Consider the following 144,179-nt stretch of genomic DNA (forward strand, 5'->3'; position numbering starts at 1 on the left):
TGAAACAAATACGCAGTGCAAGTTTCATGATCTTGTGCTTTAGAACAAGTTCATCTTGCAGAGTGTCCTTCACAAAAGCCGTCTTGTCCCATTCATATAACTTGAGAGTACTTTTGCAGAGCTGATGTTTATATGCCGTCATCTAGGTTAGCTCACTTTTTCTCTCAGTCCTCTCCTCAGCGATTCTGTTTCTCTTGGATTAAGCCTACGTGAAATGCCTTAATATATCAGCTCTCCCAGACAGGGTTTCATGCAGTAGCGACTCCCTATCCCAAGACTCACTGGAACACAGAAACTTTCTGTGTAGACATCAGATGTGAGAACACTGAGGAGGTAAGCAGGAAAAGTCATGGGTTTTTTCCATGCATAAATAGTTCTCCTGTCAAAAATCAAACATATTTATAAGTTTGGAGCTATGTAAAATGCAGGTTCGTGACCCCAATCTTGTTTTGGACAGTGTGGAAATGTTACCTTAGTCTTTGTGTAAAACAAGAATAATTTCATTTCTTCTGTCCTGCACTTTTAATGGGCTCACTTGCTCTTCTGCATAGTGGTTATAATCAAGACAGCAGACAAAAATAAGTTTCATGTAGCTAGTAGAAATATAGATTTTGCCTAATATATTTTTTAAACAGGAAACTTTAAAATTTGAATCACAGATAACAAAAATCTACTGAGATTTGAAACGACACTATGTAATTTGAAGATAAACAGATTTGGCAGTGTAGATAAAAAATATTATATTTTATCTGGCAAGTTATGCTCACAGCTAGGAACTTCTAAAGCAAAATAATCTAATATGATATAATAACTCAATCAAGTTTACTACAATGTTAGTCTTAGGAAAAGCTTGTGTGAAGGTTTTGTAGAACTATGATTTTTGTGTTTAATTGTACAAAAAAAAACCCCAATGATAAATTAACTATGTTCTGACTATCTCTACAGATCAGACAAACTCTTCATTCTTTCTTCAAAAATCTAAAACATTAGAGGCATATCAGTGCCTTTGCCTCAGTGAACAAAACATCTATTTTATTGTAAAGTACTGAACTGTTAGTGTTATAAATGAACAACAGGGCAATAAAAATAAGAAAAGAAAAAAGAAAGATAACAAGAAATGTGAAAAAAAAAAGGTGAAACATTTTCAATTACAGTGAGCAAGAGATAAGTGAATGTCCAGGTTTTGGCTGGGATGGAGCTAATATTCTTCCTAGTAGCTGCTGTGTTTTGGATTTAATATGGGATTCAGTATGTGAAGAACATTGATAATACACTGAGGTTATTAGTTGTGCTAAGAGATCAAGGACTTTTTCCAGCTTCCTAGGCTTTGCTAATATGTGGGTGCTAGAAGCTGGGAGGAGTATAGCCAGTACGGTTGACCCAAACTGGCCAGAGGAAGTATTACATACCATAGAAATCATGCTCGGTATATAAGTGGGGGTGTGCCAGTGGGCAGCTGTCTCTCTCTCATTCTGGGAATCATGGTTCCAAGATCACTGCTCAGGAAATTGCTGTTCTGAGATCACTGCTCAGGATCGTTCCAAGATCGCTCTCAGTTCTTTTCTGTAATTGCTGCTTGGGACAGGCTATATTGGTCATCAGGTCATTGGGTGGTAAGAATTTGTGCATAATTCATTGTGATTATTTTATTATCCAAATATTTTTAAATTATTATTATTGTCATTGTTTTAATGTATATCTCTCTGTATATCTAATTATTATATTTTCCTTTACTGTCCTAGTAAACTCTCTTTATCTCAACCCAAGAGTTTTCCTTTCTTTCTGCTTCTAACTCCCATCCCCCTGCCAGGGAGTGGGAGGGGGAGTGAGAGGCTGTGTGGTACTTAGCTGTTGACTGGGGTTAAACCACAACGCTAAATATTCTCATATATCAGAGCATACTCAACATTTCACTAAGGAGAATTAGAAGGGCCATAGAATTTGGTCTAATAATACACAGAAGTATAGATTAAGTGATTACTGTTTGCATAGTAATTTTGACAGTATGTTAAAAACATATTAAGGCAATTGCAATAAGCAGAATAGTGACAGGATGCTTTCAAAGACACCTGGGGGTTTGTTTAATTTGCAGAGTATACTGAGGTTCCAGTTTGCAAAGAGCAACACTAAAGCTTCCTAATTTTGCGTTGGATTTTTCACCTGATGCAATAACATGTAATATCTAAGCAAAATAGAATTGATTTTTGCTACTTATATTTGTAACCTCAGCAGCCTGTGAGTGTTAGAAGTGCCTCAGTTACACGTTGAGAAGGTGGGAGGACTCCCTGGAGAGCAGCTTTTACACGCAAGACACTGACACTTGTATTTTCTCCTGTAGGTTCAGGTTTCAGGTGAGGAACAGTTAGCACAGGGTTGTTCCACGTGCTTGTAGCGATATGAGATGTTCAGCACTCATGCTAGAGGATGGATCTGAGGAAGATATTTATGGGAGTGAACACAAAGCATCAGACAAACTCTCATACCAGGTCCCATCAGGAAAAGGACTCTGCCAATTCAGAAATGAGTTGTAATTGTGATCTGGGAGGCTGCAACTTCACAGTGCTGCAGATACCTGCCTAACAAATTAAATATTTACAAGTCAGTGCAAAGTGGTGCAGGAATTTACTTTGAGGCAAGTATTGATGCTATTTATTAAAATTAAATACTGCTGTTGTGTGTGAAGTCATAAATTGCTTGAAAAATGATGCAATGATTTTATTTATCACTCATGAACTCATAAACTCAACCCAAGGAAAAAGTTGACTTATATTATTTTCTTGATCTTTCTTCAAGGCAATTGTTGGTGTAGTAGCAGTGCATATTTGCCATATGAGCGGTGCCATGCATCTGAAGTGATCTGAGGTTTAATTACTGAACAAGATATGATCTTATTCTTGTAATTATTTTAAGACCTACTCTCCAGTGCTAGGACCTATAGAGACAAACTGTGAAATTGAAGCACTTCACAAAACAAATTTTAGTTGCAAATTTTGCACTGGCAAGGTTGATGGGTTTTGGTACAGTAGGATGGAAGCTATCTATACAACTATTTAGATGTCAGTGACTTATGTCGTCCATGTTATCGCTGGAGGTTTTCCCTGCAAAACACCTGTAGGTGAGACTTTTCCTCAGTAGAAACCAAGGAAATTAATCTGCCTTCTGCTCCTGACAGAACCCTGAGTGAGTTCTCCTCCTCCTGCTTCTCCTGGTGTTGGGATGCTTGGGCTCAGGGCCATATTGCAGCTGTCTGGCCTTGAGACACCTAAGCAGGAACCTCTTCCTGCACTCAGGAGCCACCTTGGAGCCCTGACCATCAGCTCTACCCTTGCCCTAGCCTCAGGCATCGTTGCTTCTATCCACTGCCCCAACCACCTGACCTTCTGTGCTAAGAAAATTTATGATGCTATGTTAAGAAAATTTGAAGTGTTGTAGAATACAGTGCTGTGCTGAGTTTGTCAGCACCAAAAGTAAATGGGAAGATATTGCCTGCTGAAGGCAAATTAATCATAGATTTAATGTATAGCTCAGGAAATACATTGATTTTTGAAAACTGAGAGAGTATATTGAGAAAAAGATCATTACAGTGTTTGACCTGTTATTATAACTTTATCTAAGCATGTTGGTTTTTAAACTGTAACTTATACAGTGGGATGGATCTTTCAGTTTGACCCAGTATTGGAATTTCTGTGGTCACAGTAGTACAGATAGGAGTCTTGATACACTGCTGCTCATCCTGTGTAAGTGCAAAGATCACTTACCAGCATGAAGATGAGTTCCTAAATTCAACTCTCCAAATAGTATGTGCTTCTTTAGCCTACTCTGATGATATTCTAAGGGTGGCTATTCTGTACTTCTCCTTTGGTTATCCAAAGTGGTAGACCATGTCTCAGACATTCCTTGTTTTCATTATAATTTCCATTGCTGTGAGTGGCCATCCACTGACAGTGCAACAGAAAGATAAAATTCTGAAAAATAAGTAAATAGCCTTCTTGTCTAAAATAACAAACAATGAACAATGGCTGATGTTTTAAAACTTGTATTGGCTTAGTATTTCTTTATTGTGTGTTTAAGGTATGGATTCAGTGAGGTAAGAATTTCAGATGAAAAAAAGTGACCCCAGAACTCCTCTCCCACAAGTCATTATGAAGAGCAGAAAGTGAGAAAAGGAAAAAAAGTAACTTGTTATCAAAATTTCTTATAACATCAATATGTATAAATCTTTCCTATAATTAAATGATTTATCAGAAAACTAACTCTGTGTAGAAAAAAAAAAACCAGCCTCCTAATTTGCATCCTTTTTTGTAAGAGAATTTTTTGTAATACACTGACTGATTGATATGCTTTTCTTTTATATTCAAGGAATACAAAGGTTTTGCACACTAACAGGATTGCTTTTGAAACTTTTCTGCCTACGAATGTCACTGTTACATGATAACATTCTTTTCTCCTTTATGTTTGTCTCATTTCTCAAGTAGCAAAGGTGATAAAGAAATCTCATGAAAGTAGAATGTGATCTAAGGTTTAGAACTACACTAACAAAATGTAGTGTTTCCAAAAGCAAGACTTTTGTTGACATTAGACGTGAGATGTGACTTACTTTTCTGATGCAATTTTACTCATAATAACAATACTAGAAGCTTCATTCATTAAGGTCATTCTTAATTCCACTCCAGTGCTGTTTATTTTTTTGACCAAGTTGGCAATATCTAGAAGAGCCTACAGATTTATAAAACAATTTCTTATTGTCACACTACCTGACCTCAGTCAGTTCTCGCATTGTTTTCTGTTCTGCAGTTTGATCCTGTTCCTCCACACCTTTCTCTCAGCGTTCATATGTCTCTCTCTCTCCACTTTTAGCTGAAGTTTCTAAAGCAAAAAACCCAACCATTTCTACTCAGAAGTTTGCTAACATTTTATTACAACCTTTAATTGGGACATCTGTGCTAGCCAGATATTGGTCTAAAACCAGTGAGTTTAAATGCTTCTCCCAAAACCATGCTTTCTGTCCTAGCAGGTAATTCTTTATTAACACATCTTGAAATTATGTATTTTAGAGCTCTTTGGCTAAAGAGCCTAAGTTTAGTATCATAGAAGCTGGCTGCTGAAGAAAGGGTTAAATGAAAGAATGTTGCATACTAAACAACAGCTTCCACTATGTGGAAGATAAGTGAGAAATGAGTATCTAGAAAAGCTGGATGAAGCAAGAGGATTAACAAGATTTGCCATCTACTCAAATAAGCTTTTAAAACATTCTCACTACAAATTGATCTACTTAAAAAAAAAAAAGAGAAGAGAAAAGAAAAGAAAAGAAAAGAAAAGAAAAGAAAAGAAAAGAAAAGAAAGAAAACTGAAATCTCTTAGTGTGAATAAACACATGCTTTTTCAAAGCATGGAAGCATAAGACTAACACTTCTTTTTAAAAAAAAAAAAGATCTGTGAAGCTGGGCTAAAAGTCAGTATAAAACTGAAGGTAAACTAGTAGTGGTGACATGCTGTAAGTGACAAATGGCACTACATCTTATTTTCAGGACCAATTTCAGCATATTCTAATGTGCCTATGTCAAATTACAATGAATGAAATTTAGACTTATTCCCCATTAAACACACATAGAGGACTGCCAGGAACTCATTAAGCAATCTACTTGGTTAACGATCTGGCTATGTGGTAGCGATCTACTTGGTAGCAATCTGTATGTAGTACAGTTTATTTCAACTTGTTAGTTCCTGCTGTCAGTAGCAGGAACTCAAGCATTCTGTGGACAGGTAAAGATGCTAGTTCAATGTGAGCACTAAATAAAAGGAAAGGACAAAGATTTGGCCAAAGCATAAAGCATCATCTTTGCAAATGCTGAGAAAACCTGTGTATTCTGGAGATAATTCCAAATACTTTTAATTTACTCTGTGGGATGCATGCTGCTTTCCTCAGTGGCCTTAAAGCAAAGTCAAAGTATTTGTATTGAGGTAACCTAGGATCTGACTTCTTCAACAAATAAACTTACTAATTATGCCGTTTGTTTCTGGCAAATCAGGGTCAGAGTGCATAAACTTCTGTGGTTAGTAACAGTGTTAGCCCTGCAAAGTTTTTAGTAATATTCACTTGTCTCAATTCACTTTCCAATGGCAGTACTCTGGAGTGGACACAGGACTGTACCGTGATGAGCAATTGCGTATTTACAGATACTAAAATTCCTCAAGAAATATTTGATTCCTACTCCCGAAATGTAATAGTTGAAGCCAAAACTACTAGAGAGCATCTGTTTTAACTGATTTCTAGAGTCGACATTGTTTTAGTTTTTAAGAATGTTGAATTAACAAAAACAAGCAGTTAAACAGTTTCAAACTGAAATACGTATTTTTTTTCAAATAACATTTAATTTTTCTGCAATAAGCTTTTTAAGACAATCAGAAGAAACTCCAATTTATCAAAAAGAAAACGCCCAATTGACTCATCTCAAAGTTATAAGACAAAAATAATCTTTGAAGTTTTGACTTCTGCTTTGATTCAGGAAAATATTTTCTTATCATGGACGTATTAACTCGCCTAGACAACTTTAACTGTCCTAATACTGTCTCCCATTACTATTCTAGTGGTAAATTATAACAGTGAGATAAAAACCTAGATGAGTTCCTTGCTTGAGCAAGGGGTTGGACCAGATGATCTCAAGAGATCCCTTCCAACCTCAACCTTTCTGTGATTCTGTGAAGTTTTAACAAGTGTTTTATGCCCTTTTTATCTGGTACTGTGTGCTAATCGTTGTTATAGTTAATCCCCTTATCCAAAGATGAGATGTTATTAGCTGTGTGGATGAGAAACCACATTTGTTCTTGTGGTTTCACATGACAGATGTTCTGCTTCTGCTAACGTGCATCTACATTTCTTACCAATTTGTTTTTTTTCTTATTGATCTATAGTCTAAGCTGTGAGATTTCAGCTGGTCCATCAGCTTTTATTAATGTCTGCTCAGTAGGAAACATTTTGTAGATTGGTTTTTTTTTGAGAGTTAAGTCAGATACTTCATTTTTCTTTCATGGCTATGATTGGTGGTAATGAACAGTATCAGTTCATTAGGAAACTGGAAGAATGATAAGGAATATGGAATCTTCTGCAAATGTGGAAGACCGTGTTTTTAAGACCTTAGTGTATGCTAGGCAAAACTTACTTGTAATCCATATTTGAACCAGCACCTGTTACTTGAATTGTGTTTTACTGATAGCTATAACCATGGCAAACCTCGCAAAATCTGAATTGGAGCAGATTTAGTAATAACTAGACCTTCAGAGGTGTCTGAAATCTAAACAGGGTTTAAAATGATGTGCAGAGGTATCATTGATCATTCTTCAGGGACTGCAATCAGTTCCACCACAACGGAGTGATATTCATAATCCAGCAGGCTTGCTGTATATACTTGCATATATACGTGTATACGTCAATATCTCAGTAAGGATCTACAAGGTCTCTTAGTTACTGTCTTCTTGCTCTAAGTAATGCAAACCTTTGGCTTGTATTCCTATTTACTTATGCTATTGCTGATCTTCACTTGTTTGTTTTTTAAGTTCCCCTGCAGGCATTTTCTTTTGCCTCTAGATGTTTCCTGGATAAGTCTGCTTTACCACACTGGTGGCCTATCTAATCTCCAGAGTCGACTAGCGAGCTACATCTTTGACATCCTCAAGCACTTGGTATTTCTGTCACTTTTTACCTTTTTATGGGTGGATTCAGCTGAAGTTCCTCAGCTCCCCCCTACTTTTGCTTTCTTACACAGACAAATTAATGTAGGAATAAGAACCATTTCTGCTATATCATTTGATAGTTCGCAGGGATCTTCTCATTAAACATACATGACATTTGCAGTTTTCAGTGAGACTATTTGCAGTGTGACTCCTTAGGGCAGCCATAAGTGGTGAATACACTTTCCTTTCTTCTTAGATCATACGTAGAAATTGGGCACCAGGGAAGAAGTTGCCCATCGGTTTTTGTAACTTTCATGATTTTTCATAACTTCTGAAGTTTTCTTTTTCTGACACAATTTTCTAATTAAAAGATATCTTTTTTTTTTCCCCAAAACTAATGAAAAGACTTTAAAGTAATGAAATCTCTCTTGTCATTCACTTTACTCATGAGAACCATCCCATAATTCTCAGTTTAGCCTACTATGGTGAGTTGTTTGAGTAAACATAAAGCTGAAATACAAGCAATGTGATGCAAGATCCTCAAGAAAAAAATGTTTTCTGTCAGAAAAGGTCCCTAAGCAAAAATTATACAGACAATTTTCAGATACAATTTCAGGGATCCTACGGTTGTCTACTCACATAATGCATCCACACATTTCTTAACATAAGCAGAGTTGTACTGTGTACAAAGTTCATCTAGTCCGTTAAGCTGTTTCCAGCAATGCTTTTTAGCAGATTGTGAAAAATACTTCTGTGGTATTCTGTCCTAGCCTCCAGCAATCTGCAGCTCAAGGTCAAGTTGAACCAGAGGCAGTATTTGAATTTAATCATCTTAGTCAGATTATTTCTTTAAGAGCTTTCCTAATAATTCTTATTTTGAAAAGTAATTCCCTGCTACTGAATATTTTTATATCCCTTTTTTTTCTATTTAGTTCTTTAAAAATTAATGATTCAAAAACCAAGCAACTCCTCTGAGATGTATAATTTTAAGAACATATAACTGTGCAGTCTTTTTTTTTAAATTTAACTACTACATTCTTTTCGTCTTTTTTCCCTGTTCTTTCCTCCAAAAAAAATATAAGTAGCAGAGAGTCTGTTACATTTGCTAGTCCTAGTAAAAGGATTTGTTAACATTATCCATTTTCTCTTCCATGGAATTGTTCTCATAGTAGCTGTTGTAATATATGAATGCTTTCAGTCTTTCAGTACCACAGATTTGATACATTAATCCCTAAACTGTTACTCATCCTTTGACATACTTTGATTTTTGTGTGATTTTATCTTAAGAAATGTAACCTTTATAAATCTTGGACTAGACATAACTGTTAACTTAAACATTGAACTTGTTAACTCTTGAGCATTTCTGCTTATTTCTTGCACATTTATTACACTTTTATGATTATTAAATTGCCTTCTTCAAAATGAGTGGAAAATGCATGCCAAAAAGGGACACAAATGCAGAGTGCTTCTCTTGCTAAAGTTAAAGAGCACTTTCCGTAATTGAGAAAAGGAAAAAAATTAAGATTAAATTTAAACAATTTTGTGGTTTTATGTGTTGGCACTAACTGTATTGAACTGAGACTGATTTAGTAAGGTTAGATTACAAGATCACCATGATGACTAACTTTTCCATATCAATCTGAAGCTATTTATGGGAGTATCTGATTTTTTTTTTTAACATGTTGGACAATGACAGTTCTAATACTGCAGTATTAGAATAAAGAATATATTCAAGGAAGACAATGTATAAAATGTCATTATGTAGATTACAGTGATCATTAACTGAATCCATGTCTATCCAAGAAAGCAGACTGTGGCCTGATGCTTAGTCAACTGTGTCCAATTTTCCAACTACTTGCACTCCTACGTATAACTTTATGTTGTAAAATGAAAGATAAATATGTCAAAAGAGGAAATTTTAATTTGACAATATTAATTTAAGGCATGGCAGTGTCAGATTTACAGCTTTCAGTTCATAATTGTTATCTTCTAATTGCCAAACTCATATTTCCATGTGTGTCAAATCAAACATTTTCTTTTCATGGCACTGGATTGAAAAAGATAGTTGAAGACAATAATATGGCAATAAGAAAAAAACACTGGGAAACTCCAGAATGTGCTAAGTTATGCTATTCTATTTTTCCTTGCATTAACACAATTGAAGTTAGTCTTCTTAGCTCCATTCTATACTAGCGTGTATGCCATATTTAGGTCAATGCAAATAGTGTGCATGTATCTCGTGATAAATCCCCTCACAAATACTTGGGATCTCCTTCTTTGAAAGTAGTAAGACAGCTGCATGTAATCCACAGGAAAGACCACTTTATTTTGCTTACTGTAATATAAATTGTTCTTTCCCAAATGTTAGATTTAAAGATTATGAATTAAAAAGAACCAAAATACTGAAACTCTAAATTCTTTACATGAATCTTAGAGTTCCTGAACTTAAAGATTTTTTTTTTCTTCTATTTCTCTCTTCTAGGCAATACTGGAAATTTTTTTTTCTTTCTTAACCTTGATGCAGAGTGAGTAGTCCTTCAACTACTGCTTGAAATAGAAGGCACTTAACTTTTATAACAAATGTGGCAGGATATATGAGCTAACTGTTCCTCATATGACGGAACATGATCCAGTTTGACCTACCACAGCTGTCATGTTAGTGGAAATTGAAAGAAATACAACATCGGGGTTAAAAGCAGCTACAAGCAGATAATTGCCCATGAAATGTGTGCACTCCCTATCTCTAGTGGACTGATGAGGAAAAAGAATCCCTTGAATCTGCCAGAACACCTATATTATTAGACTGATGGGATAAAAAAGGCTTTATGGAAAAGAGGTCTATTCCAATATTTAGCTCCAGTTGAAAGCAATTGTTTTTAAATTAATGAACTGATTATGCTAGAGGCTTCTACCAATTTTATTCTCTGCAGTCAATAATTAAATTTCATGGCCATCACTTCACTTCCAAAACATATCATCCTTGATATCAAGGTCCTTTGCAGTACTACAAAAATTGTATTTTTGGGGAGAGAGATTGTTCTTAAAGAATTTTTCTGTTGTAATAGTCGTAATAAATATACTTAACAGCTTGCAGCAGTTTTATTTTCCCTACAGTAATTCTCTTCTCTTTTTTTTTTTCCCTAGTTAAGTACTTCTATGTGAAATTGGTGAAAACCCTAAAAAGAAAAAGTAGTGTTTTAATTTGTGGGAAAAGTAATTACAATTTAACAGCAATATCCATCTGCAATTTTTCCAGGGCAGTACTATAAATTCAAACATTATATCTACACCTGTGTGCAGAATCATCATGAAGATAAGGACTCTTCTTTTTAATGCTTGATCACACTGCCCTTGATGGAAACTTTATTTTCTCCATTCTACTTCTTTTTGTTCTCTTGCTTGATAATTTGACAAGTACGTTAATTAACACTGTCAGATTTAAAGGATTACTTTGACATTGCAGAGCATTGCTGTGGCCAAGTTGATGGAGGATCTAGTTCTACTTCTGTTTTTCTAGTTATTATGGTAAAGTGAAATTAAATCTGATGCTGAGCTATAACCGGAAGCTACTCAATTTGTAATACCCATTGTCTAAGGTAAAAATTAGATTCTGACATAATCCTTCAAATTATGCCAGCAGATAACCCATTTCTGCTTCTTTGAATGCTGTAAAATTTATAATGGATGAAGGCAGAGTACAGGAGAAAAAAAAACGCTGAAAATGGTGTTAAAATTTGTTACCTCAAGGCAGGATCAGCTATATGCTGTGTATCTATAGTATTCTTAAAAGATTCTGATAATATATATTTCAGATCTCTGTTGCAGCATATGCTAGAGTTTACTTACCATTAGAAGCAATTTTACAAATAGCTGTATTGAAGAAGTGTGAAGGATTTATACTGTTACTGGAGATGGGACAACAGCAGTTAATTTCCTCTCTTTGAAGCAGCAGATATTTGAGAATTGCCATCTCATGGTGCCTTGTCTAGAAATTACTCCAATTCCTTCAATCTTTCCTTATCAGAAAAATTTCCTAGATCTGTGATCAGTGACTGCTATATCCTTCAATTTCTTCTTAGATGATTTCTGGCAAAGTCTCCACAGGAAAGTCTTACTGTTTTGTCCGATATTTCAGATCTCTATGCTTTCTCATTTTCACTTTTCTTAAATCTTTTAATAAATGAATAATTAGCCAACTTTTTGTTTTCTCCAAAAGTTCTCTTTTTTACTCCATGTATCCTAGAGGTAAACAGAGCATCACATTTATTTAGGGAATGTGTGCAAGGCTATAAATTAAAAAAAAAAAAATAGGCATAGCAAAAAGCCAAGACTAGTTATTAGAAGAAATACACATTTCCCAGATGACAACCTCATAAAAGCAGATAAATCAAAGCAGAGTAGGTGCAAATTTTTTTTTCTGGTAAAGAAGTAATCTTTTTTTTCACTCTGTATAAACTTGCACCCTCAGAAGATACACCTTGAGATGTGTGTAAAGAAAGGATTTGTCAGTACCTAAGGAGTGGTTAAAAAGTGAGTAGTTAAAAGTTCCTTCTTTCTTCTCAAAATGTGGCTGGAATTTGTCCTCCTTGTACCAATTCCTTCAGCATTCAATAAGGTAATCCCTATCCCTCAGGACAGGGTGCAGCTAGCTATAAAAGCAAGGTTTCATCCATACATTCAGTAAGAAAAAAGGTCAAAAGGACAGACGATGTTGTTGGAGATAAGTGTCATGACTGGAGCTACAGCTGCTCTTACAGCACAGAGAGTATGGGAGCACAGAGGTGGAAGAAGGAACATGTGGGGAAAGCTTAGAAAAGATCAAAAAGCTGAGCAAGAGAAGGGTATTTAGAAGTAATACCCTCCCTCCTGAATTTAGACTGACTGGAAGATATCATAAGTTAACAGAGTCTCTGCTTGCATACCCATATCTCACTGAAACCTGCTGTAGCCCACTAAAATCCTGTTAATCACAGCCAGTTCTCCCTGCCCTTCCTTTTTCTGTACCTACTCTGACATCACAGCAAGGATAAAGACTGATGTTGTAGGCCTGGCAAAATTCAGTTTTGTCTACACTTTTTAAAAGTGCTAAACCAGTCCTGTTTTTTTTTTTTTCCAGTGGTGTTTTAATACCATCTAATTAAGTACAACAGATATCTGATTACAGTAGGTTTTCTCTTTTGTTGACCTCCTGTAAAAGCTACATCATTTAAAACTGTGTTTGATCCTCTAGATTTTGAGACGTGTACAGCATTTTTCTTGACTCCCTCAACTTTCCATCTCAACACACATAAAAAATGATGAGATATGTTGATTGTAGATAACGTGTGTCAAATATGGAAATGTCATATTACAGTGACATTGGGCTCTTAATACCTTAACTAGCAAGTCATTTTCAAGTTGTGTACTTTTTTTATGTAAAAAACCTCTTCATTTTTAAGTTCGCCATTAAATAGGGTACTAATCTATGTTTTAATGACAATTGCAACAGTTCACTTGCTTTTTATCCCCGAAGAAATAATCTGTTCCTTTGCAACACCATTGCAGACTCTTTAGTTTCCCAGATTTTAATCACCTTTACTGAGTTTTAGTGGTGACTATGAGGTGAATAATTTATCATACTCTAAACAGAAGAAAAGAAGCAGAGTAAATGATCCTTCACAATTAGATTTAGAAGGTGACTTTAAAATCTTAGGGGATTGCCCAATATATTAATAGTAGTCAATTTCAAAATTTAATTAGAGAGATAGAGCCTGGTTTCATGTGTAATATGTGTACTCTAGGTTAACTATGGAGGAGCTTTCATTAACATTTGCTCATTTCTATGCATTTGTGGTTTTAAGATTTTCTTCTTTATAATGAGCCTGCTGGTCCCCATTTTAGATAAAGGTAAGACTAAATACACTCAAATAAAACAAATACAAAGCGATTACTGAAAGGGCACATTTTTGGAGCAGTGAATTAGGATAGTCTGGCCTATTTAAATTCTACCCAAATTATTTTCCTTACACATTTAGTTCATTAAGATAAAGTAGAGAAGTCAAGGCCTTTATCAAGGTTTTCTAAGATCTTTTTCCTTACAGAGACTGTTTTTTCTTTCTCTTATCTTTTTTTTTGCTTATCTTTTCTGTGTAAATACTACTACTGAAAAAAAACTTTTATTTCTTTTTTTTTCCTTCTTTTTTATCATCAGCTTAAAAGAAATCCCCAACTTAAATGACCTTAAACCTTGCACTGTGGTATACAGAAATATTTGGTTTATATTTGAACAAAAAGCATTTAAGATTATTCTCCTGGGTCTTGGCTGTTTGGTATTGTTTTTAAAGGTATCATATCTCTTTTCAACGGAAAAAAAAATCCAATGGTAAATCTCTCCTCAATGCAGTTTCTTTCTTAGAAGCAGTTGAAAGCATCATGTTAATTCAGTACTGGTTTTTGATCGTCATTATTAAGTGGTTTAAAAAGAAGTCATTTGGAAACTATTCTCATGCTTTTTAGTTCAAAGCTGAAGGCTCCCCTTGGGGAAGGGTGTGCTTCATTACCAACTACGAACAGTGTTTATTACATCTTATTTGAATTAAATATGTAGCACTAAGAGTGAGATAGTGGACCTATTTGAAAGTTACATAAACATTTCCATTGACTTCTGCTGAAATTTCATACAAAATCTAACCCATTTTTTTTTCCCAGTTGAGCAAGTTCTATTTAAACATGTGACAGAAACTTTCTTACAGGAAGCCTGTGGGCAGATGTTCACATTCTGTGAAACCTTAATGAGATTTCATAAGGGTCCACAGGTTCATATGCTTATATATTTTAGAATAGCTCTGTGATCCAAGAAAATAACATTGCCTCTTTTTTTGCTGTTAAATAATTTTGAGGCAAAAAGAACATGTGTTTCTCAATCACTTTTAGAAACTCAAAATAGTTTATCAAAATGGCCTCAAATATTTTCTTAGATGATAAAATTAGTAAAAAAAAAAGAAAGTAAATGGAGTTACATCAGTATATGTCAAGTATTTTAATGTTCTATATTCATATACTTTTAAGACTGTGAAAGGTTACACAAACAAAAAATTAATCAAAAGCTCTGAGCAACTGAGATCAAAAAAGAAGTCATAAATTTGTTAGAAGTTCAACTGACTTTTTAGAATACAAACAATGCAAGGCATGTTATGAAACTTGAAAAGTATTACCTGCCACATGAATGCTGTAATGATTATTTTGTATTCTAAAACTGTCTGCATCAGCAAGTGTGATGAATGTTTGAGTCAGCAAGTTGCAGCATCTAGAGTCTTGTCAGCATTTCAGTATTCTCTGTGTGGTACCTCAGTCGGTATAGTGCACTAGTTTATTTCCCTAATGTAGAATCATGAAATCAGAATCATAGAATAGTTTGAGTTGGAAGGGACCTTTAAAGGTCATCTAGTTCAACCCATCTGCAAGGAACAGGGACATCTTCAACTAGATCAGGATACTCAGAGCCCAATCCAACCTGACCTTGAATGATTCCAGGGATGGGGCATCTACCACCTCTCTGGGCAACCTGTTCCAGTGCTTCACCACCCTCATTGTAAAAAATTTCTTCCTTATATCTAATCTAAATCTACCCTCTTTTTGTTTAAAACCATTACCCCTTGACCTATCACAGCAGGCCCTATTAATAAGTTTCTCCCTGTCTTTCTTATAGGCCTGCTTTAAGAAGTGAAAGGTTGCTATAAGGTCTCCCGAGCACCTTCTCTTCTCCAGGTTGAGCAACCCCAATTCTCTCAGCTTTTCTTCACAGGAGAGGTGCTCCAGCCCTTTGATCATCTTTGTGGCCCTCCTCTGGACTTGCTCCAACAGGTCCTTCTTATGTTGGGGGCTCCAGAGCTGGACGCAGTACTCCAGATGGGGTCTCACCAGAGCGGAGTAGAGGGGGAGAATCGCTTCCATCGATCTACTAGCCACACTTCTTCTGATGCAGCCCAGGATGTGGTTGGCCTTCTGGGCCGCAAGGGCGCATTGCCGGTTCATGTTGAGCTTATTATCAACTAATACCCCTAATTCCTTCTCCTCAGGGCTGCTCTCAATCCATTCTCTGCCCAGCCTGTATTTGTGCTTTGGATTGCCACAACCCCTGTGCAAGACCTTGCACTTGACCTTGTTGAACTTCATGAGGTTTGCATTGGCCCATCTCTGAAGTCTGTTAAGGTCCCTCTGGATTACATCCCTTCCCTCCAGTGTTCCCATTGTGGATACTGTTTTAATATATTTGATTGGGTTCTGAATTTTCCATATTCTACACAGTGAACAGATTAAACTTTCTTATCTGTGAAATTAAAGCTTTGATAAAACCAGAGGAAAACAGAAGTAGCATCTGTATGCTATGCAGCTAAATAGTTTTTAATTGATTAGACAAGTAACCTTGACCTATCCAGGACATAGACTTAGTGCAGTAGAAGAGGCTGTTTTGAATATGCCAGTTGTACTCTTCAACTAGAAGTAATGACTTTAGTTATTATGGCAGTATTTTGATTTTAAAAATTTACTAGAGGTATATGTCAGTTCTGTGCTACTTTTCTATAACAAACAACTCTAAATAATGCTCCGGTCATGGGCAATAGATACAATGATTTCATCATTACTGAAGTTAACTGCAATTGTTTACTGATGTAAACTATGAGTTTACTAATGCTTAACTAGCAGACCATCCCTAAATTTATAAAATACTGTGTGTTCATTATTAGGATAGGTTTACTTAATATCAGAGGTAACTATGTGTCAGGAAACCTCTATGACTCATAAAAGCATGCTACCTTCATCCACGTGAAAGTATGCTTCAGGAATGGCACCGAAAATTTTGCACTTTAATCTTTGCAAAACAGGGAAAAATATACTAATGCTCCCCAGGACACTAAGAAACAGAAAAGGTATTTTGAGGACCTGAAGTTATATTGGCATTTGCAGTTCAGGTAAATAGTATTTTGTCAGTTCAAAGGCAAAGACTGTATTTTCATTTTATTTCCCTATAAAGTAAATACTGAATTTAATACAAAGCTACTCTAGTGACAAGGTAAAGATGCTTACAGCAAAACTAGATTGTAACACAAGCTGCGATTCAAACCTAGATCTGTGATCACTTTGGTGAGACTCTAACACTAGAAGTGTGCATGGGTTCTGAAGTGGAAACCTCATATATTGGCCTTGAGTATTTTGTAATACAAACTATGCCCCTATCACTATGTAAGAGTGCAAATAACTTCTACAAATAACCTAAATTTATTTAGGTCTGTTTGCTTAGAATATAATCTTAGGGCGTCAGTATTTTATTTATTACTTTAGAGCCTTTTCTGTTTGGTTTTTTTCTTTTCTTTTTTTTTTTTTTTTAGAACTTGACTGTATTTCAAAACATAGAGGAAACTGAAGTAACTAAGAAGCTATTTCTAAACCTTAACATCAACTTTTTCTCATACTTTAGATTTAAATTGCATGAATTCTGTCTATAGAGAAGGCTTAATATACTCCTCCTTGATAATTTTTTTTCTATATTATGATATATTTCAATATAAAGTCTTGAGGTTAACTGAGGAAGAGGATACCAATTCTGTGAAATAAAGTATACTCTCGGTAAAATAAGTACATTGAGAGAATTTTTCTTGCTTTATTTTTGATCGTGTGCTTGTAGTTGACTACATAGTTGATGAAATAGTGATTAATATAGTCATTTAATATGGCACATCAATGCCAGAACTTAGCAGCATGAATCCTGGTCCTTGGGGCAGCAAAACCTTAACTAAATAACTGGATGTGTTACTCGAGGAACTTAAAACACTTTTTTTTTCCCCTCAGACCACGCTAAGCAAGGGAAACGTACTATTACAGATAAATCTAAGTTAGTTAAACTGTTCACATATTTGTTAAAAGCCATTGAAATAAACTACTGCAATTTTAGTAAGGACACCCACTGCCTCTTATCTACTGCTTACGTCTGTATTGAAAAAATAACAGGCTCTAAAAGGACTGAGTTATGATAGATCACAATACACTCCTCCCTCTTTTGAGGGAGGCACACCCCTCCAAGCCACAAACACCACATAGCCCTTCTTTCACACTTGTAAGTGTGTTTCATCTGTGGAAATGGAGATGAATATATTGAAATGAAAATACCATTCTCTAAATATGTCAGCTGTTTCTTCTGTGCACTAATGTGTCAGGTTTGAGTTGAGGGCATGCAATTTTATTTGCCACCATTAGATGTTTTCCAAATAAAAACAATAGTCAGAGGTCCTAGATAGAAAAACATATCCCAACTTGCTTTGCTCTAGGAAAATAACGTAAGAAACAAGTTTACCTGACCAGTAATTGCATCTCAGGTAGTGATGGCTGCCAATTAAAACTAATAAAATTGGAAGGTATGCACTTGGATTAAACTAAGTATAAAATATTCCCCCCTCAAATAAATAAGTACATGAAAAAAGACTGAGGTAATCTGGAGTATTTGCATGTGTGGGTTATATAAAATATGTGCATTTTAAATTGTATTATTTTTCTGGTTAAGTCCTTTTATATGAATCAAGGCTGTATGTACCTTTAGCTTGTTCTGTTTCTAAGTTTTAAGAAGTTTTAAGAAGTTCTTCAGCCCATATCATGTAGTAGGAATTAGGAACAAAGTATGTGAGCTTCCTAGATAACTATTAGCTATGACTACTCTGATTTTAATGTTTCAGACTGAACTGGAATGTATAAGTTTATATTAAATCTACTGCAGTAGATGATTGCTGTGTAGGCATGTGTGACATACCACTGTAGGGTATAACAAGCCAGACAAAAGGTCTGTAAATTCTTTAGTAAAAATTTCTAGTAACAAAGCAAAGCCTGTAGTGAGTCAGGAAGACCGATCTTCAAGTCTTAAATGACTAAAGACATTTTAGAATATTTCTTTGGTATGTGATTTGTAAAAAAAAAAACCACCTAGTATTCAGGAAGAGATCAATGACTTACTAACTTACTAATATTAGCTAATTAAATCTTGTAACAGATTGTTCTTTGTGTTGATATGTTCACTATTATAACCTTTCATCTCCTTAATTTTTCACAAGGGTTTTTTTTTGTTTTTTGTTTGGTTGGTTGTTGGTTTTTTTTTGTGAGATCTGTAAAATAGACCTAGTTTAATTACAGTTTCTACTTCTTTGAACCAGTCAGAGCTTCTCCTTCTTGGTTTCTGCTGCATGAACTAGTTACCAATCTAGGCTTTAATGAAATTCTATTATTTACTGGTCTGTAATCTGAAATCTTATAATTTACAAGCTAGCAGAATAAAAATCCTAAAAGTAATACAGTATCTTGTCTACTGTAACTAGTTTACCATTGTGGATTTATACAACATGGCATTATGGCAACAAGAGAGTTTTCAGGGCCGTGGCAGATTGAGTACAAGAGCCAGACTTGCTTGAAATTGAAATACACCAACTGAGAAATGCTCTTTATAAAACAGTGTAAAATTTAGTTAGGACACTTTTATTGCACAGGAACTGTGAACATTAATAAGTCAAGATTTATGTGTTTGATATAATTTCACATTAAAATAAGCAGAAGACATAGTTTAGTATAAGTAACAAAAAATTATTCTCTATCCTAAGAGAATTTGAACATGACTTCCTATGGATTGAATAGATAGAGGCTATCTTATCAAACAAAAACTTCATGTGGAGCTACTGTATTTTTGGCTACAAAATGTCATGTAATATTACTCTTTAGATTCCTGTGGAAAGATGTGTATGTAACTAGAAGACTGAAAAAAAAAAAAGAAAAAAAAAGAATACTGGTATAGTAAGAGTGGGTATGAATAGACGAGAACAGTAAGAGGAATTTTTAGAACATCATCTCATTTTACCAAAAGAGAAGAAATAAGAAATAGTAGGCTTTGCTATTCGTTGTCTCAATAGCAGTTTCCTCTATTTTAGCCAAGCATTCTTTACAACATTTTGGAAATATCGTTAAGCACAGGCAAAACATTCCATTACTAATTATATACTATTAAGTTTTTCCTTTGCTTCCATAATAATACAAATGACAACAAATAAAGCCCAAGCCAAATACTATCCAGTGGTAAGTAATCATTACTTTCCATTTCCATTCAGTTTTGTTTGAAAAGTCTAGTGTCTGATTTCACAATTCTGCCAATTGCTAATATGATAGTAAGTTCTGAAGTATGAAGCTGCACTCTAATCTGAGCCCCTATTTCAGAAGATGTGAGTAAAATTATTTTTAGCTTTCTATCTGACAATCTCAGCTATTAGCTACCATACTATTCTTTGTACTGTATTCAAATATTTTATATTATTTTTTTTAATACTATAAAAATCAAAAAGTAGTCTACAAATGGTGGCTAGCTTCTATCAAGCCACATAGATTGCATAGGGCACAACCCATAAGGATCTGATGACATGGTTATCTAGATTATAGAAGGTTAATATAAATGAGAAGAAAATAAAAATACCTGGTCTGTTAAATATTTAATTTTGAGGTTGATTGCATGGCATCATAAATGCTAGAAAATCACAAGTATGTAAGTGCCTATAGTAATTCCAGTCTATGAGTTTTCCCGAGGTATACTTGTTGGATATTCTTGATAAATATGCTGAGTCTGGCTGAGATTGAGTTAACTAGAATCCCGGAGTTTGGGTTTCTGGCTAAAACAGTGTTGATAACACACCACTGTTTCAGCTGTTGCTGAACAGTGCTTGTATAGAATCAAGGCTTTATCTTGTTCCTACTCTGTGCCCCCAGCAAGTAGGTTTAGGGTGAATAAGATACTCAGAGGGGACACAGGCAGGACAGGAGACCTGAATTGCCCAGAAGGATATTCCATACCATATAACACCATCCTCAGTAATAAAAAATGCAGTAGAAGAAGAAAAAACAGAAGGGTTTTGGCTTGCAAGGTGGCCATTGCTTGGAGGGCATTGATCTGATCTGCTAGTGGGAGGTGATTGGTTTTTTTTTTTTTTCCCCCTCTTTCCATCACCTATTAATATGTCTTTATGTTTACACAGAGGTTTTCCTACTGTTGGTCTTCCTGTTCTCTCTTCTGTCCCCCTGGGCAGGGACAGTGGAATCAGCTGTGTGTATGTGTGCTTGGCTGTTGGCTGTGGTCAACCCACAACAATAAGAAAGCAAACTTAAAAACATACCCAGTGTGTTAATTTATAAATTGTTGATTTCTACAGGTAGTTTTGGACACAACAAATTTTCTGTCAGGGAGTACAGAAGACATATATGTTAGAAAACTCCCTGTCTTCTCCTGGGAAAAAAAAAAAAAAAAAAAAAAGAGACAGATCCAGAATACTGAAACAACTGAAACACCACACTGAAACTGGAGTCCTAATTTCAGTATGAAGAGTCATTTGAGTCATCCACTGTGCATGGCCAATGCGGGGGACTAGACATAAAAAAAAAAATCAGCTTAGAAAGCCTGTGTACTTAGTAGGATGGTACAGGAAAAACTAAGCAACAGATCCTGTCTTGTTCCCTCTGTGCCTGTTTCCAAACCTTCAGTATGCTCTGTCTTCCCCTGGATGGATGATAAGCATTGAAAAGAACAGGGCATGCAGCAGCAATGGCAGTGGTGGAATTCTTTCACATATCCATTAGCAGCCAGAGCACTCGGCAAATGGAAGATCTGAGATGCGGATATTTAACTGAATGGAGAATTTCTATCGGATCATGAAGGAAATTATTTGTTTTAGATACTTGAAAGAATTAGGAAATTATGAATAATATGTCATCTAGACTGCTGTCTAGGACTTTAATCTGTGATTTGATAGGGCCTGGATCTGTCATAGAATTATAGAATGGTTAGGGTTGGAAGGGATCTTCAAAGGTCATCTAGTCCAACCCCCCTGCAAGGAGCAGGAACATCTCCAACTAGATCAGGTTGCTCAGAGCCTCATCCAGCCTGGCCTTGAATGTTTCCAGGGATGGGGCATCCACCACCTCTCTGGGCAACCTGTTCCAGTGTTCTACCACCCTCAGTGTAAAAAATCTTTTCCTACTACCTAATCTAAATCTACCTCCCTTTATTTTGAAACCATTACCCCTAGTCCTGTCACAACAGGCCCTACCGAACAGCCTCTCCCCATTTTTCCTGTAGGGCCCCTTGAGGTACTGGAAGACTGCTATCAGGTCTCTCTGGAGCCTCCTCTTCTCCAGGCTGAACAGCTCCAACTCTCTCAGCCTGTCCTCATAAGAGAGGTGCTCCAGCCCTCAGATCATTTTTGTGGCCCTCCTCTGGACCCTTTCCAACTGGTCCATGCCCTTCTGATGTTGGAGGCTCCAGAACTGGACACAGTACTCCAGGTGGGGTCTCACCAGAGCATAGTAGAGGGGGAGAATCACCTCCCTCGACCTGCTGGCCACGCTCCTCTTGATGCAGCCCAGGATGTGGTTGGCCTTCTGCGCCACAAGGGTGCATTGCCTGCTCATGTTGGGCTTCTCGTCCACCATCACTCCCAAGTCCTTCTCCTCAGGGCCTGTCTTGATCCATTCTCCATCCAGCCTATATTTGTGCCTGGGATTGCCACAACCCAGGTGCAGGACCTTGCACTTTGCCTGGTTGAACGTCATGAGGTTGGCACAGGGCCACCTCTCCAGCCTGTCAAGGTCCCTCTGGATGGCATGCCTCCCTTCCAGCGTGCCGATGGCACCACACAACTTGGTGTCATCAGTGAACATGCTGAGGGTGAACTCGCTGAGGGTGCACTCTATCCCACTGTCCATGTCACTGACAAAGATGTTGAACAGGGCTGGGCCCAATACGGACCGCTGAGGAATGCCACTCGTGACCGGTCTCCACATGGACATTGAGCCATTGACCACCACTCTTTGAGTGAGGCCATCCAGCCAATTCCTTATCCACCGAGTGGTCCGTCCATCAAACCCATGTCTCTCCAGTGTAGAGAGAAGGATGTCGTGTGGGACAATGCCAAATGCCTTGCACAAATCTAGATAAATGATATCCGTTGCTTGTCCTTTGTCCACCAATGCTGTAACCCCATCACAGAAGGCCACTAAATTGGTCAGGCACAATCTGCCCTTCGTGAAACCATGTTGGTTGTCACCAACCACCTCCTTGATCTCCATATGCCTTAGCATGGTTTCCAAGAGAATCTGCTCCATGACCTTGCCAGGCACAGAGGTGAGGCTGATCAGCCTGTAGTTGCCCCGATCTTCCTTGTTCCCCTTTTTAAAAATGAGGGTTATGTTCCCTCTCTTCCAGTCATTTGGGACCTCAATAGACCAGCACGACTTCTCAAATATGATAGCCAGTGGCTTGGCAACTCATCCGCCAGTTCCCTCAGGACCCGCGGATGGATCTCATCAGGTCCCATGGACTTATGCACCTTTAGGTTCCTCAGATGATCCCGAACCTGCTCATTGAGTACAGTGGGCGGTTCTTCATCCTCCCAGTCCCTGCTTGTGCCTTCCACAGCTTGGATGGTGCGACAAGAGCCCTTATTGGTGAAGACTGAGGCAAAAAGTCACTTATGACCTCAGCCTTCCCCATGTCCTGGGTAATCAGGTCACCTGTTTCTTTCTGGAGGGAGCCTACATTCTCCCTGGATGTCTTTTTGTCCCGGAGATACCTGTATGTCCAATGCCTTTTTCTCTGCCCTTAGGCTGTAAGGTGAATATCTATAGTAGGCCCATCAGTAGGAAAGATTAACAAATTCACATTAAAATGCTTCCTTGATAAACCTTCTATTTTGATGCTTCAGTTGTTACTTACTGTGAAGTTGCTTCACTCAGTTTCTGGGAATGGGCTTTTTAATTTCTTTATGTGCTGAGAAAAAAAAATCTCTTAAGGTCATTCTGATGAAAAATACACACTGCTTTGCTTACTGAAGGATTTTTAGTACTGAATGTTTTTATATTTGTAGCAAGCAGATTCAGAGCAGTTTTGCACAGCATATGATATTCCACCTATTTATTACAGTCTGATGCTGAGCTGATTAACTTGATGGGCAATGGGATTAGACTTATGTAAGTTATTGTTACTATTATAAAATGTACTAATAAATTGACATCTTGACCTTGCAATTTCACTAACCTGTTTGTAATATTATCTATGAGGCTAATCTGAATTATCTAAGAATATATTTTCTCTTTTGTCCATACTGTGAGGGGCCTCAAAAGCACACTCTTACAAGCCTTAGCAGTATATCTTCCTGTAGGATGCAGATGTAGCACTGTTGTAAAAAACTTATTCTTCCCTCTAAGTGAATATGTATTTGAAATATCATTTAAAGTCTTCGGAAATTACTGGGTGCCCTCCCTCATTCCATGCGCCCTAGCACCTTTATGTTCTAATGATCCCTATTGATAGTTTTAGGACAAGGTTATGTAAATTAAATCTAACCTCCTTAATTGCTGTTGGGAGAAAGATGCAGAAATAAATATGCTGGTGTAACAATGAGATAAATTGCTAGTTACAAAACCATACTAAAGTGATATATATATGAAGGTAATAGGAAAAAAAAAAAAGCCAGGAAAGGAAACCTCTGTTTCAGATAGGTTTATGTAAATTGATCCCAAAGACTAAGTTATTTAAATAGAGCTACTTTGAGAAAGAATATCATATTACTCATTTTTATAATTGAAATCCTCTTAAGAGTAAAAAAGTACACCTTATGCATGAAATTAAGATTTTATTGTCAGACTAATCAAAAAGTAATATGAAGTTATTACTTGTCCAGTTAACTGATACAACATTAATTAATATTACAGTTAAGATTACTATGCATGAACTTCCTAGTATCTCTGCCTTTTCTTTAGATCTCCATTCTATATCTTTGTGGGTCTTGGCTTCAAAAGTGCTAGTCTTCCTCAAGCAGAAAAGGCAAGATGTTATGATAACACACTACCATCACCAGTCCAAAATTCTTCATTAGCTAGAATTTAACACTAGTAATAGAAGAGTTGAGATGTTTATCTTCCTCATTCTCAAAAGCCACTTAGGGCTATTCTTTTTTATGTTTTGTTACCCATCTGCTTTCTTTTCATTGGTTCCCAGCTGAAGCTTGGAAGTTACACAGTAGCCTCCTTAAACCCCAGTTAACATAAAAAATGAAAGGGTACTGAGTGCCTTAATTGATCTTAATTACCCTGACTAGCCTCATCTGGGACAGACTCTCACCCACATCCACTCCCTGAAGTTCCAGGAGTTCTATTTAAGATCAGACCTGGACACATACTTCTTTCTTAAGGTACATTGCAGGTGATCTATTTTCAATCCTGTCTTTAGCCCTGGCTTAGACCTTGGTCTATGTTGTAGCTGTGTCTCCAAGCCTTGTCTCTGGCTACTTCCTGTGGCACTGAACTGGACTCCTTGTATGGACCCTGGACCTGGCTCATCACTTTGCCATATCTCAAGCTATTGGTGGCACTTTATCAGCACCCAGCTCTGCCCAGATACCATAGTACTGCACTCTGCTGCAAGTGTGGTACCTGAAACAGGGTCCTCCCCCTCATAGAGTGACCCACCTCCTGCTTCTTCTACTTCACAAAGGGCAGCTGTTTGCTATGCAGTGACTTCATAGAGTGGTGGGACCTTTTACTAGATATGATCTTCCCTGAGCTCAAGTGACAGGGATTAGGCAATAATCGTTTGGTTAATTATTGTCTAACAACTAAAACAAGATAAAACCTGCTGAGGCCACCACAGATGCAGGTCAGGTGTGTAGATTCTGTGCTGTCAAGTTGGTACAAAGCTTGTAGCCTTTTAGAAGAAATAACAAAATTGTTTCTATGGGGATCTGTGACCTGATAAGGCAGTGAAGTGTGGCATGATGTCACATATACTTAACTTAAGACTGGATTTGTTCTTGCTGCCATGGCCTTTCCAGAGCTTCCTGGTGGTCAGGTAAGATAGCGTAGTATGTTTTAACTGTACCTGGTGAAAAGAAAAAAAAAAAAAAGTGATCTATGCTACTACTTTTGTGTTTCTAGCCACAGTGTTTGGTCTACTGATGAAAAGTTCTAGACTGTCAGAAGTGAGGTTTTGTAACACCATCTATCCACTAGCTGTTGCCTTAAAATGTATCTGGAAGCCCTTCACAGAGGTGCTGCTTTTCACATAGTCTTTCAGTAAAACTCTGCAAAATAAGATCTTATCCTAAGATTAGTATTTTTTTGGTAGCACAAATAATTACTACTGTTGATTGCTTTTCTTCTTTGGGATATGTATTGCAACTAAGTCTACTAGATACGTCTTGGTGACAACACATGTTATTTCAACATTAAAAAAAACAAACAATGGAACGCTCCACAGTTTGTGTAAACTTTTGGTTTGTGAAGTAGAGAAATATGATTTAACAAAGTTTTGCACATGCAAGTTGGATGTGGTTGCTGAGGCATTACTTATAAAAACAATATGTCAGTACTTTCCTAGAAATGGCATGTTGGTGGTGAGACAGCAGAATACTTCATGCAAGATGCATGAAAATCTGTTATATAGATACTATATGTACAAACCAGTCTCTTATGTACTTGCAAAACAAGAAGAGACAGGAAGTAAATACAGTAAGTGGTGCCAATAAAAAAATGATGTGAAGACTGTATCAGCATCTTAAGATAATGTGTGGCACAAGTAACTGTTTGGATGGGAGCTTTAATAAACCTGAAGTTGAATTCTACTTTAACTTAACAACTAGTCCTGAAGTTGCTTCAAGCTAGAAGGCTTTTCACTTTATCACTTGTACTAATTGGATCCATTAAAATTCTGCATATCCCTCACTGTTTTGTGGCTTATCTCTGGATGCTTACAAGTTGTGGATTGTCTTTTTTTTCTTCAGTTTAGCATGAAACTCTCATGTTAAAAATTTTGAAGCATCTTCCTTTTGTAAGACTAAGATTGAAAGCAGCTAGTCTCTCATCGTACACTTTCAAATTCTTTAGTGATCCAATAACCTGGAGATATTGGCTCTGAAGAGAGCTATAAATAATTTGAGCAATTAACTTTGCAAGAGGAACAACTTTATATATTGCTTTTTAAAAGTCTGTCTTCTATCGTACTTCATAAGCACAGGTTAAAAAAAAATTCTGAACAGTAAGCAAACACTAGAACTATACTTATGACAAGGATGCTGACTGTCAAGCGTAGAAATCCAAGGGAAGTGTGTTGCTATGTACTGATGCAGAGTCTTTGATCAACTGTATAAGTACTTAGTTTCAAGATTGCAGTGCATATCGTGTATGTATTTGTGCTGGAATGTATTTAAAATTGTATTTAATGAGGAAGTGTAGCTAAACATTTAATCTATCTGTTAGTATACTGGTTATAAATTGATATAAATCTTGAAATAGAATTTTGCTGTCATTTAAAAGGGAGTGTTAAGGATTTACTAATATTTTCTTCTTGCCATACTTTCCAGTATTCAGGGCCAAGATCTTAATCTCCTCACTTTTGTATTGCTACCAGGAAAGTTTCATGACAGTATCCTTTGCTTATAAAACACATTGGATTCTTAGCTCTTCTAATTCATCTGGGCTTCAAAATATTTGGGACTAATAGTGAATAAGTGTCCAAATCACTGAAAGAGTATTGGTTAATAATAAATCTCCTTAAATTGTCCCCTAGCAAATTTCTATAATAGTATTTTACAAGCTTCTTAAACAGTCATCTTTATGCATCACTATAGCAATTTTATGCTATTGGGGAGACATAATTCATATTGAAACTAAGCAATGTGCTGATCAGACAAGGGACACTTGCTGTGGGTAAATACTACTCGCTATAAGAGACCAATGTAATTACTTGCATTAGCATTACTGTCATGCAAGTCCACAGTTTCCTTTTTCTAAATATATTATGCCTCTTGGAGCACACAGATCACAAGTTGTAATGACTTTGATTATTTGCCCTGCTCTTTCAAGAATACCTACAGGTCTCTTAAAAATGTCAAGATCCAGCACAGTTAGACTCCATTACTAGGTCATATACATGCCAAACCTCTTAGCCCGAAATGATGGCTCTGGGTGCTATTTCAACTGCAAGATCACGGGCAAACACTGGAGATGGTCTTACTCTCTGTTGCTACTAATGCCTCAGCCTTTAGGCTTTAGTTTTCAAGCTTTCTTATTTCTGTTTTTACCTAGTTATACTACAGTATGCTTTTTAGTATTCTATCCCAGCAGGCTTTTTTTTAGTGAAAACTTCCTCTCAATATTTTTAAAAGGAGTTAAGGAAATAGTGAAGAGCTGATATTGAAGTTCCTATATAGCATATATCTTGAGTGCCAGAAGTAGTGAAAGTGATGTCTAGTATGAAAGTAAAACTATATTAAGTGAATGATAAATACTGCAGCCAGAGAATCTCCTCTTCAGTTAGGTAGTACAGGCACTATATGTCAGTAAAAATAATAGGACAATTAGTAGTAGAAGACTTCCGAAAGCTAGAATTTTGAAAGACTGTGGAAGCTTTGTTATAGGTCAAAACAGTGCTAAATTAAGTTTGGGCTTGTGTTAAATGGAACAGCAAACAGCTACTTTAAGGCATATCAGAAAATCTTTAAGCATCATATCTGGTTATCAGCAGTAATAAGTTAGTACAGGGGGAAGAATTAATCCTGCAATAATTCTTTCCTAGACAAGCTTCTCTCCTGAACCCTAATATTTTATTAATCTACTGGTTTTGTATTTTTCCATGTTGAACTATTTTCAGTAGATATATTTGTTTTAAATACAGTAGTGTATCTAAGTCACAGCATACTGTGACAGAAGCAGAAATTACATATCTGCATGTAGGAGTGGTTGTCAATCATCTCCCCTTTAAAGTACTAAAATGAGGAATGCATTACACTCTACACCTAATCCTTATTGATTTAAGACACTGTTACCCCTATAATTCTTGAACAAATGAATACTGTTATTAATAAGCATAGAACACCATGCCTTGACTACCCTGTGAGAGTTACTAGTGTAATTGTGTATTTTGTTTGGAAATGGATGAGAAACACCATGGCAGAAAGCATAGAAAGGAAGAAGTTGTTCACAAGTGTATTACAGTGCATGTGACCAGAGCTGGTGATATGATGGGTGAGATAAGTTTTGTGAATGTATTAACTTAATGTGTAACTAATTAATATAGTTGGCTGTTTGATAGTGCAAGAAAATAAGTAGAAAGAGAATAATATCTGGGAATTATCTGGGGTGAAAGCTTTAAATCTAAACTGACCTGTAAGGCAAGAAAAGACACTGTATAGAAATAAAAGCATCTATTTCATTGGTATCTGGTGACTTTCCTACAAATATTGGAATATACATTGCCTGTCTCAATGTATGTGTTTTGCTGAAGACTTAATGTCAACAAAAGGGCAGGATCCCATCTTTTTCAGAAAATGAGCATGTTTGCTTCTTAAAAAAATTATTTTTATTTATTATAAATAGCTTTCTCCTCCAGTTTACAAGCCAGGGGAGCTGTCATATGTTGCTCAGAACAATACAGTGTTTTGAATAACTTGAGAGGCTTAGTTGCTTTTCTCTGCCAGCACATAGGTAGAAGATCCTGCCCTGTTTTAGAATTAGGCAGACAATAGACATGTTATTGTAGCTAGCTGGCCAAAGAATAATGTGGCTTTAAAAATGCCTTGGTGAAGACTCAAGGTGTTGGCAATTTCTTTCAGGAAAACACAAAGATAAGCTTAAGTAGTGTTTATACTTTCCAGGACAACCACTGAAAATTTCATATGAGATCACTAGGATTTTCTACCTGTGAAGTACTCAAACTACAAAGAGTGAAGGTCAATTTAAATGTAAATGTGACACACATACTGTGGTGATCCATGCAGAAGCTCTGTGTGACTATAGATCCTTTATAGATGTCAACAAAAATTACAGTGGAAATGTAGCTTCTTCAGTGATAAATAATTCAAATATTGAATGGGATCTTACTCCCAATGTCTCTGAAATTGAGTGTCAGAGCTGTGGACTGTTGTTAACCACTAGAAAATTCTACTAGAAAAGTTTACCTATTCATTTTGGTATAGTGTTCGCAAATTCTGGTGAGCTCTGATCACTGCCCCTACATATGATTTGTTCAGTGGAAACTCATAAAATATGCATTGTTTTCATGCATCTTGTGAAGAGAGTTCCCTACTACCACAAAGCCTAATGCTATCTGCAAAGGACCATCTCTATGACCATCATTTCTTGAACCGCTGCAAACAGTCCCTTTTCAGATGATCCTATTGCTAATGTTTGACATCAGAGCTGCTGGGTTGGACCTAGATCCCTATGTCCAGCCTCAGCTTTTGGATGGGAGGAAGCTGAATAACCACTGAGGAGTTACTGTTCTATTTTTTTTTAAACATGGAAGACTACTTTCTTATGACTTTCTGATCTATGTTTTTGGCTAGTATAACATGTGATGAGCCTGTATTTTTTACTGTTGCTTTTCTGTGCTTTTTGTGAAGGGCCCTTCAGAAACAAGTAACAACTATAATAGCTCTCATCTTCTTTGTGCACTTTATTGCATGCCCTTCTAATGGAAAACCATCCCTAAGCATTCTTCCTCTAAACATTAATGTTTTTTCTCCTACATTTTTGTGTTCCTAGAATGTTTTTTTTCAGGTGTGACTTGCTGTAATTACATATCTTTCTAATGACAATTATCATACATGTAACAATGTGGCAGTTCTACTTATAATGCTATGAAAATTATTGGATATATACCATTTTATCTCTGGTATATACAATTATTTAATTAGTATATGCATCATTGAAAACACTTGAACTATAAAAATTTAGCTTGGCACTTTACTAGTTAAATACCAGGGACATTTTAAACTCAAATACCTGAACAGTTCAGATTCTTCAAGTAGAATATTAATGGTGATAAAAGACAGTCTGAGGTGATGATAGACTTATTTGAGGCTATAAGCTAATCAGTGAGGTCCTGGTTAGAACCACAGAACATAATGATTTGATAAAGCTGTCTTGTGAAGAATTGATCTCTGTAACTCTTTCTTGAAACTCTACAAATATTTCTCATTAACTTTAGGCATGTTACCAGAACTTAAACATCAGGATCCCTGGACTGTGGTCAGACCACCTACTACATAAAAGAATTTTTGCTGAACATTGAAGTTGTTTGGTAACTTGAAGCGAGAGGAGAAAATGATGATTAGTTACATCCTCACACATCAAGAGTGTGTGTAGTACTTTTCAGGAGAAGAAAACTGTCTAGAACACTAGTCAGATTATAATAATGGATGATGCACCACTGTTACGCTGCTCTTATCATTGATCCTCTTTTCTGGTTTGTACTGAGATTTCTATTTTTCGTTTGTTCTTGTTACCTCTTTCTGAGATGGATAGTTGAACGTGTAGAACAGGATTCTCTACTGCTTTCTACTCTGCATTTATTTTTTTCCTAGTACCAAGAGCAAAATATAATGAAAGAAGTCTTGCCAAAAGTGTAAATCCAGAATTACTCTGGGATGGAGTAAACACTTCTGCACATCTACAAAAGAAACACAATTTTCTTAAAAGGGTAATTTAATTATGTTTATGGTATGTTTCTGTTCTGTCTGTATTTTTGTGTTTGTCAATCAATAGAGATGGCTTAATTGGGAAGAAGGTAGATAAGAGGCAGTAACCTTCCTCCTGGTATTGCCCAATGTGATACAGCTCTTAAGTTACATGTTCCTGTAAGCAGCTGCATCGTTTCCCCTTTGCCAAACTCAGACTGGGGCTGACTGTAGAGCTAACACATAACAGCACTGGTAAATGCAACAACTTCTCTGAGAGCAGAAGACAAATGAAGGGGACTTTTAGCAGTCTGATCTGTTAGCTCTTGCCATGATGCTTGTGGCAAGAGGGTATTGTCTATCTTCAGAATAAATTGAATGCATTTTCTATTGGGACCTTACTCTTTTATACTGGGAGCATGGTATGTAAACATACAGTTGGTCTGTGATGATGTTATAGCACAATACAAATAAAGAAGGCATTGGCAATGTGTGCAGGAGTGTCTATGTTGCACAGCTTCAGTCTGGATTGCCTGTAGAGATACTTCAACTAATGGCAACTAAGCCAATATATCTTTGTGGCATTATGCTGCCTAACGCAGAAAAACAGATATAACAGATATGGGAAGCAGCATAGCTGCATAGTGTTGCTCTGTGCCTGGGATATTTCCATCTGAGATTTAGGCCCATATTTATATATAAGGGCACAGGCAGTCCAGGAGGTTCCTGGAATGCGTGGACGACAACTTCCTCCTGCAGACGATAGAGGAGCCAACAAGGAGGGGTGCCATGCTCGACCTTGTGCTCACCCACAGGGAAGGGCTGGTGGGGGATGTGAAACTAAAGGACAGCCTTGGCTGCAGCGACCATGAGATGGTGGAGTTCAAGATTCAAGGGGCAGCAAGGAAACTACATGGCAAGCTCTCTGCCCTGGACTTCAGGAAGTTACAGAACAGCATACACTTTAAAGAAAAATAAATATAATTCTGTTTATTTCAAATGCTTAGCTCTTTTGAGGAATGTCTAAATGAAGTCTTTGGGAATAGTATTAAAAAAATATCAACACACAATAAGAAATAGTAAGGAATTTGAGATTGTCACTTGAAGTACTAGGTCTGGATATGTAATTTGTCTTTAAATTTGTTGTACTTTGATACAAATCAAAGCAAAAGAAAAGTAGAAAGGATGAGAAACTTTAGGAAGCTATGTGTGAAATATGTATTAAGGCAAAACACAAATTGTTTAAGAAATAACTTTTAAAAAGTGTAAAGCACACTCATAAATTATTTTCCAACACCTCAAATTGAGAAGACAGAGTGTGTAAAGCTGATTGATGATGAAAGCATAAAAAGAGGACTTGGAGTGTGAGACCACAGCAAAAGAATTGTGTGGGGTTTTTTTTGCATTGCTGTTCTTTTAGGAGCTTGAGGACTTCCCATGTGGAAATCTTGGTATTACTCTGTTAGGGAATCTGCTAAATTGTTTGGTAGAAAGGGTTATGAAACATGTAAAGAAAATGAACAAGAAGAAATTGTGATGACCAGGTGATATTCACCACAGAGTTCTAAAATAAACTAAATAAAATTGCTTACCACAATTCATAGTTCGGCTGGCTTAAAGCTACAGTGGTATTAGATGCCAGGAAGTGGCTGATGTGACACCAGTGTGTTTTTTTAAAAAGTTTCAAAGGTGGTCTAGGTAACTACAAACTAGTGATTATGCCATCTGTGCAGGGCTAATTAAGGCAAACTTTCCCAAGAAGTAAAATGAGTAAACACAGATGAATAAAATATACTAGAGCGAATACAATTTTTATTAAGAGAAACTTCCTGCCTCAAGGGTTCAAAGAATGATTAGGAAAACAAAGGGAACTGATGGATATCTCTTTGTTACTTCAAGTCTGAGCCACAAACTACTGAAAACTACAGAGTATTCTAGGGAACTACTATTGAACTTATGTGCTCTTCTCATTGTTTCTTAGCCATCCTCTGTTGGATGTGGAAAGAGGGAAAAGCTTGCACTACACAAACACTTCATCAAGTTTGTTACAGTCAGGTTCTTTGTCATGAAATCTGATGATGGGAAAGGATCTTATGTTGAGCTGGACTTCCTAATTTTGGTCAGAACAGATGTCCACTGCTGGTTAGTATTCTGGCTTCTTGTGTGTGTGCTGTAGCCTGTGAAAAAGATTAATATTTTCTAGAATGTGCAGATGGCATACAGAACAAATGCATGAAACTTTCACTGCCATTACATTAATCTGATTTTAATATGCCAAAGGAGTCTAGTTTCCGAGATAGTAGCAAACATGAGAGGTCAGAAATCATCACTTCTCTGTGGGCTTTGAGGAACCTATTTGTCTGATTTAGACTCTCAGTGCTTCGAAGTAAACTAACTGATTGCATATTAATCTCAATAACAACTAATGGTCTGTCATCCACAAAACTGAGGAGTTATACAAACATTGCTAGAAAAACGGATTATGGAAATTGGCACATATTTTGACCCTGATCATTAGAAATAAGCTACTGTGCAAGGTATTTTGTATGAGAAATCTAATTAGTAATTGCAGCTACACAACTGCTGGTTTTACAAAAATAGGTTTGCAAAGATATGAAATAAACATTTACTATGGCTTTTTAAATGTAAATTGGAGCTCTTGAACTGCATTTGAATAGTGTATTGTGAATTATTTGGAAAGTTATGTCTGATATAAGCATATACCTGCATATTTCAAATTTAATCAGCTGAAGTCTAAGCAGTTTTCCTAAAAGATTACTTTTTTTTTTGTCCTTTTCTCAGGGAAAGAGACTATCCTGATAGCAATATTTCTATACATTACAGCTCTAGTCAGTTATTACTACCTGTCCTTTACACTACATATGTGTAAAATGGGCATTTGAGACTGTCAGTATAAGAAATTGTCACTACTGAACTGTTGCCTTATAGTTGGCAGTGTGGAAAAGTAATGCAAAGATGGAGCTCAGGAAATGAGACTCCATGTGTGAAGTTCAATCTAGAACTGCAACCTAATCGTCATGCCTAAGAACTCCTAACATGAGTATTGGCAAGAAACTTTGGGTTTGTATGTAAAGTCCTTTGTATTGTCTTAACTTCTTATATTTCATATTTCAAACTGATTTAATTTGATAGTTCATCCAGAATGACAGCCACTGTGAATTTGTTATTCTTGGTATTTGAGAGCAAAGGATTTTTATACCAATGTAAATCAAGGCAGAATCAGTGATCTTGCAGTTATGGTCATTGAGCTGTTCTGTACAGCATCAGTATATAAGACTGCTAATGTGTTGGAAGTAAAAGCTAATTCACATAGGCTAACTCAAAGCAGCAAGGCCAATTTCCTCTTTGGATTAATGGTAAATATTAAATAAACGTTCTTCAAGTGCTACGCAATACAACAATTCTTGAATGCTACACAGGACACTAATTGTACTGATTACTCATCAGTTCCCAAAAACCTTTTCAGAAAGACTCTGCTGTAGAGACTCCTGACCTCCATAATTTCTACGACCTGACTCAGCTGTTGTGGCATTCATTTTGCTAGCTTATGCCAAATTTATCAAGTAGTCCAGGTGACTTTGGATTACTGATCTGTCCTCTTCATTAAATAAATTTCCCTAGTTCTTGTGTCAGTCGTAAATGTTATCAGGGATTAGTTTGTATTTCTTTCAGGTTGTTGATAAAATGTTAAGTAATAGTAGGTTTAGAACTGTTCTCTGTAATTCTGCTAGAAATGCATTTGTTTTAGTGATTACTCCTCAATACAAGAAGCTCAAGGAAATATTTATCAGGTTTTTAATCTACTCACTATATGTCACTTTCATTCGCCCAGAGAGGTGGTTGATGCCCCATCCCTGGAAACGTTCAAGGCCAGGTTGGATGAGGCTCTGAGCAACCTGATCTAGTGAGGGATGTCCCCGCTCCTTGCAGGGGGGGTTGGACTAGATGACCTATGAAGGTCCCTTCCAACCCTAACTGTTCTATGATTCTATGATTTTCTTTGCATGAGTCTTTTTAATTGATATATTATGCAACCATCAAGAAAGACTTCAGGGCCTTGGGAAGACTGATTAAGGGATCTGGAGCACAAGTAGTGGCCTCTAACCTTCTAGCTGCAGGGAATGATGAGAGAAGAAACAGGAAGAGCTATGAGATCAATACCTGGCTCTGAGCCTGGTTTCACTGGCAGAATTCTGGGGTTTTTTGATCATGGGTAGGTCTACATGACACTAGGGCTGCTGCAAACAGATGGGCTACACCTGTCTCAAACTAGGGAAAGCATTTTTGCACAGGAGTTAACAGAGCTCACTGAAAGAGCTGTAAACTAGATTTAAAGGAGGAAAAGGATAAAACCAGGCTTGCTAAAGATAAGCCTGGAGGTGGTATGCCAATATTTGAGATACTGTGGTAGCAGTCCTTGGGTCTGCCATCTCAGTGGAGGTAGGGGATGGAGACCCATGCAGCAGCAAAGAAGTAAGGTTATTGATGTGTTAGAAACCACAGAAGCTCCTGAGAACGGTCACATATGATTTAGGGCTTCTCCCCCCAAAAAACACGAGGTTTACGAATTAGAAATTAATCTGGCTCCTGCTGTAGGAAACTGTAAAAAACATTTCTATAAATACATGAACAACAAAAGGGAGGGGTAAAGAGAATCTCCATCCTTTACTGGATGTAAGGGGAAACATAGTAATAAAGGATGAGGAAAAGGCTGAGGTACTTAATGCTCTCTTTACCTCAGTCTTTAGGAGTAAATCCAATTGTTCTTGGGGGAGCAGACTAAAGCCCCCCATTTTCCACGAGGAAATGGTTAGTGACCTGCTACACCCCTTAAAAATACAACAAAAGTCTATGAGGCACTAGGATCCACTCAAGGGTACTGAGGGAGCTGAGAGAAGTGCTCACCAAGCCACTTTCAATCATTTATCAGCAGTTCTGGCTAACCAAGGAGGTCCCAGTTGACTGGAAGTTAGCAAATGTGACTTCTATCTGAAAGAAGGGCCACGAGGACCTGGGGAACTACAGGTGCCAGGGAAGATTATGGAGCCAATCATTTTGAGTGTCATCATGCAGCATGTACAGGAAAACCAGGTCATCAGGCCCAGTCAGCATGAGTTTATGAAAGGCAGGTCCTGCTTGACCAATCTGATCTTCTTCCATGACAAGGTGACTCAGTGGGTGAGAAAAAGGCTGTGGTTGCTGTCTACCTGGACTTTAGTAAAGTCTTTGACACCATTTCTCACAGAATTCTCCTGGAGAAACTGGCTGCTCAGGGCTTGGACAGGCATACTCTTCACTGGGTAAAAAACTGACTGAATGGCCAGGCCCAAAGAGCTGTGGTGAATGGAGCTAGACCCAGTTGGTGATAGTCACAGGAAGTGTTCCAGGGCTCAGTGCTGGGCACAGTTCTGTTTAACATCTTTATCAATGATCTCAATAAGAGGATCAAGTGCACCTTCAGTTAGAAAGATTGCACCAAGTTGGGTAGGAGCACTGATTTTCTTGAGGGTAGAAAGGCTCTATAGGCTGGATAAATGGGCCGAGGTGAATTGTATGAGGTTCAACAAGGCTAAGTGCCAGATCCTGCACTTGGATCACAATCACCCAGGCTTGTGGAAGAGTGTCTGGAAAGGTGCCTGGTGGAAAAGGATGTGAGGATGTTGGTTGAGAGCTGGCTGAGTGTTGAATATTAGCTGTCAGTGTGCCCAGGTGGCCAAGAAGGCCAATAGCACGCCGGCTTGTACCAGAGGTAGTGTGGCTAGTGGGAGTAGAGAAGTGATCATGTCCCTGTAGTCAGCACTGATGAGGCCGCACCTCGAATACTGTGTTCAGTTTTGGGCCCCTCGCTACAAGAAAGATGGTGAGGTGCTGGAGCATGTCCAAAGAGGAGCAACTAAGCTGGTGAAGGATTTGGAGCACAAGCCTTAGGAGGAGTAGCTGAGAAAACTGAGGTGGTTTATGCTGGAGAAAAGGAGGTTGAGAGGAGACCTTATTGCTCCTTTCAGCTACCTGAAAGGAGGTTGTATCAGGATGGGTGTCAGTCTCTTTCCCAAGTAACAGGTGATAGGACAAGAGGAAACAGCCTCATATTGTGCCACGAGAGGTTTAGATTGGATATTAAGAAAAAATTATTCACCAAAAGGTTTGTCAAAGACGGGATCGGGCTGCCCAGGGAGGTGGTGGAGTCACCATCCCCAGAGGTATTTAAGACTTGTAGATGTGGTGCTTAGGGAAATGGTTTAGTGGTGGACTTGGCAGTGTTAGGTTTATAGTTGGGCTTGATGATCTTAAAGGTCTTTTCAAACCTAAAGGATTCTATGATTCTAATAAGTTGGTAAGCAAGGCAATAAAAGAACAGAAAATAGAACCTCTTGAACTAGCCAGGTATATCTTCATCAAAAGTAATGTTGCCGTTTTCTCCTCTTGACTGGCATTAATTATATTTTAATCTTTTAATTCTTTAGTACTTTTATTTATTCTTTATTAATAGTCTTGTGTCAGGCTTTCAATATATCACCTGATATTAATATCAGTCTGACAAGCGGTTACTACACAGATTTCCTTATTTACCCTTTAATATATAAACAAAAGTTTCTCTCTTCCATTGGGTTTTGAACTTGGCTACTGTGCCAGGAGCTGTTGAACCTCAGCATTTCTGCTCCAGCCTCACTCTGGAAGCAACCTGTTAGTATGCAAGCAATCTGTGAGCTATTTTCCCAATATCTGAATTGCAGTTGCATATACATCCTGTGATATGGCAACATCTATCACTTGCTTGAAATACATACATAATTTCTATCTAGAAAGGCACTTAAACTATGCTGATTTATTTTGTTTCTAACTCCTTACATAAACACAAGACACTAGGCCCTCCATCCTTTTTATTAACATTGGTAATAATTTATTTCTACAGTGTCCTTTGCTTCTTTTACTGGTTAGGATTTTTTTTTCCTACTGGTTAATAACTTCTTTCATATTTAAATGCGCTCAGCCTTTATATATATGTTCTGGGATTTGACTAGGGTGTTTTTTTTCCCCCATGAGCAATATGATGATTTTCTCAAATCCATGAAGCCTTAATTCAGCCATAGGATTGTGATTTCTAGCACATCTAACCAAGTAATGTTAAATAACTTCCAATTATTATTCAATTTTACTTAAATGGATCAAATCAATTGATAAAAATATATCTCCACATTTATGAACATAGCTTGAATGTCTTTCAATGTGGGAATGAAAAGTAATGAGATATCTGTAGAACATAAATGCAAAGGTTTTCCAAAAATAAAAAGACCTGGCTACAAAAATGTTAGTGCATTTTTCATTATTTCCCCTCAAGTAGAAACTGTAATAATGGTGGATGCTTCCCTCATAAATTCTGCAGAATTTAGCCTTCTATATCTAAGTTCATGCAAAAACTCTGAAGTAAGATATGAAACTGTAGAGTCATCCAGAGGAGGATTTTCAACCAAAAGATTTCTTACTTGGCTTCTAAATCCTTGAAGAGGAACATATATAAAATTCTGCCTCACAGCTGCAAATGGTTAAGCATAAAAAGTTGCCCAGTGAGATGCGTGCATATGCTGTGCCCCCTGTCCCCTCCTCCTTACTGTGGCTGCAGGGAAACAGAGCCTGGGAGGTTTTGTGCAGTTGAATTTGGATTAAAGTGGAAGATGGAGACCTGGTATTTTGTTAGTATCTGCTTCTCTATCACATGTGTGTTGGCTCTTGAGTGAAAGATGTTAGCACACAGTATGTGGAAATACTGTTGTTCAGAACATTCACTAGAACAAGCTGTTCCTGGGAAGTAGTTCTATCTCCAGCATCATTACTGTTAGAGGCTGAGGCAAAGTTAAGGTTCTCTAGTACTACGCAGTACTACTTACAGCTGGTACACATAGTAACTGCAGCAGAAATATGCATGGCACAGCATTTTCTTCAGAATAAAAAATGTACCTTTATTCCAGGAGAACCTGCAAGGCGATATGTAACAGCATCATATGCAGTGTAATGAATTAGTCATGTGAAACTATTAATCATACTCCTTTCACCGCTTGCTCCTCTATTCATCTATTCCTGCTGGAAATTTAACATTACAAATTCGTCAGGCGTTTCATACACCTTCTCCTGTTTAAATTAACCTTAGGCTTCCTAAAGTCTCCTTTCCCAAGAAGTGAAAGACAGCAAGATTCACACAGGAGGTCAGTTGTTCTTAAAGTTGTGGAGGTGATTTCTGGCATTATAAACCCAGAATTGCCTCATGCTTAGCAATGCATGACTATGATAGTGAAGCTTTGTAAATTTGTTGCTAATGGCCAAAACCCTAGTCACCACACAATTTCTTGCTCCTCCTCCCCCTCCCCAGTGGGATGGGGGAGAGAATTGGAAAGGAAGGAGAACTCGTGGGTTGAGATTAAGACAATTTACTAAAATAACAAGGGAAAACTACAATAATAACAGAATATAAGGATATTAAAATATTCAAAGTGAACAATATATGTTTTCTCACGACCCAATGTCCCAATGACCGATACAGCCCATCTCATGCAGTGATCACGGAAACAAAACTGAGCGGCAAGCAAAGGACCAAAAGCGAGCCAGCAAGGTAGAGGGAACGATGCCAACAAAACGAGGGAGAAAGATGGATGCCAGGAAGGCAGATGCCTGCCCTGGCCAGCCCCCACTTATATACTGAGCATGAAGTTTATGGCATGGAATACTCTCTTTGGCCAGTTTGGGTCAATTATTCTGTCTGTCTTTCTCCCAGCTTCCTGCATCTGCAAATCAGCGAGACTTGGAAAGCAGGACGGTCTCCTTGGTCTCATTCACAACAACCTGTATCATGAGGGTGTTTTATCAACATTCTTCACACACGAAATCCAAAACACGCCAGCTACTGAGAGGAAAATTAACTCTATCCCTGCCAAAACCAGGACACCTTTTTTAGTGAATAGGTATGAGTGGGCATTTTTAGGACACTTTCTGACATGGTTTAGACACCTGAACTATGATGAAGTTATGACTTAGATACAAAAGGCCATATTGATCTTTAATGTCTATAAAAAGAGTTTAGAGTAACTAGCTTAAAAGTAGTAATCTACATCATGGTCAGAGGAGGAGATTTGTTTTGCTTTGAAATATCACTCAATAGGGCACTCCAGTAAGTTCTGCAGCTGATGTTGACATTGTCCGTCACAGGAAGATTTAGGTATATGTGACTTCTACCATTTCAGATTTTGATTTGGCTCCTAATGCAAATTTTAAAAGTTTTAGTTTAATACATTCCAGTATGCCACAGATCTCATTATTAGTAAAAGAATTTGGTGTCATGTGCTCTGAGTGGAGAGCATGAGAGGTAGCTATCATAAACTGACAGACAATAAGACAGCAATAAGAATAGACAGTCATGCTCAGGCAAACTCAGCAGTGACAAAATACTGTAAACACTGGAAAATATAAGGTTTTAATGTCCTATCATTCCCCATTTATCTAACTCATATCTTTAAAATGTGGCTATTTGGTACAGAAACATGCCAGGATGTACATTATACCTCGAGGAAAAAATAAATCCCCACCACAAGTGTGTTTAAGCTGTAGTATTTTATGGATACTAATCATCAATAGTGGGACATCATGCTAATGAGACCTAGTTGTGCTTCTCTCCATCAACAGTTGATATCTATAAAGAACTGTAACTTATTATAGCAGCAACTTATTCATTGGGTAGATTCTCATTGTTTGAAGGACCTGAAATAAACAGTGTAGCTGATCAGTGTTCACTTAATTTACTAAGTAAATTAGAAGTTGAATTGACTACATGATGCATAATTGATTTATCTAAATAGCTAACTGAAAACTGGAAGCAGTAAAAGAAATTAAATACTTTGCGGTAATTATGGCCGACTCATTCACATCCAAAGTTCTCTCTTCATTTTTACTGCTTATTCTCTAAATACTCTTCATTTCTGTGCTAATGAAATATCCCTATAATTAAAGCATATACTGCAAGCATCCTTATTACTGCAAAGTAACTGTAGTCAGTGGTTAAGTTGGAGGTAGGGGAATACTGTACATATCTCTAGCATAAAAAAAAACTTCATGCATATGGGTAGCCCCTTATTTTATTTCATAATTGTTTATTCATAGAATCATAGAATCATAGAATGGTTAGGGTTGGAAGGGACCTTCAAAGGTCATCTAGTCCAACCCCCCTGCAAGGAGCAGGGACATCCCCGACTAGATCAGGTTGCTCAGAGCCTCATCCAGCCTGGCCTTGAACGTTTCCAGGGATGGGGCTTCCACCACCTCTCTGGGCAACCTGTGCCAGTGTTCTATAACTCGCATCATAAAAATTTTTTTCCTAATTTCCAATCTAAATCTACTCCCCACTATTTTAAAACCATTACTCCTCGTCCTATTGCAACAGGCCCTACTAAACAGCCTCTCCCCATCTTTCTTGTAGGCCCCCTTGAGGTACTGGAAGACCACTATCAGGTCTCCCCGGAGCCTCCTCTTCTCCAGGCTGAACAGCCCCAACTCTCTCAGCCTGTCTTCACAGGAAGGGTGTTCCAGCCCTCTTATCATCTTCATGGCCCTCCTCTGGACCCTCTCCAACTGGTCCATGTCCTTCTTCTGTTGGGGGCTCCAGAACTGGACACAGTACTCCAAGTGGAGTCTCACCAGGGCAGAGTAGAGGGGCAGAATCACCTCCCTCGACCTGCTGGCCACACTCCTCTTGATGCAGCCCAGGATGCGGTTGGCCTTCTGGGCCGCAAGGGCGCGTTGCTGGCTCATGTTAAGCTTCTCGTCCGCCAGCACTCCCAAGTCCTTCTCCTCAGGGCTGCTCTCAACCCATTCCCCGCCCAGCCTGTATTTGTGCCTGGGATTGCCACGACCCAGGTGCAGGACCTTGCACTTTGCCTGGTTGATCTTCATGAGGTTGGCACGGGCCCACCTCTCCAGCCTGTCAAGGTCCCTCTGAATGGCATCCCTCCCTTCCAGCGTGTCGACGGCACCACACAACTTGGTGTTGTTGGTGAACTTGCTGAGGGTGCACTCTATCCCACTGTCCATGTCGCCGACAAAGATGTTGAACAGGGCCAGGCCCAGCACGGACCCCTGAGTGACGCCACTCGTGACCGGTCTCCACATGGACATTGAGCCGTTAAGCACTACTCTCTGAATGCAGCCATCCAGCCAGCTCCTTATCCACTGAGTGGTCCGTCCATCAAACCCGTGTCTCTCCAGTTTAGAGAGAAGGATGTCGTGCGGGACAGTGTCAAAAGCTTTGCACAAGTCCAGGTAGATGGTGTTTGTTGCTCGTCCCTTGTCCACTGATGTCATCACCCCATCATAGAAGGCCACCAAATTCGTCAAGCACGATCTGCCCTTGGTGAAGGTATGTTGGCTGTCACCAACCACCTCCTTGCTCTCCATATGCCATAGCATGGTTTCCAGGAGAATCTGCTCCATGACCTTGCCAGGCACAGAGGTGAGGCTGACCGGCCTGTAGTTACCTGGGTCTTCCTTATTCCCCTTTTTAAAAATGGGGGTTATGTTCCCTCTCTTCCAGTCATCGGGGACCTCACCAGCCCGCCACGACTTCTCAAATACGATAGCCAGTGGCTTGGCACCTTCATCCGCCAGTTCCCTCAGGACCCGCGGATGGATCTCATCAGGACCCATGGACTTGTGTACCGTTAGGTTCCTCAGATGATCCTGAACCTGCTCATTGAGCATAGTGAGCGGTTCTTCATTCTCGCAGTCCCTGCTTGCACCTTCTGCAGCTTGAGTGGTGGGACAAGAACTCTTGTCGGTGAAGACTGAGGCAAAAAAGTCTGTTCAGCATAACGCACTAAAAATAATAGGCATGACTGACATGTAGTGATGATTATTCTTGATTTTTTGCATTTTATGGTTCCTCTTGCTTTCTCTGTTTTTTATTTAAGAATACAAGTAATTATAAAGTTTCTTAATACTGAATAGTGACATTTTACATCAATTTAAGAGATTAAATTGAAAAGTCATAAGTTTGTGCCTCAGCAGAGGACTAGTCCTGAGAATTTTGGTTCCTCTTATTATGACTCTTTTAATTTCATATTCATGTGGCTTTTCACAACAGGTAGAATAATATTTTATCTTGTAGTCCTTAGACTCTACTGGAGAAAAAAAAATATTTTGTTTTATGAGCCATCCTCAGATACTGAAATCACTCTACCTGTTAAGTAGCATGATGTTTTATTCACAAAATGTCTGGAAATATCATAAAATCCATACGAGAAGTGTGTTTTATTTTGGAATTACATGTTTACAGTAACAGTATTTCAATAGCTTTATCGTTGTTGAGAAATAGAAACTTAAGAATAAAGCTGAGACCTTATCTTAGGGTCCTCCGATTCCTCTACTGAGATTAGCATACACTTGTACTGCTTTTCTAAACTTACAGCTAAAGTCCATATCTATACAATAGGACACTTCAAAGAAAATAGTCTTAGATAATTATATACATGAAAAGTAGTCTTTATTGCCTGCTATGAAAAATGTATGTGTGTATATATCTTCTTTCTACACAGATTATATGACCTCATCTGCCGTATCTTTAGAAGTGATTGTTAAACTCAATTGCAAAATGGTGAGTAGTTTAATGTTGGAGTTTACCCGTGGAAGTACAGAGGACATCCAGATGGAACAATATTAGCACCATAATTTCTCAATGTGTTGACAATTTAAAACAGTTGAAAGTGTTGGGTTTTTTTTTTTCTCCTTCTGCATTAACCATTCTGTGTCTGAAATAACTTATTTTTATTGACAAGTCATTTTTCACTTTTTGCATAACATCCACATTTAACTAAACTTTCAAAGATTTCTTCTGTGTATGCATCATGTTATACCAGAAAATGGAGGGGAGATAGGACTTCTGCCTCAACCTATTTGACTCTGAGTTGGCTATTTTCAAGTTTGTGTTCTATAAATTTTACTGCAATGTTTTGTGGGTTGTTTTTTTTTTCTGTATTTTGTAGGAGTTTGTATCTTCTAGTCTCTTAATGTAAGATTTTTATCAAAATGTGAAATTGTGTTGCACTTCAAGATACAATTTTCCTCAAGTACAAATTTCTATTTTGTTTTGTAGTCACTTTTGCTATCAGTTTTAATTTTACACATTATTTTTACTCAAATATAGATGCTATGTATTCAGTTTGGGGAATAAAAGCAAAATAAAGGGTGGAACAAAAATAAGATGGTAAAGAAAAATGGAGATCTGGATGACAGATTAAAGGAGGCAGGCAGGGCTAAGGGAAGATATGGAAAACTAATAATAACATGAAAAGTTAACAAATTAGGAAAAAAAGTAGTGGCAATCAAAGTTCACTTAGTGGATAAACTAATTGGGGGGAAAAAATCAATAACATATCTAAGTTTTACTTCGCCAAAAGAAAGAAAAAAATGACTTAAAAGTACACAGATGACGCTGCTTGATTAAAAAAAAAAAAAAAGTGATCTGATGTATGAGAATCTGCTGATCCCAAACCATATGTCTTCAGCAATTATAATACCTGTTGCTTCATCTATAAAATAACTTGTCTGGAATCTCTTCAGTCCCAAAGGCCAGATCATGATGACATACATGCTGTAAAATGTAATCTAGCTGCGTGCTTTCACTCCAGCCACAGAGCTGTCTCAAGTGGAATAATGTGAATCGGTGTCATAAGGGCCGCAGTACTTTTTATGATTTTAAGCAATGCCAGTGTATTTGAATATTAAAAGCAATTATAATCTGAAAGATGTCTAAATGATAGACTAGAATTGCAGGGTAGCATTTTATGGCAGTGGCTCTGACAAGCCAAGAGACCTCTGGTAAGGTTTGCTGTTCCCCCTGCCCTGCATGCTATGCCAGCTTATGCATGGCCTAGGAAATCCAATTATGTTATTTTTCATGTATCCACCATCAGTGGTTGACATTTTTCTTCTTTCTTGCTCAAGTAAAGAGTTCACCGTATACCTCTAGACCTCATGTTTTGGTTTTTTTTTTTAATGTATAGTAAGCAAAAAAAAACCCAAACTAAACCTACAATTCAAAAGGAGCTAATCCCTAGGGTTTTAAAGTCAAACTTGGTACAGACCTAACAATACCAGCAAGCATTCCTTTTTATGGAGTACAGCTGGACTGACCCTAGATGTATCATTGGTTATGACCAAATCTGTGACCTCCTATTTGCTTTGCTATAAAAGCATTCCTGTATGCTAGCTTGTATTGGCACATATTTTTAGGGAAAGAAAGTACCATAGTGAAAATAAGTAAGTAAATATAAAAACTAACAATGATAACATCACAGCCATGTTGAAATGTCTTGATTTACTTATAAAGCTTGAATAATTGAATGGGGAAGAAGAAACTATGTGAGACATTGGGTCAACAACCACATTGAAGTAAGAAAAGGTCAAAATGAATAGTGGTGCAAATAATACCTGGGTCTAAGTTCATAGGCAAACTAGGTTTGTCTTCAGGAATGCAGCACATACAAACTTGTAAAATATCCAGCAGTATCATATCGTCCAAGCTGCTTTTACAATACAAGCCACAATCAGTGTTCGCTTTTTCTTTCTTTCTCTGTGAAATTACTTTTTTTTATGCCCATATGTCTGAAGATTTAAAACACATTATTTTACATATAATCTTAAAGAGTTTGAGTTGTCTATAGTCTTCATGTTTTCAAACTATTTTCTTAAAATAAAAATAACCTGTTCTTCTAAAAGTCTGTTTCATAGATCTGAGGTTATAAACAAGTTATTACAATACAAATGCATGGCAAGGTCTGCAAATTAAAACTCCAAAGCCTATTTTAAAGCTCTTTTGATCTTGTTTAATCAGCAGTATAAGAACAGTCAATTCCCTTGTGTGCTCCAGTTAGCTGAATGTTATTGCTTAGATAAACAGTATACCTATTCTGATTAGGCTCACGTTTACTCTTTGAGTCAAAGAAATTAGGAATGGAAAGACCTCTGAGATCATCTTGTCCAATACCTTGGAGGTGTAGGATTGTTCCCAACAGGATATTGCAAGCCAGCTATTTTGTACACTACAACTTTAACCAATTCAAGTAGTGAAGTTTCTGCCACTTCCTGTGAGAGTTACTAAGAAATTTAACAGACTTCAGCCTTAAAAAAGTTGATGATACTCTATTTCCATTTGATTTTGAATTTCTGACTGGTACATACACTATGGTCCAATTAATGATCAATGTTCCACACATAGTGTTTTCAAGTAATGCTAGACCTTTATGAAACTCATCTTTTTTTTTTTTTTTTCTTATCTGGTGAAAAAAGGACTTTATACAGACATCTCTTAGTGCTTTTGACAAACATTAGTTTGTCTTGCTCTGTCATATACTCTAATTGTTCTGAAATTTTTGTTTTAATTATTTCTTCTTAAAATGGACTAAACTGTCACACTGAAAAAATTAATGGTAGCCTAGTATTTTTTGGGTGGATTTTTTTGGGGGGTGGATTTGTGGGCTTATTTTATGGAATTTTTTATTTGTTTTTTGTTTTGGTTTGTTTTTGGTTTTTTTTTTGGGGGGGAGGCAGGCTTATCTCATTTATTTGTGTTTAAAATATCCACATGGTTATTGTTTTTGCTTCTTAAGAAGCTTGTGATAAGAAACCTTTCTGAAATTGCTCAAAACTTGCCGCTAGTTGAGTGTGCTTTCATTGCTACAGAATATATATTTAAAAGGAGAAAAAAGAAAAAAAAAACCCTCCATAAACTTGTTAGCCAAGTTTGTGTACACTCTGAATAGATCTCATTTAAAATATGGGTTTAAAAAAACAAATACTCAAATCAATTTCGACTTCATAGCTGAAAGTTTATGTATCGGTAGTCACAGTTTGCTACAGGCTTTGTCAGATGGAGAATGGTGCTTGTGGGTCTGTTTTTTAAAACCCACTGCATCAGCAGTTTTCTGAGGCCTTACTCTACAGCAGCGTAGGTATTGAACGCATAATATTCTTGTCTTAGAAATTTATCTTCCTCTAGTGCCCTACTGGTCTTCCACATCAATTACATATCAACCCCTCCATGACCTTTACTTGTGAAGTAATTAGGAATGCTGTAGAAACCTAATGCCTCACATGAACTCACAAGTGGGGGAGCAGGAGAATAATGAAGATACCACAGAACATGCCATACTTTTCAGCTTGTTCATATCCACAGATCTTACACTGTGGTTGTAAGTCTGGATTTTCCTTCTACTACCTCATGATCCAAGGTCCTATCCATCCACGGTTAATACTAGGAAGCCGTTATTTAGTAAAATAGCAACGTAAGAGACTATATTTGGCTTCTGTCTTGTTGATGGGTAGGGCTTTGGGACTAGAACAGTAAAGAATGCTTTAATACATTGACACTTGTGCCACTGTATAGCAGCCAAATGCACAATTGTACTAGTATTTGAGTCTCTTCTCAGCAATCACATTGCTAAATATCTATCAAAACAAATTATAGTCCACCTTTTGTTGCTTCCACACATACTACTTTTTTTTTTTTTTAAATAACTCTCCCTTCTTAACTGGGATGGATCTGGATGTTAAAAACAAAGCTTAACTTGTGTTGACATCTCTACATCATTGTAGCCATGTTTTTAAGTGTTTCAATACTGTGTAAGTGATGTAAAGACAATGTGCTAGCTTTCAGTAACTGATAAGTTTAATTCTTCTAACCTGAAGCCTAACTAAAACATACACTACTTTAATGGCAGGGAGGAGGAGGGGAACACCCAAACTCACCACCTTTTGAGATGGAGTGCTACATCACAACTAGTTATATTTCATGTAATTCATTGCATCGCTGCAAGTGGAATTTCAATCCTGAGAAACTGTCAGAAGGGACAGGGTAATGATTCAATAAATATGTCTGTCAGGGTGGACTTTTGATGTAAAATCTTATCAGCTCAGTTAAGTCTTTTATTGAGGTGACTTAGCTAGTGTATATATTTAGCAATATGAATACATTAAACGTGTAGATATAAATGAGAAATGTAAAAGATAAATCAAACTGCCTTGAGAAGAATAACACAATCCCTTGCTCATAAAATTAATTTTTTATAGGTTTTTAACTTTGATATAATAAGGTCAATTAGACATAATAATAATACTCTTATGCCCCCCTAGTATCTGCAGCAGTGAAATAAAACCTGTGAAATCTCATTTTATTCAGGAGATGAAACTAAATTACCATAATAGTGCCTTGACATCTAAATGCTTTGAATTGTGAGAGTTGGACAATGGGCAGCTTTCACTCTTTCTCTTGTTTCAGTTTCATTCCATGATCACTGCTTGGGAAGGACTGTATTGATCATCAGGTCTTCAGGTTGTGAGAAACTGTGCATCATTTGTTTTGTTTATTTTATTATCCCTATATTTTATCATCATAATTATCCTTTGCTAGTCTAGTAAACTATCTTCATCTCAACCCATGAGTCTTCCCTTCTTCCTAATTCTCTCCCCCATCCCAGGGGGAAAAATGAGCAAGTGGCTGTGTGGTACTTAATTCCTAGCTGAGGTTAAACCACAACAATATATAATCCATTTACCTTTCAAGACAGCTTGTGTTCTTAGTTTTCTTACATTGGTTAGATCAATTGTAGTCTATGTACTTCCATAATGGGTAATCAAATAGAATAGAATCAGATGCATCCATATTGAATTTTAGAAAAAAAATAATTTTCACCTAATGTAGCCCACAAAAGATTCAAGTGGAAAAATTACAATCAGTTGTCAGAAGACAAGAAAAGCTGGAGAAACAATGACTACTCTTGCTTAGACTCAGTAGCTTTTATTCAAACAAATAAATTGCTCCATAGTTTGTCATGTATGCAGAGATTCTTCCACATGGATAAAGGCTGCAAAAATAACATTTACATGAAGAAAGAAAAATCAAGTAATCCAATGAAATCCAGATATTTCCTTTGAGAAAGAGAAATTAATATAAAAACATAGTAATGGAAAGTATTAAAAAAAGCAAATACAGTTGAGAACAGGAAAAAGATTGTATGCAGTTATAAATAAGCGATGGACAAGAAGAAATGGAACACTTAAGAACATATTTTCCTGGAAGATAAGACAAATTAGCTTGCAACAAATTCCCTTCAAATGCCCAGCTTTGCAAAGCTTTCCTTTTCAAAAAAAAAAAATAATTTTTTAATAGATTTGAAAAGTCAAGAGGAAGCTAAAGTGAAAGGAAGAAAAATAATCACACTGGAATGATAGCACATTAAGAAAAATGGAAAGGCAATAGATTAATTTGGTCTTACCTCTCATGAGACAAGAACATGGATGAAATAGGACAGTGTGAATGCAGAAAATAAGGAAACCAGCTAACTTACAATGGGACATGATGTCCCAGATTTGCAAGAGATAAAACAAGTTTCCTGTTGTTTCTGTCAGCATTTGAGCATTTCATTACTTGAATACAGTGCAAAAACACTTGCAATAACAGTAAGTTGGCAATGCAAATTAGAGGAAAAAATGAATATACTGTTGTGCTGTAAGAAGTTCCTTTTTATTTTTTTCAAATATGAGGCATCACAGACTTATCCACGTAGGCTGACAATGAACTGAAATGTAATAGATGAATTAAGAGGGAGAGGAAAAAGAGGAGAAAAAAAGCCTAGCCTTGGACTTGCAGTGAAATAACTGTCTGTTTTTAAGGCAGCTGTATGAGAGGCTATCAACACTTCACCTCTGGTAAGTTTTGCTATATTCATACATGAAGTAGAGAACAAACAGCAGACTAATCAAATTACTGCTGGTGAAAGCAGATCCTAGTACATTAAGTATTTTTTTTTTCTCTTATGATACTTGTCACTTCAGGGATTTTCTGATTAGTATAAGGAAACAATTAAGAAAATCCATTACTGTTCATGGTACTTCTAGATACAGTACTTCAAGAATGGGACAAATAGGACAGTAATCTTCTGTAGATTACATTTTTTGCTGCAGAAATAAAAAAGTGCTGTTAACATAATAGATCTTCTTAAGGTCTGAATTGCCAATCCTTTGCAGGAGTCCACAGTAACACTAAATCTGAATACTCAATCCAAAACTTTCTTCTTTTTTTTTTTTTTTTAAGTTATTGGCAGTACCTAGATTTACTGAGATACCTACCATATTTCTTCTGTTCATATCCTAGTAATGCCTGATGCTAAGATCAGAGTACCATTGAACTGAGTTCCTAGATCCCCAGTCCTCTTGGTAGATAGGAGTAATGATGCAGCTCATAACACAAAATTATTGCAAGATGCTTTATGTTCTGTTGGGAGCTGCAATATTGCTGCTGTCTATGTGCTGATTAACCACTAAAGCTCTGGTGATACTCTGTAACTGCCTACACCTAACCAGAATTGATAATAGTCCCCAAACTGAAATCCAGCTGTGCTGAAATTCTCCAAAATTGGTATTTTTGTGATTGTCTTTCTGAATTACATAGTTCTCTTGAGCTGTGCATAGACTGTAAACAGCAAATCTGTCCCAGTGGTAACAGGGGTCTGACTCATGTTACTTAATTTAAATCCAACTGCTAATCAACTTCTAAATTTGGCCTCCCAATTTCAAAACTGTAATTTTGTTTTACTTATATGAACATTTAAGCAGAGTAACACTTAAAATATCAAAAAAACTGCTCATCCTTTACACCAGGGAGGAGAATACTACTGTCTACTCTTGATTTTTAGAGTATACCATTTGCTTTTTTAAAACCATGTACTTTGTCTATATTCCTAACTACAATGTTTTATTCTTTACTAAGCAATTCAAAATGTTAAAAGTGGAAATACTGTTTAAAGATAAAGGTACATTTAACAAAACTCAGTATCATATTCCCCTGGCATGAAGTTAATTCTTCATCCCTTTGGGAGTATCTCTTCTTAGATAATAAAAGCAGATAATGCATTAATGTTTAAGGGTATTCTTGAAGAGCTAGAATAGAGTATTTTGAAGCAGCTTCACAGCTCTGAAATACCTCTGGTTTAAATGATTGCCAAGGCAAAGCAAGCAAGAAAGCAAGGTCTGCTTCTGAACTATTGAGTCTGACTCAAAGTTTTATTTGAAAAATAAACATAAAGTGATACTAATATTAATTTCAGTTGACTGAAATGGACACTATTATAGCACAGAAGAGAGAAGTCCAACTTGCTCAGTCTGTGGGGTGAGATAATCCAGGTGAGCCTCATTCTGCATTTTTCCACTTATGTCAACTCTCTGAGATCATGGAGTTCTACCTGTGCCTAGCTAGTGCCTTCCTCTGACAAAATGTTTTGTTAGTGCACACACAGAATATATTTTCCACATTCACTTATCTTGCTTAATTTTCTGCAGTTAACTAATGATTCCTTCTTTTAGCAATAAACTTTCTTTTGACAGTTTTTCAGAAATAAACAAATGTTTTCTCAAAGAAATCCTTACCTTAGGACTTGGATCTTTTTTAGTGATGTAAACAGTTTTTCTAATACCTTTCTGACAGGAAAGAACATAATTATTTGTTTAAGAATACTTGAGGATGAAAGATTAAAGAAAAATATAAGGGGAGCAAACATGTTTGTGGTTGAGAGTATGGAGTAATCCTGCTTTATGAAATAAAAAGCCAATCTGATAAGCTTACAAATCTTCAGGCATCATATTATCCCTAGTGCTCTTCAAACAGCAATCAAGGAATAGAAAACTGCCTTTCTGTTACTCAAGAACATTTTCTATTTAAATGTATAATAGCTTACTGAGTACGTATGTCACAATTAGAAGACTGCAGACAGAGAAAGATTGAAGGAAATAAAAACACTTGGCTAATCTTTGTGATAAAGATGTATTTGTGTACTTTTCTCTAAATTCAGGCTTAACTGTGAGGTATAACAATCTATCTTATTTTATCTCTCAGTTCCACAATATGTTTGGATTACTATTAGGCTTTGGCAACTTGTTCTTAAATGTAGCGTGTACTTTGCTCAATGATTATGATTACAAATCCTTTGCAGTGGGAATCTGCAAAATGAGCCATAGTGTGAAAGCTCACTTATGAAGCTCCTGGTAAATAGGCAGGACCTTTGCCTATTCCTCACAGAGCTGTCAATGAAACAATAATTAATGGTGATCTTACGCTGGAACAAATCTGATGCTGCTGGCAATAATTATGTGCCCCAACTCAGTTATTTTTTTTCTAAAGAGAATGAGATATCAGATAGAGTGTAGCCAGTGAAATCAATAGCTTCTTATGCAAGCTCTGAAAGGCCATTTTCTTAAGTTTTCACTCCTCTATGGAGAATGGTCACCAGAGTAGCTGAGGTAAGACTGTGAGAAATGCCTTCACTTCTGTAATTTTGATATGGGCAATCCTCTTATGCTTTGCTAGGAAAACTGCAAGTCTGTTTTCTCCATTCCTGTTCTGTCTTTCTTTTACCTTGCATTAGGAAGTATAACCTCTCAGGAAACATGACTGATATATGGAAACACATAAAACTTGGGAACTGTTATAACTGATGTTCAAGAACAGGATAACCGTACTAACTGTTCATGATACCACTCCCACCTTCTAACAAGACAACACTACAAAATATTTGAACTAAACCCACACCATTGGTTCAATACGTAAAAGAGAGTAGAAAGGAAGGATGATTTTTGTTGTGAAATGTACTGATCAGACAATGTAATTTTTCTGTAAGTAGTTTAAATATTTCTAATTTTGTGAATTAAAATTAAAAATCAAATGCAAGTGATATAGGAATTGCTGGTAGACTTAATGTAATGAGTAATCCAAAGATTTGATGTTTGAGAAATATTGATGAACAGCTCTGGAGCCATTATCCCCAGTGAGCTCTGAGTGACTGAAGATGTGTTAGAGTAACTTAAGATATTGTAGCACTTTTACTTGTCAAAATTCTCTACTTTCAAATATGACAATGTTAGTAATGCAGTCAGCTTGAGAAACTGTGATTTGAAGTATCTTTGGAGATAGCTTGGGGTCTACCCTGTAGTTATTTAGCACTGCTAGAACTAGAATGTTACTGATGTATTTGCTAATAACTAGGATTAACAGTCTGTCTTTTTTCTATTATTCCGTGATATCAGAATACTGTGACCTTTAATAGAATAAACCAGATCTCTAAATAAATCTTACAAGACATGATAAGAAGGCACTAGAGGTCTTTTGAGTTGATCCCCTGATGTCACAAATTAATCATGCTCTGTGTCTAAATCCTCTCTAAATTAATTTTGTATCTGTATCCATCTATTACTGTTAAGAGTTTCTTAGCTTTGATTAGCAAGAGATAGCAAACTCCTTCTTCTAAATACAATTCTATTCCTAGAAATCTGCCTTTTTTAAGACTGCTGTTCAATTTTAGCCCTCTTCTGCTTCTAGAATGGAATGAGACCTATGAAGTTTTACCAACTGCCTCTGTCAGTCACATTTCCCCCCAGAAACTTCTGAGCACAGTGGTTAATTTTGGAAATGCTTTTAAACGGTGTAGTTTTCCAAGTTTTATTTTCAAAGGTTCCTGTATATTTTGTGAGAAGGATAGCTGAGTGTAGCAAAGATGCAAATCAGTGACCTCCGCTGACAGGAAAAACAAACAGAAATTAGTTCCTGATATACCCAGAGAGGCTAATCAGTGTGTAAACAACATTGATCTACTCACAGCATTCATCTCTGCCTGCTGGAGTTGTCTTGAGGAATGAACTTTGTTCAGTTACAAGGTATTACTCATTACAGAGGGAAGTTGAAGCATTGAGTAGGACAACTAAGGACAGAAGTACTTCTTACTGTTCACAGAACAACAAAAAAAAAAACCCACCAAATTAATAGTTTCTAGAAAGCTATTCAAACATCAGGTTTTTTTTCTGATGAAAACTTACTTAAATAGTCAGACAAAAGGATAGCACATTACTAGCAATGCTTACTTTTGTTGTTTTATTTTTCATTATAAAGATGAATTACAATGAGCAGAACCAATGTCTGTAATTCCTGAAGCTATGCTTGGAATAATTTGTTTTCTGAGGCTTGTGACTAACTGCTTAAACATGACAACAATCACAAGTGTTTATTTCCATTTTACAGGTTTATAAGGGAACTAAATTCATTCTATGTAAACAAAGCAAAATGAAATCCATGTTTATGATCTATGTATAAAAATGAACAGAGAAGATAAAAGGAAAGAAAGCTAATACAGTTGTCTTAAGGCCATAGCACTTTCACTTTGAAAACAGGCATACAGCCTGAAACTTAAAGCTTACCTCAGGACATACCACAGAATATCATGAGCTAAATTTGGAATTAAGAAACCTTAATCTTTAGTAATTTTCTTATGTAGTGGCAATCTAATATGGCAGCAGTGTCTTCTTTCCCAAACAATAAAGTTGCGTTGAATGTAAATTACCTCAAAATGGCATCATTTTTCATCCATCTTGAGGTTTCCCAAGATAGCAACGAAAACTTAAATAAGGAGAGAAATTCAGACTAACGGCACTAGCAGAATGTTGTCAGAATATGAACTGAGGAAAACCAGTCACTGCTCATCACTGTTTCAGCTGCATTTGTTATTATGTCTAAAAAAAAATAATTAAATTAAAAAGAATAGATACTTTTGGAACAATAACTGGGTGTTGTGGTTTTGTTGGGGGGGGGGGTGGTAGCTTCTGTAGGAATTTGCTAGAAGTCACTCCCCTTTGTTCAGTGGACTCAGCCGGGCCTAGGGCGGACCTGCTGCTGGCCAAGGCCGAGCCAATTGGTAGCAGAATGTTCTGTGATAATGCCTCTGCGATAACGTATTTAAGAAGGGGAAAACAGAAAAAAAAAAAAAAAAGAGAAGAGAAGATGTGAAAAAGCTGAGCGGGGGCAGAGGCACAGAGGGGGAGGCGCAGGCCTCATGGGCCTTGCAGGCCTCACCCTCTGGCCTCTCGCCAGGCGGCCGACTGGGCCCGACTCAGTCTGGCCCAGCTGCAAGAAGTGGAGAGGAGGTGAGAAGTAACGTATGATGAACTGACCGCAACCCCCTTCCCTCTTCCCCCCTGTGCCGCTTGAGAGGGGAAGGTAGTAGAGATAATGTTAAGCTTGGGAAGAGGGAAGGGTGGAGGAAGGTTATCTTGTTCTCTGTCTCATTATCCTCCTGTTTATAGTAATAAATGAATAGTTTTCCCCAAGTTGAGTCTGTTTTGCCCGTGATGGGAACTTTAAGGATTTCTCCCTGTCCTTATCTCAAACCTCGAGCCGTTTTTCCTTATATTTTCTCTCCCTGTTCTCTCGGAGGGTGGGGGGAGTGAGAGAGAGACTGCGTAGTCTGGTCCCAATCGGGGCTGAACTACGACACTGGGACACAAGTATTCCCAAATAATTTTGGAATAAAATTGAATATGTAATTTTATACTGTAAGAAAGTCATGTCAGCTTTAAAGTTCACGTAAGTAATGGCCTTTATGGCTTGGGCTTGGTTTTAAGACAAACTACATGACAGTATAAAACATACTATATCAACATCTTCTCTTCAGTTTTCCATGACTGTTTGAAGCTTTTAGTTGGTGCTATTTTATCTTCCTAAACTGTAATACAAATTAATAAATTTACCTTTTACTTTGAATTTAAATTAACTCTGGTTATTTCCTAATTAAACAAGAGAATAGCAAATATGCCTTATCTCTTCAAAATATAAGCCAGCTAGCTCATTTCAATAAAATGATGGTCTCCCACTCCCTGTTATAAATAGAAATTTTGGACTCTATCCTACTAATGCGTTAACAGTATAGTTTGAAATTAATAGGTACTGTGGAAAGTAAGAGAAGTTTTGTTCTGAATTATAGGAGCAAGAAGTGCTGTGTCCTTGAGTTAGCATGTGCTAGTCATTGGAGCATGTGAAACCATAGATGGAAATATTGCAGGGTTTGGTTTTGGGGTTTTTTTGTTGTTTTTTTTTTTTTTTTTCTTCTGAACAGTCATTATAATGAAATCAAATACAGTAATCATGTTGATTATAAGTAGATATTTATATCAATCTAAACTGATCTGCTGAAGTATAGAAGTATTTCAAAACAGAATACAGCTGAAGTTTCATTTCACAAAGCTAACACACTCAGTATCTTTTTTTTCTTTAATACTTCCTGGGGAGTTAACAAAATATTTGGTACATTTTTTTTTTTTATATTGCATTGCAGAACTTATTCTAAGAGTTCTTTAACAGAATGATAACAGCAGTGATTTCACCTTTATGGAAGTTGGGAAACTGAATGAGAAGGTAGTGTATCTTCTGTCTTCCACAGAGAAAACCTCTGCACATTAACTCTAAAGATTTCTGTCCTAAAGCGTAATATAATTAATTTCACAATTCTTGTCTTCTTTGTATTAATAAGAGTACAGATCATTGGTGTGTTTATGTTCTTGTTTTTAAAGACCAAAAGTACATCTACTACTCTTATGGGAGAAATGCAATGTTCAGAAAAATGTCTTGTCACTGTTCTTGACTAAAGACCTGGTGGTTAAAAGCACTTTGTGTTTGTTTGCTGTAGTAGTCATGTATCAGAGCTTCACAATCTTTAACTAATTAATCTTCCTAACCATGCTGATAATTATTGTGGCAGTTTGGTGAGCATAGAGAGAACGAGGCAGAGTACTCAATGCAGCTTTCGGGGCAAGAATCTCATTGTCTCTAGAATCTGATTCTGAGCACGTGAAAGTAAAACTGTCCATAACTGTTTCAATGACAATACAAACCAGCAGTTCAAGTGAAGATACTGGGAGGAAGGGTTGCTGTTGCCTGGGCTCCACGTTGTGCAGCCCCTCCCAGTGGAGGGCAGGCAGCTCAAGTGATGTGCTGCAGTAATTGCCACATGGCCTCTACATTGTTTTGTGGCTGTATCTATTAATGTTAAAAAAAAATGCAAAACAAAACACACACACAAAAAAAGCCCCTGTACATGTTCCCTGATTAACACTACTTGGAAAAGGGTTTGAAAGAAGATTTCAGTGGATATACTAATGTAACTGCAGAAGCAGTATTTGTGTGTAGTTACTGGCTTTGAGTGAATAAATATCAATTTGCATGCCCATTATGAGGTTTTGCAAGCATAATATGTGCAAAAGCGTTTGTCAGGCACAGTGAGTATGCCTACAAACCTTGAAAGTAAATGTAAGAGCAAAGACATGTTTGAAGTTCTGAGTGTATGGGGAAGTGGATTGCTTAATAAGGAGCATAAGGCTTGAACACTCGCAACATTATTTTCCTTAGGTTTCTGTACTTCTGCTGCTAGTGTTTGAACTCTTCAGATGGTATCCTAAGTGAAATAGCTGCCATTTTTAACTTAAGGTGTATTTTCCCTTTCTTTTATCTCGCTTTCGGAAGGAAATAGGGGAATTAGCTGTACATTTTTAACATTTAAAAAACTAAGACAATTCTACTTGCCACTGCCCAAGTCAGTGATATGTCCATGGTAAGTGATACAAAGTGTTTGTGGATATTAAAGTAACCTCTCTTCCCAGCTGATCATTTCTGTCCCCATGCTGCCCTCTCCATTCCCAAGGATGAGTTGTTTGTGGAGTTGTGAGGGAAGAAGTCTATGTTAAAATTAAAAATACTGTTTAGAATCACAGAACTGTACAACTGTTAGGGTTGGAGGGGACCTTTAAAGGTCACCTAGTCCAACCCCCCTGCAAGAAACAGGGACATCTTCGACTAGATCAGGTTGCGCAGAGCCTTGTCCAACCCGGCCTTGAACGTTTCCAGGGATGGGACATCTACCAGCTCTCTGCAGAACTCGTTCCAGTGATCCACCACCCTCATTGTAAAAAAATTTTTCCTTATATCCAGTCTGAATCTGTCTCCCTCTATTTTAAAACTATTACCCCTTGTTCTATCACAACAGGCCCTGCTGAAGAGTCACTCCCTGTCTTTTCTATAAGCCCCCTTTAGGTATTGAAAGGCCACTATAAGGTCTACCCATAGCCTTCCCTTCTCCTGTCTGAACAGCCCCAACTCTCTCAGTCTGTCCTCATAGGAGAGGTAATGGTAAGGTTTAAATGTAGTTTAGTTACCTTATTGCTTAACGGTGACTACTTCTCCCACTATACAGATACATGGATATAAGTGAAGGGCAAGAAACTATGTGAAGAGATACCTGTTGGTGTCAGAGAGGATGTCACCCCAAATATTGTTTTTACTATGAAATCATCATCTTGCAGAAGGATTTACATGAGAGCTCCGCATATCCCAGTTCTGTGACTATTATGGCTGTACACAAAGGGATCTAATTACCACTTTTTAAAATAAATAATAGAATTCTGATAACAAGTATGAATGTAGAGAAAAATAATCTTATATTTACCTTAATATTTGGTAAGGCTTGGCAGCCATTGAAGCTATATGAAAAAATGTATGAATGTATGCCATAGTTTAGCCCCACTCAGGACCAATCTACGCAGCCTGTCTGTCTCTCTCTCACTCCCCCCCCACCCTCCAAGGAAATAGGGAAAGATAATATAAGAAAAAAGGCTCAAGGTTTGAGATAAGGACAGGGAGAGATTCTTAAAGTTACAGTTACAGGCAAAACAGACTCGACTTGGGGAAACCTATTTGTTTATTATTAAAACCAAACCAGGATAATGAGAAAGGAAACAAAATAACTTCCCCTTCACCCCTCCCTCTTCCTGGGCTTAGCATTATCTCTACTACCATCCCCGCCTCCTGAGTGGCACATGGGGGAAGAAGGAATGGGGGTTATGGTCAGTTCATCACATGTCACTTTCCACCACTTGTTCCTCCTCGAGGGAGAAACTCCTCACATTCCTTCCCTGCTCCTATGTGAGGTCCCTCCCCTGGGCTGCAGTCCTTCATGAACTGCTCCGACACAGGTTGTTTATCCACAGGGTGCAGGCTGCCTCAGCAGGCCCTCCACGGGCCACAGTCTCCTTCAGGCATTTGCTTGCCCCAGCGTGAGGCCCTCCACAGGCTGCAGGTGGATCTCTGCTCCTCCGTGGACCTCCATGGGTTGCAGGGGGACAGCCTGCCTCACCATGGTTATCACCAAAGGCTGCAGGGGAGTCTTGGCCAGGAGAAGCATTACTCCTCCCACTCCTTCTTCACTGACTCTGGCATCTACAGCTCAGCTGTTTCTCTCACAAGAAATTCTTCACAATTGCCTCAGTCCGATTCCTCTCAGGTTCTCTTCACATCTCCTCTCCACTTCTTGCAGCCAGGCTGGGCTAAATCAGGCCCAGATGGCTGCCAGGCAGGAGAGCGGAGGGTGAGAGCTGCAAGGCCCACAAGGCTTGTGCCTCCCACTCTCTGCCCCCCACTTCAGTTTCTTCACATCTCCTCCAATTAAAAATATATGTCAGAATTTCAACATTTCTAGAAAAAAAAAAGGCTACTGTAAAAGTGAAAAGATGGCAAATGTCTTTGGGCTAAACATAGCAGAGTCTTTTAACAGATTTACTCAGAGCATAATAGGTGTGGTTTAATTAAACTTTTTAGTATGTGTAACTATAGGCATTCCAAGCTGAGAAACAAAACTTAAATGTATCTAGTTGTCCGAATGATTTATAATACTTAAAACATGAAACTACAGCATACTCCTAAAAAGAAATAAATCAAATCATAATAGTTTTAGGTGTATAATTATTGTACTAATTGGTAAGGAATCCTTTGGAAAAAATTGGAAATTTTAGCACTGAAAGAAAAGGAAGTACTTACTTAGAAAATACTAAGCTTAAGATCAGGTAAACGTGCAAGGATCTTAAATACACTGTGATGTATTTCACAAATCAACAATGTACCATTCAGAGTTGGGAACATTAAACCTCCTCCAAATGCAAGAATTGATGAAAAAGTAAATATATGGTCATTATTAAATTTTCTTATAAGCAGCATCTTTTGGCTCAGAATTTTCAGGTTAAAGCAGTTAAAGATGTGCAATTAGACATTGGTGTATCATGGTGGGTCTTGGAACTGTTTTATAGGACAACAGTGGAAGCTTCTGAGAAATCTGGTATAGTCAACAGCCCATGTTTCTTCATCTGGAGGGATACTATAGAGAAAAGGGATAGCTGATATGCAAACTATTTCAGTTTATGTTCTCTCTAGATCACACAATTCATTGAAGAATTCTCCATTGATTTATTATTCTTTTTTGTATGTATTTTTAGTTGTCACAGAGAATGACAGCCTGAATTCAGGATATTATCTCTTACAAGTCGTCAAAGAAGTTAGCCTTTCCTATTAAATACCACAAGAATTTTAATTTCTGTCAGGCTCTAGAGATCACCTTTAAATTGATATTAGGTATTTTTAAATTTCTACCTTAACATTTCCTATCCCTCAGCTCTTTTATTCTTGGTTTTATCTGATAAACTGTGTAAAATACTGCAGAAAGCTATATGAAAATGCCACTTTATGTATATGACACTTGACATGAAGACCTGCAACTGCTGTTAAAAAGTCAGGGCTGTGATGTGCCTGTTTCATTGTGTTTTCCATAGTTTGTCTGCCCTCTTGACATACTCAGAGCAACACTTTAGGAAGGGTTTACTCTTTTACTCCCTTGAAATCTCTAGAAGTGTAACTCATACTAGTTAGTATCTCCCTGCCCATCTGAGAAATAGATAGCAGGGGATATTTCTAGAGACACATAGGTTCTGGGAATAATATGAATGAAGGGTCATCCCAACATCAGGTCTCAGCTGGTCAGACAACTTAGGATATGCCATAGAGGGGAGTAGAGGGTTTTTTCCTGATGATGGGAAGCAGAATGAAGGCAGGCACCTGGTTTACTCTCCCACACTTTTCAGGGTGCTGTATAGGTGAGCTGGTACTTTCAATGCTCTCCTGTCTCTCTTGATACAAATAACCACCTTTCCAAGACTCTATGATTTTCATGGACTTCCTATTTTGTGAATCAGAAAGCTATGTTTTTCCTGTTGGAGTAGAATTGACATTTTCAGGAATGTTAATATTTTATAGCACAGGAATACCCTTATTGTTGGTTTCCATGTTCTATTCACTTCAAGTAAATGATAAATAGGCCAGTCCCAGTGGTACCTGAGATCTGACCCTTACGGAATAAGCCAGCGAAAACTTGCCCAACAGCACTTATTGAATTTCAAGAGCTCTGTAGTTCCTCTCTGCATTCAGTAAATTGACTAGTATCTGAGAAGACAAAAAGCATGTGACCAGTACTTCTCCCCGTTGTTGAGTTAAGAAAATTGTGGCCTACTGTTTACGTTCAACCTTCCCTCTATTCATTTTTTTCTTTCAGGGAATCTGATCAATGGAAGCAGGACTATGACATGAGAAAATCCATTTTTAGTATCCAGAGCTGCATGTGATCTATTACTGGTTTCATAATAGCTGTCTGTCATGCTACCTACATGGTCCCACTCATTATCAAGCCAACAGTTTTCAAAGTATCCCATGACTATCCCAGGAAGAACAGAATCTTATTTATATAATCCTCATATAAAAAGATTTGTAAATCTCATATAAAAGACAGTGTTGCTTTTAAGTGAAATTGAGACTCTTAACACTTAGAATTATTAAAGCTCTCTTGTTACTTAATACTGGATTAAAGCCACTGGTAATAGATCTGGAGTTTGTCTAGATCCTATATAGACTACCAAAAGTCTGAATGGATCTGTAATATTGGAGCACACAGCTAAACAGGGCATGTTCATACAAATTTTTTCTGTGGACAATAAAATCGTGTGTACTTGGGGAAACTATCATATTAAAGGACCTCAAAGAGTTTCAAGAGACCATACGTGCTTTAAATGTGATCTCAAGTAATGCAGGTAGGTACAGATTAAAACAAAACAAAAAACCCAACCAAACAAGCAAAACCAAAACAAACACCTTCCCCCACAATTTTACATATAATTGAGCTTATGAATCTGACTAATATTTCTTGGTTCTGATACACTATGTTAATGCATCTTGTGAAATTGCTCTTACCATTTCTTCTCTATGTATATGTTTTGATTTTGAGTATAAACTGCAAAATCACTCTGTCTCTCTAAATGATTATATCTAAGTTTCCTTTTAATATGTCTCTCACTTTAAACATAAACGTTTGTATTTCTAAGCATATGGATTGCTATAAAGAAAACAGTACTGCTTAGGGTAATGATAGATTCTTGTTTTCCCAATTGCTTTTCCCGTGACAAAAGCATTACTGTAGAATTTGTAATGCTGCTTTCTGTATAGCAACAAATTGTGCTCATGTGTGAGGAATATGCGTAAGTGGCTTTTTTATCTTTGTATACAAAATGAAGAGTCTTCTAACTTTCTGTTTATCATCCCTGAAAGAAAAGCCACTTTCATGTTAGTTCCTTAATGCAGCAAGATAACCACTAGTAAATCTTACATATTAGAATTTTCAAAGTACCCTCCTGAATCAGGGCCTCTATGTCTGCAACCCCTTCTCCAAGCAAAGATTAAAGTTTATCTTGTGGTTTCTACTGGTCTTACTGTTTAATGTTTTTGTTCAATCTATTATTAAAATCATGCTGTAAATCAACAAGAGATCCACATCTGACTTCTGTCCGTGCTTGTCAAAAATTGTGCCCCAATCTTGCAAAGTACAAAGCTCCTCCTGAGTGAGACTTCATACTCATAGCATTCCACAGGAACTTAACCTAAACTGTTATTTGACCTCATAGATACGTAATTCATGTTATCAATGACTTTGATGTGGAATTAAGTGGAACCTCAGAACTTGAGAAAAAGTTCAGAGATTTTGTATCATTAATATCATACCTCTATAAGCCCTTTGAAAACAGAAGTAAATAAATATCTTAAGCATAGACCACAGAGATTACTTAAGCCATTGATGGCAGTTATGAACTGACCTGAATTTGAAAGATAACATAACTAATTTCTGCGAAATTCAGGTTTTTGATAGCTGCTTAGTACCTTCGCAATGCAATAAATTGGGTGATCTCAGTGGCAATCAGTTTGCAAAAAATAGTGAATTTTCTGGTCGCTATTGGTGCAAGTTTAAGGGACTTTCTCTCTCCAGTTTCTCACAATCTCCAAGGAAATTAATTTTGATGGGACCTGTTTCCTGGGAATTCATGATTGGATTATCTTGTCACAGAGATTTAGAAATAGTTGTTAAATCAGAGGTTTAGCATTTATGTTCAGCACATGTGAGAATTCCCTGTTCTTATACTGATATTGTTACACCCTGTCTAATACTGACCTGCTTTGTATTGCTTTTTGGATCCTACCTTAGTAGGATCCTTAGTAGGATCCAAAAAGCAATACAAAGCAGGTCAGCATTAGAGTGCAGAAATTAGAGTTGTGATTGCACACACTGGTGAACCACATCATGAGGATGAGTTGGAGAAAGGGAGGATCGGGAGAAGGTTAGGTTAAGGAGGGAGAGGAAAGAAGGCTGAGACATGGCATAGTAAAAATTGGCTAGACAGTCACATTGACAGAGTAGTAGATATCTCAATGTCCAGATAGAGATCAGCAACAAGTTATGTCCCTCAGGGGCCTGTACTGGGACCAGTACTGTTTAATATCTTCATCAATGACACAGACAATGGGATTGAACGCATCCTCAGCAAATCTGCAGATGACACCAAGCTCAGTGGTGTGTTTGATATGCCTGAGGAATGGGATGCACTTCAGAGGGGCCTGGACAAGCTTGAGGAGTGGGCCCATGAAGTTCAACAAAGCCAAGTGCAGGGCCCTGCACGTGGTTTGGGGCAACCCTCAGTATCAATACAGGCTGGGGGAATGAAGGGATTGAGAAAAGCCCTGTGCAAAGGACATTAGGCTACTGGTGGATGAACAGCTGGACACGAGCCTGCAATGTGCACTTATAGCCCAGAAAGCCAGCCAGCTCTTGGGCTACATCAAAAGAAGTGAGGCCAGCAGATCAAGGGAGGTGATTCTGCCACTCTGCTCTGCTCTTGTGAGATCCCAAGTGGAGTACTACACCCAGCTCTGGGGCCCCCAACATAAGAAGGACGGGGACCTGTTGGAGCAAGCCCAGAGGAGGGCCACAAAGATGATCAGAGGGCTCTAGTATCTCTCCTATAAGGACAGGCTGAGAGAGTTTGGATTGTTCAGCCTAGAGAAGAGAAGGCTCTGGGGAGACCTTATAGGGACCTTCCAGTACCTAAAGGGGGCTTACACAAAAGATGAGGACAGACTTTTTAACAGGGCCTGTTGCTATAGGACAAGGTGTAATGGTTTTAAACTAAAAGACTGTAGATTCAGACTACATATAATGAAAAAAAAAATACAATGAAGGTGGTGGAATACTGGAACAAGTTGCCCAGAGATGGGTAGATGCCCTGTCCCTGGAAACATTCAAGGCCAGGTTGGGAGAGGCTTGGAGCCACCTGATCTGATTGAAGATGTGTCTACTCATTGCAGTGGGTTTGGACTAGAAGACCTTTGAAGGTCCCTTCCAACCCAAACCTTTCTATGATTCTATGACTCCAGTCTTTGTGGGGGCCCACAGGAGGGGAAACCCACCGAGCAGATCTTTTCCTGCCTCTTTCTTGCCTATGCTGAATGCCACTTCTGAACATGCCTTTATAACAAGATGGTATTTTCAGTGTTACTGACATTCATGTCTGAAGTCAGAAACAAATTTTGTATCTGAAGCTCTACTGTCATCACACTGAGTGAAAGTTTGGGCCAGGACGCTAAGATTTTTTAAAATTGATGTAAGGAAAAATTAGTACATCCAGACAAGTGGGGAATATCTTCAGCCATGCTTTCTTTGAAATTGTGATGTGATAAAAGGCAAATTTATTTTCTAGCTACTATATGTGCCCTACATGTCTTTTTTTTTTTTTTTTTTTTTTTTTGTATGGGAGTGCTAACAGAAGATAGGATTTATGCTACTTTGAAAGGCCGATTACATGGTTGTTAAGTGACTTCTGATACTAGGAATTAAAGGCTAAATGGGAACTCAGTGGACCAAGCATTGTCAGAAAGGTGGGAGGGAAATATATGACTACTGGCCTTAATTGAAAAAAAAAATTACTTTTTTTTTTTTAAGAAAACTCTTACTGTAAATAATAAACACTAAAAAAAATAATACTTCTGAAATATTAGCTGTGTTGTGTGAATGAAGAAAAGAGAGTGAGAAGCAATGAGAATAAACACACACATTCAGCTGCTAACACAGAGTTAGCAGCTGAATGAAAAAACCATATTTTTTTCCTTATTATTATGTAAAAGCGTAATTTATTGCAAAAACTATTCTTTAATTGAGACCTCAAGGTCAAGTTCTGTAAGCCCTAACTTCAAAGCACTGGCCAAGCGGTCTGTATTATCACCTGAGACTACTGTACAACATTGATCTTTAATCCTAAGCTATTTCTCCTATCTAAAATTATTATGCATCTAGCTTATTCGGTGCTATTATGTAGAGAAAGCTGTTTTGAATTATATTATGAGGGTTTTTTTATTTCACAGGCCTTTTTGTGTGTGTGATGCCTTTTCACAAGTTAAAGAGAATGGGTTTTGACAGAAAAATACATTTTCCACAAAGATTACTTTTTCACAAAAGAAAAATTTCCTTCTGTAAGAAAAGTTACTTCTGGAAAAAAATCCAAGGTTAAAAACAATTTTTTTTTTTTTTTGCTTCACTTTCACATCCACAGATCCATGGCAGAAAGACTTTGCAGCTTAATAATACCAATATGGGATGCTATTTTGTTTCTATTTCTTCATAGGCCAACTTTCCCAGTCACTGTGACACATGCATCTCCTTGCCTTGCACTGTGAAATAAACATCTGTCTGCAGGCAAAAAAAACCCCATATAAAACTCCACAGTCTACTATTGCCTTGCAAATATTACTAAAGAGGAAAAGACAAACGGATGTACACCAACCCCTGTTCTCTAAAATAAGAAAATCTAATTTATTTTTTTTTTTTAGCCTTATCCATGTGGAGAAAGTGAAAGGAAATGTGGACAAAGAAACTTTTTCTTTGCACAAACTGTTCAATACATATGAAATCTCTTGAAATTTTTAAAAAAAATTGTTTTGGGTTTGTTTTCCTGGTGAATTATATAGTTTTGCTTCAGGAATTACTCACATCTCACTGATAAACCTCAGAGCACATGAGTTTGACTTAGTCTACTGTCAGTTCAATGACTTCAGAAATACTTTAAAGGCTTTAATGTGACTGCACTGAAGTGCACAGACTTTAATAGCAGCTTTCAAAAGCACCGATGTGTTTGGTCTCGAGCTTGAGTTGTCACTTAGGACTGGAGTTCTTGTAAACAAGTTTAGCAGATGTCTGTAATCACTTCATTCATGTAATCCACTCTGCAGCAGTACTTGTTTCTTCTCAGGAAGACTGAAAACAGATTATTTGTTTCTGTGCAAGCATGAAACCATGTAGTACTTGCCCATAGAAGACCACTACATTTGGCACCACGTTTGAAACAGAAACAGTATAAGCTTTGCAATAAGAAGATAACAGGAAGTGTATGATGCAAATTGTTTTTCTAAAATTAATTATGTACTTCCTATCTTCCACACACTTCAGTAAAGACTCTTGGCAATTCATTATATTTGTACTTATTTAATTATATGTCATAAGTTCACTAGCCTTGCTTTCATCAGCTGAGATTAGAGTGAAATTAAGATTTATAAGTGTCTTCTGATTAATTTTGTATTTATACTGAAAGTACTTTGTGGCAAAGTCAGTGGTCTGGAGAAAAGACAAGAGAAATAAGCAATTAAAAGAAATATGAAGAATATAATGCTGCAGTGATTTAAAGATCTTAATGTGCCATACATTTATCTTTCTTGGTACTACCTGTCCCTCCTAAGAAGAAAGTATTAAAGTAATATAATAAATTGGAATAGTAGAGATCTTAGTTTTCTGCATGGCACTGTTATCATAACTTAGCCTTTGGGTTTGGTTTTTTTTTTCCTCTTTCTCTGTGCCTGCTTTTGAATTGCATGCACAGTGGAGTGGTACATACCTACATCGAAATGCACGTTGGAAGTGTCACTGGCTATGAAATAGGTATTCCTCAAGGAAGAAGCTCCTTGAACTTTCATTTCTTGTCCAAAATCTGCGTAGTAGCTTACACAGTAGTAAAAATTCACCATTTAATATGCTACCTCTTTATTTCATTGTTTTAATCCAGCATGTTGTCAGGGTGCTCAGAGCCACAGGGGACACCTGGGCTGGCGGGGCAGGGACCTCTTCAGCCAAGGTCCATACCACTGTCCACCTAGGAAGGGGGTAGGATCAGGGACAGCAAGGATAACCAGGGTGAGATATAGTCCATTGATCACTAAGCACATCCAAAGTGATGCAGCAGGGCTGAGGCGAGGCTGGATGTCAGCCTGTCCAGATCATCAGCACCCATGGCCAGGCACAGGCAGGGCTGTGGTATGGTTGGAGACTTAGCTCAGGTAGGGGCCAAATGGCAGAGGCTCAGCCTAAAAGCTGCTCCTGTAAGCAGAGGATCAGCCCTGACTGAAGCTTCCTCTGCACTGCTGACTGGGAGGGACCTGTCCCAGGTCGCTGTAGGAAGGTGGCAGCCTGCTATTGTGCTAGCTCTGACCTGGCCCTGAGCCCTGGCAGCCAAACCTCCAGGAGCAGGGATGTACTCAGAGCCCTGACACCTGCAGTGCTGGTGGTTTGAAAGCATGTTGTGCTCCAAGTGCAGCTGAAAATTCATATATTTGTGGTCATTCTGTTCTTCATTGAAGATTAATACATTTGTGGACATTCTGTTCTTTTGAACCATCAAAGTCCCCCATCTGAATTTATTTATTATTTTCTTCAATTTATTATGGACATTTAGCACAAAGGTTCTAACTGAGAGAGCTGTTATAAAGTACCTAAGTATAAAAATGATTCTTCAGTATTGAGAGTATCCTTCTCACAACAGTTAAGTAGTCAGGCACAGTTCAGACTCTGGATGTACTAACCCAAGTGGATTTATATGCAGTAGTCTGTGACCTTATCCTCGTTCTAATATAGTATACGTATAGCCTAGTCTGTATACAATGAGCTTAGTTCTAGCTTCAGCAAAATTGTAATGAAGTAGAGTGAAGTTATTTGCAGTTACTGTGGAACTTGAATCAGATCTTCCCCTGCAAGGGCTTTGCAGCATCATCTTCAGCTATGGCTGTCCAAATGCCAGCATGTCTGACAGTACAAGGCTCTCGCTTATAGAGGAAGGCCTCTCCTCTTGGTACTCGGGCAGACTGCTGTGTTGCTTTGTAGGACAATAGGAGAAAAAAGGACTTGCTGGTGTCTAGAAGTAGTGTATGGGGAAGCAGGAGATTGGGTGTTCATGCATCTAGAGATCAGACAATGTGTTTGAGGAGGAAGAGTAGAAGCAAATTTAAAATGAGGTAATACAGCAGCAGAGGCTGATCGCTACCAACTGAGAACAGCAGAACCAGTGGATTATGTTCCCTAAAAAGGTTGCATCTTTTGCTAATTAAATGTATTAAAAGTTAATGGAAGCAATAAATACTATAGAAAATTAGAATAAGTCTTGGAAAATTGTTGCACAGTGATATGTGCCTGAGGGAAATATATTGATAAAAGTCAGTGTTTTACTGACTGTATCTTTCACTCATTAGTCATCAATGTCTCCTGTTATTATCCACTGGAAATAAAAGGCAAAGGCTCTAATTCTGCTGCTGTTATGCTAATTCAAGTAGAGAAACATCAAAGAAGTCAACATAGTTGAAGTTATGTGACCAGTCAAACCTAGAATCTGCCAAAAAAAAAATGCATACGAACTGCTTGTTTTATTGGTAGTCCTAATCTTAATTGACCATTGCTTACAAATATATAGTGTTGATTTTTAATGTTTCTTATTTTCTAAATAAAATAATTTATGTGCTTGCCTGGATTGTCAACTTGCTTTGCATAAAAATAGCTTGAGACTTTTTAAAGTTATCTTGGAGTATTTGTCTTCATACCGCTTTCCAGTGCTGTGAATGCCAGTTTGTGATGTTTTCCCCATCTATTTTCTAAAAGCCTTATTTGTTTTCAGCTCATAGATGCACTGGCCTGTTCGTCAGCACTAGGGCAGAAGATTACGCAGCAGGAGACAGTTACTTTACGGTGCACAGGAGAATGGAGATAATTGTGCCAACAGCTACCTTGATTGTACAGTATTCTGGGAATAATGTGCCCTTGAGAGGAGGAAGTAGGCAGTTAACAGACATCTGCAAAAATGATTAGTTCTTCTGCTGCCTTGTCTGCAGGAGATAGGTATTTCCACTTCAGGAGCCATCTCACTTGAGAGCCTACATCAACAGGATACTGCTTATGCAACTGGACTTCCAGGAGTCCAAGCGCACCTTTGTTAAAGAGTTAAAGAGCCATGTGCAGGAACAACACGTTGGCTGTGCGTTTGCATCATTCTGTGACCCAGGCAGGTCACCTCCAAATGCAAATCATAATTCTAATATTTTACTAGAGCATAGTCAGAGAACATTGTTAACATGCTTCTGCTCCAGGTTTTTTACAGTCTTAGCCATCCAGTTATGTCTGTTGTGCTTGGAGCAATAGTAGCGTAGCTGTCTGGAGGTGAGTTGGAAAGGTAGCAATTTAGTATGATGAGAAGCAAGACAAAATTCCTATGTTAAAAAGACTTTTGCATCTGATAGGGTACTTCTAGGAGATCTGAAGCAAAAAGCATGTTTTGCCAATGAAGTGCTGAATGTACCACTGGAAGAGGCCTGCACTGGTTGATCCTACCTTATCCCAAGGGACTGACATTATTTATAATTCTTTCTGAAGCTCTCCTTTCTTATTTCACTGAAGCTATGCATTTAATAGTAGGTAAAGAGGAATTCAACAACAGATTATGGCGTAGAAATTACAAGGTGGTAGGCTTTTTTTTTTTGGTGGGGAAGGGAGGAAGGCAAGGGAGGAGGAACTGTAGGAAAACAAAATCTGCATCACTGAAATGCCTGCAAGCTTTTAGGGATTTCACAGATTATTTTGGCAGCCTGACAGCTATGTAACAAAGCATGTTGAATAGTTTCACACATGCAAAGATGTATGATACAAAAAGATGCAAAGATGCACTGTCCATACCTGCCACATCAGCACTACTGGGCTTTGCAGACGCAAGGCATGAGACTAGCAATACAACAGCTGCAGTAAGGGAAAACAGTGCTGTGGGGGCTCTAGAGGGCATTGCCAGTGCAGCTTGGGTGGAAAGGTGCAGCACTGCAAATAGCAAGCCCCTAGCATTGCTATGACTGAGGTATCAGGGCACAGCCCAACAGTCATCTAATATATTTTCTGACATACAGACATTAACGGGTAATAGAGCATTTGGGGCAGGACAAGATGCAGCCGTGGCACAATTTGACCTCTCCTGACAGTGCCAGTAGCCTTAAGCAAATGGGATGCAGCTGGAGAGGATTCCTTAGAAAAGCCTTAAGACAGAAGACTTGATGCTGTCTGTTTCCTTCAGTATTTTCAGAGGGTCATGTCCTATCTGATTCTGAATTAGCATTGTTGTCTTGCCAACATCTAGTTAATTAATGGAAAACTACTATTTGTGAAAACTTTATTTAAGAAGAACATGATAATTGGTTGGATAAATCAATCTCCCTCCATCTTTGACTTTGGTTTATATCTTATACTTTCTAGAACTTGTAAGACTCAAATGCTTCTGCAAGTTTCTTGTTTGTCTTATTCCCATTTGCACTGCATTTGAATCTATCTAATCTGTGTTCCACGTAAGTACTTTATGGCAGTGCTCTGGGAAACAGGGGCTTTTTTGAAGTATAGAACAAGAAAAAGAAACTTGTCTGAGAATTTCACTGATGAGGCTATGCTGTTACCTCAACCTCTGCTGTAATGTGGAAAAGTGAACTTTTCACTGATGGTGGCTGTATGCTGCAGGTAGAGTCAAGGTAATATAAACGTGGACAACAAATCTATATCTATAACAGTTGGAACAGAGAGCCCTGTTTGTTTTCCATGTTTATAGATACATTTTTTTCACTCTCCTAGGCTCTTGTCAGACATAGTGTAGTGAAGTGAATAATGAACACACTTAAAACCACACTTATAGTACTGCTGCTTTTGTAATTTGGGTGGGGTTTGTTTGTGGGGATTTTTATTTTTTGGTCCTATAGTCTCATTCCCAAAATAGTCAAATAACTAAAAATGAAAGAAAGATTTCTACAAGAAGGTAAGCACTTGAAAATAGGGGAGTTTGGTGGGGTTTTTTTTTTTTTGTTGACGTTTTTGGAATATGCTCTCACAAGCTTATTTTTTAAAATCTTCATTCTGATGCCTAAAAGAAGAAAAAGTGTCTTGACAGTGCTCTTTTGGGGCTTAACTTCTCTTTTCTCTTGCTTCCTGTCAGTTGCTCTCATGCACGAGTCTTGGATCACTCCTTAAAGCAAGGGAGAAAATCTCATTACCGAAAGCATAAAAGGCATACAGTGATCTGAGTCTGATGGTTTCAGCAGTTTTCACTTTTACTGCAATGTTTTTGTTATTATTTTTAATTCAGTCAAGGCTAGTCCTTTAGCCAGAATTTGCAAAGTATGCTGTGACTGATGTAAGACTATAAAGGTTTTGACCGGTGCTGAGGTTATTTTGCTCTCAAGAAGGCAGAGACTCTTATTCATCCCCTGTGATAGCCCCTTCAGCTATCGGAAGCTGTTATCTTTTTCACCTCACACTGAGGACAGTATGACAGTAGTAGAGAAGTCACTGCATCTATGTTTTATTCTCTAACCAGCAGGGATCACTGCAGTATTCAGAAGTCCATGCATCTCCTCATCTTCTCAGTCCTACTGTCTGAAGCAGCCTCTCCTCATCACTTCTGTTACAGCCCTTGGGGACACGCCCTGTAAATGGCTCAGTACTTTTAATTGCCTCTGAATTCACCCAGAAGCTCTTGAGATATATCCCCGGCTTGCTAATTCCTTTTCATCCTCATCTGCTCTTTTTCCATGGACCGTAAAGCTTGCTAGGTGACTCTAGCTTTTACGGATTGAATTTGGTCCCCATATATATTGTCAAGATAAAGGTGAAAACTCTGCAGCCTACACTCAATGGTCTTCGGCCTTTCAGTCCTCTGAGCTTTTCTGTATTTAGACTGTTACACGAAGGAATATCATAATTAAAATTGTGTGAATAAACTCTGATGAATAATTTATTATACAAATTCCTCTATGTTGTCTTTTAGGAATATCTCCAAGTAAATTGATTTCTGTTTCTTTTTTTCTGACAGTAGTTCATTGTCCAAGGAAGTGTTTATCTTTCGTGATTAATAGTCAACGCTACCTTTCATCTGCTTCTGTTTTAATTGTTGCTTAGTCTTGATTGGCCAAAAAGTCACATTGGGATTTACCTTTCTGTTAGAAGAAAGAAACAAGATTTTTGTATATTTTATAATGCTGTTGCAAAATTTATGAGAAAAATAATTAATGCTTTTCACTTGTTCTAAGTGAGTAACTGAGGTATCCCTTTCCATTAAAAAAAAAAAAAAAAACAAAAAACCAAAAAAAACCCACAAAAACCCAAACCACTAAAAGCACATGATGTAGCTAGTGACATAGCTGGGTTTAGTAGAATACAGATCTCAGTACCTAGACTGGGATCTTGACTATCCTGGTTGTTTAAAGTGTCGCTCATGCATACACATACAAAAATATAAATGAAAATATTTTGTTTATTGTTAATGCGACAAGAAACTTGGGTAAAAATACTGTAACACTAGTTTGGAGATTTTTGGTCAAGCTTTAAGTAGTGTTTCAGTTTTAACTTTTAAAGAAATTACTTAAATGTTAATTTCCAATATTTCAACCTTAAAGAAAAAAAAAGTTTCTCATCCAGATCATATTAACTTGTTACTGTCACTTTGCTGTGATACAAACTGTCATTTGGTATTTAGTCCAATATTCTATTAGTTTACCTATTAAGTTCCTCGCACTGCTAGTGATTTTATCCTACTTCTTTCTTTGAAATCGGGTTCTCTAGATGATAAAATCAGTACACAACTACTATTTGCAATGGAAGTATGTGAGTTTATACAAACAGTACACTGACAGGGGTAGGCAATTTATATGATTAACCTTCTTAAATTAAAAAATTATTACCCTTGAGATGATAGGTGACTCTAGCTTTTACACATTGAATTTGGTCCCCATATATACTGTCAAGATAAAGGTGAAAACTCTGCTCCTGCTGCTTGAATGGGGGTTGGACTAGATGACCTTTGAAGGTCCCTTCCAACCCTAACCATTCTATGATTCTATATATCCTGAGTAAACATAGCAATATTCTGGAGGTTTGCCTTAAAAGATATCACCAAATCTCTTACACGAAGGAATATCACAGTGCACACAGCATTATGACTACTGCGCCTCTCTGTTACCATGCCTGGAATAAATTAGCTATCTTAACATACTGATTCACCATTGTATATTAGACTACAATTAAATCCACAGCTTTAGCAACAGTTCTATAAAATAGCATAGTTTAGTTGAAATCAAAGGATTTTCTCAGTTAGCTATTTTGCTTATAGCACTGTCTCTAATTATTTGGAATGTCTTTTGTTCTTTTGTCACATTTTCTGCTTTGGATTTTACAATATTCATGTATAAACAAGATCCAGTATCTTCACAGTTGCAGAATCTAATCATTTACCTTATAGACAAAACCAGTGTGTGGTATCTATTAATTTCCCATAAAGAAATAATCCCAAAATGAGCCTAGCAATGTCTTCCAAGTTCTTATTTTAAAATACCTTTAAAAACCAGTCATCTTCCCTCCCCTCATCATAGCCAGAGTCTAATATATTATTATGGTAATTTAATATGTTTTGTCAGAGGAAAGTGCTTCAAAACACAATGGCAATACATGAGCATCTGAAGGTGTGCTTTTTGTTTCATTTTTTGTTCCTGTTGTTGTTATTTAAGTCTAACTTTTATGCAAGCTCTCAGCAGGATCCTGAGAAATGTCTTCACAGAGAGCAGAAAGTCTGAAATGGTTTTGAGTTGAGAGCGGAGACATTACAAAGAAACTGCCTAAGTGGTAAACATTGCTATCTGTAGCATGTTTTAATTTCTATGGATGGATGTGGAGATACGTATATGTCTCATCCTTCTTCCCATTGCCTTGAAAACTTAGAAAAACTCTGTTTTTGTATTGTTTTGAGCGATATGCGATACGATGGAAGTGAATTATGAAAACATAGGAGAAATATAAGCGCAGACTGGAGCAGATGTTTCAAATATGGCAAATGTTATTTTAGGATCATTATATCTTCTTTTTGTGCTTTTCGAGATTACGAGACCTGAAATGTCAAAAAAAAAAAAAGCTTTTTTTTTTTCCTGATCTTTATGTAGGGTTTTTATTGCTACAATTAAACTGATGAATTTGATAATCTTCCATGTCTATTTCACATTTGCAAGTATATAAAGATGTTTAAAATCATACCATAGAAAAATATTTTATGGTCTGTGTTTTTTTACATTTTTTGAAAGGCATATTTTTTGTGACCACTTGCTGTCCTTCATACCGGAGTTCATTCCTCATGTAAGAATAACTTTACAAGATTTTCATTGGGACCATTGTGCTACTAGGTGGACCAGTCATTTGTTGAAAGCTGATACTGATAGATCCGAGCAATGGTTAAGGATATTTGCCTGAAGCACCTTGAAACCTGAAGGCCATTTTTAAATTGATCCTGGAGGTTGTTCTAAAAGGCACCTTGGGGAATTTGTTATGGACAGGATCAGTGAAATGGCCTGTCCCTGTGCTAGTGTAGAGGTATTACAGATTTGTAGTTTATAAGTAAGTTTTCAGGAAACTTTCTATGTGTTGTATGGGTGTAAATTTATTGTACTATTTCTGGCAGTCAACAGTTAGACTTTACAGTAACTTTATTTTATTATAATGTGTGGTAATCTATATGGTTTGGCTGGATGATATCAGTTTAGTTTAGTTTATTGCTAGAAAAAAAATAGTATTAGCTACACTTAAAAAAAAGCTGTGCCTAACCTTTCATCACCTTAGTCTGTCACTAAGCACTGATTCAAACTTCCAAATCAAGATGGGAGACAAAATGCCTGCTTTTATCTTCTGGACATTAGTAGGAGTGCCCAGTACTTGGACTTCTAGTCCCCTACAGGGATTTGAAGCCATTGTAAAGCAAATTTGGAAGCTCTCTTCTGTTACGTATATTTGAGCATCACACCATCAGTCATCCCTAAGCTATTTGAATTCATCTCAGTCAAGGGAGAAAGGATGAAACATTCAGCTTTTTCTGGAGCTAATGAGATTTCTTAAGACAAAAAATATCCTGCTCCCTCTAGTTGTGTGCATGGAAGACACAAGTCAGTGATGAATGGACAGAAATGCATCTGTCTGTCTTCCCAGCGTAACAGCACAGTGATGTTGAATCTACACAGTTCTGAGACAGAGAGTTTGACATAGTGGTTCAAAAGCAGTGACAATAAAACACTACCTTAACTCCAGCTCTTTATGTATTTTAATTTCCTTCCATTGTAAAAGACGTAGCAGCAACAGAATTTTGATGCTCTGCAGATGTCAGGGATGCAAATTTGTTTGCCGTGTATGTACTGTGCTAGACAAACTTCCTACCATCATCATCACACACAGACCAGGTTCATTTCTGGGAAGGACACATGCAGAATTGTCTGCAGTGTATCACTATCCTCAAAAGACAGTCTGCTAAAGGAGGGCTTTACAGAAACGGACAATGGATGCAGTGATTTAAGCAGTGTTTACCAAATAACTACATGGGATTCAGCCAAGTATTTTGGCTCCAACCATACTGCAGAGTAGACAAAGATATTCTCAGAGGCAGATGTTGGAATTTAACAAGGGTTGCAAGCTGCATATGGCATACCTGGTGACACGTTTGTGTCTTCTACTCCTTTACAGCAACCATGCTATCCCAGAATGACCCAGTGCACTCTGAACTGTGCTGATGTGTGCTAGCCAGCTGGAATGAAAACCCAGAAGCATCCTTGCTCGGATCAGTATTTCTAGCCCCGTATCTTCTCACCAAGAGCTGTCAGAAACAAATGCCAATGGGCAAATAAAAAGGAAAATATTTAACATTTCCCTTGCACGCACTCCAAATTTCCCAGTTTTGTTTCAGATCTGACTGTGTCTTGAGCTTGTTGGGGTTTCTTTAATTTTCAAAGGCCTTCTCTTTCAAACTTGATTTCCCTTTGAACTTGTATGAACTTGTAGCATCATCAACATTATTCATTAAAGAGTTCACAGGTCCGCTATCAGGGTGAAAAACCCTGGCTTATTTTGACACTGACTCCAAACAGCTTCATTTGCTGGCACATCATTCTCATGTTGGAATAACTGGTGAATGACTGCGCAAAGGTCTCCATTAGAACTTTCCCTTATGATTTTGTGGGCCTCCCAGCTTAGTCTCTTTTCAAATCAGTGAGTCCTAACCTGTCCCTTACTGTCTGTCTCTCAAACAGAGCCTTTTCATATAATTATCTTTGCCTTTTTCTGAACATTTTCTGTTTCTGTTTTGGCATGGATTGTGTTTTGGTTTTTCTTTTTGTTTGGTTTCAAGGGGTTTTTAGGAGGGTTGGGGTTTTTTGTTTGTTTGTTTTTGGTTTTTATTTTAAAGTGAGAGTACTAGAATTCACTTAGTATTGAGGTGTGGCAAGCCATAGAGTTATATGGTAGCATAATTCACAGTAACATCTGGCATTGCAGTAATTTTTTTTACCTATGCTGAGGACTGAGCTGCTCTTTTCACAAAGCAGGTTATTATAACCAAAGGTTTAGTTTCTGATTGGTTGCAGTCACTTCAAAATGGATGGTTTTTATTGGGTAGATGGCTCTGTGGTCATACGCGTAGGTGAAGCCCGCACAGCTGAAGCTGGGGACTGCCTCTTCCCTTGGGGAGGAGAGGTGAAGAACAAACTGGCTGTGCGGGGAATGTGTACACAGTTAACTGCTCATATTCACTCAGCTTTTCTCTTGGAGTGCCTAGGAGTTGATGCCTTGTTGCTTGTTCATAAGCAACCTGCTGCTTGCACAGGCCTTGGCCAGGTAGTGAGGGGATGTGGGTAGCTGCTCCATCTGCCCAGCTGTGGGCAGCACCCCCACGGTACAGGCAGTGATGGAGCATGGAGGGATGGTTAGACATGGTGGAAACATCCAGGCAGTTCTTGAGATGCAGGGAGAGCAGAGCCAGAGAAAGGGATAAAATCCAAAGGTAGTGGTGCCTCAGTAGTCCTGCCTTATGTATGCTCATGTGCGTGCCCCTGAGCAGAGGGGCTATGGTCATCCCTAGGTGGAAAATAACCCAGCAAGGATATGCAGGAGGGAATACGAACTAGGGGAGACGTTGTGTTGATACACATGAGGTGCCCCAGTGCTGTGGGCAGACCTCTGAACTGCTGCTGCAGGCTGCAAACTTATAATTTCTGAAACAAAGGCTGAGAACAAGATACAGAGGCAGTTCCTCAGCTACTACTGTGAAATGTAGCTGCATTTACAAGTTTTACTTCTTTCTATCAGCTAAAATATGGCCCAGTATATACACATAAGAAATAGGTGAAGAACTGATAAATACCTAAGGCTCTGAACCCTTCTGTCTTTTTAAAGGCATGGCCAGCTCAGTTTTCTCTGTTTTTCTGAAGTAGATTTATTGCTGTTCCCCTGCAGCAACAGAAATGACATAAGGCTCTGTCCACAGAAGGTAGTACTGCAATTGCATTAGTGCTGGAGAAATGAAGGCCAACACATTTCAAACATACCTCGCATGCTTTCTTATCAGAAAGGGCTTCTGTGTGGTGAAATGATGCCATGATTTCTTATCTAATACTGAATTGATTGTCCCTGGAACCAGTGGTATAAATAAAAGCAATTCACTGTAGTAAAACCATGGCAGCATGGGTGTTGCCCCTTGAAGCAGTAGCCCTTCCCATATTCTGGGAGAAAACTCATAATTTAACTGCATAGCATTTCAGCTAAGCTGGCCGGCTGTATCTCAGCACTGTGCTAGCATAGCTCCATTGCTGCTTGCCAGCTTGAAGCAAAGGCAGGGTATATTCACTTCTATATGGAATATATAATTTAAACAAGTACTATACAAGTGCTAAATAAGTGTCTCAATTTCTGTGCCAGCCTGGTTTACATCATCTTAACTAGGTGTTGTCTGGAATGCTGATTGTATGTACTCATGTTAGACCGGATAGTTATGTATGAGCACTGTCTTGTTGATTCACTGCATTATTATGCTCTTTGTCTAGAAGTTCAGCCTTTAGTAACAGCAGAGTTTCACCAGTTTGAAGTAGGTTTAGATTTACTGCTTTTAACAGAACAAGTTGTTAATTTTTATAGCTTCTTTATTGCTTTGTTGTTTGGCTTTCCCCCCCATTTTTCTTGGGATTATTATTAGTATGACTATTATTTTGGTGCAGGAAGGCAGACTTCTCCTTCAACATACATAGCACCCAGCTGGAGAAAGTGACGGACCAGACTAGAGTTGCTTCATGTTGATGCTTCATCTGTGCAGTCAACTTACCTATGTGCCTCTATGATAGAAGTTTGGTGTAAAGGGGTGTTAACAACTCCAACTATGCTGCACAGCTCCACTATCCTTGCAAGTACTGTGCAATTTCACAAGTTGATATCTTCAAATATGAAATTAGCATCCATACCCACCAAGACAAAGAGGATTTGGGAGACTGGCAGAGTTATAAGGAATACAGACTCACTCACAAGAATCTAAGAGAGATCTTGGCAACATTTACTCTACATTTAGTTTAGAAATGGAGCCTGCACTACTGTACTGGGTGCTCTTATCACATTTAAGTTTATTTCTTTAAAACATTCATGAATATTTTGTTTTCAGAAGTAAACAACTTTCCAGAAGCAGATTCGTAAAAACAATTTGTAAGACACTATATTCTGAAATTGAAATGTGATGTCGTAGTTTAGCCTCACTTGAGACTAAGCACTATGCAGCCACTCACTCACCCTCCCCATCCCTCAAGGGAATGGCAGAGTGATAATGTAACAAAAGGCTGGAGGGACAAGATAAAAACAGCAAGAGATTATTCAACAGTTACTGTCAGGGGCAAAACAAAAACGAATTGGGGAAACTAACTTAATTTATTAACAATAAAACTGAAGCAGGATAATGAGAGAAAAAAACAGATCTCAAGAACACCTTCGCCCACCCCTACCTAAGAACACCTTCGCCCACCCCTACCTTCTTCCTGAGCTTGACTTCATTTCCAGCTATCTCCACCTCCTCCCTCCCCTCAAGTGGCACAGGGAGAAGAGTGAATGGGAGAATCTAGTCAGTTCATCACATGGCATTTCTGACGCTTCTTCCTCCTTAAGGGAAGAACTCTAGCACCTTCTCACAGAAAGCACCCCTGTAGACCCCTGCTACCAAAACGTTGCCATGCAAACTCAATACACCGGTTATGGGTCATCCTTATGATAATTTGATACTTGGTTTGTAGGCTGTCATACTGCAACGTGTTCTGTTCTGCACTGATGTGGGCATGCTCACGGACAATTACAGCAACATCCATTGAAGAAGAAGGAAACCATATTTCCTTCCCTGGCCTTGGTCTTCAAATACAGAAGGAAAAAAAAAAAAAAGGCTGCTGCTGTTCAGTACCTAAAATGAGTTTCTACCACAGAAAATTCCCAACATTTTGCCTGCAGGAGTAGCAATTGAGCTAGGCATGCCACCTTTACATCATTCAGGGACTAAACCAATGCAAAAAGGATTTTCAGCTGCCTTCCTCATACCTTTTGTGCTGTTGAATTTTGAAAAGTTTACTCATGTAGTCAGGACAGACCAACACAATAGGGAAATTATAGCAGTGTTTGTTACAGACAGCAGAAAATCTTGCCTATAGAAGAAACAGAAAGTGTAATAATTTTTGATATATTGAAATTTGACTAGTTTACAGTGATCTCAGATCTCTTGGTCTTATTTCTATTTATATATATGTACCATAAGTAATGAAAATACATTTCACGGTATATCCACAGTACTAGGATGAGGTTCTATACTATATTTAGCATGTGAATTTTCCTTTGTTTCTTTTGCCTTTCATGATTTAAGGCTAAAATGCATTATAATGAGGCAATAGCAGCAATAGAAACTGTTAAAAATGCTGTCTATACATATGATCAAAGCATGGAACAAGGAATTGGAAACTTCTCACCTCTCTTTTTAGGTAAGAAACTTCTCTCTATTTCTCCTATGTATCACCTAGGGAGGATGACTCTTACAAGCCTCACTAGGTTGTTGTCAGGATTAATTATAATGTTTGGAAAGTGCTTTGAAGATAAAAAGTGCTAGGTAAGTACTAAGTAGTATTTTTATTCCGCTGGAGTCAGAATAATGTCAAAGAGAATGTCAGCTTCAAAGACTTTGCTGTCAGATCTAGAGTGCTCACAGGATGGATGAAGGTTATTTAATTCTATATGCACATACTGAAATTATAATGGTCAGTATAATCCTTTCTTTAATCCAAGCAATACTAAGATGCTTGTATTTTATGTAGCTATTTAATATAATAACAAATTTTTATCGTATTATTATTGTGCAATGGACGAATTTCAAAAATCTGCTAATTAGAGCCAGTATTAAATAGTACTGAAGAGACATGCTGGAGGGAAAACAACTACTGCTTAGGTGTTAAGGAAATACACTTTTTTTAGGGGGGGGGGAATCTCAAAGGAGAAGCTATTGTAACTATGTTTTGAAGAAAAGTTAAGTACAGGTGAAGAAAAGTGAAAACAGCAGAGGAATTTGAAATGGAGCTTAAACTAGATCAAGATTCATGCTTTGTACAACCTGTTAAACAAGAAGTTAGACACTATTTGTATTTGTGTTTTATGTTAAACCTACTGTAGTAGTATGATCTAGAGAGGGATCTAAAATGCTTCCCTTAAAAATTTTAAAAATACGTCTTTCAATTTTACTTGATTCAGTTTTGTCTTTCATTTTAGTTTCATCTGAGTTTTTTTTATTTTAGTTTGATTTGTTTTAAAATTAATACAAGTTTGTCGAAAGTAAACCTTCTCTTTGTCACCTTGAAACTCAGAACCAAGAAGATATGTTTGAGGCTCATAGATTTTATATGTTTTGACATTTCTACAAGCTTGAGCTTTCACATCTTCCTTGATGACCACTGGCAGGTTGAGAAGCAATACTGAAACCTTGGCCCCCCAAATCATGATGCCGCAGATTTTAAAAGCATCTCAACATTTAAGGGTACTTGAGTTTGGATTTGAGACAAGTAATTATGTATTTTAAGAACTGAAAAGGCACTTATTTCTTCAAATAAACTACTTCATTCAGAAATGCATCTTCACTGCTATTATATAACCCCATTCTGTATCTGTCTTGGGGTTTTTTTGCTTTCTCATATAACTGTTGTTTGAACAACTAAGCAGTAAAAGTATTGGATTTAGTATTTAATCTTGAGCAGTACAGGACCTTTATTTTCCTCACTGGATTGCTCTGGGGATTAGAGGTCTCATAATTTCATGGGGTCCAAACAAAAATATGAGGAAACTATGAAATTAGTTTTTGGGGCAAGGCACAGTTCATGAATTAAAAACATCCTAGGGGACACATGCTAGCTATTCCTAGAGCAAGACCATTGATTTAGCTATATTTTAACTGCCACATTCAGGGACATAAGCTATCTTTAAGATCTGTTTTGGAGACTGAATATTTACAAGTAGAGAGTCTAATAATATAATATAAGGATAAAAAAAATAGCAGAAATCTTGTAATGAGTAGTAATCAAAGACGATAGAAGGAAATGCTCAGCTTTGTGAGAAAATTGAATTAACCAGTCCTTTGGCTGCTGATGACTTGCAGGCAGTTCAAGTCCGATTTCAATTCCACTGCTACTCATTTGATCCATGGAGTGGCTGTGCATCCACAAAGGCTTTTGAATATTCTTAGCCCGTCATAGCAGGAGGAAGCAAGACTACACATGCTGCTAAGGCTGACCAAGAATCTTGGTCTTGGAGACCAAGATGCACAACCAACCTCAGCCTCTAGTGGAGAACTGAGAGCTATTATTCACAGGGAGAAAATACTCGGTTTCAGAGTTCTACTTGTACCTGGCATTCAGTGCTATGTGGTACAAATAGAAGATTGTGTGGGTGTCCCCAGTATGAAGATCTTGCTGCATGGTTCTTAGGCCTGGGAATGACTGACGGAAGATATCTTTGTATTCAGCTATGGATTTAACTGTCTACATTCCTGGTTACACAGTGAAAAATATTTACTTTCAACCTATAGAAATTCCTCCTAACTACTCCTCTGGATCTAAATTTTGTGTTAAACTTTAAGACAGTGGAAAGGCAATTTTAATGTGTAAGTCGAGTAGGAATAGGTACCTTGATCATAAAACATCCTTGATCAATGCTTCTCTGAAACGGTTTGATGGACTGCTAGTGAAGAATTGGCAAGAAAACGCCTACTGTTACAGTTAAATTTTGCTACGTTGTACATAGGATGGATTGCATTTCGGACAGTGGTATGAAAGTTGTATCAAAGAAACTGTCAGCATAAACCTTAGTTTTAGTAATCTATGTTTTGCTCAAAAAGAAAAAAAAAATTCTCATGACTGTAAGTTTGGTAGCAGATACTGAGTAGAAGTTCTATCTTGTGAAAACTACCATGTTCTGTACAGTGAAACTAAATTACTAAGTGGTTCTTTGGCATAGTTTGTATCTAGCTACTATTTTTTCCAGTCAGGGAGTCGCTGGGCTTAGCTTCCCTTATCTCACATTTGTAGCATTCATTTCCTTGGTAGGGCAAGAATTCTCAAGGATTCTCTTTCAGAGGTTAGATTCCAAGTAGTACCAGCTCCACACTCAACCTGTTTTCATCCTGTTAGGAAGAAATTCTTCTACCTAGTTGCCAGCAGCAACTAGTTCTGAGGCAGATCTGTTCTACGCCTTCCAATATATGCTCTTGACATCCTCTTTATTGCACACTGTCTCTTTGGTCAGAAATGGTCTTAAACTGCAGCAGTTCAGCTTTGAGGGTTACGAGCTGCTTGCATTCAGTAAATAGACGTATGCCCTGGACAAGTAGCTGTCTTTCCTGCACTTTGCCCTAAGCATACTGTGCTCAAGAGTAGTCTGCTGTTGATATTCAAACTATCTAAAGAGCCAATGTTTTTACACTTTGAATCCTTACATGTAATAACAATCATTTAAAAAAAAAAGTTCTTTTAATTTTTTTTTTCACTCCACCCTTTCTTAATAACTTTAATTTACATTTAATTCACAACTTCTTTATCAGGTTTCTTTTCTTCATTGTTACTCTATATACTGTTTGCAAGTTTGTTTTTCTCCCCTTTTGCTGCAAGTTTAAGAATAACTGATTTTGGATCCTATTGTACACTCTTAACTCAGAATATAGTTAGTTCTGGAGAGGGTTATTGTAGCTGAAAAACATATTCATTTTGGTTCACCAAAGCTTGTTTTAACACTGTCTATTGAATCACAGAATTAGAGAATGTCCTGAGTTGGAAGGGACATCTCCTGATTCCACAAAGGACAACCTAAAAGTTAAACCATGTACCTAAAAGCATTGTCCAAATGCTTCTTGAACATCGACAGGCTTGGAGTTATTGCTTCCCTGGAGAGCTCGATCCAGTATTTGAGCATCCTCTCAGTGAAGAACTTTTTCCAATTGCCTCCTAACCTGTTGGCTTAAGAGTAATTACACGCTATTTCGGAGTTAACCTCCTGAGATATGTTTACTGTTAGGGTTATAAACTGAGCCTTGCATTAGACTTTCTTTCATTTGTCTATCTCAAATGGAGTCCCTAAGTTGGAAGCCCGGGTTGATGTGCTTCACTGCTTGAATTTTCATGCTTCCTGCAGCCCATAGACTGGGCTTTGAGTTATAATCCAAACATGTGGTGAACTCAGAACATGATGGTGCAGATAGATTTGGGGATTTTTGGTTATGTCTGAACATTGTCGCAGGCAGATGTGACCTTCTTTCTGTGCACCACATCCATCAGGCACAAGAATACTTGTGCTAGTTTCTTCTATGAACACAGAGCAGTTATGTTTGCAGTGTCACAGCATAACTGATTTAGTCATTGAAGACTGGCAGAAGAAATACATTTAGAAATTGTATCTTGGATACAAATCTCCCCTTGCTTATACCTTCAAGTTGCCTTGTGAGTGCTTTCAGCATCTCTCATGGATTTCCAGCTAACAGAAGCAGAAGGTCCTGCTCACAGCACAGTCTCTGCTGTGTGTGTTTTCTGCAGGCAGTGGCAATCACTAGTAAATCTTGCCTGTTCTCAGAGCAAATACCAGCTGTCCTTGGTTGCTCTCTGAACCAGCTGAACACAAGCCAGCTCTAAACTGGAAGCCGTGTAGCTGTGTTAGCGTGGCACTGAGCCTGAGTGCCACATGAGCCTGAAAGCCCTGTCTCCCAGCAAGGCTTATTAGCTCAATCTCAGCGCCATGCTAATTGTACCTCAGCATCTTCTGGTCTGTTGCTGGCTTACATCCAGCCTGCCTGGAGTGCACACAAAGCCAGCTGCAACTGCTTGTAAAATACTATGTAGCTGCGTCTTGCGTTTCTACAGCAGTCAGCCTTCCTTTGCTTAAACCATCTTTAAAATTGGTCTGTAAATATGTAGTAGAAGCTTTGTACTTGAGGCTTATTCCTCCAGACATTTTAAGAGCCACTAGGGAAGTGCCTCTTAAAATGTCTGTAGCCAGGTAGAGACTATCATTTGTTAAATATATTGTTGATAAATAAGTCCAACTGTTTCTTGAAGAACTATTGTCTGTCATTGCTTGTCCTGTTTGATGCTCTGTTTTTCTCTAGTCATTTGAATTCAGGTGAAAAAAAAATGTATCCTTAGTATATATAACTTGAAAAATTCATACTAAAAGTTAAACAAACTCCAAACTATATTTAAGCTTCTGTGCATTCCAGAGATCTTTTAAAATTACTATTTAAGTGCTGCAGAACATAGTATACCATACTACATTTTACTGGTATAACATTTCTTAATTAAATTCTGAGTTGTAGAACATCTCATAACAGTGATTTTCTGGTATTGTGTAGTTTGTTGTAGCTGTAATATTTATTACTGATATATTAAAAGAAGGCAGGAAGCCTAACTAATAGCTGCTTTAAGGGGATCTTTTAACTATGATATTACAAAGATTGCTCAAGTGAAAAGTCTGTTCAGAACTTGAACTGTAATTTGCTTTGAAAACTCTACTGCACGCTGAGTGAACTCGTAATTCTAAATGTTTGTTTCTGCATTTCAAACATCATAGCTTACTATACTGATGAAGTAGCAACAAGGTAATTTTTACATTTCAGCAACTGAGATCTTATCATAATATCCAAAAGGCAGACACAGTGCTGCCATCTGCTTATTTTCTTCTTATTAAACTAAATGAGAGACTAAACTTTATAAAGTATATTTTGTTTAAAATATTTATCAACACTGAGTGTCTATGCATGGTAAATATGGACTTATTTTTAGGTTACAAAAATGTTTTTGCAAAAATTGTTTTTGATAATTATGTTTTATACCCATACTCTTAACTCATAAACACAATGTGCTTAGCTCTTTTTTATTTTACAGCATTGCTTTTGTTGTTAAATTGGTTTATTTGTTATAACAAACACATATTGAAGAGTGGGGGGAAAAAAAAACACCAAAAAACCACACCAAATGTCAAGCAGAGAATAAATGAAGACTCATGAGAGAGGGGGAGAAAAAGATAAAACTTGTACAATGTAGGATAGAGTAACACCTTCATTCATCATGAGACTTCTGCTAGTAGAAAAGGAAGGGTTGTGTAATTATAAATGTGGTGACTGACAAAAAGACCAACAAACTTGACTGTTTTCAAATCATGTCTGTGGAAATCAGTCCATCACAACTTCTCCAATGAACTGGCATTTTACTTTCCAAACCTTCCAGCAACATCAGAGGATTTTCTTGAGAATGTGCTATTTTTATTTGGTGTTTAGTGAATACCTCAAAAAAAAAGTCCTCCCCTTCACCTTCCAAATGGATAGTTTCTACTTCACTTCCTTTTCTCTTACAACACAAGGTTATTTTAATCCTTATGAAAAGATAAACTTATGATTTACTGTCTTGTCAACTCCTTGAACAAAAAATAGCTTCCTTTTGTCAGATAGCTGGTGACTCAGTGTAAGGCACAGAAGAGTATATTTTCCCAAGAGCTGATTTTCTGACTTACTACTGGAAAATATACCTTGGATTAATTACAAGACTCTGCAGTTTGTTCTGCCTTTTCTATAGATGTCCTACAGTAAGAAAGAATAATAACCCCAACATTGATAAGCTTGGCATCTGGCTGCACTTCAAAGTGAGACCAGGACTATCCAGTTCTGAAAGAGGTTTGGTTGCTATAAAAAAAAAAAAAATCCATAACAGCATGGTGCAGTATGAACATTTAATTGATAAGACACATAAAGCATTTATAGGTTTACTTTAGATTGTCAGTTGTGTTCATGTAAGCCAATAGAATTCCATTCCCGAATCTCTACCACAGAGATATAATAAATTATGTTAGTAAGATTAAAATTACTTCCAGAACAATAGCAGGTTCTTTTTATAGGTAGTGTATAATTTCAAATTCAGTTGCAGCTTAAGTATTTTCCCACATTCTACTATTTGCATCTACATCTACTGCTGTATAGGATGTCTTAGAATTTCTGCTTATGTCAGGCAGGTGAAACTTAGGACTTCCAGAATACTGGAAAAGCAGGTGGAGTCATGCTCTGGGGCTCCTTAAACAGCACTAAGTGCTAGTGCATAGGTACCTGAATTACATCCTTGATGACCAAATGCATGATAAATTCTTAGCTGATAATAGGAATGGTCAAAGGTAATTTTTATGCATTGATTTTTCCAGAAGTAATAAAATAACTCTTCCCACTTCCTCTGCCCTTTTGATTTCTGTTAAAAAATAAAATAAAATAAAATAAATAAACAGTTAAGTGTTTTCGGAGCACCTGATTCTGGTCAAGTTCTGCCGTCACTTTTCAAAAGAGTTTAAAAAGTTTCAGTTTGGTTTTTTTTTGTTTGTTTGTTTGTTTTCCCCAAAGTAACAGTCTCTATTTGTTTCTCATGGCATAGTTGCAGTGAAACTTCCCTGTAGTTTCCTTTCTGCTTACGTGCACCTTCTAGCTAAAAAGATCTGTACAAGGAAGCAAGTTTATGTCATGGCCTTGAGCACTCACTTTCTTGGTAAGTACCAACAAATAAGGTAGTCCACTTTTGTAGGGTGGGAACCAAGAGTGTAGTAAGTGCATTCTTCTCTGTTCCACCAATGGTAGTTATTCAGCTAAAACTTTCTCACTTCTGGTCTTTCCAAGTTTCCAATTTCCAAGTCTGAGCTTGGAATCACAAACTGTCATTACAAATTTCTATCACGCAAATGGATACTTGGATTAGAATCACGCACTTGTTTAAAAACTACTCTCTAGTGATTTACGGTGCTGAAAAACTGATGTGATGTCCTCCATCACTGTGTGGAAATATTTGTATTTTCCCATTGCACAAAACCCAGAAATTGATCTACAACTACTAATTTTGGTGGAGATCAGATATTTTTAAAGGCAGGAAATAAAGATAATTCGTTTCTGTTTCTTCCCTCACTCAATTAAGCAGCTCTGCCTCGTCTTTCTTCCCTCCCTCAGTTAATCAGCTTTACTACATATACTCTTATGCAGTCAGGGCTTTATTCCATAAATCTCGTCAAATTACAAGAGTAATTTGGCTCCAATTAACAGTGACTGATACTTGTTTTGCAGCTTTCACTTTCAAAAAATTTAATGATACTTTCCTCATTTCATCAGTTTATTTTTAAGTGATGAGCAATTATGGCAGACACTTGGAAGAATTACTAAGATTCTACACTCAGTATGGTCTCCCATCACGGATCTGGATGATTTCCTGGCTGCGAGCAAGGTCTTTGATAGTGTGCTCTAGAGATCTTCAGTCACAGAAGATCCCAAGAGTTTTCCAAACCTCTGTGTATTTCCTTAGATACTATTTGTCAAAGGAAATAATATCCTAATTCTGTAGTAGATATACTGATGGCCAAATCTTTTAGAGACCTAATATTTTCAAAATTATCTAAAAAGGCAAGAAATCTGGTTTCCTTAGCCTTGAAGGTGTCTACCTTAACATCTTATTCAGTAGTTAACAGTCATTTCATCCTGGTTGTTTCTAACCAGTGTTTTCTCTAAATTCATAAATCAATTCAGCAGTTCTGTATCTACACCAATAATGAACCACTCAGTAAGTAATGAACTACTCAATAATGAAAACTTACAAAATATTTGTTTCCTGTATTGATTTTTACTTTTTTTTCTAAGGTGAGATGATGACTTATGGCAACAAAAATTACTCCTAAGGCTCTTTCTTTGGCATAATCTCCCATCTTGTGTTTAGGTGTCTGAAACTACAAAACTACCAAGTGTTGCTTGCATTCTTATTTCTTAAGTATTATGTAAGGTTTCTGTGGAAGCAATATTCTCAATTTTTTTTAGGAAGTGTGTCAGCACTGGGGGAAGGAGGTATTGAACCTGAGTAAACTGTTGAAGTTCCTGCTACTATAATCTGTCCCTATTTTCTTGCATGATCGGTCCATTCTCTTCTTGAAAGTTACCCTTCACCATAAAACTATTTTTAAAAACAATCCTCATATTCTGAGTGAAACCATGATGCTGCTTTCCCCCCTGTTATCCTAAAAGAAAAAAAAAGCAAACACTTCAGGCCTATAGTTCATCCATAGAATACTGAGAAAGATTTTGACTAAGAGAACAAGTTGAGTAACAAAGGTATATCCACACAAGCAAGTAGGATCATATGAAAAATTGAACATTTTTAACTACCTTGTGTTTGCTTTCTGGAAACTGATGAATTTGAGTTTTAGCACTCATTAGTTTATTGAAACTAGTAATTCTGGAAAGTATGATGAGACACTCAACTACATTCACATGTAAAGGAAGCATATTTAGATTTTGTGATGTGATTTTAATTAGAGATTATGTTAGGGGAGACCTTTGTTCCAGTTGTATTTAGATCTCCAACATACACAGCAATTTCTAACTACTTGGAGTTATCAGTAGTATCTAGATAATCAGAAGTTTGGCTCATGAGTGCTTGGTATTTGCTATTCTTTTAGTTTTGCTTCATTAGAAGTGGTTTATCCTAATGAAGATAATGGAAGGATAATCTGCAAAGCTGTACAGAGTTCCAAAAATGGCATCTTTTCCATTCTTTGGAAAATGACTTTTTTCCATTCTTGTAGGCAGAACACTGGAATAAATGGGCCTTTGTTCTGATCCAGTACAATAGGTCTTACTAAGCATGTGGATTTTTAAGAATAGCTGATCTTCAAACGGTAAGGACTTCTCAATCTTAATTCTAACAAAACGGGCATTTTGTCATAACATTGTTTGTGTTCTGCTGAAATCCACAGGAATGGAATGGCTTCACTGCTGTCCCCCGCTTGGAATCCTAATAAATAAACGACACATTTGTCGGTGAGTGCTTTCTTAATCTCATTGACTGGTGCTAAAATAAGAGGTAGCCTGCAATCAAAAAGATATTTTTAGTTAAGAAAACTACTGCATGAAGTGCGGTGTTCAACACTATAGCGTTCAGAAGCAATCCCTTATTGACTCTGACCTCTCTAAATTACACATCTTGCCGATTAACTCTCTGATTGTGCTGCTCTGTCAGACACTGGAGCATGGGGTTCAGAGTAAATGGGCCTGCCAGAGCAGGTTTCCACCATGATTGGATCAAAGGCCTGGGAGTCACTCTACAATTTATTCACTGTAAAAGTCCTCTCAATATCTGTTCAGTTTTGCAAAAGGAAATTAAAAATTTCCTGCTATGCAGCAACGTTTCACCTTTACTTGTTGTTTAATGTTTTCACTGATGCTTTATTTCCTCTGAGCACAACCATTTTAGTCCTTTACATCCTCTATTAAATTAACATACTTTCTTAGAAGAATATACTTTCTTACCTCCTGTTCATCTTCCTTTATAAAGTTAGTATTTGCAAGTTGTATAGCATCTATAATGGCTGCTTTGAGAGCCCCATCTGTTAAGATTTGTGAATATTGAACAATTTGGTTCTTATGATTCTGTAGACATGAAATTAAGATTACATTTTTAAAACAGAGATGGCGTCACTTTTTTTTTCAGCTTCAAAGAGAGTATTCAAGCTTCAGGACCACTTTGCATTTAAAAGACATGTATGTGGAGGTTATTCATAATGCCATCCCTTTCAAAAAACAGTCTGTATTAATTCATTTGGTCTCTGAGACAATAGCAATGGCTTTCTTAAGCCAAACATAGTTTCTAATTAATGTCGTCTAGGCATCTACAGGTTTCCTTGGTGGTTTGTAGTCTTTTGTGTCTGATCTAGCTGAAAAAATGCCTGTGTTCTCTGAACAAAGGAAAGATATGTCAATGGTGTGAAAGTAAGTGAACAGATGAAAGTGAGAATAATTAGAAAATTTAAACCAAAAAGAATTATACCGTTTTTTTTTCTTGTCCTCTCCATACTACTGTTGATAAAGTGAAAATGGATCCTTTCCACGCCTGTCTATTTGTTACTGTTCTTCTGTACAGTGGTGAGTGACAATTATGTTCTAAGAGTTTTCCTTATGGTTTTGAAGGACCCTCTGTTCCCCTGCTTAGCTTCTTCTGAAATAAATTTGTTGGTAACAGCTGGAGAGCATACCCAGAATATTTCCATTGTTTGCTAGACTGTGTGCAGCAGGCAAACTGATGTGTTGTTTTTTTTTTTTCTTTCCTTTTCCTTCAATTGCTTTGTGGATCTTTGTAGACAATGCCTTGGTTTGTTTTTTGGGTTTGGGGTTTGTTGTGTTTTGTTGGTTGGTTGTTTGGTTTGGGTTTTTCTGATTACTAGACAATCTTATTTGTACCTATTGCTTTCACATCTTATTTTAGTGGGCAAAGAAATGTGATGATTGTTTTTACCTTTTTTTTTTTGTTATTGATAGTTATTCTGTATTTAATAGTTAAGTTCACAGTAGAAAAATACTTTTTCAGTTATGACATTATAACATTATATTTGGATGGTGTAGGCACTCAAGAAGCAGACAGTTCAGTCAAGTATGCTAGGGTAGCCATGCAGCACTGCTGTAAATTACAACCTTAAGTACTCTTACTCATTCTAGGTCATAGCAGTCCTGAACTGAGACCATCAGTTTGATCTCCCTTAAGTTATGTTTTCTGTGCTGTGACTCTCAGCTTAGACCAGTATCATAAAGACAGATTTAGAGTCCTCTGGAAGATAAGTATTTAAGAGCCCCAAAATGTTTTTGGACAGCTGACCTTTGAAGGGAAAAGGTGGATGACAAACTGCATATGGATGTCAGCAGCTCAGCTCTTGCAATGGAGCAAGGAATCTGGGAAATTCCCAGATAAATTGATTAATCCTTTCCTCCACACAAGCAAAAAAAAATTGTAAGACCACTTCAAAGCGGGGTGATCGTCCTGATTCTGGATGCCGTAAAAACATTTGAGATTGGGAAGATGATAGATGTAGCATAGCTCAGAATGTGACAGTATTTTGACACAGTTGATTGCTTCATAAGGCATAGGAAGAGTTGTGAGCTTTCGCTTTTATTCACATGTTAATCAGAATGCAACAAATAGGCAGTTCAAAATAATATCCTGCATAGGCCATACAAAAGACCTCAGTGTTTACTCCTGTGAATGTGTTTGAGAATGAAATTTTTTAAATGGGTAAGAAGATTAAGGGTGAGAAGATAAGGTTACAATTAGTTTCTATTTCTGATGAGTCTCTTTCTTATTTGTACTTACTTACTTGTTTCTTTGGGCAAAATAGCAGATTCTATTAGTCGAAGCTGTTAACTGCTCTCCACTCACCCCACTCCAGTGTAGCTGTGTATTTCCATACAGGAGGACTTTACCTCTTTATTACTTGCTCTGATGTGAGCAGCAGCCCATGGAAAGGACTAGAGTGAACCATATAACATCATTACTATTAATGGGCTCAGAAAGCACAGTCCATGAAAATACACTAGTTCAGCTTGGAAAAAAAAAAAAAAAGTTTTACCACACCTTATTCAAATGATGAATGAAAATGCTGAACCATTTCTACAAGACAGATGAACACTCTGAGCTGAAGAAGGTTGTTCAGGCAGACTGCATCTGTGAAACCTATGCTTCTGAATGATGACTGCAGTATCTTCCTGTATCAGTATTAATGATGCTTAAAATGCATTCCTGAACATATACATCTGCTTATAGATATAGATAGATTTCAAGGCATGTCACGCTTTGTGACCTTTTTTTTTTTAACTAATAGATTAGTGGAAGTGACTGCCATAGTTCAGCTTCATAACTTCACTAATGTAAATTGAAAAAGTTTGGTTATAGTTTGACAAATGTTCCTGCCTACTTCAATTCTTCTGAACCATAATAATTTTTATCTAGAAATGCGCCAAAGTACTTGAGAATAATTTAGGCAGCTGGCAAACCATTATCCACTGGTTCACAGACAGAACTTTCACCCCTTCTTTCTGCTTCAGTGAATTTGGCTAGAAAAATTGTTAGCACAATGCATGAGACTTCGCTTCTCTAAAATATTTTATTTACCTTCTAACATACTGTTATACTGTAGACACATATGTGCTGATATACTTATCATATGGCACGCTACTGAACCACTGAGATGGTAATATGATACCACAAAATATACAGTATTACTTTTACCCGATTAAACTAGTTATGAAATTATCTGTGAGCTGTGCTTTAATATTCTTAGTAGGTCAATTCTGGATTACTTTTTGAATGGTAGACCTCATTGACTAGCAGATATGCTATGCATATGAAAAACTGACAGCTTGGGAAGCAAATACAAGAGATGGAACAAAAAATTTCCCATTCCACGTCCTATTGGTGTTCCCCAACTTTTATACAAAAGAATAATTGCTTTCACTAATACATAGTAATTCAGTCTCAATTTAAAGTCATTTTCTAATTTCTAACATCATCTCTTAGTGCACTGCTGCTCATCGCAATTTGTGGAAAATCAGTAGCATTGTCTGTTTCATTTCATAATGGTAATATGGCATTAATCTGTGCAGGAAACACTTTAGCTTGTCAAAATAGTTTGAAGACTTGTGAATGAGTACCTATACTAAAGAATTAAAAGCATATGTAATTTTTCATGCTTGAAAGAACGTTTTTACCTCTGCTTTTCTTTAAAAGCAAGTAATTTTAAAGGCTATTATTAATGCAATTAAGAAATGTACTATTTTGTAGAAATTAGTCTAATATAAGAATGTTCTGCTGCACTGCACCCTCTGCAATGTGTGATCTAAAGAACACTTTGTATTTACTGGGAGACTAATAAATGTCTTGCCCGTCTAATCAAGGTACTAAAACGAGTTATCCTTATTCTGAATAAGATGATACTAACGTATAATATTACAGCTCATTCCCAATAATGAGCCACTTCATACTACTATAAGCAGGATTTACACGCTGGGTGATATGCTCACCGTTCCAGAGTGTTCTTATGGCAAGTTGAGAGCATTTGAGTTTCTTTTCTGGGAGGAGGAGAATATTGATGGTGGGCAGTTTTCTTCCTCCTCAGACTTGCTCCATTGGGGTTGTTTTTGTATGGGTTGTTTTCACATAATTTCAATCCATTGCTAACACATCTTTTCTTACAGGTCCACAGGTTTAATTATGCAGTGGTTGCTCAGTTTCGTTATACCTTTACCCCATGCAGTTTAATTTCTTTTAGAAGTAAATCCATGCAATTTCAGAAAGCTAACCTCAAGCAAGTTAAGTTGTGCTCACTACACCACCTGGCAATATGCTGTTACAGCTAAAAAAATCACAGGTGAAGACACAGCCCGAGAAGTCCTGAGGCCTTATACGGTAATTGGTACAGAGCCTGTGGTATATTACTAGCAGCAGCAATAACACATCAGCTGGACTTGCAAAGCTACCGTTCTAAATACATGGGAATGTAATACAAAGTCAGTCATCCTGTGGCTGTTTCATCAAAAAACAACTTATAGTTTGCATTGTTTTAGCGGGTTGACTATCCTGCAGCTGTGGAACAGCTTCTTCATTAACCTTTCTGTTCATCACCTTCTCTTTCTTCCAGGGTGCAGTTAAAAAAAAAAAAAAAAAAAAAAAAAAAAGTGTTAGTATTTCCTCGTATTCTGCTGGTCTAAAAAGTTGCAGTTTTCAAGCTGAAAATTTTAGATAACGGCAGAAGTCCAAAGGTGTGGTTCTGTGTGGCCTGAGATGATGTTGCATTTTATTACAGGCTGGAACAGTTACATTGTGATTAAGATTTCCAGTTGAGTCACAATATATCTGTATCAAGAAAAAACAAGAGCATATGTTCTAATTGCCAGTGATTTCATCAGCTATTTGGGCTTGAAATAATTTGAGGTAAATTCTGATAGACACATCTTGTGGAAACAATTTTTGAAATGTCATATCAGCTTCAAACAATTAACATTCAATTGAAGAATATTTATTAAATTAAGTTTGTGCTTTCAAAGTAACATATAAATTAGGAAAGAAGTTGCATGAAGAAGTATCTGGAGTAAATGATGCTAGTACTGTCCACCTCTTCAGCAAAATATGTCAGGTTCAAACAAACAGATAAAATGATCCAACCTTACAACAGACTGAAAGTAATTCTACATGGATGGCAATAAGAAGCAGCACAGATTCTGCCAAGTATAAAATCATATTGTGACTACATAGATGAAATTGCTGCATATGATTTAATTTTTTCCCAAGGACACTGCTTCAAAGTATCATATAATACAAAATATTGCTTTGCTGAAAAATACTACGTGCAAGCTGTAGCAACTGTCTATATAGTGAGAGCAGTTCAAAATGTTTTATGACATCCAGGAATGAATAGTACCAACAAAAGTTGGGTCTCTAACCAGAATGTGATGTAAATGAGAAAGGAAAATGTAGAGCAACTCAAATCCATGAAATTCCCTATTATACATGGACCAAATCTCTCACTAACTTAGTTCATGAAATATAAAATGTTACCCAGTAGGACAATAAACATTGCTCCAAACTTTAAAATTAAAAACCTGAGAATTAATTGTTGTTATTAAAAAGTTGCAGTACAAAACATATTATGAAGAAAAAAATTGCTTATCATGAAATTCCAGGTGAATTATACAACAGATAACCATTCAGTGTTCAGCAAGAATTCATTTCAATACATATCTTTGCTGTAGAATCATAGAATAGTTTGGTTTGGAAAGGACCTTTAAAGGTCATCTAGTCCAAGTCCCCTGCAAGGAGCAGGGACATCTCCAACCAGATCAGGTTGCTCAGAGCCTCATCCAGCCTGGCCTTGAATGTTTCCAGGAATGGAGCATCTACCATGTCTCTGGGCAACCTGTTACAGTGTTTCACCACCCTCATCATAAAAAATTTCTTCCTCATGTCCAGTCTGAATCTATCTCCTTCTGTTTTAAAACCATTACCCCTCATCCTCTCACAACAGGCCCTGCTAAAGAGTTTCTCCCTGTTATTCCTATATGATTCAAGTAATTCCTGTTAACTTCTTACTATGTATAGAAAAATGAACTAAGAAAAGACTAAATACAGCACTTGAAAAGAACTTAAAAACTAGTGAATTTAAATGACAACTTTTATACAAGAGAATATCTTAGTCAGCTTTATCAAATTTGCCAGGCTTTATTGCAATCACTAGTTTGTACAAGTATGCATTTTAAGGCTAGAATGAACAAAGGCCAGTGAAGTCTAAATTATATACTTGAAATTTATTTTATTACATCCAGCCATTTGTGGTCGTGTAACTTTATATATATATCCAGTCTCAACTTAAAAATGTAAAATTATGTCAAAGCCAAAGTATTCCATAGCAATTCTTTCCTTTTAGTCAACTTATCTTAAAAATGTGTTTCTGATCCGCTTTTGCTATTATATTCTGGCTAAACAGATAGAATGCCCCTCTAAAATTCATTAGCTTTTTCTTCTATCAGTGTTTATAGGTTGTGATCAGTACTTCTATTAACATTCCACTTCTTTGATAAGATAAATAAATTTATCTCCTTGTATCCCTCACTCTGTGGTTACAGTGTTTGAATATAATATACTTGGTAGCTAAAATATTGTTGATTAGGCTCAGCCTCAAAATAAATTTTCTGAGAGCTTTAATTCTGTAAAAGATGAAAACAAACTTGTTGAGTTCTTGATTCTTTGACTGACCAAGTCTTAACGCTGTGTTCTCCATAATGTACATATGCACCCTTTGTATCTCTTAATGTAAATCCTCTGCACCTCTTCATCAAAATCAATATGCTACTTGGACATAGAATGGTGTTTGAAATGTACATATTCAAATATATCTTTAATTTTTTAGTAGAATATTTATTCTACTTTTGTAGTTGTCCAAACAAGCAGAAAATATTTACACACCGCAATCTCTTATTTGTGTCTCCATCCTCTTGTCCTTTCTTCTGATTAAGCATCTCCAGTAAAAGAAAAAAAAAAACAAAAGATGTAGCTTGAAGTTCTTACCTATTGTATGCAAATCCATCTCATCAAAGGGATTTCTTCCTGTTTATTTTTCAACTACAAAAAAACAGTTCATAATTTTTGTAGCTATAGATTTCTTTTCTGGGACTATGGCTTGCAGTTGTTCCATGGTTAGCATCAACATGATATTTGTGTGTGGAACAGCTTCAGGCTATAGCCTGAATTATGTCTTAATTTCTCTTCCTGGTTCTCTCATGTACAAACTGCTCATGTTATTTCTCTGCATGTCATGTTGTGGGCCCCTATTACTGCTCTACAGATTCACAGAGGATCAAATCTCTTTTTAGGTTGTCCTGTAATTTTACTGGACTATTGGAGTATTTGGCAATGTTTTCATTTAAGTATTACAAAGGTGTGCCGGATTGACATTGACCATTTGCCAGACACTCACCCAGTCACTCTCTCACTTCCCTTCCTCAACAGGCCAAGGGGAGAAAATAAGATGGAAGAGCTTAGTAAAGCTCTAGACAAAGACAGGGAGATCACTTACCAGTTACCATCACTGACAAAACAGACTCAACTTGGGGAAAATTACTTTCATTTATTGACAATTAAAAATAGAACTGGATGGTGAGGAAAAAAAAAAAGTAAAACACCTTCCCTCTATCTGCCTTTTGCCCTTACTCTGCCTTCTCTTCCCATGAGCAGCCCCAAGGATGCAGAATGACTGCAGTCAACCCACAGTAGATCCCCTGTGCCCACAGCAGCTCCGCCCCCTTCCTCCCCACACTTTTCCCTGCCCCAGCCCCAGCACAGGGCTTTCCCAGGGGCTGCAGTGTGTCAACAGCCATCATCAGGATCTTCTCCGGGGGCCGCAGGGGCATCTCTGCTGGGGCGCCCGGAGCCCCTCCTCCCTTCCTCCTGCTCTCCCCTCGGGGCTGGCAGGGTTGTTTCTCACCCCGTTTCCCTCAGACGTGGCTGCTTGGCAGCGTTTTTGTATACATACTGTTGTACGTAGCACTTAAAATAAAAATTGCGAAACAGAGCCACAGGAATAAATACCTGTGAGATTAATTCTGCTGTCCTAAACAAAATAAGTAACCTTGGAAACACTTTTGGCACAACTAAGACTGATCCACAGTCTTATCTCTACACACTATACTTTTGCAAGAATGCGGTGATATCTGTTAAAAACTATTAAGGTGGGCTACCATTTGTGTCTGCAAATGTCTGTGGCTTGCCCTATAAAGATCTCAATTTATTTCAGAAGTACACTGGCTGCTTTTGGTAATACTTGTTATTCTGGTGGGAAGGTGATTTTTAAGTGGAGGCACAAACATGTAGTAATTGGCTTTCTTTACAGAGACAAATGTGCTGCACATTGCAACACATTTAATATAACGAGAATGTGCAGTAAATGAATTAAAATCTTACTTAAACTTCATAGGTTAATTTTACATTGTGCCATCTCACCCGTGTTATAATTCTCTGCAGAATTCTTCTACTTGGAAGAAACTTAAGACTATATGAAAAACCATTCTACTTTCAACCAAATGGCATATAATTGTGGCTAGATAACTTATGAAGACTACAGAATAAAATGCTCACACTTACAGGATATAAGATTTCCATGATCTTATTGTCATTGTTAATATTGCATTGCGTATTGATTGTCATGCATGTAGCATTCTTAGGTGCTGCATAGTGAGAAATGTTTACCAAATTCTGTGAATGATCCTTAATAGAATAACAAGTAATCTTAAAATATTAGGTAAGAAGGGTGGAGGAATAAAGAGAGAAAAGGGGCATATTTCTCAGTAATTTGCATATGTGTTGCATATGACTGATTTCTTGATGTACATCACTCTTTACTCACTGACAGTTCTTAATTCTGGTAAACCAGAACATTCTGAGGATGCTGTGTTTCAGCCGAGATTTGAAAACAATTATTCTTGCATCTTTCACTTCCAAGTGGAAAAATTTGAAGTTAACCATAATATTATTATACATCATCAATTTACAATGCCTGTCTGTCTATGTCCTGATAAACAGAAAGGACAAGAAGTAGTCCTTGAATCTAGAGTTAAGTATCCCAGACCAGCTCACATCTGTGCTGCTTGGGGCCCACCAGCCATAGAATAAACTGTCCACGTCCACATTGTGCAGTTACATGGGTGTCAGGCAGTTCTTCTGTGGCCTCAGGGTGTAACTGTTATTTTGGTATAATTTTTTTGTGGTTAATTGTGTCTAAAAGAATGTAAGACACATGTTACTGCCCACTACAGTGCTTTCTGTAAAACACAATGGTGGTGTGCTATAAACTTGAGATGTGGTCTGAAGACATACAGAGGGTTTGAAGGCACAAACCTGGTAGCACTAGAGGACTGTACGAGTTGGAAGGAATCAAACCTTATGTAGTCTCATTCGTTCTGCTTATTGAATCATATCCAGACAATATCTGTTGTTGAGATTAAGAACAGAGCTAGGGAGCAAGCTGTTAATTAAGGAACAGGCAGTCAGGAGTTCTGTGCTTGGTATCATTCTTTGGACTTCTTTTATTTAGAAGTGCAGATGTGTATAATCAATATCTGAACTGGCTTCCTTTATCTCATGTATCTCTGAAGCCTTTCAGTATTGCTTTCAAATAAACAATTCAAAATTGTTTTGCACATCCTTTTCCACTGATCAGCTCAGCACTTTCAGTTTCTGGAACTTAAAGTCTGAGTGTATTTTTCTATCTCCTTTTTGTTAGAACAAGTGGAAGATTGAGGGCTTACAGCTAAGTTATCACTTGTAAAACTAGTCTCACAAAAAATATCTATCTTGGGTGCCTGTTTTCCAATTGAACTTCTGAACACTGCCTTATGGCTACAAATGCTTTAGAGCTTTTGGGGGTTGTTGGGGTTTGAGATTTTTTTGTTTAGGTTTGGTTTTGTTTGGGTTTTTTGTTCGTTTTAATAAGAAGGACTTACAGCAGCCCTAGTTTAAATGTTATGGTTATTTATTCTGCTACGGGTCTGAAAGTGATGTATTTAAAATCATACATTTCACAAAACATTTGAGGTTTTAACAATGATCCACTGTTTCTCAGTGCCATAGCTCTTACGCTTTAGCAGTGCTATTGCTGGATAGCAGGTATAATAATTAAGCATTAATGTATGTTTTCCAATAAGCATTTTATCCAAGTACGCAAAACTTCTGAGACTACCACTGCAGACTCTTTGTATCTGAATTTTCTCAGTTCATGTTCCCTGACCTTCTCTCTATTACAAGTTTTCAGCTGAAGTGAGCAGAATATAGTTCTTGGTATAATAAGTGCTCTAATGTATCTACTTCACCAACTCTTGCTTCAAAGTTTTAGGAAGTTTTAGGACTACCTTGAACCCACCTCAACTGAAGTGGTGAGTATGTGAAAGTGGTTGGTTTTTTTCCCTGTATTTTTAGTGCATCAGGAGCTGTATGATTGAAAAGTAATTCCACTTTTGAAATTACTAGAGATATTAATCAATTCTGTAGTTTTTTTCCATCTTCTTTTTTGTATCCCATTTAATCAATCTAATTTGTCATTAAGATTTTTATTGCGAGCATTTTCTAGGTGACTCTATGACAGGACAATTGAATTTTGTCAGCTTAATTTTATATTCTCTTGACAGCTTCCCTATGCTAGTAAAGACATATTGGAATCAATCTTTAAAATTTCATTGCCTTTCTACATGAATGGTCCCAGAATCAGATTTAATATTTGAAAAGTTTTTGACCCACTGTAAGTAATCCATTTCTGCAAAAATTACAGAAGTCAACATTTTAAGTTTTAGCTTTTAGTTTGTCTGCATTATGAAGACTGTGGAAGTGTTCATGAATTTCCTTTGCCCCTGTGTATTACTATATATCTTTGTATTCCCATCTGATTCCAATTGACATTTTCTTGTCTTCCTACCCAGACTTATTGTATGATGCAACAGTGCTCTGCAGCTTCTGAAATTCTAAATTCTTTATTTAAAATCTTCTGGCAGTTGTCTTCTTAGTCTCTGATCCCTGTTATGATCTGAGCATAAGTTAGGACTTCAGAAGCCCTATACATATATCTGTGATTAGTTGATCTAAATGTTGATATAAATATCTGTGAAGTTTTTCTCCCTTTCAAAATGACATACGAAATAGTATATATCAAATTTAATTTTTTCTTCACATCTTCATAGGACAGCCTGAAAACTGTGTCAAGAATTTTAACTTGACTTTCACTGCCTTATTCAGGAAGAAGCAAGGAGGAGAAAATAAGGCAGCCTGAAAGAATTTTCTTAGAAAATCTGGAGTAAAAGAAGTAAGTTTTTTTAGGAAAAAAAAAATTAAAAGCTAAAATTAAAAAAAAGGGTCCTTTGCTTGAGACATTTAACTGTAGACTACTGAAGCTATATCAGAAAACTAATTATGCACTTTTTCCCTAGTGATGGATTCTTGCTTAGTTTACTTTTTAGTGGCTCCAAATATCTACCTGAACAGATAAAATTCTTGCTTAAATATTTTTTTGTCATTTGTTAATTTCATTGAGTAATCCATTTGTAACTGAGTGTTGCTCTTTGGTTTTGTTACCCACAATTTTCATTGTTTTGTTTCATGAAGCACTATTCTTTTTTCTACAGGAACTTCTAGTGTCGTGCAGGTGTAAGAAGTACATTCCTAGATGTTTTTTAATATAGAGTTTGTATTGGAGCTCATAACTACTATGAGCTTTTTATTTTATAAAACCAGCAAGTTTTAAAGAGTTTGAGAAACAGGAGGGAGTAAGAAATATGTATCTTTCATTAGGTGCTGGTAGGACTGGCTTAATAACCAGAATTACTGTACCAAATGTTTTTAATGACTTGCATTTTACATTAGTGCATACAGGACTCATTCATATAACAGACTTAAGTTGACTCACACGTAAATACTATTATGATTCAGTGTAGACAAAATGAAGTCTAATAATGTACAATTGCAGCCTTTTTGTTGTAGGTATTTCAGTGAAAATTAATCTTTAGCTCTTGCTAAAGAGCTAATACAGTCCCACAAAAAAAAAAAAAACAGCAGCAGCAAAAAGTGTTTTCAGGAATCAGCCATTTATGATAAAAAGATGTTATAGTATAATAGTGTTGACAAGATCCATTTCAGCTGGGTGAAGATATCAGCTTAATTTTACTGATTGAACAATGACATATGATGATACAATAAATCTGTGAGCAACAGAATAGCAATGACTAACCCTTGCAGTATGTATATGAAAATACATAATGTATTTTCTACACTATTAATTTGATTGGGGAAGAACATAAGACATAACACCAGGTGGACTAGGAATCCTTTCTCAGCATTTATCTGGAAATACAATTGGATGGAATTTCTTGTGATAGGAAAAAGCAGGGAAAAGTGATGTATGAATTTAAAAAACAGGATCATAAACTGTCAGGCAATGATAGCAGTGTGGAATATAAATATATGCATCTCACATGGGGAGCTGATAAATGAGAAAGCCCTGTGACAAATTGCATAGGCATGTAATAAATAAGTTTACCACATAACTCTGCAATTTATCAGATGCCTTTTGTCATTACCTACCCACTAATCTATCTCTCACATTTATTTTCACAATCCAGATTCCTCAGAAGCTTGAAACATCCTACTTCTTTTAAAGTTCAGTCCTCAAAAAAACCTTTTTTTCCTGTTTTCCCCACAGTAATTTTGCTAGAAGTATGTAATGAGCTAACTTGGACTGTTGCGAATTAACAGCTTTGCTAGACATTAAGATGTCGTCACAATTCTAACGTACATTAATTCTCAGCACAGGAAATGGGCTACTGAAAATCATAGTTTCCCCTGCTTCACCATAGGCCGTATAACTGTTTCTTCTATTAAAATCTATTACATATATTTTTAAAACTATTCTACATTACTAGATGTTTTTCTTTCCTAGTGTAATTAGCTGTGCACTGCTTCAGGTGTATTTTTGTAGATGTAAGTATAAATACAATAATCCATTTCTTAAGAAATGGAACCAATTAGCTTTGCCTGCTATATTAATCTCCCCAGTTTTATTAACACCCCTTCCCATCCTAAGTCTGAAACACCAACTGTCTCTAGCAATAAAATATGCTTCCATCTTTCACCCCTACTTTCTTTTCCCTGAGGAATTGCCTCTGGAAGAGCTCAAAGCTACAAGCCTGTAAGGCTTACTGATTCCAAATGTGTTACCTCACAATTATTATAAGTTAATGTCATTTGACAGGGAAGGACATATTTTAACAGGAGCTTATTTAAAAGTGCTTAGGAAAATTATATATTTTTAAATTTTTTTAAGTAAGTGATGTGATTTTGTGGCTATGACTTTTGTCACAAAATTGTAGGTCTTTTTCAAAGGGAGGTTTTGTGGGGGTTTTTTTTTAACATTTATGAAATTTCTCAAAGTATGGATACTCTTTTTTTATTTTTTTTTTTCCATTTTGAATGTCTCCATTTTATCCAGAGGTTTATCTTCCCCCATTTTCTTTAAACATTCCTAGAAGTCTGTCATGGTGCCCTGCCTGGATACACAGAAGTTCTCTACTGGCTTTTTTTTTGTTCCCAAGTGCTATTGTGAAAGTTGCCTTTTTTTAAATTTGTGATAAATGTTTCAGTGTCACATTTTAAGAACCAATAGCTCCAGTTTATTGTCTGATCAGCTCCGCTGTGTCTGAAATATTTTTTTCTTCAGCATCGATTGTGTGAAAATATTTGAAATCATATATTGTTATCCTCATTCAAGAAAAAATGAAACTCTAAAAACTGATACATTTGTGTACTTTTGTGTTTGACAGAGATAAAAGTGAAATTTCCATCATTTTTCCAGCCATTAAACTTGTTTACCCCAAAAAGTTTTAAAAACCGCCGTAGTACTTGAATGTTCATATGGTTTTGGACATTATTGTCTTGATTTCAGAAGAGAGATATACAGAGAAAGTTATTTAAGTTAATTATAAATGTTTTATGTCTGGTTTTGAACTCTGTATCATTGTATTAGTGGAATTCTAGTATTTTGATTTTGTGTCAAAAATGTCTAAAAGGAAAAAGTGAATAAAAGCATGTGAAAAAAAAAGTTTAGATAAAACTGTCTATATTAGTTTCTTTCGCTGTTTTAGGTTTTGTGGATTGTAGACAAATTCTTACTGATTTGTGTATTCTGAAATTCTCTACCTATGTATTAAAGAAGTAATTTTAAGATTTGTTTACGTTTCTCTCTCTGTATAGACAAATGTAGTAATGGTAAGATCTCTTTGAAGGAATTTGCATCTCCTTGCAATATTATTTACAAATTATAATGGCATTTAATTTACTTGATTTGCTGTTTTAGAAACCAGTTACACTTGATTTTATGGGTAGTTATTGGATACTTTTCTGAATAACCAACAGTAGATATCCAGAAACTGTGCATGTCCATGTGTTTTGTGTTCATAAAGACCAGAATTTGTAATAATGTACGTAAGCTAAATACTCCTGAATTTTTTATCCTGAAAGCATTTAACCCAAGCAGTCTTTAAATTTTGCAGCTCAATGTATGTTTGGTTTTTTTTTCTGTAATAAGTACTGTGTGTCAGTGTTTACTTAAAGATGTACTGTGTCCAAATGATGGTCCATCACTGGACTAGGGAGGTCACTCTAACTTCTATTTGGCAGTGTTTACAATATATAGGCATTGGGATAGCAGTGTTAAAAGGTCGTGAAATGCAGGAAGTTTTAGTATGGGACAGGAAGGGAATTAATGAGGTTTATCTAAGGGTGGATTATTCCCGATCTCTTTGCAAGCGATAGAGAGGATAAAGCTTGGCATGATTCTTGGTGTACTGGTCCTCTTGTCTCTCATTTCACTATGCTGCTGTACTGTAGGCATTTTTTACTCATAGCAGTACCAAAATAGCTCCTTCTGGCCAGATATAAGCTAAACAGAACAAAGTGTGGTCTGAACTAATTATTTCAGAGGTATTTTTCAGGTGCTTACATAGTTCCTTTTAATTTGTAATGTCTAGAATCAATATCCTAGATGCAGTTAACTTCAGTAAGAGGCGGGCTTCAACTTGCTTTTAAAACTGCTTCAGTTTCAACTAGCGTTTGAAATTGGATTCAAAGTCTGTAGTGTTCATAGCTAATGAGATTTAGCTGTTGTAATAACATTATTTTTTTAAAGGCTAGTGAACATTCATATAGGTGTGTGTGCTGCATGTGATCTGCAGGCCTAGCCCCTTTGTGAACTCTGGAACTACTAGCTCCTCTCCTACCTCACACATGGATCTCCTACTTTGAAATCAAAGTGTTGGAGAGAAGAGATGGATTTCATTGCAATATAGTGTAGAAAATAGATAAGTTTTGTACTCCGACAGGGAACACAGTTGCACTGTTGTGTCCCTGGTTTAGGTTAGCTGAAAGACCAAGGGAGTCACCTAACTTTTAGAGGGAATATTAGTACAGAGAAATTCAAATCTAACCGTCCTGTGTCCTAGGCTGTACTAACTATTATACCATCCTCCTTTTGTGTATCGTCAGTTGTAGGTTATGAAAACTTTCTGTGTCCCAGGATACAGCTTGGGTTTCTATCTGTTTCTTAATGTTTGTACGTATTGGAGTTGGTTTATATGTTGAGGGAGAATTTAAATAATAAGAAACATGATCTTGAAAGTAACTTCTTATAGATTTCCATTAGAGCTACTTGTGAGGGAGGGAAGTAATGTCTTTTTCTTAGTGTGCCATTTATCAGTGAGCACAATGGCTCAGAGCAATTGTCTTCTCTTCTTATGTCCCATGCGTCCTCATATAGATTTTTCCTTCTGGCAGCAGGATGGAACCCTGAAATGTAACCTGATGCTTTGTCTTAATGAGCTGCTATTTATTGACTGCATAGATATTTATTCTTACAGCACAGGGGTAGAGAGAAAGTTATGTCCTACAAAGCAATCTTCTACATTTTTGGTTTTTTTTCAATAACTCATGAGCAGAACTAAAAACTTTTGGATTAAGAACATTTAATTATCAATCAAGAATCTATCTCAACAGGCTAAGCCTTAACCATAGATTTTGCTGAGCACTTGTGATTCCTGAGGACACTCAGCAGTAGTAGAGAGAATTTTCTTGCACACCTTGGAATCATTAGCAAAGTTACAAGGAGAATGAGCTTCAGCAGCAGATTCTATATAAAATAAAATAAAGTATGTGGAGAAGAAACTGTGAAAGGTATTTATATTCAGACCCATCAAATTCTAGTATCTGTGGCAAACAGTAAAATCTTGTTAGTGGCATTTCAAAAGATGTCAGAGGTGTCAGAACCTGTTGCTTCGTGTTTATGTCAGGAAAGATAGCACCAGGATGTTCTGGAGCTTTCATGAGATTTCAGAAATCAATAATTTGTCATGTACTTTTATTTGCTTTTCTGTTATTGGCAGATACTAGAAAGGGCATGACTTTGATGAGAATGAAACATTTCGTTCATTAAGTTACTGTAAACATGAGGCATACTAAGAGAAAAAACAAAGCAATGACTTCTTATATTTTACTTTTCTCTTAAACTACCATATTTAAAGTGGCAGAGAAAGAGTACCAAATATAGATTTTTCCTTCTTATTGTCATGTTATTTCTACTGAATTTGCCACCTTTCATCAATAGCAGCAGAGTCCTGATGGGGGAAAAAAGAAACAAAATTATTTTAACTGATACAGTTATACTTTGTAATCCCAAACTGAAGACCCTATTTTGAGTATTTCCATTCAAATATTGTGTAGCTATGTTTGTAACAAATCGTATTCTTGCAATTTCATCTAAAAAAATAGTGCACCTGATTCACTGAATAATATGTGAACATCTGTAGTCTACTCATGTAATTTTTCTGATTTTGATTTTGAGGAATAAATTTGCATATATTATTTATTTCCAAGCTTTTGAACTAATTTATGTCCATGGAGGATTTGGATCTTTATACAGAAATATTTGAACCCTAATTATTTTTTTCTGTGTTGCCATCTTTTGCATTTGTTCCTTCCTATGCCTTTAAAATTAATTGAAAATGTGATAAATATCATTAATCTTTAAGTGTAAAACTTTTTCATATAGTCAAAGGTATGAAGGGATATTTTTGTGATGTTACTCCATTTCATTTTTAATATCCCCTTGGCTCTATGTTTTACCTGATATGTGTATTTTGAATCAAACAGATGAAGATGTTAATACGATATTTCATGTTTTCTTACTTGTTTTGTTGGTAGTACTATAGGAGACATGAAGGGAATAATTCTGATGCATTCTCAAAGTAACTAAAGCTAATGAAGAGTTCTGGAAAATACAACTCAATGTCTGAGTTCTTACCCATTTAAATGCTATTTATATGCAGTGTGTTTTGTTAATGCTGCATTCATAATTATATAAGGAAATCTGATTTTTGTACCATGGAGCATGGAATCAGATTTAGCATTTATTTAAGCTGCACTTCACTTTTATGACTTGAGAGAAAATAGTGCATATGAGCATGAATACATTTTTAATTTTTTTTTTTTTGGGGGGGGGGAGGAGAGTGGGGAGTAGATCATTCAGTTCAGTTCTAAAGATGAATCATCTGTTTAGTTCTATAAAACGATGATTTTTCCTGTCCAGTAGCATGTATAGAAGTACCATTTGTAGTGGAGAACATAAAAGGATGATAGCTTGTGAAAGGAGCACACTGACATCTCCTTTCTTCTCCTACTAGTAAAATGGCTCTTTGTAGATGAGATTAATATGGTATTGAAGATTTTTTTGGGATGATATAAGGAGATATAGCCACTGTAGTATCCTTTTTTAAGTACTCATGGGGTAAAGTAGTAATGACTCAGTCACTGTCACTCCACATACATAACTAGAAAGAATTATTTTCACAAAGAAGAGATTGATGGCAGCATATGCTGCTGGGAATTTGTGAAGATTGCATTGGCAGTGGGATAAAAGGATCATGCCACTCTAAAAGTGAAACTGAACTTTACTGGATATTGGCACCTCCATTTGAATCTGTGAAATAGGAACAAGGAGCTAGTCATAGGATTGCCTGTGAAAGAGTTGCAGCTTATTATTTATCTTGCTCTCCCACAAGAAAAAAAAAAAATCCAAAAAGGCACTATGGTGGCTCTGTACAAAAAAAAACGACATTAAGAATAGTTTAGATGAGAAGGTAAGTGAATTCAAGTAAAGTATTTGTATTGTGAAAATATGAGTTAATTGGAAGAAAAGAGTACATGACAGGTTTTGTTGAAATTTTTATCTCACTGGCTGGTGACGGAGAAAATACCTCTTAGAACACTAAAACAATCCTTTCATATTTTTTTCCTATACAAACAAAATATGACCTCTTCTCACATAAGAGAAGTTCACTGCTCATTTTTGGCTGAGAAGTGTCATAACTGTTGTAGTTAATACAGGAATTTGTCACAGAATCTCTTAAGTAGCTGTAAGAGAGATACCAATCCTGTTCTGAACAAAATTACTTTGACCATCTCCTCTGTATGTGAATAAACAGAAGTATACAGCCAGTATTACTTTCCATACCTATTTGAATTCTTTATAGATGGTCACCTGATCTCTCAGGGTCATCTGTATCAACCTCTACTCAAAGCAAGACTAACTCAAAAGTTAAATCAGATAGCTTAGAGTGTTGCCATCAAATCTTAGTATATTTAAGGGTGGAGATACCACAACCTCACTGAACACCATTTCCTAGTGTTTGACCAACCTCAACATGAAAATATTTATCATCTAATCAGAATTTCCTTTGCTACAATTTTTGAACATTACTTCTTTTTCATGATGCCCATCTAAGAAAAATCTAGGTTCAACTTCTGTAATTACCTGTTATGCATCTGAAGACGATGCTAAGATCTCTCCCTTAACCTTCTTTTCTTGAATGAAATACCCAGCTTCCTCAGCCTCATCTCGTGTCCTCCAATCCCCTTGCCATGTTACTAGCCCTCTCTTGTAGTCACCCAATTTTTTCATTATGTATATATTTTTTAACACTGCACCAAACTGGACATGGTACTCCAGATGTGGTCCTGTAGTATCAAACAGAGGGAAAGACTAACTTCCCTTGACCTGCTGACTACATTTGTGCGAGTACAGCCGAGTATGCAGTCATTTCATCGTTGCAAGACGCTGTTTTATATCTGCAAGGTTTCTAAAAGCATCTATATTTCTTACCTCCAAAGTTCTTAATTAAAAGTAGCACATTGCACTCATCTTTCTACAGACAGGTGAGCCATACCTCAGCTTTTATTCCTTCAGTTATATCTGGCCCGTAAAGGTGATGCCTTCTGGCCCCTTGTTGTACCAGTGTGAGAAGCAAAACAATGCCTCATATTGTGTCTGCAAACAACCACATATTTAAACCTGGAAAATATCACATCGACATGAGAAGAACTGACATCTGCAATACCTGAGGATGGCAGAGCACTAAGAAGCACTGAGTTTTATGTTTGCATGGGCTGGCTAGGGGGAAGTAGAAGATGACATTCACTACAGTAGCTGCTGAACTCCCTTGCATAAATGTAAGCCTGTAATATAACGTAGAACCTACTTACGGACAACTCTTATCACTTCTGAAGAAAACCAGACACATTTTTAAATGAGAATATTTGTGGATGTAGCTGATAATACTCTTCAGGTACCAATGGACTCACATAGTATTTTGTCAACTTTTTCATCCCACCAGGAAATACTTTTTACAAGTTATATTACATAGATTTTTAAAAGTTGATTGTTGACATTTTGACAAGCTAAATACATTAATCCTTAGCTGTAGAAGAGATCATAGTATGAAAAAAAATAGCATGATACTTCTAATAGTGGGTGGATTATAGTGTTAATTCTGAGATCAAGCTTCAGCACATGCTGTAACAGAACACCCAAGAATCCTCCTAATTAGTAAAGAGAGAGATCATTCCAAACTTGTCATGAAAAGCTGCTACTTAACCTTTTTGTTAGTCTGTTTGTTATGAATGCTATGTTGATGGGGCAGGCATGGGGAGAAAGCGTGGAAAATGTAAAAAAAATCCCCATATGGGAAATAAGTAATATAAAATAATAGTGTGTTTGTTCCACTGAAAGGCTGTTTCTTTTCTTCTTTTCCTCCCTAAATCTACAAAAGAATTTTCATGTTACCTTTCAAGTTTCCAATAATCTTCCACTTGCGAAGAAATGCAATTGTATTCTCACTGAGACCCATTCAGGAAATACACTGATGTCAGACAAGTATTCACTCATTTTTTGCATTATTTAGTTAAGACATGCGAATATTTTCCAGTTATCTAGTCTCCAGAATTATGGATATCGGTTTTAAACAGCTAGTTCCTTTAAGCAATGTTATATATACTAGCTTTCCGTAACACGAGAGATACTGATTAATATCGTTGTCAATCTTGTATACTGACCCATTGTTCTAGCTACCTTATAATGTGAAATTCATAGTATAATTAGTGACCTTGGTAAATAATTAGTAAATTTAGTTTGCTGAATTTAATTTAGTAAATAATTAGTGAATTTTAAAAATTGGTAATCTGATGATCAACAGACACAACAAACAGCTGAGCTTGTGCAACCTTTGCTTAGTATTTATGTGGTTGTCAGTAAGTAACAAATTTTAAATATTGCATCTGCTCAGTTGTGCAGTTTTGATGAATTTTGTGAGCACCTATAGGCAGAGCCCTATTGAGCAAAAAGTATAAGGGGAGAAAAGCAGCTAGCCCTTGAAATCAAGAGGGATGAAAACATAGCATATAAATTGTTTGTACGGAAGACTCAAAGACTTCTGGGTGTTCCTTGTGTGGGCTGTAGTCAGCTGGCTCAAGTAGAAAAGCATGTGACATCCTAATGTAACATTTTCCATGTGATAAGTCATATTCCTTTGTTATGATACAAGAAATATGCTTGGAAATACGCTGGCTCCTGAAGCCCAAGCTATAGAGAAACATAAGCACAGTATGAAGTCCTGGCTAATTAGGAAGGGATTATAACAGTGCAGCTTACTTCAGAGGAGAGTGAAAATAGCTTGGAGTACATTTTATTAGGTAATAACAAAAGGTCATTGCATTTGTGTGATTACTTTTTTAGTTTCTCAGACAAGATTTAGTTAAAATACCAAAATCTGGATCTTCTGGTTTTTTGGGGAGATCTCCCTTCCTCTAGCTGTTGCTGAAAGTTGAGCTTACATTCCCTAACAGTGTTGTGTTTTTTCCTCTGCTTTTTTCTTGCTGTGAATGTAATTTATTTGTTTGTTTGTGTCACTTGCTTAGAAAAATCTGCTTATCAGGTTGTTTGTTTTGATTTTGAACATCACAGACTTGGAATGAAGAACTTAATCTGTGGAGATGCCAGCAGATAATAGGGCTTTCTGTGGGGTAGACAAGCTCTAAAAAATAGTCTGTTTTAAAAAAACGTAATCACTGCAGATATGTGTTTTACTTTGGATGCAGGCATTTGGATGATGCTTTGACCTGAGTGGTTTATATTATTATAAGCAGGAACTCTAGCCAATCTTAAGGAACAGTGCTATGAGGACACAGGCTTCTGCATGGTTAATGGGAGTGATGTTTTATTGCAGTGCTATTAGGCAAGATGTAATAGTACTGTAAACCTAGTAAGACACGGAAAGAAAACCTGTAATTGTATTGAGTCACATTCCCACTCTGCTTTGGGCAAAGTGGCCCTTCACTGGACTATCATTTTCCATTACTTCAAAACGTTGTCAGAGATTATAAATTTGGCCCTGAATGAACTCCAGTTTAGGTTTAGACTTCTAGCTCCCTAACTTAAAGTCCTTGATTGTGTCCTTATCTCCTGCCTTGATGAATGAAATGTAATCCTCCCTAGATTCTTCCCTATGCAAATCACAGCCCTTCTGCTTCCTACAGAACTTGACTATTAAGATTACTCTGTGTACAGTTTACTTTGTCTGTTTCCTGTTAGCTTTTCCTTGTCCCTAAATGGAAGAAAAATTCCATGCCTTAGAAATTTGAAACACAAGTTAGATCCCTGCAGCATTCTTTACTGTATATACTCTTTTGACATAGTGAAAACAACTTAATCTAACATAAATATGCATGTAAAATCTATATTTCTCTTTGTTATAACCCCAAAAGAACCAAATTGTAACTATTAGTGAAGTCACCTAGTCCATTTCCCTGCCCCAAGGTCTGAATAGCTGTACATAAACTATTTGACAGGTGTTTGTTTAACCTATTAAAAAATATTTATCATTTAATTACTTCACATTATGTGTGGATCTCTTTGGAGTTTTTTTCATTTCTGACAGCACATCTGGAAGGGCATTCTTCCTTTTTCATTTAATTGCTTCTTTTTCTATCATTAAAGCAAATTTGAACGTCCCTTAATGAAGAGCAGTCAGTGGAAGAAGTGTTGTTTGATTTCTTTAGAAATTATCTATAAATATGAGAAAATCTTTCTAAAAACACCTCTACTTCAAAATTATTTATATAATTCTTAGCTTTAAAATTGGACAATTCAGTCAATCATATTCTTCTTTCAAAAGTTGTTTCAGACGTGTTCAAGCTCTTTTTTGTGTTTAAACCAAGAAAATGCTTACCTTTTTTTTCTTTTTATGATTTACGCACTCGGCAAACCAGTTTTAATATTTCTTCCATTTAGGCACATCCTTCTGCCTTAGTCTTTTTACTTTCAATGTGGGGAAAAGGGGGAAACATCCTTTATGCTGTGCCATCTCTCTCAGCTTTGAAGCACTTCCAAACTTCTATTTCAAAGCTGCTTCAAGGCTTTGGTTTTGTCATAAAACGGTCATGTACAAAGCTTTTAGCAATCCACACAACAGTTCATTTTTTAAAGTATGCCTTTATTACTGAAGAAAGGTTAACTATGGTGATTCCATAAATTATCTCTGCAAGTACAAACTTCTCTCCTGTATATGTGAAATATTGTTACACAATATTGTTGACTGGAAAATATTTCATCATTAAATTAAATTTTTAAAAAGTTATTGTATTATACTTTGAACATTATTTTTACCATGTAGTTTTCTAATTGACTAGTATTCTGTTTGTCTGCATCTGGAAGTGATTTTGCAGAAAAGTTCTCAATAGATACTCTAAAAGTCTTGGGATGTTTATGTGAAATCCTAAGAAATTCCAATGGAATTTTTAAAGTCCTAACTAATCTTTTATACTTAAATACATGTGTGTGTGAATAGATAACCTACATCAGGTTGTAAACATTCAAATTAAATTTGATAAGCATATTAATAGAGTAATGCAGAGAACAAAGGAGATGTTGCTTCTGCTGCAGGTACGTGTATTGTGGATACACAAATTGTGATTGGTTCATCCTTGCTGGAGTAGGATCCCTTCATGAAGGAAAATTTTATATTCATGTAACTAGACCGTACATACAGCAATAAACAGAGCAGGGTCTGATTTAGAGGTCTGAATGACTTACACTATACACCCAGGCAGGTAACTCATAGTTTGACTCCAGCTTGGCTTTGTGAGGCTTTTCCTAGTAAGAAACCACCACTTGGTTTTAACCACAGACGTACTCTTAACAGTTATAACAAAAGTAAATATGATAGCCTGTTGGTCCAGCTTGGTCAGAAAAAGAGTTGAGAATGAAGATCGATCATAAGATTCATGATTCTTTATTGGGTTGGTTGGTTATCTTTTTAGAGGTATAATTTTTTTTTTTTTTTTTGTATTTTTAATTTCTGTTTACTAAAATTAAGGTGATCTCTCTTGTGACTTTTTAAGAAAAAAAACCCAGAAATTAAAGAAATTGTGAAAACTACATCCTCTAGGATAATAAGTGATCAGCTGCAAAAGTCTTACCTCTGGTTATGGTACCTGAAATAAACAGTACTGGTCAGGTCCATAGAGCTGTTTTCTCTACCACTGAATTAATAGATTCTGGGTTACTACAGTGGATCAGCTAACACCACCTGAATTAATGACACAGTACATTTTTACAATGTCTAGCATTGTCTGTTTAATGCTGAATCACCTTTTGTGCCTGATTAATTGGACAGAGTATTGGGAAAGTAAATGGATAATTTAAACTTTGCAGTTGCACTTAAGTGAGTTCTAGTGTGTATTGAAGAGAGTTGTGGACAGGTTAGAACACACGCTAGTTATCATCCTTACCTGCTTTGTTCCACTAACTGAAACAAAATTTAAGGATCATATCAAGTCTATCATAAAATGGAAAAATTGTGCAACCCAAGTGCTGTCTAATTTCTTTTCTCTCTCTTTTTAAATTTTTTTTTCATGTGCATTAAAGTGTAAAATATTACCCGTTTTATCTTAATAAACTTGTAAAGTGCATTACAAACTTTTAACTAATTCCTGAAACTTAATTTGTAAACACAGATGCCAAGGCAACGACTGTAGAAAGCTTTGTGACCAAATAAACTTAGTACAAGCTCTGCCAAAGTGACATTAAATATCATTGCAAATTCAGTGAAGCTAAATATCTGTCTAAATTGGATGGTAAAGAAAATAATGTAGAATGCTTTTAGATCTATTAGCAGCTAATGGAAAAATAAAAAAAACACCTTCAGTCTATGTGCCTGATGTGGCAGGAATCAGTAAAACATGCTGACTATTGGATCAGCACAAAATAGAAAAGACTGCTAAGTAGAAAGCAGTAAAATCACAGAAGTGTTCCAAATAAATCAGTTGCCAACTATTCCTATGCAACAAGGTTAGCTGAACACTCAGGACAGAGATGCACCAAACTGTTATCTGGAGGCATATGTGTTTTTCACAAGTCAGTATTTCTAAAAATAAAGCACTTCTACTTGATTTAAAGCCTAAGGAATACTATCAAGATTTAATATGCATTTATCCAGACTATTGTTAAACCAGAAGAGTACAAATTATGTAAAAATGTCACTTTTAAATGAAGGCTAATTGAAGTGAAGTACTAGCTATTCTGATCCTCTGAGATAATGGAAAAAATGGTCAATAGTAATAGCAAATCATTAAAAGAAGATAGAAAATAATGTCTATCTTTTTTTTTTACATTTTTACATCTTTCTTTACTGCAATTACCTTTAATAAAACATTTATATTTAAAAACACAAAGATGCTTTGAGCCAAAAAAAGAGAACTGCCTATATTTTCAAATTTATTTCTGAAAGGATAAATTTGTCAAAAATAGGTCTTGTGTATGAAAAAAATCCATTTTTAAATATATCGATTTTTAACTGAAAAGGTCAAAAGCAACTGTCACTATTCATAGTGGATTCCTAGGAAACTCTTAATTCAAAGTATAGTTCAGAATGTACAAACAACCATAGACCTGGAGACTACTTCGATTTTTCACCCTTATTAGAGAACAACAACTTTTGAAATACAGTAATTTCGTTCAGGATACAAACATTTGTTCAACTGTGATAAAACACAGGATAGAATGTATGTCTCCCTCACTCGTCTGATGGGGGAGGCTGTTTGGAAGGCTTGTTCATACTTCAGCCCTACGCTGTTTGCATAATGAGTGCGACAGATCTCAGAATAATTGCATTGAGCTAATGAACAAGATATATATCTATTTACCTCAACTCTGGTGCTTCTGTGAACCCAGCTACCTTCCTTTCTTTTCTTATTTTTTAGTTAATGTGAAACTCTGTGAGAAGTGTAACACTTCATACAGGATGCATGACAACTTTAAATTTAATGCTGACACTTTAAGTCCTTGTTGCCCAAGACCTACTAATTTAATTAGAGACTACTATGCTGGAATTAGTAGATATAAAATACCCCTTCAGAAAAATGTAATTGAAGAAGATTAAGAGAACAAGTGGAAAAAAGAAAATTATATCCACAAGCCTGTTTCTCTCCGCTGACTACAAAAGGAGCATAGGATAACTAGCAGGGTTGGACATGTCTAATTATAGACATCTATGTTAGCTGAGATAATCTCTCCTTTGTAATTTGAAGATTACCTTTTGTCTCCGTAGTGAATAGTCACTGAATTTCAATTTAGATGCTTCCAAATTTTCCTGGATTTTTTTTTCAATAAAATATTAAAAGTGCAAGGAATATGGGAAATACTTGAGTTCATTGTGATACCTATTTTATTTTTTAAGCTTTATGGTTAGTGACTTCTGTATTTACTTAAATTTTCATGGTGTTTCATTGTCATGATTTCTACCTCAATTTTCATAACTTCTAAAGATCTCAGCTGTTGAAAAGCATCACTGGACTTTTTTTTTTAAAAATGCAATCAAATATTTTCAGCAATCTTCATCCTTCTGTTTGAGGTCATTGAAGAGTAAAATGAGAAAAAAAAAACAATTATTGTATTTATATTCTAAATATATTTACTTCTTTTATCAGTCCCTAATTTTTTGCTGTCAGCAGTAAGATCTTCCTGTATGATATTTAATTGAAAATAACTTTCAAAATCACAGTTGTAATAGTCAGCAGAACTCAGACTTTATACTTACATGTCAAAAAATTCACACAAGAAACTGTCATGTCCTTATCCAATGGTAGAACTAAATAACATATTCTGTAGCTCACTACTATTGTTCCAGTTCTGAATACTCTGTGCAAATAATTTATATTTAAGTTACAGTGTTAAAAATTGTATTAGTGAATAATACTGCATGATTAGTGTGAACAGATATAATTATGATGTTTCTTAAATCAGTAAGAACAAAGTTACTTACTAAAAATAAATACTAGGCCTATAATACATCTGAGAACTTGATTTTAATCTCATTTTAATGAAATATCTCATTTTTCTTTTATTTAAGCTACTAATAATTTGAAGTAACCCCACTGAATCATTGTACTAGGGCAAAAGGTTGAGCTGTTGAATCCTAGGTTTCGTGTTCCAGAACTGTTTCAGATGGGGTGAGACTTAAACCAATTCCGTTGAAAGGCTATCTGAACTCTGAAATATTACCATCTTTCCTGCTTATAAAGAAGAAACCTCCTCAACTTGATTACAAGATGCTGATTTAGATTATTGTATTTTCTCATAAGAGGTGTATATCTACAATAATTCTGTCAAAGATAAAAGCAAAATCAATTTATGTAGCTGAAGCAGGTAAAGCCATGATTCCATGGCTCTCACCAGGTCCTTTATTGAATGAAAATAATTTCTTGATGAAATTAAGTTACCCTAATTAAACCCATCATATGTATAAAAGAATAATATTTTCAGTTATGCATATGCAGTAGCTAAATAAATTTTAATATATTTAACATTTTAATAACTAATCTTTTATTTCTCTAACTATGCAAATGAGATGTGATAGCTGAACTATCACAACCTAATTCTCCAGCTGCAGGTGGTCTTAATGTTGTGAGATCAGTAGGTCAGGAACTTCTCACTCCGCTAGTAACCTACAATGACCTGCACTAAATTGCTAAACCAACGTGTATTTTATTGCAGGTTCACTGGAGATGGCTATTCTTAGGCAAAACCTTTACACACTATAAATAGATTCTGAGTGCCTCTTTCTTTTTGCCTCTGCAGTGGCTACAGCTGTGGGAGATAATGTCTGAACCCCTATCAAATTGCTGACATCTTGGGCAAGGTAGCACAAAGCTCCTGATGGTATTGTTATTGAATTGTTGCAGTCTGTGCCAAATCCTCTGTTACTGCAGCTACACTGGCAACGGCATCTTTCCTAGTTTAAATTTAGCTGAGATACATGTACATGAGGTGCATACAGAGCACTAACTGCGCTGTATGTGTGCCTAAGTCGAAAGTGTCAAACCGATGGCAGTCTACCTGCAGGGTAATTTTGTATATCCTTTGCCAATGCCTTAGAAGAACTGCTGCTGTCAGCGTTTAAGTGATGTTTAACAGGGAAAGTGGAGGCACAAAGCCCACTGTGTCCGTGCAGGGCTCAATGCCAAAAGGCAGGAGGTATCCTGTTGCCTTACCATGGCAGGTGGTGAGAGACCCTGCATTTGGCCCCTGACAGTAAGAAAGCTGTAAATCTTTTCCTCAGTCCCTGAAATAATCCAGGAAAAGCATTTTCTTGTTCTCTGTTCCTCTTATTTTATTCCCTCCCTCCCTCTCCCTAGCTTAATATGAGGGCTGTTCACTGTCTCTTGGCTAAAAGAGCTTTCCATTAGCAAATGCAGTTTTATCAGCATCATATAGTTTTGTGAAAATATACTGATACTGTAAGTTTAACATTTCTAATTATTCCTATGGGACACCTTTGCAGATGGAGAGGAATGGTATTGATTTCTTTAAGTGCACCCTAGTGAGTTGGTTCTGTGTTGAATGTGAACACACTGATGTCTGTTTATGTGGGCCCCACTGACAAAGGAATTGTGTTGGCATATATTAGTATATCATTCCATGAAGACAGAAGGCAATTGGTGAACAGGAAAAGATGGGGCAAAGTTGTTTTAACTTTGCAGTTGAATATAGATGAGCATTTGATGTAAACTGATGGTTGCAGATAGCCACGCATTCACCAGGCCCGTTTTCCAACCCAGGTTGACTATGTGATGTTACTCTCAAAGGGGAGGCACCTTCCAGAGAAGCCAGGAATTCATTGTTGACATAATCAAAAGTGTTAATTGTAGCTAAAATACGATTAATGTTTATTATTACTAGGCAGCTACATTGTAGCATTCCATGTATACTAACACTCACAGTCCAAGTCATCTAGTTAATACAAAATAAATCTCCTTAACAATATTAAAGCTAAAGGTTGCTATACGAAAACATCCCTTCTGGTGTGCTCTCACTCTTCTCTGGTGTTATGCTCACCACTTCCCTGCTCCTCTGGGTCCTAAGGTCAGTGGTTTCAGGGGGTGGGGTGGGGCATGGTGTTAAGATGAGCTGTGAACATCCTGAAATATTCAGCAGGAAGTTGTTCAAGACAGAAGAGTTCATCTTCCTTTGCTGGAATTGCAGTTTCCAGTTCCTAAGTTTGCCTTACTATCAGTAAACAGCCTCTGGTGAGTTTTTGATAGCCTTGGGACCTCTAGTATCACACTCTGCTGTCGCCTTCAAGGCCTTTGCTATCAGCTAGTGCCTGTACTCCTTTATGTTTCATCATTATTCTGTGGTTGTGGGCAGTTCATTGTACAAAGCATATCTACTTGTTATTCATATCTATGTTAAAATTCTTAACAGTGTACATTACACCACACAATTATACAAAGCTAGGCAAAACTAAATCAAATTAAGTAACAGCTACTTGGTCATTAGTTGGTTGCTGCTGCAGCTAAACAAGCTGAACAAAGTTCCAGGCAAGCCCAAACAAGACAAAGCATAGCAAATCCTGAAGCCCTTGTTAGCCTAGCATAAAGCCTATGACCTGTTATTAGCAATCATAGTACTGTGTTTACTGGCTTGCAGGATTCACATGGCAGTGTGTCTGAGCTGATTACCCCAGTGAAGGGCAGCTACGTGGCTTCTCCAGTGAACTTCATTCACACTCGGTCAGTATTGAGTGCTCACAACATAAAAAACTGATTGTGTGTATGTCTGTGTTTTGCTATGCATTGTTCTCAGTGCAGCAATGGCCAATAATTAGGGAAGTTACCAAAACTTGTATAATTTAAAGAACTAGTTTGTGATACTTCAGCACATGTGCATGGAATTAACAAGGTGGTGTATCAAAACATAATCAGAGATATGTGCAGTGTCTCTGATTTTGCCAACTTCCCTAAGCTCAAAACTTCTGACTTCCTTCCAGGTTTTGCAGAAATCAGGATTTATCTGCACAGAACCATTTGCTGGATTAGAGTTAGTATTTGGTTAGTGATTTTAAAATAAATTTAAAAATATATTTTGTCAGCATCAAGAATTAACAATAGTATTGTTATTGGTAGTTTCACAAAGCACCTGTGCAGTCATGAGTGGTTATATCATTCTGACATGGAGGCATTATACAGATTTACAGATTTTTTTTCAGGGCATACTATACATCAAACATAGTGAAGTTGACACAAAAAAAAAAAAGTCGTTAGAACTGACCAGCACTTCTTCTATTGCTATGCTTCCATATATGGACTGGTTCCAACAAGGAACAAAGCATAAAAATGTCTTTCAACAGTTGATAATGTTGTCTAGATGGACTGCAAAAAGAAAGATCATGTGCCTTATCAGAGAAAATTCAAGGACACTCTGCATAAATAATTGCAGAAGTGGAGCACTTGGTACTTGAAGGACATGGCTATTTATATTTTAAGTGTAACGCAAATATTAGCTAATTAATAATGAGAAATTAGCAAATTAATCCTTCTGTCAGCAAATGATTTGAAAAATGGATACAGAGATGATGATTTTACTCCTGTTTCAAACCATGCAATAAGTATTTTAAGACTGAAATGGAATAAAGTAGAGCGAGATGCATTGGAGGAAAGGTGTTATGTCTACTAAAAGTGCAGAGAAATGAGGACAGAGAGAAGCAATTTACTGAAGGATAAGAAAACAGGGAATTTGCAGTAGTGAAACAGAGTTCACAAGGATTTAGGACTCCCATACTTCTGTCACATCCCCATGCTGAATTTTCATAGTTCTGAGGGTGAATTGTTGCAAGGAACATGAATGAAAAACTTTTTTTCCCCTAATATGTTTCTAAGAAGACCAACTAGGCTCATACTTGACTGTCTTTTCCTCCTCTGTAAGTTTGGCATTGACTGTGCTGGCAACAAAAAAATCTCTAGCGAACCTGAACAGAAAATCTCCTCGGAGAACTTCAGTGTGGAAATGTGGAATATTCCATTTACGTGGAATAGATTGGTTGGCATTAGAAACTGAAAACTGAGTTTAAGCACATTGTGAGAGACAGATTGTCTTCCAAAATTTTGTGTTTTGAAGCAAGGCCAGCACTTAGTATTAGAACTGCTGTAATTCATGAGATGATCTCACATAGTTTATTCTATAAGGGAGATATTTCAGAAAGACATCTGAGAATTCATGTCGTCTCCTCTTCAAGCCACTGGTGAGAACAGCAGTCAGAATTTAATCCAAAGACCTTTGTCATCAATAGGACTCTATTATCTACACTGAACACTATAAAAAGAGCTCTTAGTCTCCTATAATCTGCAGCAAATAAATTAAAAATAGATTGCTGAGTTAGTGATGTTGTGTAGCCATGGTAGTCTTCTTAGGCATATAAGAAATACAGAATTTATATCTTTAATAAAATAATGTTATTTGTTTTGTGTTATGCATGAGAAAATTGCTGAACTATATCTTGTATAAACCACTGCTAACACTTAGTGTTAATGTAATTCAAAAAATTAAAAAAAAAAAAATTACAGGAATGAAATTATGTAGAATATTTGAATATTTTGAAAAGAAATAAAGAAGTTCCTGTCTTTTAAAATTTTAGCAAAGCCTGTTGTGATAGGACAAGGGGTAAAGTTTTTAAAATAGAGGGAAGCAGATTCAGACTGGACATCAGGGAGAAATTGTTTGCAATGACAGTGGTGAAACACCGGAACAGGTTGCTCAGAGAGGTGGTAGATGTCACATTCCTGGAAGCATTCAAGGCCAGGTTGGACAGGGCTCTGAGCAACCTGATCTAGCTGAAAATCTCCTTGCTTCTTGCAGAGGGGTTGGACTAGATGACCTTTAAAGGTCCCTTCCAAACCTAACTATTCTATGATTCTAAATCACAAATTTTCAATATTTTGACAGTATTCCAACTTAAGATAAAAATAAAATCATGAATATTTCATGTTCCAAAGGACTATAAATCTCACAACTCTCGTACTTTTCTACTTGTCTTACTGACTACAACAGTAAGCTAATTTAAGTAATAATTACATACAGACAACAAAACCCCACAAGAAAACTGTAACTTCATATATGAACTGTTAAATTGTGGAAGATTAATATAATCTAACTAGAACAGCAATAATTAACATATTATGTAGTTTGCTTTCTGATCAAGAGCGATTTGAATGTGATTTATCGTTTTTAGCGTTTCACCTACAAATGTGTCTTGCTGACATATATTATAGGATCATTTTATTTATACCATTCAGTGCCATGTAAGTTATTGTTGTTATAAGTGTTGTCTGTCAGTCTGTGGTCTGTAAACCTTTAAACTGTAAACAGCTGGAGAGGCACATTACAATGAAAATGGAAAGGGCATGAAAAGATCATGAAAAATGTGATTTTTATTCCCGCCCTTCCTTGATTTGATTTGTCAATAGTGCAAATGCATTGTTAAGCATATGGTATTCATCGCATAGAAAAAGAGAAAGCAAACTAGTAAGAATGACTTTTGTCTCTAGTGACAGTGAACAGAAGGAGCAGTAACATGCCTAGAACCTTTCCTCATATATCCACTCAGTTTGGACCATCTAATCTGTACATAAGTCCAGGGTGAAATAGTGTAAAACCAGACTGATCCTCTTTCATGGTAAAGAATGCAGCTTTCTGATCCGATTTGGCTATGATCTGATAAAATGAGTCCTAGAGGATACTGAATTAATATAAAATTCATACTTACTCAGTCTGACTTTACAGTCTGTTGGGAAATCCAGTGAAGGGTATGACAGTAAGGAACTGATGTGAAAATACTTTTCAAGAAGAACAAAAGTCTGTATGTTTATGTTGTATTTTCTGTGTTTGTTCTTGGTTTGTTTTTGTTTCCCTATTAAAAAAAAGAGACACAAAACCCTGTTTATATATCCAAACCAGTTCTTGCATGTTACTTGTACATTTTTACTTTCTTCTTAGAACACGCACCTTACATGCCCTTGTGTGGAACTGAGTAGTGCTACTGAAGAATTGTGGTTTTGATACTTCTGAAGATGGGTTTTCATACACAGTAACAATCAGATTACTAAGAAAGGGCAAAGTTGGATATCCTTGTATGATAGTTGCTGTTTGAAGAGACCTGCAGAGGGTGAAAATAACTATTTTAATACAGTCAAAAGAAGGCGTCAGTTTAAACAGTCTAATACATTATCTGGTGGATATGTTGTGCCTACTGATCACCCTAATCCATAATCAGTCTTGGATATGCATTGATTCAAATGCTGCTTATTTTGGCTATTGGATTTTGGAGCAGCTTTTTACCCTGCATATATAATTATTCAGAAATCTATTGTATACTGTCAGACTGTGAAGGAGGCACTTGCAAATTCTATATTCAAGGAAAGATTTAAAGGATCGTCAAAGCAGAAAGCACACAATATGCTGATTTTCAGAAGAGGACAGACTATTAGAAATAATATCAGTCTGATCTTGAAACAGCAAGAGAACTTTTTTTTTCAAAAATGAAGAAAGCATGGTGTACACCCACCCAAAATTAGACTGCTTAAAAACGGGATTTACAGATACTACCTTTTGAGACATATCAAATATTTTTTTTCAGAAATACATATATAAACATTGAAATCATATAAATACAAGTCAGTAGTCAGATTCTTTCAGAAAATACTTAATTGAGTGGGAATTAAAGTAGCATTAAAGTGATATCTATTCAAGAAATCCACCATTCATCTGTGAGAGACTGTGTGATGTTTGTCTCAACATTGTCGGAAAATCAAACCACCATCTGCCATCCCCATCACAACAGTGGAGCAGTAGTCAAACCACAGGACTGGAGGCTTCCTGTTTTCTTCAAACCTGAGTATGATGGAGCCAGTTCCGAAAACTTTAGCCTTACTCTCCTGCATGCATGCACCCAGACCTAAGGCCAGAAACAACCGAGGAGCTCAGAGACGGTATTGGGCGTGCACACCACTGCCAAGTGAGGGGTGCAGTTAAGCAAATCAGCTCTCGGAATATGCAACGTGATTCTCAGAAAGACAATGAATATGTAATAACATGACCCAATAAAGAAATTGAAACAGTCAACACGGACAGAGCATTCCCCCACCAAGTGAACCGGACTGTCAGGACACCGCAGCTCTGTGGTGGTAGCTATTGCTGCTTAAGTTTTTTTTCTCTCTTTCCTTTCTTTCTCTTGCATTTGCAAACTTATTGTCAGGCAAAAGTCTTAATTCTGTTCCCGAGAAAAACGAGCAAAACCTCGCTCTGGTGTGTAAATCTGCAGTGAGAGATTGATTTAGCTGCCTCTAGCCTTCAGACCGATCTGAGGTTGGCTAGAACACAAGGGGGCCTTCCTCTCATCCAAAATCAGAGCATGACGCCATCCCAGAAATATAAATGTTTATTAGGTCTTTTCTCAGACAAGAAGCAAAGCAGAAAAAATAGGAAGCGTTCTTTTAGAAATGTTCTCTTTAAAGCGTTCCTAGGATGTTTTTGTGATTTCTCTAACAGAAGAATTGCAAAATTAGTATTTGATATGGGGAGAGGGAGAAGACTCAGCAGGGGGAAATAAGCACATGAAAGAAGTCTCAGAGGAGTTTTGTTCTAGACATTTTGGCTTATTTGTCTCTACCTTGTCCTCACAACCATTATAGGCATCTTCTAAACAATTTTTTATTTAGTTCACACAGCACTGCATTATAAGTAGCAGGAACCACTGCCACTTTAAACTGACACTGTTACTCTGACTTTGGAGCTGTCTTTGTTGTGTGAGTATGGAAGGAAACATTGTAGAAAAAAAAGTCTGAGAGAAGTTCACACTGAAAGTTTCACTCATATGGAGTGCTCAAATGGATGTATAAAATGGAAGGGTACCAAGTTGGGAAAAATACGCCCAGCCCTATCTGGCTGTTGCTGTAGCTACTCCCATTACTCAGAGAAAACAGAAATAGAAGCTGGAAAGAGTTGTGGGAGGAGGGGAAGAGCCAAGATATGTGTACAGGTAGGAGTGGGAGGCAGAAGGCCAAGGCAGCATGTGCTGGTTTTTGGTTTGCCTTTTAGTGCCAACTAGAAGTTGAAAATTATTGCAACCTTTTGTTTGTATAGCTTGTCCCATGTTTGATTCTTCAGGACTCATTGTCCTTTGTCTCCTTGTTTGAGTGTCTTATGTCTCAGTCGCTGAGGCAACAGCTTCAGTGCCTGCATGATCCACAGTGTCTTGTCTCAGCACAGTGCACAGGGGAGTTTCCCAAACCGAGGAACCTCAGGGGGAACCAAGAGAGGTGCCAGGAGCCACCAGGAGCCTGCAGCTTGCACAAGAGTGGCTGATGAGACCTGGGCAGAGCCAGGGGCAGGGGTAACCCAACCCGCCCCCCCTCCATGTATAAAGGTGGCCCATAGGGAGTGGCAGCGACCAGGAGTGCTGTGACCAGAGTGTGGTGTGGCAGTTTGCATGGAAGGGTATGGAGGGAGGACTCCTTCTCTCTGAAGAAGGGCCATTCCACCAGGCCAGTGGGAGACCCAAAGCGCACACAACCCAGCATCTAGGCACTGGCCAAAGGCACTCATCCTACCCAACCCTCAAGGCAGAATGGTGGGCACTTGCCTGACAGCAAAGGCTGCAGATCCAGCTGAGAGGTCTGCAGCAGCTACCCCAGCAGTGGCCGATGCCTTCACTCAGACGGAGCTATCAAAGAGAGAGGCTGCAGTGCAGACCTTGCAGAATATCTCCGCTACTCTGTAAACTGAAGAGGAGGGACCCAGCACATCAGAAGAGACACTGGAGTTCAGCAAGGCAGCCCAGCCTGCTTGTGTAATGATCAATGCAACTAAGAAAAGGCAATGGGTGATAGTAGTGGGTGACTGTTTTCTGAGAGGTACAGAGGCACCTATTTGCTGCCCAGACACACTCTCTGGAGAGGTGTGCTGCCTACTGGGGACTTGTATCAGGAATGTTACCAAGAGACTACTAACCCCGTACAGCCCACTGACTATTATCTGCTGCTGCTGTTTCACATGGGCAGCAGTGACAGCCAGGAACAGCCTGAGGAGTATCAAGAAGGACTACAGAGCCCTGGAAGCAATGGAGAAGGACTCTGGGGCACAGGCAGTCTTTTCATCTGTACTCCCAGACAAAAGGAAGGGGCCTGAAATGGCCAGTCAAATCTGGTAAGTCAAAAAAAATTACTGCAGGAATGGTGTCACAGCCAGGGGTTTGGCTACCTAGACCGTGGGACTCACTTTGAGAAGCCTGGTCTACCAGGGGCTGATGGGGTCCACCTGGCAGAGAAGGGGAAGAACATCTTCAGCCATAGCCTTGCCAAGGTGGTAAAGAGGGCTTTAAACTAACATTGCCAGTGGAGGGGAACCACAATCCATCCCATTACTGTCAGTATGGCACCAGTGTCACCAAAAAGTGCCCAGAACCTGGGGAAGGATCACAGTTAAGTATGAGAGCATCTAAAGTGCAGCTCAAGGGAGTTCCAGACAAGCTGGCTTCACTGGGGGCCCAGCTTAAGTGCCTATGTGCTAACACACGTAGCGTAGGGAACAAACAAGAAAAGTTAGAGATGTGCTCACATCTGCAGGGCTATGACCTTGTTGGTATGACGGGGAAGTGGTGTCTCCTGTGACTGGAGTGTTGGAATGGAGGGATACAGGCTCTTTAGAGGGGACAGGCAGAGAGACAAGGAGGGAGTGTCACCCTCTATGTTAATGGCCATCTGGAGTGCATGGAGCTCCATCTGGGGGTGGATGAGGAGCTTATGGGTCAAGATTAAAGGGAGGGCGGGGACAGGAGACGTTACAGTGGGAGTCTGCTACAGGCCACCTGATCAGGAAGACCGAGCAGATGAGGCCCTCTATAGACAGATAGGAGCAGCCCCACGGTCACAAGCCCTGGTCATTATGGGGGCCTTCAACCACCCCAATATCTGTTGGAAGGACAACACAGCTGGACACAATCAACTCAGGAGGTTCCTGGAATGTGTGGATGATAACTTCCTCTTGCAAGTGACAGAGGAGCCAATGAGGAGAGGTGCTATGCTGGACCTTGCTCTCACCAACAAGGAGGCCGGTGGGGAATGTGAAGCTCAAGGGCATCCTTGGCTGCAGTGACCATGAGATGGTGGAGTTTAAGATCCTCAAGGCAGTGAGGAGGGTGTGCAGAAAGCTCTCTGCCCTGGACTTCAGGAGAGCAGACTGTGGCCTCTTCAGGGATCTGCTGGATAAAGTGCCATGGGATAAATCCATGGAGGGAAAAGGGGCCCAGGAAAGTTGGTTAACATTTTTGTTGCATTTCTCTACAGTAATCCTTCAGAAAATTTTCCATTGTTGTTGTTAGAATATCACACTTTACATTTAAATATACACTACGACAGTATGACCTCCAGGGAGTGGAAGTTAAGATCAAGAAGATCAGCTTTAGACATTATGATAATTCTACCTGTGAATACATCCATTCTAGTGCAAGCCAGTTACTATGCTGTCATAAATCTGGAGAGCTGGAAATTTAGAAAATTTTAAACTTTATATCCTGATCAGGCTACATATCATCTAACTCTCAAAAGTATATTCTACTACAAATTTGTTCCCTACTAGCCTCCCATTTTAAATTAGACATAGTATTTGAGGAATAGAGTCACGTTGAACATTAATAAAAATATCAGAATCTAGTCCTCCTTTAAAAAGCTAAGGTAGTATCTTTTATTCTCAAATGGAGTAAGACTGTTACGTGTGAACTAACTATAAGAAGATATTATTTTTGCACTGTAAAAGGCATGAGTGATCAAGACCGCATTAGAAATACAGTGAACAGTTCTAATCAGCTCATTATAACAGAGATATTAAGGAAATTAGACATCAAAGAAAAAAGTAGGAAACAGCATTCAGAATTGAGACTCAAGCATTTTAATTATTCAGAAGGTTAGAAAATCAAGGTTGAAATTATTTAGAAAGAGAAAATTAAGAAGAGACCTTAACTAGCTACACAGTGAAGAGTCTGGGGAAGACAGTTAATACAAGATTATTGAGGCAAGTGTCAAGTTGAAGAACCAGGTGGCAAAAACTTAAGTTAAGGAATGCAAATTGTTTGAGGAATTAAAGATATTCCTGTTTCCATCTAGAATAATTCATAAACAAAACAGCAGTAGGAAATTCTTATAAACAACGTGTGATACTTTCATAGATACTCTGCTTAATGGATTCATTGATATCATTTTCTTAAAATAAATAGAATCCAAACCAACAGAACACTTTCCAGAAAAAAATATAGCAATTCTTAGGAAGCAGAGGAAGAAAGATAGTATAAAAGATAAATGTTGCTTCTTAAGGTTACATACATGCACCACACACACAAAAAAATTTCATTAGTATCTATGGTTTCTCACTCTGGCCCTTGTGCTGCTCACATGTTATTCACCAGGATAAATATCCTTCAGTTTTATCATAAGTCTTGTTATATTTAAATTTACAAGATTTTATGCTGTGGAGTCTAGCAGATAGTATCTTTTTAAAACACATTAAATCTCCTGCATGTTAAGAAAGTCAAATATGACCTCCGTTATAAGTTTTGGAGACTTCTTTAATTTTTTTTTTTTAAACTACTGTTATGACTTTTGAGAGGTTTTGCTCAGAATTTTTGAGGATTTGCAAGAATACAGACATTTTGTTAATATTTGATTAGGAAATATAACTGAAATACTTAAATTATAATAATCTGTACATTTGAAATAGGCCATAATGTTTGAAACACAACCAAACACTCTTAGATCCTTTCCAGTTCCCTTACTTTCTTTCCAAGCTCAGTGAGGCACCAAATTCTGCTTACATAGTGTTCAATATTTCTGTGAGGAGTTTCACATGAACTACAGGTTCATTCAGTCTGAGGCATCTGGGACACTTTAAAAATCTTTTTTTGTGTGTGTGTCAAGAAATGGTTTTCTGCCAAGCTGTGTGTTGTCCAAGAAGTTCAAGAAATATCTAAATTCTCCCCCGCTCCCCCTTTTTTTCCCCCCCACTAAGGCAAGAGCTATAGGAAAGAGAAGAGTTGTTTGTGGGGAACTAAGATATTTTGTAGCCCTATCTTACATAAAGAGATGATCAGTTAAGAATGCTTTGAAAATTAAATTAAAAATATTTTTTCCCACAGAAGCTGATGAGTACACAAGGAACTTATGTAGACTTTTTATAAAGTGTATTTCCCCTAGGTATGCTGGCTTATTGCATTTTTTAGACTTATATTTAAAGTAATGATCATTTGAAAAAACTTTTTTTTTTTCAGAGAGATTCCTTTCCATTTACGCTACTCAAAATCTGTTACTGTCCTTTAGGACTGTATTCAGTATTGATTGCACATCATGCACCATTAACTGATTTTGAAGGAGAGTGAAGGAGAAGTATGTAGAGATAGTTTTAGTTTTCAGTTTTCTGTGTTTAGTAGTTTTTATTTTCCTGAACTCATAAGGGAGGAAGTTTAGTTGGAAACAGTTATATAAAATCAAGCCTTTATCCATTATGATTTCTGTGGATTTTTTATGTCTCATGCTTGTTAAGGTAGATCCTATGGTCTAAATTATCTTAGCCTCCAAGTTCAGAAAGAAAGAGTCATGGCTCTTGGACAATAGACAGCCATTTGGCACTAATAAAATTGTAAATTATATGTGTAAGACAACAGATAGCCTGCTATCAATGTTATATCTGGATAATATAATATGTTGAATCACTCCCCCAAAAATTAAGTAAATCTCTTTGTTATTTGAAGTTTCTTTTCTGTCTCGCTATATTGCATGGAATTCTTGTGGAGTTTTGCATTGTTATCAGGTTTCCCACATTGGATCCTATGGTCCTAAGCAACTATTAAAAAAATATGTGGACCTTAACAATTTAAAAGACTTAGCTTTTGTCCTTCATAGATAACTCAGCCAAGAGATACTTTCTCAGTGTTGTTAGGAACTATTCCAATCCAGTTCCTTCCTCTATTTCAAAACGTTTCCTATGCTCACAGTAATAATGTTCACTGAGAATTTTTTTTTACAGATGACTACCATAGTAAGCATTACATCATACTTGAAAAACAATTAAGAAGTTTTAATTCACTGCCATATTTAACAAAACAGCCTGTCAAAAAATACTTGGAGAAATGAAATTGACACTAAACCAATTGTTTTTGCAGTGCAAACCCTGTTGCAAGTGACATATCTTCAGTAAAGTTTGAAAGGGTCTCCTAGAAGTACCTGTACACAATGCTGGCTTGATCCTTCAATGAAGTAACTAATAGGATTTTGAGGAGAGGGAGTTCCATGCTGATCTTCTAACTAAACTCTTGAATTACAATGGGCTACCACAGTGTTCTATATGGGTTTTTTAAATTTATATTTATGTATATAAACTGTATGATGCTAATTATTCACATTAATTTACATGGGAAGTCTTAGAATAGTTCAGGTTGCAAAGATCTTATGGAGGTCATCTAATACAAACTTCTGCTCAAAGAAAAACATCTGGTTGCTCAGGGTCTTCCTAAATGTGATGTTTTCCCATTATATGTGTAAACAGAACTACTTGTCAAATAATTCAAATTCACTATGTCTCTTGTATGTATTAATTTGGTAGGTAACCTGTAGACTTCTTAGTATTCTTCCAGCTGACTGTATGTCTTTTAAAATTCTGATACATTGAATGATAATTTTTAAGTAGTTACAAAATTCTTTATCTACCATCAGATAAAGAATTGAATGACTTCAGTAATTGCAAACAAGTACAAATACCTAGTAGGAAGTAAACCAGAGATACATTAAGAGAGTTCCTTGATTTGAGCTCTTATACTGATTCCTGAAAATTGTTTTAATTTTTTTAAAGCATCATACTTCTGAATGTTAGTCACTTTTCAAGGTTAGATTTTATTGCTATTTTAGAACATCATATAGTATTTTTTTCTATTTACAGTATCATTAATCTATTTGAAATACTTAGTACTTAATATTTAGAAGCACTGAAAGTAATCAGCCAGCTTTAAAAGTCATAATATGAACACTGTACAGTGTGCACAAAAGCAACTATTTTAAGAACAAAGGTAGTGTTATTATGATTGTGGGTGTGAGAGAGACCCTATTTTTCCTTGCAAAGCAAATCTTTCTTTGAACATCTCCAGGGCCGATAAAGATCTTTAAAAGTGTTGGATCACCACATACACTAACAAATAACTGTCAAAGAAAAACAGTCAAATTAATCCACCTATGAGCATGGTTGGTGGCATCTGTTGTCAAAAGCAGTCATTCTGAGTTTGGTTTTGTCATGTATCTAGTACACTCTGAGTTGTTAAGAACTGGGCCTTTTTACTTGAACTTTACATACTGAGTTGTTGTCTCTTCTTCACCAAAGAGTTCAAAGCCGTACTTGACAAAAAGAAGAATGATCAGGTAAACCCATGTCCTTTTATAACTATTGAAACTACTCCAGCTAGACAGAACTGCTTTATAGTCTCTTTTGCCATGGTGCAGTGTGGTAGAACAGATGTTCTCCTGCTGTTTCTTTTGATTCTAGGAGACATTAAACAAGCTGTTCAGTTTCTTTGTTAGATCTCATAGTAAACATAGTAACTACACACTCACTGCAATTCTTTTCACCTGGTTATACTTTGAGATGCTAGGGGAAGGAACAGCCTGGTAGTATCTGGCTACATTTCTAATTTCCTGAAAGACAGCTGGATGAAAAGAAATTCAGTGAAGTGATAGAGGAGGTTTGACAGAAATAATGACCAAGGGTTCTTGAAGAATATTATTTTGCCATAAAAAATGATGGCAAGCTTCTCTTTAAATAAAACAATTTGTATTAATTATGTAATCAAATGTGATGATAGAAAAAAAAAATTTGCAATGAGGGTTGTAGAACACTGGAACAGGTTACCCAGAGAGGTGGTTGATGCCCCATCCCTGGAAACATTCCAGGCCAGGTTGGATGAGGCTCTGAGCAACCTGATCTGGTTGGAGATGTCCCTGCTTCTTGCAGAGGGGTTGGACTAGATGACTTTTGAAGGTCCCTTCCAACCCTAACCATTCTATGATTCTAAATTGACATAGTTGTCATAGCAGCTGGGACATTGGAGAGCCTAGATAAAAATACAAATTCCCAGACTGAAAGTCAGGTGAGAGTGACAATGGTCGGAGGTTGCATTCAGATTAAACATTACATTAAAGTTTTATCTGCTTGATTCGGGAGCTTGCAAAGGATGACAAAAACTTTCCCAATAAAGTTCACATAGAATAGGAGTATAAGGGTGTTGCTCCAAGTGCCATATTTTCTCTTTTTTTTTCCCCCCTCTCAGAAGTGGAATTATAGATTAATTGACACTAACACAAACGTTTGCTGCAGAACACAGAGTAATGCTGAGTTCACAAAGGCATCTGCAATTGCCTTTCAGAAACATAATATCCTTTAGAAAATACTATTTTAATTTAGCATAAAAATACAATTTCATCTCTAAGCAGGTATGACTGTAAATGGGGAGAAAGTGTAGTTACTGTTCTTTCTTATAATCAGTTCCTCTAATTATTTTGCTCGATTGTAAGAATTATAGCCTTTATAGCATCAGTGCTAATTCATGTACCTAAAATGGATGATGATATTTATATTTATATGCAGAAGTAATAATTACACATTTTACATTAACAAGAAACATTACTGGTTAGATTTTTAATTTCTGAAGTTAAGTAGCTAAAATGTTAAATGTGAGATAAGACAGATGGTTAAGTGGATAGAGCATTAAGTTGCTGCCCTATGATGGTGATGCAATACTTAAACAGGCAATGTTCCCCAATTTGGTCACCTATGAGTGTACATATTCTTTCTCTTGCCTTTTTTTTTTGGAAAGAAAAGACTAGTATTTGCCACGATATGCTTATAAATCATTTAAGTTTTCTATATCTGCAATACCTTTTATCAAATTAAGACTGGAAAATCAAAACTTGAAACTTGGGAAATATTAGAATTAAAATTTGCTTATTATCCTTTATTTACCTTGATGTAAGTTTATTAATTGCATGAACACGTACTGGTTTTATTCTTATAGAAATGTTATTTACTTTATTTCCTAAACTTGTCCTTGTAAGTTATATTATTATCATTATATAGAGACATTATTTAGTTGATCTCATCCATCCTTACAGTAATAACAAAATTATTATTGCAGTGAATGTACTACACAAACTAACAGCAAAGATTTTTCTCTCCTTTGCACCTATTAATTTGTGAATTTTCATGGATATTGAAAGATTAATTGTTATTATTAGTATTCCAGGTAACTGTTGAAGAATCAAGAAACAAATACTATGATAAAACCTTGTCAGAAATACATGTGAGCTTGAGATGACAAATTTGATAAAACAGTATCTAGTTTTTCAAAATCCTCTCTATACTTTTAAAATGGTTAGATGTTACACCAGTTTCAGGAATGTCTATATTTGCCACAGTTGCCATTACAAGTATATAGTATTCTCTATGATAGGCAAATTAATGAGGAATATGCAATTATTGACTTCCTGAAAATGTCTCATTTATGGCTTGGATCTTTATAGCTATTTAGATGTGTAAATCCCATCAATGAGAAATAATGAGAATTAGACTTCTGACTAGAACTCTGGTTTTTACTTTTGAGGATCTAGCATAAGTAATAAAACTTGTATTACCCTGAGCATTGTGAAAGGGTGATGGAAAATCTGCTTATTCAGGATCAGATTCAACATCCTTAATGTATTTTTTTTCTGAGATCTTCTGCTTAATTCATTTTAAACTTTCTGGTATCTACAATGTATGAACTACAAATCTTACTGTAAACAGCCACTTTTCGTGCATTTATTGGAAGGAAACTAGTTCAATGAAGCAACAGATACCATGGGGGAAAAGAGAGGATGAATTCTGGAAATATATTACAATGTAATATAGTCACAATGGGATGGAAAAAAGCTTACTTTAATTTTAGTAAATATTACTTCATCCCCTTAATGCTGTTTTAACACCATCTGTTAATGCAATGTGCATGCTAATGCTCTTTTATTCCTTTAATTATTTGGGCTACCAGAGTACATTGAAACCTCACATAAAGCATGAGATCTGCAAAGGTTAAGATTTCTGAAAGGAGGACCTTTACAAGGTTTAATATATGAAAACTTGTTTTGTCTGTCTGCTCTTTGTAGGCAATGATTTAAGAGTGATTCTTCTGGCCTAGTTGTTGAGTACCATACTCCTTTTTTTGTCTTTGTCATCCAATTACACTGTCATTCCTCTGGAGAGATGAAAGTCTAAAGAGATAAAAGAGTCAAAGGGATTCTGATTTGGATAACTGGAATTTGTAACATGCAGATATAAAGTGACTGGTTTATGGATTTAGAAGAAATCTGTGATAAAGCTAGAAAGAAGAAATAAGATCCACTAAGTTCCAAAGTATAAGAATCTCTTCTATATAGCCCACCTATCATTATCATGCTTTTCATGGCATGAGTTCTTAATTTTCCACAGAAATGTTAGAACAATTTTCCCATTTATGCTGTCTTTCTTAACAGTTTAGGTTTCTCCTAAACCTAGGAGATGTTCTGGAAGTGTGAGGCTGTTCATCTTCTTAGTGAGAGGTAGGGTTAGATATGGAATCTTCTGTGATATTGGCTCAAGCCCTATCACAACACCAGTGAATGTACAACAAGTACAGTGAAAAATTAGTTTGATGAGTATCTTTATATTCATTGACAAGAAAAATGCTTTTTCAAAGAGTTGTTAGAAGAACCTCAACACATGCACACGCACACAAAAAAAAAAAAACCCAAACCTTAAAATCCACCTGTATATGTTCCAAGTCTATGTGCAGATTTGGAGCTCAAAATCTTCAAGCATCATTCTCTAACTTTAGCAAAACTAGTGACAGTAGCAGATTGTTATCCTTAGAGTAAGCAAAAGGTACAAAGAGGATGTGATGCCCCTCTGAGCAAACAATCTCACAGTCCTGAGACAAGCAGGAGATTCTGGGAAGCATGATTCCAACTTTGTTATTGCTTGCGCTGGAGAGGAAGAAGCTGTGCTTTTGCCCAGTACAACAGCATTTGTTAGCCCATTCAGCTTTGCTCACTTGTTCATAAGTAGCACAGACGAGTGCATAAATTGGTGCATTCAGCCTCAAAGTTATTGGAGGTTTCTTCATATCTATGTTATCCATTGTAAAAGAGGAAGATACAATATTTAACATCTCCCAAGGACATCTCTGTGAAAGTTTGCTATGTAATAGAGATGGTAAAGAGAAGGACAGTGGAAAGCTTCCTCCATTTCTCAGTGCTAGGTGTTATTATTTCTGTCTGCCAATCTATTTCTGAGAATAGAAAAAAATATTACATATCATTTTGTAATAAAATTCATATTGGCATCAGCTGAAACTAGTGATTTTTTTTTCCTGGAGATTTATACCTAAATTAAATAAACTTAGGTGTGCGTTTCTTCTCCTCAAGGAAATCTGATGCCTACAGAATCATTACAGCTCTTTTCATCTGTTCATCCTATATTTGTAAATTCCTTTTTCTATTTCTATTTCTATTCTATTCAATTTCTGGATGTTGTTTTTATAAAGCATGGCAGAACATAGCAGCCTTATCCAGTATGTAAGATTTACAAAACTGTACTGGGAAAGAAACAGGTAGAGAGAACATTTAGGAATCAGGAAAGGAAGAATAGGAATGTTTGGGTTTTTTTTAAATAAAGTTCATATTGGTTGGATTTTCATGTCATTCTTTCATACTGATTAAGTCCATACTACACAAATGAGAATTTGGGACACACTTATAAAATACCGAAGTATGTTTTTTAATGTGACATGCATTAAGTCTCACTGACAATTGATGGTTCCAGATAAAAATGCTTAAGTGCTTCACCTAAATTCTGACAATGGGAACAGATACATAAACTTGTTAAGCGTTTTTGAAAATGTTATCCCTTTAGTAGAATTAAATTTATACAAAACTAGATATATTCAGTTTTGTAAGGTTACTATCCAGGGTGCTGCTAGCATGGTAGGATATGCATAGAATTTTGTGCTCACCATGGAATGAACCACAGAACAGAAATAAGAGCAACTGACTCACTGTGGATGTGATTTGAAATATACTTAAGTATTTGTTTCCTTGATCATGTGAACAACCCAGTTAATTTCAATTATACGACAAATCAGAATAAAATGCCTATGTGTTTAAGTATTTACATTATTTTGTTCTATAGTAACAGACAATGTCATATAAAAAGATGGAGAAAAGGGCTGAAATATTTGAAATTATTTATGGATGTTTATGAAAAATGTAAGAAATAATGGGATCAGGAGAACTTTTTGATGTATAGACCTTTATATGTAGCAAGGAGATAAATCTTCCTTAACATTTACCTGCAGATTTGTCCCATTGAAGTAAATGAACTTGCACTGCTATGAAATTATTAAAGGCACAGAGAAAATAAAGCCCTATTCCTGTCATCAATATATCTGATAAGTATGCTATTCAACATACTTCTTATTTGATTTGCCCAACCCTAATAAAAAGTCCTATCTGTTTTGTAAGGCCTGTGAGTAACAATGCCTCCTGCATAAGTAATCTTTCTGAATGTCTCTCATTGTTTTTATTTTCAACTATAAAAGAAGCCACAACAATAAAGTGGCAAATGTGTTTTGTGCTTCTTTTTTTTTCTTATAATTGCCTGAAAATACTTTTTGTATGGTAACAATGCAGTAATTTCTCATACTATTTCATTATATTGCAAGAGTAATCAGATAAGGTGCACAAATTGCCATTAGAGTTTCAGAGTCCCCCATCAGTTTCTTGTCTTTATAAAATAGACCAGATTAATGTCTCCTTAGCCTTTTCCATTATTCAGTCATGAACATAGTTGAGAAAATAAAATCTATGTCACAGAAATACTGCTTCTCTGGGGTGATTGGAATGTTTATTTTAGTAGTATCCTCATTTCTAGGCAAGTTGTCATTTATCAGATGTTTGTCATTCTGTGGTATCAAAACATGGTGACTCATCCAACACAGAAACTTTCAAGTCGTTTCCAAACTCTTTTGCTGAAACTGAAAAGGCATTTAATTCAATGCATTTAAAATCCCAGCAAGGGACCCAGGTACTTACTTGCATATGCCATTGCCCTTGAAATGATAGCAGTATGCCTGTCTAAAGGCCACCCTTATAGATGTGTAACAAGGAGAGACAGAAAAATCCAGATTATGTACATTAAAGCCACTTCGAGTAGATACCATTTCCACCTGTAATGTTAATGGAGCGGAAAGAGCAAAGATTTCATTCAGAGACAGCAAAATAACTTGCCAAAGCACCAAAAGAGACTGCATGATAGGAGAGGGGAGCCAGTGCTGGCAATACACAAGCAGAAAAAGGAAGGCTCTTTTATTTTCTCCTCTTTTTACCCTGAAGCAAAAATTTCCATTTTCTCATATGCTAATGGGAAGAATAGACCACTAATGTTTTTAGTGTGACAGCTTAAAAACTGCAAGAGCATAGTCTTGTGTTTTCATAATGCATCTTTTAACTGATTTTTTTTTTCATTTCAGTTTTTTGTTGTTGTTTTTTTTCAATGCAAGTATATATTTGGGCAAATTTACATATTTGCAGTGTTAATGTGTGCTTGTATGTATGTTATGTGTAAGCTTCTGTCTTTCCCACCATAAACATCCATAATATAAAAAATAAATGTAAAAAACATCCTATTTATCTAATCAATAGGATGACATTATATTTCTCACTATGAATTTCTGTTAAAAGCATTTTTTTTTTATATTTTCCGTATGTCTGCTTAAGGATAAAACAAATTGTGAGATCCTATACCTAGGGTTTTCTGAGTGCCTTCTTGTAGCCTTTAAATCGTTCATCTCTTGAGGTAAAATTCCTCAAGTTTGAATTCTGCTGATATTCATGGTTCGTTTTACTTTTTGTGTTTCGAAGGAAAAGAAAATCAGTATCTTTGCTATCTTTTGCAAGCTGTTACAGAGCATCAGTGAGCTTAGCTTATATTTGCTCAGTCACAGAGCAAATAAGCTGCAGCAATAAGCTGCAGATATTTTCTCTTGGAAGAAGGAGGGAAGGTCTGTTGAAGCTGCATCTGCCTTTACATGCTTGACTGAAAGCCTAAAGCTGCTGTTTCTCCTACAGAATTCAATTTCAAGAAAGAATGGAGGGAAAAGATATACTTCTTGTCTGTGTGCATGAACCTGCTATGTAGGAGCTGTTATTGTATCTGACTGTGAAGGGAAAGAGGAAAGAGTGTTCTGACTACAGCATGCTTACCTCCTTGAGTGCATTTATGTGCATATATGTGTGGAAAATTGGATAATTAGGGAAGGAAGAAGTTTTCTATTCATGCATAGTCTAATAGAGCCCAAACAAATGCTGCTGCTGCTGAGATTTACCAGTATAAGTTGTCCTGTATAAATCATTAATGCTATTTCTTTGATTAAAATCATGTGGCTATTATATTCTCCTCTATTACTGCATGGTTTTAATATCCCATTGAGAATCAAAGGCTTAAATACAGACACCCCACTGATATAATTTTGTTATTTACAAAGGTCTGTAGTGACAGGACAAGAGACAACAGTTTTAAACTGAAAGAGGGTAGATTCAGATTTGGCATAATGAAGAATGTTTTTTAGGGTGGGAGTGGTGAGACACTGGAAGAGGTTGTCCAGAGTTGTGCATGCCCCATCATTGGGAGTGTTCAAGGTCAGGTCGGCTGGGTTTTGAGCAACTTGATAGAGTAACAGATGCCCCTGCCCATGGCAGAGGGGTGGACTAGGTGATCTTCAGAGTTCCTTTCCAACCCAAACCATTCTATAATCTTAATTTTTATGGTTTGTCTTCTCCATAGACTGAGAGACATTTTGATGAGAAGGAAAAGATTAAGGAGACATTTAAAAATACGAAAACCAAACTGCTTCCAGAGTCCACAAATGCCTAAAGCATGGACCCCAAACCCGTAGCTCTCTTGGGTAACCTGCATAGAGTATTTCTGAACTAGAAGTAAAACGAAGCATCAATAAGATAATCAATGCATATTTCATCAAATAAGATCCCCAGAGAAAGTGCATTGAATGAAATTACCTGTGCTTTCCTGAAAATGATTTTACACACGTTTATGTATCTTTTCATCACTTCATAAAGAGTTTAATGTGAAAAAATGTAACTAAGCAAATTCCGTATTTCAGAGTGCTGAAAAGCACAAGTCTTTGGTTCTGAGCAGAAAGAAAATCTTTCATTCCCTTCAGTTGCATGTTTTATTTATGATATGTCTCCAGACAAAAATAAAAAGTAAAATACAAAATAACTTTTCTGGATGCTTTCACTGTAGATTTACTGTTCTCTGAAAGCTGGCTGATAGTTGTCCCATTACATAACTGTTGTATATCTTATGTCTTTAAATAATTATATGAATAAATTATTCTGATTTAGCACATACTCATGACTAATGATGAGATATAATTTTGTGTCTCTTTAATTTCAAAGTTGCTTATGATTTTTTTTTAGACGGAGATAATGCAATGTAATTTTTGAGTGAAACATATAAATTCCTTTTTCATTGACCGATAATTTACAATGTTTGTTCAGATTCCTACAATAATAACTGTGATGAAACTCAGAGGCAAATCAAATTCATTGTATCCAATAAGAAAGTTTTGAAAATATTTGCACACTATAGCTTTGAATACAACCAATAACAAAGAATATTGGAGACAAACCTAAGATCTGTTTAAACTTAATTACATATTCACTGACATTCAGTTTGCCCTCTCTACTTAAGTTTTGTTTTATACTGACATTTCACACATTTTAAGTAAGGTAAACATAGCTTGAGACAGTTTTTATCATTGCTATTGCAGAATATAGAAATGATTTAAGCCTAAATATTTGCATTTTATATTTGCCTTTGAAATGTTCCTAATACTCTGAAGGCAATTAGATGTGGATTCATCACTTTTGATTCATTTCTGCTTGCATTCATTGCTAAAATACAGACTACATGCTCAACAGTAAAAAGAATAGCTACAATCATTGAGGTATACATATCTCTTATTTTTCCCAAGAGTGTCCATTTTGCAAAAACGGACCCTCTCTCCCTCTCCTCACTTGTATCTTCTGCTGTCAGCCTTCAAGGCTGGACCAGGAAGGTAGGTGTTTATACAGTTGATGGCAAAGCCAGCTTAAGAAGCTCCTGCTCCTCCTCTGGCCACTTGTCACTGTCATGACAGTTGCGTTAATGTTACTGTTTATAGGCTGCATTACACATTATATTAACAAAAGGGTCCATCTCCATCTGTAGGAAGTGTACAGAGGATAGAATCAAGGACAGGTAGCCTGAAAGGAATACTAATAAATAGTCTAAATGTCCAGGGATCAGTTTAGAAAAGCCAAATCCCTGACAGAATTAAATCTGGCCAAGGACATCAAGGGCAACAAGAAAAGTTTCTATAGGTACATCAGGAATAAAAGGAAGACCAAGGAAAATGTGGGCCATCTCCAGAAGGAAACAGGACACCTGGACATGGAGAAGGTTGAGGTACTCAATGACTTTTTTTGCTCCTTCTGCAGTGGCGCAAGGCACAGAAGGCAAGGTTAGGGACTGAGGAAATGAAGAACCACCCACTGTAGCAGAAGATCAGGTTCAAGATCATCTAAAGAACCTGAAGGTGCACAAGTCCATGGGACCTGATAAGATGTGTGTGTGGGTCCTGAGAGAACTGGCGGATGAAGTTGCTAAGTCCATATCCACCATATATGACAAGCCGTGGCAGTCCGGTGAGGTTCCTACCAACTGGAAAAGTGGAAACATAACCCCCGTTCTTAAAAAAGGAAATAAGGAAGACCTGGGGAACTACAGGCCAGTCAGTCTCAACTCTGTGCCTGGCAAGATCATAGAGCAGGTCTTTCTGGAAACCATGCTAAAGTACATTGAAATAAAAGGGGTGATTGACGACAGCCAACAAGGGCAAGTTGTGCCTGACTAAGTTAGTGGCCTTCTATGACAGGGTTACAGCATTGGTGGATAAGGGAAGGAAAGATGACTGACATCATCTACCTGGACTTGTGCAAAGCATTTGACACTGTCATGCACAACATCCTTCTCTCTAAACTAGAGAGACATGGACTTGATGGATGGATGGACTCCATGGATAAGGCACTGGCTGGATGGACACACTCGAAGTGTTGCAGTCAGGGGCTCAATGTCCAAGTGGAGACTGGTGATGAGTGGTGTTCCTCAGAGGTTGTTATTGGATCAGTGCTGCTCAACATCTTTGTTGGCGACATGGTCAGTGGAACAGAGTGCACCCTCAGCAAGGTCACTGATGACACCAAGCTGTGTGGTGGGGTTAACATGCTGGAGGGAAGGGATGCCATCCAGAGGGACCTTGACAGACTGGAGAGATCGGCCTATGAAAACATCATGAAGTTCAACAAGGCCAAGTGCCAGGTACTACGCATGGTTTGGGGCAATCCCAAGTACAAACACAGGCTGGGTGGAGAATGGATTGAGAGCAGACCTGCGGAGGACTTAGGAGTGTTGGCTGATGAGAAGCACAATTTGGGCTGGCAATGTGCAGTTGCAGGCCAGAAAGCCAACTGCATCCTAGGCTGCATCAAAAGACGTGGCCAGCAGGCTGAGGGAGGTGATTCTGCCCATCTATTCTGCTCTCTTGAGACCCCACCTGGAGTACTGTGTCCAGCTCTGGAGACCCTAAACATAGGAAGGACATGAAATGGTTGAAGCAAGTCCAGAGGAGGGCCACGAAGATGATCAGAGGGCTGGAACACCACTGCTATGAAGAAGGGCTGAGAGAGTTGGGACTATTCTGCCTGGAGAAGAGAAGGCTCCAGGGAGACCTTATTGCAGCCTTTCAATACTTAAAGGAGGCTTATAAAAAAGACAGAGAGAAACTTTTTAGTGAGGTCTGTTGTGATAGGACATGGGGTAATGGTTTTAAATGAAAAGAGGGTAGATTCAGACCGGCCATAAGAAAGGCATTTTTTAACAGTGAGGGTAGTGGAACACCGGAACAGGTTGCCCAGAGATGTGGTAGATGCCCCATCCCTGGAAACATTCAAGGTCAGGTTGTATGGGTCTCTGAGCAACCTGATGTGGTTGGAGATGTCCCTGCTCCTTGCAGAAGTATTCGACTAGATGAACTTTAAAGGTCCTTTCCAATTCAAACTATTCTGCGATTTAAATATAACCCCAAAGTTGAGTTATTTTAATTGTTAGATGTTTCAATTTTTATTTTACAGTGTGGCCTAAATAATGGCTGTACTGGCACGGAGGGTGCAGATGAGGTGAAGTAATGATGATGAGTATAGGAAAATGGTTGAGTATAGGAAATTTGTACCTGGCTTTGAAGGAATCTATACCATGAGTCATAAGACTAATGTGTTCAGTCCATTTTCAGGTTACATAAATCTTTGCACTTACTGTACCTACACAATGTGCAATCTTTTCAGTACTCCTTAAAAATTACTTTTTTACCTTAATTCAGATTTTTGGATAAGAAAAAATAATTTTACTAGAAAATATACTAGAAGTGGCAGAATTTTGTGTTTTCTTCATGGATTTTATTTCTAGTTTTTACTTTTCTTTTTTTTTTTTTTTCCTTTGATTATTTAGTTAGTTATTAGCTGGAAGTAACACTTAAGCCTTCAGCTATGAAAGTCCAGGTCCAAACAGGACTCTCTGATAATATTTGTTAGACCATCAAGTTTGGTTAAGTTAGGTTGTGTTTTCCAGGTAATAGAAAGAGTCTGAGTGGTTTTGGATGATGAGAGATAGTTAGAGGACTGATTTTCAGGTCTAATGGAGTCACTAATGGAAACCCTGAATTAGCTGTCAAATAAACCCAATTTTAACCAACTGCAAACTTTGAAAAGAATTGCAAATATTCACAATAAAATTTAATTTGAAGGCAACATAATATGCATAGATTTATTAATTTGGAAAAGTACAATTTAAACAGTAATCCTTTAAAGCAGGATGCTGTGACATTTCAGGGCATCTAAGTATTTTCTTTAGAACTACTATTTCAAAACAAATTGGTTTCCTGTGAGTAATTCCTTCTTTGTTGGCAACTACTCATTCCATGGGTAGCACTTTTGATCTGCCTGTTGGCTGACCAGCAGTGTGTTACAACAAAGGTTTTTTTCAAGCGGAGTAAAAGTCACTAACCACTGAATTGTAACAGAGAAGCTGACTGCTGAGAAAAAAAAAAAAGGAGCTCTAAAAACTGCCACTAATGTGATTCCAGAGATGTTAATTTCCAAGGGACAAGAAAATTGCCTTATAAAACCTAGAAATATGAACAGTCATTTTTATGGATAAAGAGAATGATAATAAGTACAGTAAATATTAATTACTCTTATGAAGATATTAAAATTCACTTCATAAATTACCTCCAGCCATGTATTTCTAGCTTTAAGTTTGTAGCTGCAAAAATATGCATTTTGACACTTTTCAGATAATAACCGTGCTTCTTGAAAGTACATTCACATATGACATGACTTTGCATACTAAAACTAATGAATTCACAAAGAAACTGAAAAATAAATACATGGAAACAGAATAAAGCATTTTGGAAGAACTGAACAATTTTATAAGAAACCTAACAAAGAGAAACTATACTTGTTGGAAAACCTAAAAAAGTCACTGTCAAAAAAGAAATTGTAAAAGTTAAAACATGAACCAATACACAGTTTTAAATTACATGCCAAAATTAGTCCTAGATATGCTTTCAACCTATACATGGAACAAATTTATGTCTAGTACAAACACTAATATTTTTCCTTTGAAGGATGACAACTGAAGTAAGGAGTTGAAAGACAGGGAGACATCCTAGGAAAAATAATTGTACCTTAGTGAGAAAATTTATTTGAAAGATCAGAAAAAAATCTTGCAAATTGTCTTTATGCCTTCTGAGATGTTGCGAACTGCATTTTTATGTCATTCATTCACTGCTGTTTAACACAGCTTCTGTAGTATTACCTAGTACCAGTAAAGGATCACAGCCTCAATGTATTACACAACTACAGGATCCATTAATACAAAGGTTAGTTTCTGAATGAGTCAATATATTCAAACGTGTGTCAAACCATATTCTTTTGATATTGCACACAATATTAGCTTTATGTTATCTTTTTCTTACTCGTGTAACTGTGTTAAGTGGGCGTAACAGTGGATCACTGAACTTTCCCAAACAGTACAAGATTTTGTTTCCTTTTAAATTGTTGACATTTGTTCTCTTTCCAAAAAATCTGGGAAGATTAAAATATGTCCCCTGGATATCCTTTTTACAACTGTAGTATTTTTTTTTTCCCTCTTCCTGCACTCATTTGTCTCAATCTGTGAACAATATTTCTGAACACCTTATCATATTCAGAAATTTATATTATGTTTAGATATGAGAGAGGATGAGATTAGGCCTTTAATGTGCTCTCCGTTAATTTTATTTCTTTGAAAAACAATAAATAAAAAGCTGTCATTTGGGCTCAAATCATCCTCAAATACGTAGTCCAATCTAACAATGGATGAGTGTGAAGAA

Source organism: Chlamydotis macqueenii, chromosome 2 (genome assembly GCF_036417535.1).
Source record: "Chlamydotis macqueenii isolate bChlMac1 chromosome 2, bChlMac1.mat, whole genome shotgun sequence".
Lineage (NCBI taxonomy): Eukaryota > Metazoa > Chordata > Aves > Otidiformes > Otididae > Chlamydotis > Chlamydotis macqueenii.